Raw genomic sequence first — 139429 nt, forward strand, 5'->3', positions numbered from 1 at the left:
CCTCTTTTCCCACGAGAGCCTTGGAGGTATAAGAAAGATTCTATTACCCCATCAGTCTCACAGGGCAGGCCCCTGCTTTAACCAAGACCGCCTTCTCCTCTGAGGCCTCCTGGCAGGGTGTGCTATCCTGTTCTCAGACATGCCTGTGCTGCTGCTGCTGCTGCTAAGTCGCTTCAGTCGTGTCCGACTTTGTGCGACCCCAGAAACGGCAGCCCATGAGGCTCCCCCGTCCCTGGGATTCTCCAGGCAAGAACACTGGAGTGGGTTGCCATTTCCTTCTCCAATGCATGAAGTGAAAAGTGAAAGTGAAGTCGCTCAGTTGTGTCCGGCTCTTAGCGACCCCATGGACTGCGGCCCACCAGGCTCCTCTGTCCGTGGGATTTTCCAGGCAAGAGTGCTGGAATGGGGTGCCATTGCCTTCTCCGCAGACATGCCTAGACAGACCTAATTCTACTTACACTTGAGCTGGGATCCTTGTGTAGAAGGTTGAGAAGGTAGATTTGGGCTCAGGGGAGGAAGGTTTCCAATGCAACAAGGTTTAACCCAATATTCTAGGCAAGAAACCACTGAAGGTATCTGTGTTGGAGAGAGATTTAGGTCAAACATTGGGATGAGCTCAGTGTGTTGTCATGTCAGTGTCTGTGGTCTTGTGCCCCCTCTAGCTGAAATATCATCTCACCTGAGAGGACCCCTTTGGGAACTCTCCACCATCACACCTTGTCTTATTCTCAGCAGAGCATTTCTTATTCTCTGAAATCACAGCTGTTTTCTTCTTTCTTCAGTCATTCCCTGAGGGCAGGGAGCTATCTTTCTTAGTCAATGCTATACTCCCAGGGCCCGGCTCATAGTAGACAATCAGTATGTGTTGAATTTGTTGAGGGAGTACACGTGTTTGACTCAATGAATGAATTCAGATGAGGAAGACTGGATCGATCAAGGGGCTTGGTTACCTGCTAAGAGCACATCAAGCTGGGACTAGAACCAGGCTATATAACTAAATCTGCTACATCTAGGGGAGAGACAGGAGTGGGGGATGGGTTTGCAGGAAGGATGAGGAGAGCCCGATCTAGGCGATGGGCCGGTGGCTGTAAGCTGTAAAAGGATAGAACGGGACTTCCCTGGCAGTTCAGTGGTTAAGACTCCGCACTCTGCCGAAGGGGGCACGGATTCAATCCTTGGCTGGGAAGCTAAGGTCTCATATGCCATGCGGGGCGGGTGGCCAAAAAAAAAAGGCTGGGAAGGAGGGGATCTCTGGGAAGGTATTATGATGTACTGGCCAGAAGTGAGGTGGAAGAAGAGACAAGATCAAGGTAGGGAAGATGAAAATGAACTGGGTGTCTACTTGGTGCCAGGCGATGTACCAGGTGCGGTATCCACGTGATCTAATTTACAACCCGTGGCATAGGTGTCATGGTTGCTGTTGCTCATTCGCTAACCTGTGTCTGACTCTTTGTGACCCAGGCTTTCCTGTCCTTCACTATCTCCTGGAATTTACTCAAACTCATGTCCATCGAGTCAGTGATGCTATCTAACCATCTCTTTCTCTGCTGCCCCCTTTTCCTTCTGCCCTCCATCTTTACCAGAATCAGGGTCTTTCCCAGTGAGTCAGCTTTTTGTATCAGGTGACCAGTGGAACAGTGTCAGACTTTATTTTTTGGGGTCCCAAAATCACTGCAGATGGTGACTGCAGACATGAAATTAAAAGATGCTTACTCCTTGGAAGGAAAGTTATGACCAACCTATATAGCATGTTAAAAAGCAGAGACATTACTTTGCCAACAAGAGTCCGTCTAGTCAAGGCTATGGTTTTTCCAGTGGTCCTGTATGGATGTGAGAGTTGGACTGTGAAGAAGGCAGAGCACCGAAGAATTGATGTGTTTGAACTGTGGTGTTGGAGAAGACTCTTGAGAGTCCCTTGGACTGCAAAGAGATCCAACCAGTCCATTCTGAAGGAGATCAGTCCTGGGGGTTCATTGGAAGGCCTGATGCTGAAGCTGAAACTCCAATACTTTGGCCACCTCATGTGAAGAGTTGACTCATTGGAAAAGACCCTGATGCTGGGAGGGATTGGGGGCAGGAGGAGAAGAGGATGACAGAAGATGAGATGGCTGGATGGCATCACCGACTTGATGGACATGAGTTTGAGTAAATTCCAGGAGTTGGTGATGGACAGGGAGGCCTGTGTGCTGATTCATGGGGTCGCAGAGAGTCGGACACGACTGAGCTACTGAACTGACTGAACTGACTGACCAAAGTATTGGAGTTTTAGCTTCAGCATCAGTCCTTCTAATGAATATTTAACAGGTATCATTGTCCCTATTTTATGGGAAATGGAGATGCAAGAGTTCAAATAAATGACCCTCTTCTTACCCCCTTATCAAGTCCCTGATGCCTGAGTTTGACCTTGTCCCGCCCTCTGCATGGCCCCTTTGAACAGAAGATTAAACCTGAGAGTTTTCCTTCAGGATGTCACTGTGCCTGCAGTTCACAGTCAGTTGGAAGAGGGCAACAAGAAATAAGTGTTTATTCAAGGAAGGAGGGGTGGGGCCTGGGTAAGAGGCTGTCATTTGCTTCAGAGGAGAAACTGAGGCACAATAAAGCAGGGGCTTCTTCTGATAAAGGGAGAGCAGTCAGCAGTGGGAAGAGTGGAGAGAGATGGACGCTTCACTGGAGGGGCACCCAGGGACAGCAGACCTTGGAGCCAGAGATGACATCGATCTGCTTTTCTGGATTTCACCCTAGGGTAAGTGGGAGTGGAGCTGTGGCACAGGAGGGGCTGAATCCAGACCAGAGGACTGAGTGTGGGCCCCTCTCCCCGCCCCTTCTTTGCAATGGGGTGCCCCTGGCTCTTTGCCTGCACAGAAATGTGCCATGGCCCCTGCAGCCCAGATGTCCCAGGGCAGGCCTGAGGTCCACTGCCCTTTGTCCCCATAGGTACACTCACGCCTGTCAGACAGAGGCTCTGGGTTTGGGGTTGGAAAAGGAAGTTCCCGGAGGCCCAGGATGCAGACTCTGCCCTCCACAGAGCCGGGTTCTGTTCAGGCCACAGGGCTGCATAAGGTGTTCTTTGTGCCCCTGATGCCGCCTGAGAAGGATGTTGGCGGCAGCCCCCCAGTCCAGGGCTGGTCCCTGACCACCGAGGCCTAGCAGCTGACTGGCGGCAGGTCAGGGGTTGAGGGAACCCTCAGAGTTTGTCAGCAACCAGACCCTCACTCCCATCCTAAAGCTTCCCCTCTCGGCTTAGCTCAAACTTGCTCAGAAAGGCTTTCATAAACAGTCCAAGTCTGAAAACTCCCGTAAACTCGGGCGCTCTCCCCGCCCCTCCAGGCCTGGGGGCTTCAGGAGGCTCCGGGCTGCCTGCCAGCCCCAGGCTGTCCCCAGACTTAGGGGCGGTGCTTTTACCCTCTCCTTCCTGCTCGATCTCCGGCCCGGAGTTTTCCTCAGGCCCCAGCCTCCCAGGCTCCCCACCCTGCTCTCCTTTAACCCTTTCTTGCGAGGGAAGGAGGGGCGCGGCTCTCGGTTCTCCTGGGAGGCCTAGGAGGCGGCAGGGCTGGCCGGAGGAACGGAGAGAAAGGCCGGGTGCCCGAAACCAAGCCCCCTCTCCCCCACCGGGGTGCCCTTCCTTCCTCTCCCTCCCCCTGGGGAAAGGGGGATGTGGAAGGAAATTAACTTTGACCCCCGGATTCTGGCTCTGAGCCCGAGACTTGAGTGGAAGGCAGAGGTTTTCAGGACCCCCGGCCCCGCCCGTCCCTCTCCCCCTTCCCCCGCCCCGCCGCCTCCCTCCGCGCCCCTTTAAGCTCCCGGGCAGACACAGCTAAAGTTCATCCTGGAGGGGCTGGCGCGGCGGTGAAGCGGGGGAGGGTGGGGGCGGAGGGAAGGGCGGCGGGAGCCCGATCCGTCCCACCCCCGTTGCAACCCCTGGCAGGAAGAGATTGTCGCGGGAGCCGCCGCCGAAAGGCTCGGAGCTCCGGGGGAAGGGCGCCCGAGCCGCGGCGGGTGGGTGCGCGAGCCGGGGGTGGGGTGTGTGTGTCGGGGGGACCCAGGCCGAGGCGGGGGCGCGCCGCCCGGAGGAGGGGGCGTGGCCTAGGCGCCTCCGGCCCGGGGACGCCGGTGACACTGTCGGCTCCCTTCTTCCAGGGGCGGGCGGGGCAGCCATGCTCCTGTCCGGGGGCGACCCTCCGGCGCAGGAATGGTTCATGGTGCAGACCAAGTCGAAGCCCCGGGTGCAGCGGCAGCGGCAGCAAGTGCAGCGCATCTTCAGGGTCAAGCTGAACGCTTTCCAGAGCCGCCCGGACACCCCCTACTTCTGGCTGCAGCTCGAGGGACCCAGGGAGAACATGGGCAAAGCCAAGGTAAACAGCGTCTGGCCTCTTATCACTTCCAGCCAGACCTTTCTCCCGCCCTTCGCCCCCCTTCCCTCCCCCCCCCCCACTCGGGGAGGGAAGGGTCCCCAGAGGCCCCCCGACCTGGACTGGGCAGTATGGCGGGCAGGTACTGGGCCATTCCCTGCCGCTCCACTTCTGCAGCTTTGGGTCCTTCCCTCTGGTTCCTTCTTTCTCTTCTGCCCCACCCCTCTCTTGCGTGTCACTTCAGTCCCTCAAGTGTGTTGAGAAAGGCTCTGCGTTGTGTGTCCCCCCAGGAGCCTTCTCTGGCCAGGGGCCCGCATTTACAGCCTGTTCCTCCATCGGGGGAGCAACTTAAGGTCTGGTATTTCTGTGGTCTGTGCAGCGTATCTCTTTGTTCTCCACCCAGAGGCTGGAAGGCCCAGGTCTCTGCCTTCATGTAAGTCTCCTTAAATCCTGGGCTGCGTCTCACAGCCTGAGCGCTGGGACTGGAGGGGCCATTAGAAACTCCGCTAGAGAAATGCTGGCATTTTACAGATGAGGTATTGGGGACTGGAGAGCGTCAGGGGCCTCCTGGGATACTTAGGGTTGGGAAGGTGGGGGTGGCAGGGGCTCTGGGCTCAGTGCCCCACACTCTTGATGCCCTAGGCGTCCTCTTGCAGGGGCTCAGGGGCAGGGGTGCAGCTGCTCTGGAAGGTAGCAGGCTTTGGGGATGGGTGGGAATCCTCTGGGAGGAGGGCTGTGGGCTTCAGATGAAAGGGCCTGCTGTGTGGGGCTGGATGCTGGGCAGGCCAGGTCACCGTGTGCCTCTCTCGCGTTTGCTCTAGCTTCTCTCACCCGCTTCTCCTCCACTTGGGCCTCTCAGGTTCCCTCTGATCCCCAGTCATGGCCAAGGTCTCCCTCTTCCCCCAGATTCCCTTATCTTATCTTTTCCTGGTAGGAATACTACAGCCTCCCTCAGTCCCAGACCACCCTTCTCCCCCATGCACCCCACCCCACCCCAACACACTCCCCTTCCCCAGCTAGGTCTCTACCAGTATCCTAATTGGTCAAGGCCATGGGTGGGGGAGGCCCAGAACACGCTGGCCAGTGGACAGGCAGGCTAGAAAGTTCCTGCCTCAGCCCCTCCGCTGAGCTGCTTCGTCAGCAGTTTGTCCAGTTCTGACAGAGGTGCTGGGGGAGGGGAGGGGTGCCTGCCCACATAGCAGATGTGCAGGAGCCCTGGAGATGCAGGCTTTTCAGTAGCTGGGATAGGCGGGTTAGCCCGAGGAGCCTTCGGGTTCTTTGAGGGTCTTAATCTTTTTGTTAATTTGAAAGACACCCGCTCACCCTTTTGTGAAACTGGGGGTGTCTAGCTCCCCTGACCCCTACTTACATCCTTCATCAGCTTCTCCAGCCTCAGCTACTCCTCCTCCCACCGCTGCCTCAGGGTCCCTGGGGCCACTGACTTTCCCTCACACCCCAGGCCCTGCTAGTGCAGCCAGTGGCTTTCTCCAATCCCCCCCATCCCGCCCCATCCTTTCACCTCTTTCCCACCTGTTTTCCTCTGGAGAAAAGCACAGTTTAAGATGGAAACAGCATGAGGGGTTTTGGGTAACTCCCTCCCTTATTGTAAAGAATGAGCAGAAAGAAGAGATGAGTAGAGCTTTGGAGCGGGAGGGCAGGGAACGTGGGGAGGGTGAGGTTTTGTTCCAGAAGTAGGAGATCTGGGCTCAATTTGCTGTCACCAAGTTAACTGCTGGGACAGACAGGTGTGGTGGAAAGAGCTGGAGATTGGGGTTTGCTACCTTCTAACTGGCTGACCTGGGTCAAATCACTGACCTTCTCTTGAGCTTATTTCCTCATCTAGAAAACAATGTAGTAATACTCACTTCATGGAAGAGTTGTTAAGAGTCAGCTGAAATAATGCATGCTGACTTTTGCCAGTGTGGAGAGTTATAGGGTAGAGATGTCAGTAAGTATTGTGGTTAACAAGCTGTGTAACTTTGAATGAGTTCTTTTCCCTCTCTGAGTCTGTCTCCTTGTTTGTGAAGTGAGAGGCTTGGATGAAATGCTTTCTAAGGTTCAGCGATCTGATGCAGGAAAATTTCCCACGTATAAGGATGTCTTGAGCAGCTGATTAGTGGCTCAGCGGTAAAGAATGTGCTTGCAATTTGGAAGACCTGGGTTCAGTCCCTGGGTTTGGGAACATCCCCTGGAGGAGGAAATGGCAATCCACCCAAGTATTCTTGCCTGGAAAATTGCATGGACAGAGGAACCTGGCGGGTTACAGTCCACGGGGTCGCAAAGAGTTGGACATAACTGAGCACACAAGAAGAAGGAAGTCTCGGGGTTTCCATGTAGAGGTGCTGTGGCTGACCCCCATCCCAGCTGTAAGGACACAGAACCATGCACCTTGATAGTGAGTTGATACACACAGCCAGCTGGCAGAGAGAGCTCAGTGAGACTGAAGCTTGTGGCATGGAGAAGGGGTGATGGATGTCCTGTCTGTGAGGGAAGAAGGGGTCAAGAAGGGTACGGGCTTCTTTGGAGAAGAGCTCAGGTGTGTTTTCCTATTACATGCACCGGTTTTCTAGGAAATCTCTGTAGAACTCGAAAGTACCTTGAAGTAGTTTTATTGTGGTGGGATTTAAAAAATAATGAAGGCATTGCTGGAAATCACATTCCTCGGCAGCAAAAACAAGCCCTGGGGAGGCGTGACCTTTCTGAGGGGAAATCAGCAAGTAGAAAGGAGAGTTTTTAGTTAATGATCAGAGTCTCTCAGAGATAAGCCCTGCTCAGCTTTTCTGTCCTCCTTGACAACGGTGTGAAGAAGGATTGGGTGCTGAGAGGACAGGTGACAGTTCGATTCTACTCTTTTTGGAGATGATGGAACAAGGTGAGGGGGAGCTCGAGATTGAGATGGGGAGCCGTGGGACAGGGTGTGGTTTGCTGACTCTGGGCTTGGCTCTCAGGTGCAAGTTGGCCTGTTCCTGCCCCACACGGACTGTGAGCAGTGCCACGAAAGCTGGTAGTGGCCAGGGGTGTGCTGAAACTGGCTCCTGCTGACCCATTGTTGAAAAGTCTTGAAGTTTTTGAGTCGGTGGAGTCCTATTCATAGTTTGAAATCAGCCAGGATGGGAGTAGTTACACCGCAGAAATTGGAAAATGCTACAGATCAGGACTGCCCTCCCCACAACTGGCTCCCCACAACTTACCAGCACACATAATTGTGTTGTGAGCACCTGATCCTTCTCCTTTAATTATTTGTTTTCATTTATTTTTTAAAAAAGATGCTTGCGCATATATTTATCTCTCTTCCTCTCGAGCTTCCCTCCCACGTCCTACCCATTCAACCCTTCTGGGTCATCACAGAGCACAGAGCTAAGCTCCCTGTGCAGGACAGTAACTTCCCACTAGCTATCTATTTTACACATGGTAGTGTATATATGTCAATGTACTCTCTCAATTCCTCCCACCCTGCATACGTGTAGCTGATTCATGTTGTTGTACAGCAGCAATGACATTGTAAAGCAGTTATGCTCCAATTTTAAAAAGATGCTTATTTACATTTATTTTTATTTAGTTTTTGGCTTTGCGGCATGTGGGATCTTAGTTCCCTGGCCAGGGATTGAACCCGTGCCTCCTGTAAAGGAAGCAAGGATTCTTAACCACTGAACTGCCAGGAAGTCCCTCCTTTATTTTGAACTTAATTTTTCTTTATCAAAGTAATACATAATTTAAAAGTCCAGTAATTTTTTTTAAAATCCACAGTATAATGCAGTGATTCCCTGCCTTGTCCTGCCAACTCCCTCTTCTGTGCTCTTCCTTGTAGAAAATACCTGTTCTGGAATTTATACATCTCCACATTCCTAAAAAACATGTAGATCCTGTATCTTTCAATTAATTTTAGATACCTTTTTACTTCCTATTATTATAGGTGAGGGCTTCCCTGATAGCTCAGTTGGTAAAGAATCCGCCTACAATGCAGAGACCCTGGTTCGATTCCTGGGTGGGGAAGATCCCCTGGAGAAGGGATAGGCTACCCATTCCAGGATTCTTAAGCCTTCCCTGGTGGCTCAGAGGTTAAAAGTGTCTGCCTGCGATGTGGGAGACCTGGGTTCGATCCCTGGGTCGGGAGGATCCCCTGGAGAGGGAAATGGCACCCCACTCCAGTACTCTTGCCTGGAGAAACCCGTGGACGGAGGAGCCTGGTGGGCTACAGTCCACGGGGTCCCAAAGAGTCAGACACGACCGACTGACTTCACTTTCACTTTCCAGTATTCTTGGGCTTCCCTTGTGGCTCAGTTGGTAAAAAAATCTGCCTACAATGCAAGAGACCTGGGTTCAATCCCTGAGTTGGGAAGATCCCCTGGAGAAGGGAAAGGCTACCCACCCCAGTATTCTGGCCTGGAGAATGCCATGGACTGTATAGTCCGTGGATCGCAAAGAGTCAGACACGACTGAGCGACTTTCACTTTCATTATAGGTGAGGATTTAGGTCCTTTATATTGCCATCCCTTTTGTCTTCCCAATATAACTATATTTCATTTTCTGTTAAATCTGTATTTATTATTCGCAACATTATGCCCATGCAAATATCACTCACATCTAAACATTGAAGTGTACTATGATTGGGTTTTCTATCTTACTTTTCAATTTTTCTGAGGTAAAGAGCTCACACCTTACCTGTTTGTTTGTTTTCCTTTGAACCCATTGCTAATTCTTATAAGTTTCAGTAGCTGCTCACGACAGTTTTCTGCAAGAATAAGGCTTTGATTTCAAGGTGGCCTGTTACAGATTTTTTCCTGGGGGCACCCTTCTTTCTGTCTGGTCAGGCTTGCGTGGCTATCATCCTGAGACTCCTGTTTGCTGTCATTCTTGGCACCCTTTTGCTCTTTTCTTTGTTAAACACCTTGTTTCCTGAACGCTGTGCCTTTGTCTTGGGTTGGTGGAGCACGTCTGTCAGTAGCGTCATTAAGTTAGAAAGATGGTGCTGTGCTAAAGATCATGCTGATAACTGAGGTCAGCCTTCCTGTTTCTGGAATTCCACTCTTCAGCCTGAACTAGTTGCCCTCTATGCCTCCCAGAACAATGCTTGAACATAGTAGATGCTCAGTAGTGATTTCTTGAATGGATGAATACATTCTGAACTTTCTCTCCACAATCATTCTGGAGATTGTCTTTGCTTTTTTTCTGAGTTAGGTCTCCTTTCTTGGTTTTTCCTTTCTTGATTTGCTGGAAAATACTCTTCAGTAACTTCCTGAGAAAGGCTTTAGAGGAGGTAGATTCTTGGGGTTGCATATCTGAGTATCTCCATTGAATATCTGAAGGTCACTTGATTGACAGTTTGGCTGGTATTGAATTATACATGGAAGACTATTTTCCTTCAGAAGTGAGAAGGCATTAATCTATTGAGTTCTTGCTTTGGGGACATCTGAATCTATTCTTGGTCCCTGGTCCTTTGATGTGAAGTGTTTTTTTTCTCTCTGGAAGTTTGTAGTTTCCCCCACTCTTCTAAGATGCCCCAGAGAGACCCTTTTGTGTGGGCATCGGACTTCATCCATTGTTGGTTACTATGGCTGAATCTCTGAATGAGAAGGATGAGTTTCTCTGCACTCAGTGCTCACTGTAGACCTCACTGTTGGCCTTCCTTTCTTCCTCCATGATTTTGTATGGTACCCACACTCTCAAGTACACTGATCAGCTTCTGCAGAACAAACTTCAGTGGGTAGGGTGGTACTTGCTCAGCCTTTGTGTAGTGGGGTCGGTAGGCTCCCAGATCTAACTGCTCCTCAAACAACTTTATCTTAGTCCACCTTTAATTTAATTTAATTTTTTTTTTAATGTACTTGGCTGCACTGGTTCTTAGTTGCAGCTTGTGGGATCATCAGTCTTTAGTTGTGGTACATGAACTCTTAGTTGAAGCATGTGGGATCTAGTTCCCTGACCAGGAATTAAACCCGGGCCCCCTGCATTGGGAGCATGGAGTCTTAGCCACTAGACCACTAAATCCACTTTTTAAAAAATGTTCTCCTTCACTCCTAATTCTGGAGTTTTTTGGGTGCTCCTTCAGTCCTAATTCTAGAGTTTTTTGGTGCTGCCATTTTTTTTTTTTTAACTTTTTGAGTATTCTGCAGTGTAATTGGTGTGCTTCTGGAAAGCAGACAATGAATGGTAACTGACTTATGAGAAAGAAGAATCCTACGTCAGGACTGATAAAGTATACAGCAGTAGTAAGCTGTCTGGTGGTATTATTTTTATTTAACTTACACATTGACCGATGACTCACAGGACACGGGGTAATATATTTTAACAAATACACAAGATTTTTCTGTGTACTTCATTCCTGCATCTTCTCTACTTCTCCTCTTGGAGAAAAAGGTCTGGGTAGGCTTAAAGCAGGAAAATTGCTCCAGATATTTTCTGGATGTAAAGGTCTGGGTGGGCTTAAAGCAGGAAAATTGCTCCAGATATTTTCTGGATGTAAAGGTCTGGGTGGGCTTAAAGCAGGAAAATTGCTCCAGATATTTTCTGGATGTGAACGCCTTTTTCCTTATCTGTTTTTTCTCTAATGTGCCATTGGCTTCCTTAGTGGCTCCGTGGTAAAGAATCCGCCTGCCACTGCAAGAGATGCAAGAGCCTCGGGTTCTCTCCCTGGGTCAGGGAGCTCCCCTGGAGTAGGAAATCACAACCCATTCTAGTACTCTTGCCTGGAAAATTCCATGAACAGAGGAGCCTGATGGGCTACAGTCCATGGGGTCCCAAAGCGTTGGACACAACTGAATGACTGAGAACACACACTCATATAGACAGCATCATGGTTAAGACCTCAGACTTTGGAGTCAGAGTGCCTGAGTGTCCCAGCCTCTGTCTGTGACCTCAGACATCTGTCTTTTCTTGCTCACCTAAAATGGGGAGGATAGTAATTTCCATATAGGTCTGAGAGAGGAATCAACGAGTCAATGTATGTAAAGAGCCTGGCACCTAGCAAGGACTCAGTAAATATCAGTTCAGGTTTATTATTTTGAAAGTCACCTCATTTCCAATATACATTTAAATTTTATTTCTTTCCTTACTGGATGTGCTGTGAGCAGACTGTTCTCTAGTTGCGGCGAGTGGGGGCTAATCTCTGTTTGCAGTGCGTGGGCTTCCCGTTGCAGCTGCTTCTCTTCTCTTGTTCTCACGGGCTCTGGGTGTGCCAGCTTCAGTAGTTGAGGTTCCTGGTCTCTAGGCCACCAGCTCAATAGGTGTGGCACATAGACTTAGCTGATCCGTGGCACGTGGGATCTTCCCATGACCTGGGCCAGGTGGAAGAGGTAAGCTCAGACCTGAGCAACCTCGCTCACCCACCACCTGGCAAGGGTGAATCTGACCAGGTGGAATAACTCTTATAGGTCTGAATACCATGATCCCCATGTGATCTTTGGGATGGCTGTTGGAGATCCAAAATGGAGCCTTTGTTCCTTATGGATCTGTCAGGGGAAGGCAGGAGGAGGGGTGACTATCACTGACACAGGGGTGAGGAGGTGCTTGAGGATGAATGCAGTCATCAGGGTTGGCCGATTAAGAGGCAATTCCCATGGTTCCTTGGAGCCCATGGGGTCATGCTGGTGGAACTCAATCAGAGAGTAGAAGAACCCAACCTCTTCCATCCCAACGGAATGGGAGACTCTAAAGGCTGAGTGTGTGAGCCCTGGAAACATGAGGGCCTGGTGCCCAGACAGCCAGAGGCCTCCCTTCCGGCTCAACCATTGTATATATCTGTGGGGATCCCTTGGATACCAGACCAGGGACTTATCTTCTCCTCTGTCCCCTCTGGGCAACAGTTACCATGGTTACAGTTACAGGTTGTGGCAGAGACCTTCTGCAGGGGGATTAACCAGAATCTCACAGGATTACCCCGTAGTCACTGTGTAGTCAACCCGCGGAGGTGGGAAGAGCTCTGGTTTCAGAGTCAGACAGATGGCAGCTGTGGTCTTCACCTAGTCACCCGCTGACTGTGTGTCCCTGGGTCAGCGGTATGGCCTTTCTGAGCCTGAAAAATGGGAGGAGACTGTACCAGGCTCAAGCTAAGCACTTCCTTTGTATTAACTCACTGAAACTTCATGATAGCCTAATGAGGGGGAAACCATTATCCCCATTTTACAGATGAGGAAACCGAGGCACAGGGAGAGTTAATAGCTTGGAGGGTCCTCAGTAATGTGCCCTCTCCTCCCCTCAGCTAGTTCCCAATTCTAGAATGCCAGGGTAGGCCTGGCCCTTGGGAGTGTCTCGTTTAATCCAGTTTTTACAGGTGAGGAGACAGAGCCTCTGAGAAGGTGATAAATTTTTCACAGTACCCCTAACGTATTGAGGTCAGGTTGGAACTAGAACCAGAACCCTTGACTCCAAGCCCAGGTACTCCCCTCCCCCATCTGTCAAAGCTCCCAGGAAAGAGATGAGAGTGTGAGGAGGCAGGACCAGGGAGAGAGGGCTGGGTCCTGGGCAGGGGTTGGGGTGGGGGGAATGGGTCATTTGGCTTATGGTGAGCAGGGGGAGCGCACGTGCTTAGTGAGGGGAGTGAGCCCCAGTGACGGGCCGCTAACAGCTGACTTCCTTTGTGTTCTCCCCACCGGCTGCAGGAGTATCTGAAGGGCCTGTGCAACCCGGAGCTATGGAAGGAGGTCCGCTACCCGGCGGCTCTGCACTGTGCCTTCCTTGGGGCCCAGGGCCTCTTCCTGGACTGCCTGTGCTGGAGCACCCTGGCCTACCTGGTGCCCGGCCCCCCGGGCTCCCTGATGGTGGGCGGGCTGACCGAGTCTTTCATCATGACCCAGAACTGGCTGGAGGAGCTGGTGGGGCGGCTGCGCTGGGGCCCGGCCCCTTTGCTCACTCCCCGTGGCATCTGGGAAGCCGAGGTGACCCGGGCCTTTGGGGCCCTGGTCTGGATCCGTGGTGACCAGTACGCTGGGGACCTGCTGCAGCTGCCCCCGGCGGTCCAGGAGCTGCTGCTGAGCCTGGTGCGGGATGCCGCTGGCAAGGAGGACATCATCCAGTGGCTCAGCCGCATCGGCACCTCCGACTCCCGCTCAGATCCTGAGCTCCTGATCTGTCCAACCCACCAGCAAAAGGAAGGCCCACCCATGGTGGCCGTGGGGGACGGTCCTGGCCCCTTTGTGGAGATGGGGAGCCCCGAAAATTCAAAGAGATTAACCAGCCTGGGAGCCACAGGGGCCGTAATCTCGGGTACCCCAGGCCCAAACACCCAGCAGGAGACAGCAAACCAGCTGGTCCGGTAAGTTCTGGAGAATCAGTTTGGTTTCTCTCCTGTTTCTGTGCCCCAACCCCAGGGAAAGAGTTTGGGACCTAACTCACCTTCCCACCTTTCCAACAAACTCGGGTTTCCTCCAGGGTCACATCCAACAACCAAGGTGGTGTGGACTGTTCTCGAGAGGAAGGGTCAGTGCAAGCCAGCAGCAGCCAGGACCCCGTGGATCACACCCAAGCCTCGTCTCAGCAGAGGCAGGTCCGGAGAGGGGAAGACAAGCTCCCGCTCCAGCCTCCAGTATCAGCCCTGAGTGTGTGCTCACCCTGGAAGGCCTGGACCCCAGGGCCAACCTTTGCACCCATGTGGCCAGGGGCTATTGCTGCTACCTTCTGGAGGATCAATGAACTGCATTCTCTTCACCTGGCCTGGCTCCTGTCCCAGGCATGCTTCAGTTTCCCTTTCTGGCAGAGGCCACTGGGCCCCATTCAGTTCAAGCTGCCAGGGCAGAATCCTTTGCCCTTAAATCTGGGATGGAAACAGAAGGAGCTGGTTCCTCTGCCCAGTGTGGAAAGCCCAGACTGTACACCAGACGGCGGGCCGGGAGGAGAGGCAGCCCTACAGAACTGCCCAGGGCCAGAGCCCCCCAAAAAAGTCGTGAGTTTACTGGTGGTCTCAGGAGGCTCAGGGGTAAAGGATAAGTCTATCCCAGGACTTCCACAGATAGGGCCACCTTTGACCTCTACACCGCAGCTCCAAGCCAGAAGTGAGCTGGGGGATCAAGGAAGTGTGCAGTGGGATTGTAAGGGACCAGAAGAGGGGCCCGATGCAGCGCCGCCCACTGGGCAAGGGGTGCCTGCTGCTCAAGGGGGGCTGACAGCTCCGTCGGGACCTGACTCGAAGACAGTGCCTGAAACTCTCAAAGTGCCCATGGCTGCCGCAATGCCCACAGCTCAAACCCTACCCACAAGTCCAGCGCTGCCTGCAGCCCCCAAAGTGCCTGAAACCCAGATGATGGTGGCAGCCCATGGAGAACGTGCAGCCTTCGAAGTGCCTTCAGTTCCAGCAAAGCCGGCAGCTCAAGTGGTGCCCACAGCACCAAAGGCCGCAGCTCCCCATACTCCCGCAGCTCAGAAAAGACAGGCAGCCAAAACGTCGCCTACAGGTCCCCAGACACCCAGAGCCCAGCCTGGGCCTGCCCCTAAAACCGGACCTACAGCTCCCAAAGTCCCTGCCGCCCCCCAAACTTCCAGAACTCCGAAAACGCCAGCGGCTCAGAAGGTGCCCGCAGGTCCGGGGTCCACCCTGGATGCAGGCAAACTCGTGAGTGAGGGCCAGCCTCCGTCAAGGGGCAGTGCTTCCTTCCTGAAGGGCCAGGGGCAGCCTGGAAGTCAGGGGCCACAGTGCAGTGGCGCCTTGGCTCCCAGTAGCAAGCGCCAGCCTCAGGTGGAGGGGCTCCTGGGGGCTGGGGAGGGGACCCCAAGGCAGCCGACTCGCCACCCACAGGCAAGCAACACAGTGACCAGCTTCCAGAGGTACCATGAGGCCCTGAATACACCCTTCGAGCTGGACCTGTCAGAAGAACCTGGGAACCCGGAGTTGCGGCGGGTGGTCATTGATGGCAGCAGCGTGGCCATGGTGTGAGTAGCCATGGGCCTGGGGTGGACTGGGACTGCCGGGGAGCTCAGGCACGGCGTCCCTGGGGCTTCCTTTCTCGATCTCTGTATATGGGTGCCATGGGGTTCAAGTGGGGGAAAGAGGGGAGGGACAGGCACATGTTGAGCAGCTACCGCGTGCTGGGCGGTGCTTGCGGAATCACCATAGCAGCCTTCGCAGGTGGATTTCTGTTCTCCTCCCTTGATAGAGGCAGAAACAGGCTCAGAGAAGTGATGGATCTTGCCCAAGCTCCCAGAGCCAGTAAGGGGCCCCGCCGGCCTTTGGGTTCAGCTCTGCCCAGGCCCACAATCTTTCCCTTTCAGCCTGCCTCACACAGCAGGGGGCCTGTAAACCCCAGTTTTCAAATGCCCAGCCGCGCCCTTAAGGCCCAGCACCGGTCTCAGTGAGGATTTTCCTCACTGCGCCAACCTGTAGCGATCAGCTCCCTGCACAGCACTTCCTGCTGTATACATATGTCAGCATAAGGATGTGCAAGGTGTCTTCATTTGCCCGCCTGGTGGAATCTGTGCTGAGAACATTGCCAGCACATGATCATGGTCAGCAAATGTTTGTTTGCTTCCAGCGCTGAACTGAGCTCTTTGGTTGTAGAGGTTGCCCTCTTCCTTTTGCCCTGGAGGCCCCTACACACACACACACGCACACACACAGCAGGTGAGTGGACCCGGTGCTCACTATTTGATGAGGGAGGGAAGGGAGAAGGCACGGTTGGTGCTGATGCTGGTGCCCTGGCATTTCTGATGCCCTGTGCTGTCCTGGGCTGGTTCTGAGGGAGGGGTGGAGAGGCAGGGCCATTCCTAGGGCAGAAAATTGCTCCCTCCCTGGTCCCCCTAACCCCTAACCCCACCTCCAGGCACGGTCTCCAGCACTTCTTCTCCTGCCGGGGCATTGCCATGGCAGTGCAGTATTTCTGGAACCGAGGACACCGAGAGGTCACGGTGTTTATACCCACCTGGCAGCTGAAGAAGAACCGGAGGGTGAGAGGTGAGCTGTGCCTGCCCCCCGGCCCCTCCAGTGTCACCACGCCTTCCTTTTCCTTGTCTTTCTGTTCCCATCTTAGCCTTTTCCTGTTAGCGCTTCCTCTGACCATCACTGTCTTCTGCCTTTCATTTCCAGAGAGCCACTTTCTGACAAAGCTACACTCCCTCAAGATGCTTTCAATCACCCCCTCGCAGCTCGAGAACGGCAAGAAGATTACCACCTACGACTACAGGTGTGTGGCTTTGCATGCCTTGTGGGGCCCCGGGCTTGGGCTGCACTGATGTGTGAGGCAGAGTCTCGCTTCATCTGCTCTGGGGAGATGGAGGCGAACATGTCAGAGGGTCTTGTCAGAGAGGGAAGTGTGGTGCATTGGCCCTCTGTAAGCAGAGGTAGGAACACAGAGGAAAGGGCTCCAAGATGGTTCTATTCAAGCCCAGGGACTGTTCCTGAATTTGGGACTCTGCAATCCCATTTCTCTGAGTTAATAGGCTTTCCTCCCCCATCAGCTGTGGGCTGAAACCCTCTACTGTCTTTGGATGGCATAGCCCATCCTGGTGACTCCTGGTGCTTCAAGCAAGCTGCTTCCCCCAGAAGCTGATTTGGGTGCCAGTTTGGGTTGAAGCTCAGGTTTTCTCAAGGAATTGCTGCAGTCTTTTCCTCCCACTGCCCTGTCTCTGGGAGGAGGTGTGTGTGTGGCTGGAGCCCTGGCTCTGAAAATGGAGCCCGACTGCCCCTGCCGCCTAGCTAAAGGCTGAATGACTCCCTGTCTGTCAATCCTCAGCACACACTCAGCGTGACTGCTGGTCCAGTGTGCACAGGGGATGCTGTGATGCTGCCTCTGCTGGGGGCAGAGAAGGCCCTCCCAGCTCACTGGCCCTGGGCTGGAGTTGATGCCTAGCAGGCACAGGTCTTGGCTTCACTTAGACACCTCCCACGCCAGGCAGGGAGAAGTTTGGTTCCTCCCTAAGACATAGTATCCACTCAGCCTTCAGGGTTGGGTAGGGCAGCTCAAGCATCCTTCCTTCAATAGCATAGACCCTAAGCATGCAGCTTAGACCCTGTATAAGGTCTTTAAAGTGAAAGTGAAAGTGAAATCGCTCAGTTGTGCCCAACTCTTTGGGACCCCATGGACAGTAGCCTGCACCAAGCTCCTCCGTCCATGGGATTTTCCAGGCAAGAGTCCTGGAGTGGGTTGCCATTTCCTTCTCCAGGGAATCTTCCTGACCCAGGGATCGAACCCGGTTCTCCCACATTGTAGGCAGACGCTTTACCTTCTGAGCCACCAGGGAAGACTCTAAAGTGTTAGTTTAGCTGCTCAGTTTTGCCTGACTCTGTGATCCCATGGTCTGTCCATAGGGTAAGAATTCTGGAGTGGGTAGCTATTCCCTTTTCCAGGGGATCTTCCCAACCCAGGGATCGAACCCAGGTCTCCTGCATTGCACACAGATTCTGCTGCTATTGCTATGTCGCTTCAGTCGTGTCTGACTCTGTGCGACCCTGTAGACGGCAGCCCACCAGGCTCCCCCGTCCCTGGGAGTCTCCAGGCAAGAATACTGGAGTGGATTGCCATTTCCTTCTCTAATGCAGGAAAGTAAAAAGTGAAAGTGAAGCGCTCAGTCATGTCCAACTTTTAGCGACTCCATGGACTGCAGCCTACCAGGCTCCTCCATCCATGAGATTTTCCAGGCAAGAGTACTGGAGTGGGGTGCATTCTAGTGCCTTTTAATTCAGGCCTGGGTTTGAGGGAAGACAGCTTTTCTGTGGGGCTTCCCAGGTGGCGCTAGTGGTAAAGAACCTGCTTGCCAATGCAGGAGACTTAAGAGACACGGGTTTGATCCCTGGGTCGGGAAGATCCCCTGGAGGAGAGCATGGCAATCCACTCCCAGTATTCTTGCCATGGGAGATCCCATGGACAGAGGAACCTGGCTGGCCCCAGTCCATAGGGTTGCACAGTATCGGACAAGACAAGCAACTTAGCGACTGCAGAAGGGCCCTCTGCTGGGCACTTGTGGAATTGCACGGTCGGGGCTGCTGGAATTGCTCACTGCCGCAAATGCTGAGAAGTAGGTAGCCTTTGCTTTCTTTCCTGGTCACAGCCCTCTTTCAAGGAGAAGTGATCCTTGGAAAAATGGATTTGTTTACTCAGGTAGGTGTGTGGTTGGCATGTACATGAATGTTGTCAGTTGGTGAAGAATAATCATGGAGTATTGGATATTAATATCTGCTGTGTAGCAGGCACTGAGCTAGACACTTAAGCGTATTGTCTCATTCAGTTTAATTCTCACAGCAGTCAAGGGTAGGTATCTTATGTTGGATCGACAGGTATGGAAACCGAAGCAATAAAGAGGTATGTGTGGATGTGGATAAGGCATGGGTTTCTGTGTGTGTGTCTCAGCATGTGTATGGAATGCCTATGTGTAAAATAGAGGGCTTTGTTTGCATAGACAGTTGGGGGATGTGCATCCAGGTTGCCTTTCCGGGGGCTCGTGCTCCTCCAGCTAGCTGCAGAGACGAGGATGGGCTCTCAAGCCCTGGCTCCCTGACTATCAAGGGTGGTGTTTTTGTCCTACACTTCTCAACAGGAAGCTACAAGTTCAGTTTCTCAGAGGACTGGGGAGGTGAGAGGCTGGGTACTGGGTCCATAGTGACCCCCCCCTCCCCGCAGGTTCATGGTCAAGCTGGCGGAAGAGACAGATGGCATCATCGTCACCAATGAGCAGCTCCACGTCCTGATGAATAATTCCAAGAAACTGATGGTCAAAGATCGGTGAGGTGGCTTCCATGGGATTGGGCTGTTCCTCCCCTGTGGGTGCCAGACAGCCCCTGGCAGGGGAGGGTTGGAGGCAAGGAGAGGGGCCTTGGAGCAGTGCTCACCAGCCCCTGCTGGGAGGATGTATTGGTCTCTGCTCCAGCTGGCAACAGGGTGTGGATGGGTCAAGGGCTCCGCAGTGACCTTCCTTCCTCTGTCCCGGGCCCAGCCTGCTGCCCTTCACCTTTGCGGGGAATCTCTTCATGGTGCCCGATGACCCCCTGGGCCGTGATGGCCCCACCCTGGATGAGTTTCTGAAGAAGCCAAACAGGTAATGGGCTGGACCTCCCCAACCCCCTGCCACCTCCCAGCTCCTCCTGGGACTTTCCGGAAGCTTCCCCTTGGTGCTAGCCAACATTTGTTTAGTGCTTAATAGTGAGCAGGGTGATTTGACTTTTTCAGGTCTTTGTACTTCCACCCACATCTGCGCATCCATAAACTAATTACAGTATGGTTTTACCGTTTCACAGTCTTGCACGCGTGCTTTAGCACTGTACGTATCCTTCCACAGCTGGCATCTGTCCCCATGTTTGATTGTTTTTCCCAGGCACGTGCCGTGTTAGTTCCTGTGTCTGGCTTTAACGTCCATTCCCTATTCCATTGCATGAGTGCCCGACAGGTTTACAGGGTTGATGGGAGGCCGTTTGACAGTTTCTGCGTTATGCTGTGGGCACCCGTGCTGCGGTGAACCACCTCATTCTTGTTTCATTGCATGCAGAGGGTGCTATGTCTGGAGTATATACCAAGAGGGATTTTTTCCACGTGTCTTTCCCCCTTTGACCCTCACAGCTTGAGTTAGACACATGTGACCACTATCCTTGTTTTACAGATGACGGATCTGAGACTCAAGTACTTTCCTCAGGTCACTGTGCTGGTGCCGGCAGAACTGATTTGCAGTAACTCAGTTCCTCTGGCTTCCACCCACTCGGAGCCTCCCAGTTCCCTGGGCCCAGCAGGGGACTGTGGTTAGCACCTTCTGGGCAGGGCACTGCTTCCTGTGTCAGGTCCCCCAGTCCCGTTTCCCCATTTTGAAGAAAAGTGCTGTGGCCGAGGTCTGTGTGCTGTGCCTCCTAGGCCCCTTGTCAGGCCCCCTTCCCTCTCTTGAGCTCCCCTGGCTTGCTCACCCTTGAGTCTGTTTGGAAGGACCGATCATCTAATTCTGATCAAACCATTGGCTTAAAACTACTCGGAAATGTCACTTGGTCAATGAGGTTTTGATTAAATAAGCCTTCAAAGCCCAGATGAATATCTGACGTTGCGGTTTAGTGGATGCTGGGGCTGGAGGGAGTATCTGTGGGCAGGTCGTGCTGTGTGGGAGGCTGGCCTGGCCTCAGGGCCACTCAGCCATTTGGTTTCGCCTCAGGTGGCCTCTCAGGCAGGCTGTCCCGCACCTCCTCCATCAGACCCTTCTGCTCTGCTGTTTTGGTGTAGGTTGGACACTGACATTGGCAACTTCCTGAAGGTGTGGAAGACCCTTCCTCCCAGCTCGGCCAGCATCTCTGAGCTGAGGGACAACATGGACCCTGGCCCCCCGGAGAGTCTGCAGAATGTGGAAGAAGTCAGGGAGGAGCAGGAGGAGGAGGAGAGACAGGACGAGGAGCAGGAGATGCAGAAGCCGGCTGAGGAGGAGGAGGAGGACCTGGACTCTTCGCTGATGTCTGTGTTCAGGGCTGAGTGCCCTTCCCTCTCAGAGGAAATCCTCCGGTGCCTCAGCCTCCACGACCCCCAGGACGAGGCCCTGGACATTGATCTCCAGCCGGCGGTGGCCTCTCCCTCACTGGGTATCCCCTGGGATGGAAAGGCTCCCTGCCAGCAGGTCCTTGCCCAGCTGGCCCAGCTGACCATCCCCAGCAATTTCACCGCCCTCTCCTTCTTTATGGGGTTCACGGACTCCCACCGGGACGTCATCCCCGACTATGAAGCCCTTGTGGCGCCCTTGCACAGCCTGCTCAAGCAGAAGCCGGACTGGCGGTGGGAGCTGGACCATGAGAAGGCCTTCCTGGCCCTGAAGCGAGCCCTGGTGTCCGCCCTCTGCCTGTCGGTCCCCAACCCCCAGCTGCCCTTCCACCTGGAGGTGACGGTGAGCCAAGTGGCCCTGACGGCCGTTGTGTACCAGGAGCACTCGGGGAGGAAGCACCCTGTAGCCTATACCTCAAAACCCCTCCTCCCCGACGAGGACAGCGAGGGCCCGCAGTCAGGGGGAGACAGCCCCTACGCCGTGGCCTGGGCCCTCAAGCATTTCTCCCGCTACATTGGGGACACCCCCGTGGTCCTGGACCTTTTCTATGCCTCCCGGACCTCTGTGGACCCTGAGGCGTGGGACGGCCGCAGGGTTGCCAAAGCGTGGTTGATCAGATGGGCCCTCCTGGTACAGGACAAGGGCAAGAGAGCGCTGGAACTGACCCTTCTGCAGGGCCTGCTGGGGAAGAACCGGCTGCTGACTCCCACGGCTTGCATGCCTCGGCTTTTCCAGGTTCTGCCTCCTTTTTCCGACCTGTCCACTTTTGTCTGCATCCACATGTCGGGGTACTGCTTTTATCGGGAGGATGAGTGGTGTGCTGGCTTCGGTCTCTATGTGCTGTCTCCCACCAGCGCCCCTGTCTCCCTCTCCTTCTCCTGCTCCCCTTACACCCCGACCTATGCCCACCTGGCGGCCGTGGCCTGTGGCCTGGAGCGCTTCGGCCAGTCCCACATGCCCATTGTTTTCCTCACGCACTGCAACTGGATCTTCAGCCTCCTCTGGGAGCTCCTGCCCCTTTGGAGAGCTCGGGGCTTCCTCTCTTCCGACGGGACCCCACTACCTCACCCAAGCCTGCTCTCCTACATCACAGACCTCACCTCTGGCCTCTCATCCCTCCCGTTCATCTATCGAACCTCCTACCGGGGCTCCCTGTTTGCTGTGACGGTGGACACCCTAGCCAAGGAGGGTGCCCAGGGGGGCGATCAGTGTTGGAATTTGCCAAATGACGTGCCGGCCCCCATAGTGACTCCCCGTACCGTATGCAAGAGGCCCGACTTGCTGGCGTTGCAGCGGAGCGACGGCACCCTGGCCGACATCATGGCCAAGCTGCAGGCCGGGCAGAAGGTATCCAGCTCCTCACCCTTCAGTTCTGCCTTTAGCTCCCTCAGCCTCGACAAGGAGAGCGGCCTGCTCATGTTCAAGGGAGACAAGAGGCCCAGGGTCTGGGTGGTCCCGCGGCAGCTCCGGAGGGACCTGATTTTCGCCGTGCACGATGGCCCCATGGGGGCCCACCAGAGGCCCGAGGAGACCTACAGGAAGCTGCGCTTGCTGGGGTGGTGGCCCGGGGTGCAGGAGCACGTGAGGCATTACTGCAGGAGCTGCTTGTTCTGCATCCCCCGCAACCTCCTAGGCAGTGAGGCGAAGGTCATCGAGTCTCTGTGGCCCCCCAGGTCCACTGCCCCCTGGTCCAACCTGCAGATCGAGGTGGTGGGCCCGGTCACCGTCAGCGAGGAGGGCCACAAGCATGTGCTGATCGTGGCCGACCCCAACACCAGGTGGGTGGAGGCGTTCCCGCTGAAGCCTTACACGCACACGGCTGTGGCCCAGCTGCTGCTTCAGCATGTGTTCGCCAGGTGGGGCATTCCCGTGAGGCTGGAGGCTGCCCAGGGCCCCCAATTTGCCCGCCACGTCCTGGTGAGCTGTGGGCTGGCCCTGGGAGTTCATGTGGCCTCCCCGAGCAGGGACCTCCAGTTCCCTTGCCTGACGAGCTCCGGGGCCTACTGGGAATTCAAGAGGGCCCTCAAGGAGTTCATCTTCTTGCATGGCAAGAAGTGGGCGGCTTCCCTGCCCTTGCTGCACCTGGCCTTCAGGGCCTCCTCCAGCCAGGCCTCGCCCTTCCGTATCCTGACAGGGGCTGAGGAGAGGCTGACCGAGCCCCTTTGGTGGGAGATGAGCAGTGCGAACATTGAAGGGCTCAAGATGGATTTATTCCTGCTACAGCTCACGAGGGAGCTGCTGGAGCTCCACTGGAGGCTGGCCGAGAAGACAAGCGAAAAGGCCGAGAATAGGCGTTTCAAGCGTGAGAGGCAGGAGAAGGAGTGGAACGTGGGGGACCAGGTCCTCGTGCTGTCCCTCCCCAGGAATGGCAGCAGTGCCAAGTGGGTGGGTCCCTTCTATATTGGGGACCGGCTAAGCCCGTCCCTCTACAGGGTCTGGGGCTTCCCCACCCCGGAGAAGCTTGGGTGCATCTATCCCAGCAGTCTGATGAAGCCCTTTGCCCAGAGTGTCACCCCGCTGTCCTTCAAGGTCTTGGAGCAGTGAGCTGGAGCAGTGGGGGGACCCCCCCAGGTCCTGGGCTGCCGCTGCTAGGTCTCCCCCTGCCCCAGGCATGCTCTCACCGCCTCCCCACCCCTACCCCCGGGACTCTTCACTGTGCCTTTTGCAGAGAAGTTACTTCACAAAGCTTTGCTGAACTGCCTTGAACTGGGGACCAGCGTCCCTATGAAACATCCCCAGTATGGGGTACTGGGAGGATCTGCTGAAGGCTGTCAGATGTTGGCCTCTGGCAATTCTACCTGGGGGAGCAGAGTTCCTTTCCTGAGGCAGGCCAAGTTCAATGTCTCTCCCCGAGTGAGAATGTACACGTACACACGCACAGCTCAGAATCTTACTCCTGGCTGTCCTTACCATGAAATGGTGTGGCTCTGGACCTCAGAATTGAAACCACATTCCCCTGTCAAACAGAAACCCCAGATACGGGCTCCTCCCCGTCTGTCCATTTGGGGAACCTTTGCCCTTGAAGCCGTAACAGCTGAGACAAATCCATGCAGGCTAAGGAGAGGCACCCATCCTCGGTCTCATGGACCGCTTTCTTAGGCCAGGCTAGGCCTGGCCATCGATCAAGGAAGGACTGGCAGTCCTGGGCCCTGAGGCTTAGAGCTGGGGTGGGAGGATGGCCAGCCAGGTGGGCACATCCTGCCTGTCGGCTCTGGAAGGGCAAGGGGGAGAGAGTCAGCCTACCTCATTTGACTCCAGCCAATGGAGACACTCCCTGACCCTGTCTTTAAGGACATGGACCCTACAGGAGTCAAGGATCTCGATGCCAAGTGTGGCATCTCTACCTGAAGAGCTGCTTTGACTAGACCAAGGGGCCCAGGCCTCTGTTTCGGGTTGGCGGGGGGTCACTGAAATGAGCGGTCTGGCACAGCGTGGTGCTGGCGTGGCTCTTCACTCCAGCCCCACCCCGAAACCCACAGCCGCCTCCTCCCACCGCCCCTGTGCGCTGCATCCCCAGACCCTACAGAGTGTGGCTGCTTGGTCTGGGTTCTCCCATCCCGCCCCAGTCCCCTCGATTTGCCTTCTGTGTAGAGACAATCCTGGCCCTCCCCTGGCACCCCCAGCCACTCTCTGCAAAGATCAGTCTGCGTTTCCCACAGGTGTGTGCCTTCACTCGCCCTCTGAATTGCTGCTGCTGCCAACAGAGAGGGTTCGAGGTGGAGGCCAGCACTGTGTCACTCTGGCTGAGCCTCTATGTCGTTTAACTTCTCCAAAGCTGAGCCGGTCTCCTTGTCTAGCTCATGTTGCCAAAACACTTGATATCGCTATAGCCAGAGTAGAACTTGCCATCAAGTCCAATTTGCTTGTTTTACAGCCAAAGGAAGAGGCCCAGAAAGGGGAAGTTGACTTGCCCAAAGTCACACAGAGTTGGTGGCTGAGCTGGGACCAGGATTAAGCTTCTTAGTTCTCCGTTCACCGTAGATGGGGGTTCAAGTGAGAGAAGCTCTTAAAATCCTGTACCCATCTTCCATCCAACTCCCCATCTCCCAAATCTTGTAGACAAACTACTTAGGTATTGCCCTTAAACCATTTCTAGCGGTTAATTCTGTCCAGGAAAGAACGATTGGGTGACAGCTGAGACACTGAGAGGTGAGCCGTGGGGTTTTTAGCAAATACCTCCTTCCCCCTCCTCCTCCCGCTGCATGTCCCCCTCCTCTTCCCTTCCTCGTCCTCCCTCTGATGGTCTGCTCGACCTCGTTCTCCCTCCCCAGTGCTGCACCCCTCCCCCTTTAACCACATTTATAATACTATACCTGTTTATGACCTTTTTTTTTTCCATTTGATTTGTCAATAAATGGATCAAAATGGAGCTAATGTTCAAGTTTTTGTTAGTTTAACTTTAGACTCAATTATGGGCTTTCTGGTGGCTCAGATGGTAAAGAATCCACTTGCAATGCAGGAGACCTGGGTGGAGAAGATCCCCTGGAGAAGGAAATGGTAGCCCACTCCAGTGTTCTTGCCTGGAAAATTCCACGGACAGAGGAGCCTAGCAGGCTACAGTCCATGGGGTCACCAAGAGTCGGACACAACTGAGCAGGTGGGAATGAAGATGAATGAAGGCTGGTGTAAGAATGGCATCCATGCTGAAACAACTTGGTTGTGTCGGGAACACAATAGAACTAGGTCTGAATGCTGACTCCATGGCTGCCACCTGTGTGGTCCTCTCCTGAAGTCTTGGTCTCCCCATCTGTCTAGGGCAGGCTAACAATTCCTAAATTTCAGATGGTGCAAGGATCTTATGAAATAATCCATGCAAAGAGGCTCCTGTGGTGCGGGGTATGGAGTAAGCCTTCATCACTGGGATAGACTGCATGTTTGTGTCCCCTGAGATTTATAAGTTGAAATCTCATCCCTTAGTGGGATGGTATTAAGGTGTGGGGCTTTGAGGAGGTAATAAGGTTTAGATAAAGTAATGAGAGTGGAGCCCCCAAGATGAGATTAGTGTCCTTGTAAGAAGAGAGAGAAATTGGAGCTCTTCTCTCCACCACTTGAGGATACAATGAGCAGATGGTCATCTGCAAGTGAGGAAGTGGGCTCTTATCAGACACCTGATTTGCCAGCCCCTTGATCTTGAATGTCCAGCTTCCAGAGCTGTGAAAACTGAATTTCTGTTGTTTTTGTTATAGCAGCTACAACAGACAAAGGCAATCACACAGCTCATGTCTCTTCTTCCTGTCCTAGAACGCTGGCTGTTATTGCCCCTCAGGCTCAGAGACCTTCCTAACCCTGGCCAAGCTTCCGCACGCCAAGCTTCAGGTGTCTGCTTCTTGCTGCTCTCCTCACTTGTCCGCTCAGCACTGGTTGGGGGATGGAGGGGCCGGAAGGAGCCCTCCCTCCTGAGAGCTCCCTGGCTCACGTGGGCACGGTCGCTTAGTGTTTATAGAGCATCTATTGTGTGCCAGGCCCTGCCTAGTGCGGAGTGGGTGGAGGCAACGGGAGTGGCATGGTCTCTGCCCCACTGCCAGGTGAGGGAGGCATTTCAACAAGCAAATACAATGCAGAGTGGGAAGGGAAGGGGCACATGATCCAGAGAGGGCTTGTCTTCCCTGACCCCCTTCACTGAAAATAATGCATGTGCTCTTAGGACAGGCCAGTAAGTGAAAGGTTCATAACTCCTCAGAGGAAGGTGATCCGGGAGGGGCCAGGCAAAATCACTACTTTCTGCTCAAGAGAACTGCAAGCAATACTCCTGTTTTACACACATTGGCTTATGAGCCTCCTGTTGGTGAGATTTCTCTTCTTCGCTGTTGAACAATTTACAAGAATCTGATTTGAGATTCCCCCTGTTTTTAGAGGGGCAAATAAAGAAGATGGTTCCACAGTTGAGCACCGTGGGCGCTGCAAACCACTAGTCACTGCTTCTCTCCTTTATTCCGTCACAGTTTCCTTTTCTCATTTTGGGCACTGGCAGCTGAGTTTCCCAAGTCTCAACCAGAGAAATCACAAAGTCATCAGACAGTCCCAGACATAAACAAAATACAGAGAACATTCTATACTGTATCTCATTCTCACATTAAAAAGTACTTAAATTACTAACATATCATTGTAAATCAACTAAACTCCAATAAATTTTTTTTTAAGTACTATCTGGTGAGAAGGGCACCCCCTAAGCCTTGCAATTCCGTGTTTTCCTAGGGACTCTTTATGATATCCTTGTGTTTCTGGGTAGTGAACACATCTGAAAGAAAGAAGCATTATAACAGGTAAATGGCTACAATAAAACAATACAAAAATCCTACGCACTTTAAAAAGATTGTCCAAGAATACTTGGGACATGCATCAGTTTTGACTTGTTTCTTAGTTCCTATGGTAACAGTAACTTACACATATTAGATGCTTGGTCTGTGCTTTCCAATCCTGTGGGATAGATACAATGTTTCCTCTATTTTGTAGAGGAAGATAAAAGGCAAGGGGAGGTTGAATAATTTGCTGAAGGTCATGTGCAGCTACTGAGAGGCTCCAATGCTCACCACTTCACCACCGTATTTACTGTTTCTCACACAAGTATATTCACTTTGTTGCTAGAGTTACTTTCTCCCCACTAATCTATGGCCTCTCCATCTTTTGTTAATGTATTCTATTAATATACATTAGTATAATGTATATTAAGATTTCTCCATCTCGGTTTGATTTCTCCATTTCAGTCTGGTCCAGATTAAGACAATTTATAAACTAAAACAGAGTTGGTCTACTTCAGTTGGGTCCAAGAACAATCCTCTTGGCCCTGATCAATGTTGACTTGAATGTCATGCCCTTGCTTTCTGAGCTATAATGAGAAAAAAGCTATTTCGAGTTGCTGTTTAGGCATTTTACAGTATAATGACCCAGAGTTTGGACATTTGGATAAGGGCTTGAATTTAGGATTCCTGACCCAAATTACCACTTGCTTTTCCTGGGGCACCTTTGAAAACGACCATTTAGAGTTGAACCTGTATAAAGTTAGTGACCTGCACCCCAATCACCTTATACGTAATACGCTCTTGCTAGCCTGTTCACACGTGAACTGGGTCAGAGCACTGCCCTTCTCCTCGCGCACTGCCTCCCTTTCCCTGCTCCTGGTTTCTGGGATCTCTAAGTAATAAGTCTTTCAGTTTTACTTCCTTCGTGGATTGTACTGTACTTTCAATCAAAACGACTGCAGGTCTTTACTTCCCCAGCTGGGCAACCGAGGGAGTCACCTGCTGATCCCGTGTGGTGGGTTGTGCCTCCTCATTTAGCAGGTCATAATCTGCATATCCTTAATTTAATACGCCAGCAACATGTCCCCCAACACATAAGGGGTGCCATTTTCCCTCAGCTAATAAATGGTGCTATTTTGTTAAGTTTCTACACTCCTGTAAATGGCGAAAAATGAATCAAAGGAGACTGCAGTATCTGGATTGCAAAGGACCTAAAAAAATCTCATTTAGGAATATGGATTTAATCCTAGACCCTCTCCCTTCCCCCACAATCCCCTAAAGGGCTTTAAGGCAGTGAAGCTCTTTTAACTAGATCACTATGGCAACCCCACTGTGAAGAACAGACTCACCAAAGGCCAAGGGGCCAGTTAGGATGCTTTCATAGAACTCTATCTGCGATGTCGGTCGGTAGTTTGAGCCAGGATGGGTGGGAAACAATGGATGGAACTGATGGATGTGAGTGACTGGATGGGGGTCGTGGGAGAGGGAGGCAGGATTGTGGCTGGTGTTTCCTTGGGGCAACAGAGATGGTCTATTTCTAGACACAGAGAATAAAGCAGGAAACAGATTTAGGGATGAAAGCCTAATTTTAGCAGGTTTACTTTGAGGTGGGATAGGCAACGTGGCAATCCATTCCAGTACTATTGCCTGGAAAATCCCATAGACAGAGGAGCCTGGTAGGCTACAGTCCATGGGGTTGCAAAGAGTCGGATACGACTGAGCGACTTCACTTCACTTCAGGCAACGTACAAGCCTGAGATTTAGGAGGGAGGTTATGGACAGAGATTAAAGAACGTGGAAGTTGTCAGCACACGGACAGAGACGCGTGCTTTTAAGAGTGCGTCAGGACAAAAGGAATTCTAAGACAGAACCTCGAGGGAAACTGACATTTAGGAGATGGGCCGGGGTACAGGAGCCTGAAAAAGGCCTCAGCAGAGAGCTGCAGGGAGAGCCCAGAGCGTGTACAGTCAGGGAAGTGGGGGCAGGGAGTGCGTCTAGGAGGAGCAGGTGGCCAACAGGGTCAAATGTTAGGGAGAGCCTGAGCGGCAGAGGACCAGACGATAGTGACATTAGTGACACGCGAGTCCTGCGTGCCCAGCTGAGGGCAGTTCACGTAGAGCAGCAGAGGCCACAGTTGACTTAAGGGGTGAGCACCCTGGGTGCATAGATATCTGGCTGTAAAGGGGAGGAGAGGTGACGCTCACTAGCATATAAAGCTGAGGGTAACTACGTGTCTACCACTGTTTCCACATCCATCTCTTTCTGTTTTAGATTTAAGAGACTTGAGTCTATTTAACAGCTAAACAGAAGGAGGGAGTGGGAAGGGAGACATCGAACCTACAGGAGGGAGGAGAGGAAAAGAAAAGGCTATGTTTGCAGGAAACGGAATCCACGACAGGTGGATGAAGATAGCTGCCTCGACAGAGAGAAGGATACAACTTCTACTGAGCCAGATAGGAAGGAGAGATGAGGAGGACGGTGAGTTTCCGGACATGCTGGTGGAAGGGTCTCTCCTGGGGTTTCTGCTTTCTCGGTGAAGCAGAGTGAAGAGTCTGCTGCGGGCAGTGGGGGCAGAGTTGGAGGAGTAAGAGGTTTAAGGAGAGAATAGAAGTCTTCAGCTGGATTCTGGGGAGGATGAGAAAAGAAGCTGGCAAAGAAAACCACAGAAGAACTGCTGGGAGAACAGAGGACCAGGGGCAGCTAGAGACCATGGATTTAGCAGCACAGCATATCCTTCAGCAGGACTTTTCTTTGTAGCAATCAGCTGCCAGGGCGTGGGTGTAGAGAAGGTGGACAGTTGGATTCTATTCTTAGGTTCCTTAAAGTCCTAGGAGATTTTTGTGTCTGGAGAGGAACACTAGCCACCATCTGTGCTTTCTTTGTTGTCTAATTTATTTACTTCACAAAACCACTTATGCAAAAATCGTCTATATATTTAAACACTATTTATATAACCAAGTCAAAATCTACACATTTTGCAAATCAAATTATCTAAACATTGGTCGCAAATTTAAACCTTCCTACACATTTCAGTAGAATCATCATTATAATATGTCAGCTTCTCTACATGTTTCAAACATTTCGGTAAAGCACACGTATCTTATAAGGATTATAAACTTTTTTACACTTACACTCATTGTAAAAATGGGTTTGTAAACCCAAGAGAAGGACATTATCTCAGTTCAGACCAATTATTGAATTTAGATATCCGAGGTTAAAGCATCTGCCTCCAACACGGGAGACCCGGCTTCGATCCCTGGGTTGGGAAGATCCCCTGGAGAAGGAAATGGTAACCCACTCCAGTATTCTTTCCTGGAGAATCCCATGGACGGAGAAGCCTGGTAGGCTACAGTCCACGGGGTCGCAAAGAGTCGGACACGACTGAGCGACTTCACTCACTCACTCACTCAGAAGAATATTATCTCAGTGAGATGATGTTTTGAATTGTTAATCAAATTATTAATTATTATCATTAATTATGAATTCTTGGTTGGGACCTGGGAACTACTTGACCTTCTAAGATGATGAAAATATAAGCCAGTGTTTACGTTATACATCACTGGAACTTTTCAAGTCCACACTTTTCCCACGAATTAGTGCGTTATAACTGGATACTTTCTCTTTAATTATTTCATCTTTAAGTTTAATGATTATAACATGCATATGTCCCAAAGATGTCCATACCCAAACCTCCTGCGTTTAATGGTAAAGGGACATTTTCTATGTAATTAAAGTTAAAAGTCTTAAAATAGAGAGATTTCCTGGATGATCTGTGTGGGCCCAATCTAATCATATGAGCCATTAAAATTAGAGAATTTTTAAAGTCAGAGATATAACCTAAGGGTAGGTCAGAGAAGTACTGTGAGAAGTACTTGGCCTGACCTTTTTGGCCCAAAGATTGATAGGTAGGAAACTCAATCCTGCAACTATGAGGAACTGAATTCTAACTGAGCTTGGGAATGGATTCTTTCAGTTCAATGAAGATGACAGCCCTGCCTACATGACCTAATGAAACCCCGAGCAGAGAATCCAGTCATGCTTTGCTGGACTTCTGACCTATAGACACTGTGAGATAATAAATCAGTCAAAGTTGTGTTAAGAAATGAACTTTGTGGTAGTTGTTACAGGGCAATAGAAAACTAACACAATAACTTTACTGACATCATTTACAAATTTAGCTCATTTACATTTTTACAAACTCCCCCAATATGGTTGTTTTCCCCAATATCCAATTGCCCCTTCTTTCTTATATAACTCCTGATATTTAGCTGGACATGGGTGCCTGGAATAAGGACTTATTTTCTAGCCTTTCCACCCCTACCCAATGTGGACACATATGACAAAATTATAGCCAATGAGATGCAATCAGAATTGTTGGACTTCCCTGGTGGCTCAGATGGTAAAGCATCTGTCTACGATGTGGGAGACCCGGGTTCAATCCCTGGGTTGGGAAGATCCCTTGGAGAAGGAAATGGCAATCCACTCCAGTACTATTGCCTGGAAAATCCCATGGACAGAGGAGCCTGATAGGCTACAGTTCATGGGGTCGCAAAGAGTCTGACACGACTGAGCGACTTCATGTTCACGTTCACCTCTCAGAAAGCTTCTTTTAAAGGAAATGGGTGTGTCCTTCCTTCCTCCTTCCTGGGGACTGTAAGGCTGATGTAATGGCTGGAGCTCAAGGGGCCATCTTGGGTCAGAAGGTGATATGCTAAAGGTGGTAGAACAGCAAGAAAGGAAAGTGGGCTGGGCTCTTTATTTGCAGATTCTTCTATGTGAGACAGAAATAATCTACCATTTCGTTTAAGCCAGTATTATTTTGGGTTTTAGTGTTACTGTAATCTGATTATAATTAGTAGGGTAGTATAGAGGCTTTCTTTCCCAAGAAATGAAGGATCATGTTTGAGCAGTGAGCAATTATCTTTTGGATGTTTGACTAATTCATCACCATGTAACACACTGCTGGAATTTCTTCCTTCCTAGTTGTAATATATGGCCAGATGGTGCCAATCAGTCTCTTTCATTTTTGGTACAGTTCCAATTTTTTTCTGGAATCACTCAGAGCTCTCTTGATCCACCCATCCCTACTTTTGCAGATAAGAAAAATAAATGTACTTTATGAATAAATATAATATCTGCTATATTTATACTCTTCTACTTATCAAAATTAACTAAAAATATCCTATTATGGTCATACTTCTTCACTTAGTATATTAACTACATTTTTGCACATTGTATAGTTGCTTTTTTCTTTTTGAAAATCACAACAGAGTTGTGGATTTTAAAAATTCACCTTGTTCCAATTAACTATATTATTTTCCTTTTGATTATCAAATTGTCACAAATGCCACAAAGGTCAATTTGTAGAAGCCTATTAAAATTTGCTCCTTTGCCTTCATAGATCTACCCCATACATTAAAAAAAAAAAAAAAATCTTTGCTTTTTGTCTTCACCAATATGTTTGAGGCCTAGAATCATTCATGGCATGGAACTATTCTCTGAGGGAGCCCGAATCCCTTTAAAGGTGAATAATATTTGAGGCAAAGATCCAGGTGCTAAGAATGCACATCAGAGTTTTCCCTGATGTTTTATGCGACTTTAGTGATAAAGTTTGAAAAAGTAATTTCTTTTGAAAACCACAAATTCACACTGGTATTTCCTATTTAACTCAAGCACTACCAAATCCTTTTTTATTTGACTCTAACATACAATTTTACATTTATTGTCTCTACAACATAGCTCCTTGTATCCTGTAATCCCTGAACCTAGCTGTAACACCATCTTCTCTCTTTAGTGATCCTATAGCATCTCACTGACCATCATTCTCTAATTACTTTACTGACAGAGTCATCCATGCTGGGCCAATGGGACAGAGAGGTGAGACAAAGTTTATAATACTGGCAGGAGAGTGGTTGAAGGGATGCACCATGGAATCCAAGCTAACAGGAAGTCTGAGAAGGAGGATAAGATGCCATAAATCAGGAGGAAAAAGAGAGGTTATGAGATGTGTGAAATAGGTACAGTGAAGGTCAATGAGAGAGCTGGGAGGAAGGAGGTGGCGGTCAGAGCATGAAGTGATTGAACTTCAGACTATAAAGGTGGAGCAGTTCTAGGAGGCAGCCACAGTCACTGATGTGTTCTATGCCTGCAGACCTACCATGGCCTGCGTGTGACCTACCTCTATCTCCAGCCGTCAAAAGAAGCTCTGTATACCTGCTCTCAGCCAAAGCAAACATACACACACCACGTCTTGGGTGGAGAGATGAGGGCCAGAGTCCATCTGGGATCTGCCACAAATAGATGCCTGGGTTCACCTCCTGCTGGCTGCCCCAGTGTACACAAAAGCGAGTACTGTGTTCAGGCTGGGTGCATGCCCCCTTCCTGTTGCACCAGTCACGGGCTCTCGGCTGCTCTGCTGCCCTCCCTACACTTCTGCTAGTGACTGAGCCTTCCTCCTGCCCAGGCCCACACAGTGCTGGCTCAGCTTCTGACTGCAATGGCTGAGATCTGTGATGCTGGCACTCCTCACAGGAAGGAGCCTGCTGGGTATGCTGAGGCTGGTCCATCTGGTCCCATGCAGGGGCCTGTCAGGCTCACCTGAACCACCTGTTCCCAAATAGCACCAAGCAGGAAGCAGGTTTGCGGGGGTGGGGGACAGAAAGAGCAGAGTCTGCAAAGTAGCACAGGTCTCCCTACCTGCCAAACCCTGCCCTGATCCGAGGACTGCAGGCAGGAGATGCAGTGGGAGGCTGGGGGGGGGCAATTGTGGGGGTGGAGTAAGAAGGGCAGGTCCTGAGACACCAGAGCTCTACTCTTCACCTTGGATGTCTGGCACAGGGTCCCATGCAAGCAAGTAGAATAAAAATACAGCCAGAGGGCATCTCTCTCCTGCCTTAAAGACAATACTTCTGGGGCAGAGGGCAGAGGGCAAAGGTCAGGGGCTAGGTTTCCATCCTTGAAAGGCTTGAGTCCTCAGAGTGGGAAAATGAGGAAGCCAGAGAAGCTTGAATATTTCCAACCACCCAGCAGGTTCCCTCGACGCAGGCGCAGAGATACCCGGTCTCCAGGGTCCAGGGGCAGTAGCACAGAGCTGGTGGCTGCCTCCCGGGTCACATCTGGATCGTTGGCAAAGGCCGAGACGACAGGCCATGTGTTCAGCATCAGGCTCACCTGGGGAGGGGAATCCACTTAGCACCTCTCCTTGGCCCTTGTCCTAGGAACCCCACCTCCCTCCTTTTCTCCAGCCCCAGAGAGACACTCTGGAAGCTGGGGCTCAGTGCACCCTCCTGGATGACTGATAGGTGGCCAACATTGGCCTCTGTGCCTCCTTCCCAATCTCTGCTAAGCAGGCCCTCCCCCCTCTTGCTTCTGGCCCTCCAGGATGTAGGTTAATGGAGGTCTGACTGGGGGTCCCCTGCGCTCCCCTCCTCCCTCCCCCTCCTGAGCCAGGGATGGGACAGGGCCTAGGGTTCAGGTCACCTGGACAGTCTGGCGGTTGTACACCTTCACCACATGGAACCGGAAGCTGTAGACGCCCCGTACCGGGGCCACGAAGGAGCCAGAGGTGCGGTCAAAGCCACCTCCCTCGTTCACCAGGACCTGTGGGAAGCAGACCCTGCTGAGTGGGGCTCAGGGATGCTTGGGGCTCTGAGAAGCCACGGCACTGGGGGAAGGGGCAGTGAGTAAGGAAAGGAAGGGGTGGCAAGTAGACTAAACAGGAAGAATGGACAGATTTAAAAGAAATGATGAGAAAGGGAAGGAAGGTATGGTGGGAGTGAAGGGAAAGGAGACGGGCAGCGGGCCCCACAGCAGGGCCATTTCCTGAGCAGCAGAGTGGGCTTGGACAGTGATTCCAGGCCTTTGCAGGGTAGGGGGATTACCTGGTCGAAGTAGATGGCTCCACTTGTGCCGTTGCCGATCTCCCCTGCTGGCTCGTGGTGGTGGCTGCGGACTGCAGCAAATGCCACTCTTCCAGGGGGCGCCTCTCCCAGGGCTGCTCCCCCTGGCCCTCCTGCAGCAGCTCTGCCGGGCTCACAGACCACCAGGCACTCGCCTTCCAGGAGGACTGGCTCTGACCCCTCCTGGGCCCACCCGGCCCTCAGGGCCAGAAGTGTGAGGGCCAAAGGCAACCCCAGGCTGAGTGAGGGACCTGGCGGCCAGTGTCGCTTTGTTCCCAGCATGGCTGAGTGGCTCTGTGACCCACGAACCTTCTCTTTCTGCTCCTCGGTTCTTCCCGCCTCTCCCCCAGGCTCTCACCACCCCTCAACCTGCTTCTCAGCTCTCTCTCTGGGACTCCTGGTCACCTGGTCTCGGCGTCTCTCTCTCCATCCCTCTCCATGCCCCACGACTCTGTCCTGCCTCTCACTCCTGCTGTCACTGCAGTTCCCTCCTCCTTGGCAGGGCACAAAATGACAGCAGTTGGGCTTTAGGAGGGAGAGGAGAAATGAGACAGCCAGACAGGAGGGCTACAACCAGAACCCCAGGGCAGACCCTCCGGAGAGCACTGAAGGCTGGAACTGGGACCACTGGGTGTCTGTGTCAGACTGAGTGCACGTATGCGGGTGTGAGTGTGTGCAGATGTGTGACAGCCCCTTCCTCTTCACTCCTACCCTCTTCAAATATCCTTCACAAGTCAGCAGCCCTCTTAGCAGTATCTTTTCCACTGCTGGAAGAAAGGGAATGTTCTTGTGTTTTCCCCACAATTGTTTTGGTGGAAAGTGCTTGGGTCAAGGGTGTCACTATCCTGTGACCCTGGGCCAGTCTTTTTCTTTTCTTGGTCTTCTATGTCATCATCCGAAGGGACTGGATTAGTCCCTTTAAGGCCCTCTTCACCTCCATCTCTCCCTGAAGTGGTTCCTCATTCCTGAGAAACAACTGCGCCGAGCGCCTGAAAACTCCGAGGAGCGAGGAGACCTGACCCGGCAGGCTTGGAGCCAGAGCGGGCGAGTGGGCGGGGCGGGGGCGGGCCGGCCGGGGGCGGGGCCGGGGGCGGGGCCGGGGGCGGGGACCCGCTGGGGCCAGGGCCGGGGCCGCGGCCGGGGCTCGGGCCGGGGGCGGGGAGCAGCTGGCGGCTGGCGGGGGCGGGGGCGCGCTTCGGGGCTCGGTGCTGGCCCAGCCCCGGGAGGGGCCCAGCTGACTCCGCCCCCGGCCAGGAAGTGACTCAAAAAACTGTTTGTGATGTGGGGAAGAGAGGTCCCCGTTGGGTGAGGAATCGGAAAGGCCCGCCCCGACTCGGGCCCCCCGCCCTTCTTCCCTGGGCCGGGGGCGCGGGCGAAGCTGGGGCCGGCGGGCACCGAGCGGCGCCGGCGGGACCGAGGCCGCAGCGGGCGGCGAGGCGGGTAGGCGCGCTCTCCCCCGCGCCCGGGCGGCGGGAGCCAGAGGGCGCAGCGCCGAGCGCAGGCGGGGGGCGGCAGCCGCCAGCGGCTGTGGGCGGGGCCCGGCTCGGGCCCTCGGCCCCTCGGCCCAGCGTGGGGCGCGTGGCGCGACCGAGGGGGGCAGCAGGCGGAGGGGAGGGGTGGGAGTGGCCAGAACCTTGGAAATGGCCGACGAGGGTCCCCAGAGGAGAACCCAGTTCAAGCCCCGGTGAGGATTCATCTCTAAGAGGCCTTCTTGGACCCGGAGGTTGCAGAGACCCGGAGGAGAGGGACTCTGTCGTCACCTGTCCACTCCTGGCCTCCAGACCCAGCTGGATCCTCCTCCCCGTTCCTGCTCAGGGCTGTGGTCGTCATTTTCCCAAGGCCACACGGCCATCCCAGATAGACAGCCTTGTTTATCCGTGACTTCGTCTCCGGGGAGAAGCCCCCCGTGTCCAGATAATCTGACATTCCCTCCCAATTTTGACTGGACTGAAGTGGTGGTTACCTCCTGGGTTGTTTACAGGTTTGATAACTAGGTGCGACCTGTTGCTAGCTGGTTAGGCCAGGAGACCAAGATTTGCGCTGAGGGGACATCAAGGCTCTGAGCTGCTTTCCCTCTTCCCAGGGTCGGGCAGCCAAGCAGCCATGCCTACCTGGGGGGCCGGCTCCCCGTCCCCTGACCGCTTTGCGGTGTCTGCGGAGGCCGAGGACAAGGTGCGGGAGCAGCTGCCCCGCGTGGAGCGCATCTTCAGGGTGGGGATGAGCGTCCTTCCGAAGGACTGTCCTGAGAACCCTCACATCTGGCTGCAGCTGGAGGGCCCCAAAGAGAACGCCAGCAGAGCCAAGGTGAATGCCTCTCCTTGACCCTTCCGGGGAAACGATGACTCCCTCCCCACAGGAGGCAGGAGAGAGGAGGGGCTGGGGAGGATCTTCACTTCTTGCTTGTCTCACTGGCCCTGAGCTTTGACGAACTTGCACATTCTCTGTCCAGAGTTTTGGTTTCATTTCTGCTGTAATGACCCAGGTTCTGCCAGGGTTTGGAAATAAGTGATTCAGGTCAAATCAGTTTGTACTCTTGGGGAGGATAGAGATAATCTGGTTGGGCAAGCAGGCCCCACCAAGGAATTCACTGTGTGGTGGAAAGCCCACATTGCTTCCTCTAGAGTTAGTCAGGGCTTCCAGTAAGGCACCACCACTGAATACTATCCTTGTAGTCCTAGTTTCAGTTTCCTTATCTTTAAAGTATGAATAATAACAGTATCCACCTCACTGAATTTACTGTGAACGAGATAAAGCACGTAAGGCATAATGCATGAGCTCTGTAAAAGTTAGTGTTGATGATCCTTATGATGGAAATATGCAACATACGTACGCACACATAAATGTTTAGAAGAGACAGCCTTTTAACCAATTACTTATAACAATATCTTAAGTTGAGTCGAGTTCTAAATGGAAATTCAGCCACAGGTTGTCAACTGAAAAGGGAAAGTGAGTTTCTCCATCCTCTTTTAATCCCCACCTTTTTCAGGATCTATAGGGGTCCATTTCTCTGCCCAGGCATCCTGGAGCTCAGGAGACAGCAGTGGGCCAGAAGAGGCTACGGGACCACTTAAGATTCCAGCAATCTCCTTTTTCTTCCTACCTGCCTTCCCTCCCTTTCCCCCCAGGAGTATCTGAAGGGTCTCTGTAGCCCGGAGCTACAGAATGAAATCCACTACCCACCGAAACTGCACTGCATCTTTCTGGGAGCCCAGGGCTTCTTCCTTGATTGCCTGACTTGGAGCACATCTGCCCACTTGGTGCCTGGAGTGCCCGGCTCGCTGATGGTCAGTGGCCTTACTGAGGCCTTCGTCATGGTCCAGAGTCGAGTGGAGGAGCTGGTGGAGCGGCTGAGCTGGGACTTTCGTCTGGGGCCGTCCCCTGGAGCCTCTCAGTGTGCTGGAGTGCTGAGAGAGTTCTCTGCCCTGCTGCAGGCCCGGGGGGATGCCCACACAGAGGCCCTGCTGCAGCTGCCCCAGGCCATCCAGGAGGAGCTGCTGAGCCTGGTGCAGGAGGCATCCCGGGGGCAGGGGCCCCAAGCATTCCTGTCCTGGGGATGGGGGAGCCCAGGTCCGCTGGGCGCTCAGCAGCAGGGAGTCAGGACTCCCCTGGGTGACGGTGGAGTGTCTCTGGACACGGGACCTACAGGGTGGCAAGAGTCAAGGGGAGAGAGACATGCCGTGGAGAAGGAGGGGACAAAGCAGGGTGGTGCCAGGGAGATGGATTTTGGGTGGAAGGAGTGGCCCGGGGAAGAGGCCTGGGAGAGACAAGTGGCCTTCAGGCCACAGTCGGGAGGAGGAGAGGCCGGGCAGGCAGGGCCTCCAAAAGGGAAGGCCCTGGGGAAGGAGGGAGTGCCCCAGGAAAGAGGAAGGCTCGGGGTCCAGGGCCAGCCTCCTGGTACCCAGGGCCCCTATCAGAGGGCATCTCAGCTCCGGGGAGCCTCCCTCCTCCAGCGGCTCCATAATGGGGAAGCCTCACCTCCAAGAGTGCCCAGCCCCCCACCCGCGCCTGAACCCCCGTGGCACTGTGGAGACCGAGGGGATAGGGGAGACCGAGCAGACAAGCAGCTGGTTGTGGCTCGAGGCCGGGGGTCTCCATGGAAACGAGGCACCCGGGGGGGCAACTTGGTGACTGGCACACAGCGTTTCCAGGAGGCTCTCCAAGACCCTTTCACCCTGTGCCTCGCTAATGTGCCGGGCAAGCCAGACCTCCGCCATATCGTCATTGATGGCAGCAATGTGGCCATGGTGTGAGTACCTGGTGGGGCTGAGGGTCCCAGGGAGGGGATGAGGTAGAGGTGGGCAGTTGTGTTCACCCTGGGGACGTGTGCCAAGCGGAGGGCAATGCAGCCAGGCTGCCAGGTCTCCACTCGAGGGCCCTTGAGTGCTGACCCCTTCCCGCTGCAGGCACGGCCTCCAGCACTACTTCTCCAGCCGGGGCATCGCCATTGCCGTGCAGTACTTCTGGGACCGAGGCCACCGCGACATAACTGTCTTTGTGCCTCAGTGGCGTTTCAGTAAGGACTCCAAGGTCAGAGGTGAGTTGGGCCTGGTCTCTTGTGTCTGGGGATGGGCCCCGAGTTCACCTCGGGGATAACCCCATTGTGCTGCTCTGTTTCTCTAGAGGGTCACTTCCTGCACAAGCTGTATTCGCTCAGCCTGCTCTCCCTCACACCCTCCCGGGTCTTAGATGGCAAGAGGATCTCCTCCTATGATGACAGGTACTTGCTTCTCTCTTGTCCACAGACTTGACATTCAGGGAGCCTGGTGGGAGACTGAGGGGGAGCCAGAAGCTCTGGCCCCTTCACACTAAGACTTGAGTCGTGGGAAAAGGGCCGCTCCTCCGTGTGCCCCTATGACTGGGGAGGTGAAGCTGCCCTGCAGACAGGATGAGATGGAGGGTGAACAACTGTTTCATCCTTCACTTTTTCACTGATCAAACTAAAGGATGCTTCGTATTTATATTAATAGTGCCTTACCATCTAGAAAACACTGTTTTAATGGAAACGTGGGAAAGCTGGTGGTACGAATAGCTAGCTGACAAATGCCTCTTACAACCTAGATGTCCAAACACATAGAGAAATTCTCCAACCTTCTGGGAAAACCAGAGTAAATGATCCAAATAATGATAAATAAAGCATGGATTCCATGCATAATACGGCTGTACAAAACATGGTATTTAAAAAAAGATAAGTGAAAGATCAATGGTCTTAGAATTTGAAGCTCTGAATTTGAGCCTCAAGTTGCATAGTTATTGTAGATTCTCTTAGTGGATTAACCTCTTTGTCTTAAGTTCCTCTTCCATTCATTCATCCTCCTTGTGAATGTCAAAAGAAGCTAAGGTATGTGCTTGCCTCACTCAAGGTGCTCTGCTGGAAGACAGTGATATTCTTTAGTTTTTCAGGGACTCAATCAAGTGTGGCAGGGCGTCTTATCTCCATTGTACAGAAATGGAGACAGACAGAGGGTCGGAGTAGTTAGTTCTCTTGGCAAAGGCTATGACATGGCAAAGGAAAAACGAGAACTTAAAGCTACTAGATGGTTTAATTGAAGAACACAAGACACATTTCCTCCCTGGTGTACAGAGTGTGGGAGACAGGTGGATCTTATTATTATTATTTTTCAATAGGCTTTTTTCCCTCCCTTTGGCTGCACTGGATCTTTGTTGTGTCATGTGGGGTCTTAGTTCCCCCAACCAGGGACTGAACCCTCATTCCCTGCATTAGATGGTGTATTCTTAACCACCGGACCGCCAGGGACATCCCATGGGTGGATTTTAAAAGCTAACTAACCCATTTGAAAAAATTACAGTGATAAGTTCTTTATTCTCCAGGATTCTGAATTTTAAATTAAAAAAGAGTTCCCAAGCTGTACTGATTATATATTTTGTTTTTTCAAATACTTAGCTTTTACTCCCTAACAGGTAAATGGTATTCTACAAAAAAGACAATTCATGTTCTCCCAATGCAGTTCTGTTTTAGGCCTAGATTTCACAGGTTATCCGAAATACAGAACCTTTTTTACATGCCATATTGACACAATTAAAACTGAAGGTTGTCACTTGTAATAAATTTTGAAGGCACGTGTCTGCACATTGTGTAGGTCCTGACAGGCAGAGGCACAATATAAATTTTGTATTTTGCCTAGTTACAGTGGCATGTAGCACAGACCTACTGAATACTGGGGAACAACATACGATCTCATGTGGTAATAGTACAGTTATCCTTAATTTGAAAATACCTTTTGTGTATTATATGGTACCCTATATATTTATAATGTCATCTCTTTGTTTCCCAGATAGAAGCTCAGAAGCAGACATCTGTCATACTGAATGCTGGTTAATGGTCCCCTCTATACCACACTAGGGCTTCCCTGGTGGTCAGACAGTAAAGAACCGCCTGAAGTGCAGGAGACCCGAGTTCCATTCCTGGGTCAGGAAGATCCCCTGGAGAAGAGAATGGCTACCCACTCTAGTATTCTTGATGGGAGAATCCCATTGACAGAGGAGTGTGGTGGGCTACAGTCCATGGGGTCACAAAGAGTTGGACACGACTAAACGACCAAGGCTATACCACACTGTTTTTCAGATACTGACTGCCTGTGGGGTCCTAGGTGTCTGGGCTGCCGAAGGAGGCAGGCATCAGGGAAGACTGCATTCATGACTTCAAAAAGCCCAAAGAAACTATAAATCAAACACTACAGAAATGAGAGGAAAGGGATCTCCCTTCTGGCTGGGGTCTTGTGGGAAAGGAAGGATTTGAGAGTTTTTGTTGATTGACAAGGATATTGGATGCACTGGATCTCTTGGTTTCTAAACCTGTTAAAGACTTATCTCATGAGTTCTACCCCACTCCTGTGGAATCAGAATTATTAAAATGGGGCCCAGGCATCTTTTTTTTTTGATGTTCCCCTTGTGATCCTCTCATCAGTGAGGTCTGGTTTCCTTCCAGATGGAGGGAATAAAGGGAACAGTTTGAGAAACATGAAAGTCGGACAGTGCAGGGCATGTTTGAAGAACAAGGTGAAATCTGATCATTGGTTTTTGGCAGGAGCTATGAGTGCATTAGGGAGGATGGGGAGAGATAAGGCAGCAAGAGTGGCTTGGAGCTAGTTGCTAGGCCTTAGCTGCCAAGCCTGGGATGTGGAAACATCTGGTAGATAAAGGGCAAGTTTGGAATACTTGTGTAGGGGAAGAGCATGTTCTATCAGGGGAGGAGAGGCTGGAGGGTGGTAAATGGCTGGGGGCAGGAGACCCCCTTATCAGGAGGCTATGCAGTGGTACCTCAGTTGCATTGTCCAAGTAGTGCAGGTGGTAATGGCAGGACTGGAAATGAAGGAAGCAGAGTGGAAGGCCTCAGGGGAGGCGCACGAGGGATCTGTGACTGATTCAAGCGGCAGCAGGGAAGAAGCCAGAGCCAGAGCCAGGTCTTTCTGTCTCATTCTGACAAGACACAAAGTGTTGTGGAGGGTTGTGGTGACTGGAGGGGTTGCTCTTGGGAGACCATGAAAGGGTTCATCTTTGTTTCCTTTCTAACCCATGGCGCCTGCATCCAGTCAGTCATCTGGTGGCTGGTTCAAGGTGAGGGGCCAGATCTCCATCACTGGAAGTGCGTCACGGGAGTCGATAACACGCTCTGGGGTTGGGACCTTGGAGAATCCCAATATGGCTGCTTTGGTTTTCGAGACAGGTTCATGGTGAAGCTGGCTGAAGAGACTGATGGGATCATTGTCTCCAACGACCAGTTCCGGGACCTGGCAGAGGAGTCTGAGAAGTGGATGGCAATCATCAGAGAGCGGTGAGGGAGCCCTCCCCTGAGAACAGGGCACAGACTCAGACTTTTCTCTAAAGCCAGCTCTGCCCTGCCACCGGGTGAGGACTCTGGGAAGGGGCTGACACTGCTTTGAAGGATGGTAGCCGGCAGCTTCTGATGGTGTTGGTCTTCGCTGTCTGGGCGGTGGGCAAGGGGCCCTCTGTGACCACACATTCTCTGTGCCCATCCAGCCTGCTGCCTTTCACCTTTGTGGGAAACCTCTTCATGGTGCCGGATGACCCCCTGGGGCGAAATGGCCCCACCCTGGATGAGTTCCTGAAGAAACCGGTCAGGTAATGCCCTGCATGCTCCTAGGCAGCCCTGCTCTTGCTCTGCAGGGGCCTAGCAGGCCTGGAGAGTCGGGTGAAAAATGACTCAATCCAGGCCAGCTTTATCCTATAGTAGTTCAGGTTGCCTGGGCTTTGGCCCAAGGAATCCTGACGCAGACCCTTCTGGCTGGGAAGGAAGCTCCTGCTTCCTGTTTCCCCTCATCAGTGTGTCGGACGGAGTTATTTGGTAAATGGTTGTTTTTACTCCTAGCTGGTTGCGTCGAGTACGCCCTCTGCTGGACAGAAAGTAATTATTAGATTAAAGCTAGATTCGCCATCCGGTTCCAAAGGAACCAGCCAATCTTCCCTTCAGAAGTGGGTTGATACTGCCACTCGGTGGTCAGTTTCTAGAACTTCAGGCTCACTCTAGGATGCTTACCAGCTCATTCTGTTCTCTCTGCTTCTTCCCAGGGCACCGGGGTCTTCCAAGCCTCAGCATTCCGCCAGGGGCGTCACAGAGCACAGTAATCAGCAGCCGGGGAGAAAAGAAGAGGAAAAAGGCAATGGTGGCATCCGGAAGACGCGGGAGACAGAGCGGCTTCGGCGCCAACTGCTGGAGGTGTTTTGGGGCCAGGATCACAAGGTGGACTTCATCCTGCAGCGTGAGCCGTACTGCCGGGACATCAACCAGCTCTCTGAGGCCCTGCTTAGTCTCAACTTTTGAGCCTCACCTGGCTGAGTGGCTGTCCCCCCGCTCAGCTCCAGTCTCACCCAGTTCAGCTCATCCTGTGAGGTTCCCTCTGCTGCTCACACCCCGCCCCAGTCTCCCCCTGAGTTGGTGCTTTGTGTCAGGGAAGTTCTGAGGAAGAGCATTCGTATGTGAGGAATGCTCTGGTGTGGAGCACTTTGGGGACAGGTCCATGACGTGACCTGATCTCATCGAGTCAGGACCTCGACCAGCTCTCAGGAGGTTCTTCTCAGCCTTAACTTTTCAACCTTGCCTTACGCAGGGTTTCTGTAGGGAGTGGGGGCTGCTGCAAGGGGTGGGTTCCAGAGACTGGGACTGCCTCCTCCATGCCGAACTGGGGGTGGAGGCTAGGGTAGGTGGGAGGGGAATGGAGAACAGGTGGCCGGGAAGCTAAACCTTTCCTCCTCGTGGCTGCTGCTCTGAAGGCCAGAGGACAGGGATGCTTCCCAGGCCTGGCTGGGCTCCTGGGCACACCAAAGGGAATGCTGGCCCCTGGAAAGGCTAGTGTTCCGGGGTCTGGGTCACAGTGGGACAGCAGCGAGCTGGTGGAGAAGGCAGAGGGAGGCTTGGCTTCTGGTCTCAGCTGTGCCTGCCTGTCACCTTGACCGATCTTGGTCTTTACTTCTGCCTACAAGATGGGGGTAAAAAAGCGTTGGGAGGAGAGATGAGAACGTGGAGGAAAACCCTTTGGACGAAAGGTACTTGGACCAAGTCTCAGGTGTGTCTGTCTGTGGTTGCACAGGCTTCTTAACCAGAACCTCACTTTCAGAGAGCTGAGGGTCCTCTGTCCCCAGGGCCTGTGCCCTGGATTTTAACACTGCACCCTCAGTATAATGTGCCCTGTAATGGCTGCGTCCCTTTTGGGCAACCCTCCCCCCCAATCCGCATTTACAGAACAGGTGATTAGGGTGACTGCATTACCAGTAAACTCTCAGGGTTTGTTCCTCTCAACGGCAGCTCTCCTGTTGCATCCAGGTGTTTGTTTACAGATGAACGAATGTGTCGGATAGTCCCAGTCTCTGGTTAACGCACTTGCACGAGCGCTGAGCAGTCACCAAACCGATGAAGCCATGTTCTGTGAGGACAGCGATCGTGTGACCCGACCCCAGCATTTTCTCTACAGGACAGATATGTCGCATAAAGTGAATCCCACTTCTGCTCTGTGTGTGCGTGTGTGCAGATGGGAAGGGTCTACAGAGGTTGTGCCTAGAGGAACTAATCTGGAAAACGCCAATGGAAGGATCAGTCGGACCAACTGCTGTCACCTCAGGACTTTCTTTGTCCACCTTGGTTCCTACATGTCATTGTCCTGTATCTGCTTGAAGTCCTCCGGTGCCAGGGAATCTACGACCTCCGAGGCAGCACATTCATCCATAGACAGTACCAGTCAGTCCTTCCTTCAGTGCAGCCCTAAACATGCTTCTGTTACTTCTACCTTTGAGGCCAGTCGTTCCCTCAGGAACAGTACAGAGCCAGGCAACTTCCTAGAGTCCAAGACCGGATAAAGAAGTAGGACAGGTGCCTCTGGGTTCAGAGCTGTCTGAGCCCTGCAGCAAGTCCCTGGACAAGGCCCTCTTTTTAGGCTCTGACTTCTGCTGCCTGAGTGATACAGGGAGTTGAAATCACCTGAGATCCTCATACCAGCAACTAGCATGTGGAGGTGAATGATGGAGGAGGCCCTTGGGTCCCAGTGTTGCCACCCTTCCCCATGGCTGAGGCGCACACTGAGCAGGGCTGGGGGCAGTCGTATTGGGGAGAGACTAGCTAGGGTGGTGACAATGATTCAAAGACAACCCACAGTCCCCTCAGAAGAAAAGAAATTGGTTAACATGGTCTGAATTGGGAGCTAGGGGAATTACTTCTAGTCAAACTGTGGCAGAAGTCAGGGTTGTTAGAGGGAGATGGTCCTCGATGAATACTTGGGACTTTTTTTCCCCCAAAATGTTCAAGTTTGTAGTTTTTGATAGGTTCCTTGTACCTTTCACTTTCAGTGCTGGTTGATGTGCAGTGGGCTTGAGGTAACATCTGCCCTTTTGTGCTAGGGACTCTGGTTGACTGAAGTGGCCTGAGATGAGAGGCAGGTCCTTAGCTACCGACAGTCCTAAGCTTTGCACAGCTTTGTCCTGCTGCAGCTTGATGAACAGGCCAGTATGTGATTGTTTATCAATTCACTGCTGTCCAGTGACAGGCCAGAGGCTGTTTCTTCCTCTGCTGGTACCCTAATAGCATTGTGTGAACAAGTTAAGTATGCAGGGTGACCACACCGCCCACTGGAAATGGATCACTGTTCCTCTTGTCTTCTCGCCTCTACCTTTGTTATAACCTTGTGCCTCAAATCTGTTGCCAGCTCTTTTGGCAGTCAAGGAACCAAGAAGGGAGACGTTGCCCATTACCATTTTCAAAACTCCACGTAAAGGAAAGGGTCGTCTCGGAGGACATTCCTTGAAATAAATTTCAGGAGAATCTAGAACAAAGAGATGAGCTGAAGCTAGTCAATTAATTTGTCTTTATTGCCTAAACTGCAAAACATTCTCTGAATACCAAGAAGGAGAAATGGGGCAGGAACAGGACACACAAGGAGACCAAACAGATATTTATCTATGAGGAGTTGAAGGTCCCAACCTGATGCAACTGTAACCCTGAAATAGCGGAAATCTCTATAAGATGGGGCAATGGGACAGTGAGCAAGAAAGAGGGCTTAAGGACTAGATGATTTTCAGTCTCTAGAGGAGAACCCGAGCTTATGCAGTCTCTCACCAGCAAGCCCCTGCTGAGGAAACAGGCCTCAGGCCCTGCCTTGAGCTTCCCAGTTTAGGCTATGACTTCCTTCAAGGCAGCCCCCAGCTCTGGGAAAGAATACTGGTAGCCAGCAGCCAGTGTCCGCCGTGGAACCACCTTCTGGCCCTCCAGCAGCATGACGGCGCGTTCTTGTCCAAAGACAGCTTGTACTACGGCACTGGGGAGAGGGATGAAGGCTGGGCGGCCCAAGGCTGTGCCCAAGGCCCGGGCAAACTCAGCATTGGTAGTGGAGGAGGCAGGAGCCACTCCGTTCAGGATCCCCTGCACATGGCTTGTTTCAAGGGCATGGGCCAGGATTCCCGCAAGGTCTCTGATGTGAATCCAGGGGAAGAACTGGTGACCTGAGCCAATGGGGCCCCCCAGGCCCAGGCGGAAAGGCAACAGCATATGACCAATGGCACCGCCTCCACGACCCAGCACAACCCCTAGAGCAGGCAAGAAGGATGGTATAGGGAGGCCCCTTGACCTCCAGGCACCCCCACTGTTCCTCTCCATTTTCCCTTCATCACTCTTATACTGACTCTGTGGCAGGTGAGGGCTGTGGCTCTCTTTGGGCTGTCCTGTCCTCCCACCTGCAGGTCAGCCAGAAGTGGTGGCATCTCCTGTGAGCTCAGCTTCCCTTATCCCCACCCTCTCCTGGCCCAGAGAAGATACCAACCCTGTCTGATACCCAGACCCCTTGTTCTCACCGGAGCGCACCACCACTTGGCGTGTAGAATCTCCAGGAAGCCTGGCTGCAGCTTCCCATTTGGTTACGAGGTTGGAAAAAAAGTCGAAATCCCCTCCTGGGCTGTCCTCGTCGTACTCCGCAGTCAGGCTGGGCTGGTAGTAAGCTGCCGAGGAATAGCACTGGTTTGCCCTGGGTGTCCTTTGTCTCATCTGGCCCGTTGCAGTCAAGGCTCCCCTTACCTCACCCTCCTTGGTACCTTGGGAATCTCTCCATGGGTAGTCAGAGCCATGGATATTTTCCCCTACAACTTCTCCATGAGCTGACCTGTTCCTGCCTTGGAGTCATTTTTATCTTTCATTAGAGGGCTAAGCTGAGACTGCTAGTGTGCAGAAGCTAAGAACAGACTTTGGTGCCAGGCTGCCTGAGTTTTAATCTCAGCTCCAAAATTATTTGTCACTTTAGGCAAATTACATAACCTCTCTGTGCACAACTTTTACATCTTTAAGAATAATACCTATCACATAGGTTTCTTGTGAGGATTATATGGAATATGTGCAAAGCACTTAGAATAGTGACTAGTGTATATGTATGTGTAGTGTATATAGTGTATATGTGTGTGTACGTGTAGGTATGTTTATCTACACTGGTGGCTCAGTGGTAAAGAATCTGTCTGTAATGCAAGAGACGTGGGTTCAATCCCTGGATCGGGAAGATGCCCTGGAGAAGGGAATGGCCACTCCAGTATTCTTGCCTGGAGAATCCCATGGATAGAGGAACCTGGCAGGCTACAGTCTGTGGGGTTACAAAGAGTGGGACACAACTAAGTGACTAAACGTGTGTGTGTGTGTGTGTATAAAATTTGGTCCCAAAGGCAAAATACAAAAACTGACAATTCTGTTCCTAAAGCTCTGTGCTATGAGAAATAAGGGGCCTGGGAGTAGGTGGGGCTTTCTCAGGCACTGGGAGCAGTGCCACTCCTCTCACTTTCTCTGAGGTCCCCATTTCTCAGTGAAAGTACACAAAAGTCAGGAGAAATATGCGTGGAATGAGGCCCCAGGTAGTTCCTGTGCCTGGAAAAGACCAGCACTCTGGAGCCTGAGCTACCCCTCACTGTACTCCCTCCTTTCCCTGGCTAGTCTAAAGGCTGGTGACATGGGGGGCATACCTACACCTGTGACTAAGACCCAGGCCTGGGGGGGTTGTGGGGCCTTGGCTATGGCTCTAGCCAGCGTTTGGGTGGTCTCCAGGCGGCTGCTGAGAACTTCTTTTTGAAAGGCTGCATTCCACCTGCAGGAGAAACATGCGTGCATGCATGCTCAGTCATAGGAGAAACACGGGGGGAATAAAATACCATTAAATACATGCACATACCCTTCCTTCCCTCTTTCCCTGGAGCCCATCTGTATCCACGCCTAGTAAAGCCCTCATCGCGGCTTAGAGAAACGGTCCACCTCTCCTGTAGAGGGAAAAGGCACCAGGTACTTGGGGGCATCCTGAATGGGGAGTAAGGTCCACTGACTGGGAAGAAGGGCAAGTGAGTGTGGAGGAGAGGGTGAGGGAACGAGTAGTTCGGAATATGGGTTGAGTTCTCCATCTGCCAGCCCCAATCTCCACAGCTCACAGGTTCCCATCAGAATCGGCCCCCTGCTCTGAAGAATGTCGGCTTCAGGGCCCGGCTGACCTGCGGAGAGGGTTGAGGATGTTCTCTCCCGCCAGGTTGACTGCAGCATCGCAGCGGGGCAACCCCGACGTCGTGAGATCATCCTGTGAGAGAAAGCACACAGGGGCCTCGAGGCCTCGCTCAGCGCTACCCAACTAACCCTTCTTGCCAAGCCTCCAGAATATGGACATACCCACGTGATCCGATCTGGCCCTGGCTTTCGGGAGATCAACGTCACTTCGTGGCCCCTGGCCTTCAGCAGCTGGGTTAGGGCTGTCCCAATGAAGCCCGTCCCGCCACCTGATCAGAAAATACGAGGTGTTTATCCGCCCGGGTGGGCCTTCCGTCCTCGCATGTGGCCCCCTTCTCTGGTGCCCTTCCATCTGACTTCAGCCTTCTCCCCTCCTTTCTGCCCCCTCCCCGCGATGCGCGCAGGGTGAAACACAGGGTTTAGGGAGATTCGGTCCCTAGCGCTTGGAGGCAAAGGCCAGGTAGCCTGTGCACGAGACGGTACCCTTTCTCAGAAACATCCTAAGCCCTCAATTTCTAGCTGTATCTTCTTTTTATAAACCTGCCCCCTCCCGCCCCCACCCCTTTCCGGCACTCCCTCACCCACAAGAACTCGCATCCCGACCACAACCTAACGCGCCTGCGCAAGGTTTAGAGCGTGCCCTTTCTAGGACGCCGCTATAGCCTTTTGCGCATGCGTTTTTCCGGGACACGCGCTCCAGCTGTGGGGCGGGCCGGATTGAGGCTGGGCGTGGCCCTGCCTGGCGACCCGGAAGAATTCGTAGAGAAGGCGGTATTTTTCATTGCAAGGGGTGGCTGGGACCAGACTAGGAGGCGGGGCCGGAGAGTAGACTGAGGGGACAAGGCAGAGGAGAGGAGGCGAAGGAGGGAAGATTTTAGCGTAGAAAAAAACCTTTGACTTAAAGCCCAAAGCTACTCAAATCGCCGAATTCTGGATGTCTATTCAGTTAGATGGATCAGTAGTCCAAGAGAATCTGTCCAGCGGTACAATGGATTTCTTTCTGCTCAGCCTATTATTTTACCTTTTCTTCTGCCTATTCCAGCTCCTTGCTGTCGGCATTTAAACGTCCTTAAGTTCTCTTCTACTTAAAATAATCATTCTCCAGCACTGTTCTTCCTCTGCTAATGTCTTTATAATCAGACTTCTTTCAACAGTGGGGTCCGTTTTCTACTTCTACTTCGTAGCCTCTCTCGCCAACATCACCAATTTCCAATGTGTCACCAAAACTAATGCCTAGTTTTCGTTTTTCTTGACCTCTGCATCGCTGGACACTTGTTGACTCGTCCCTCCCTTTAGAAATGCTTGTTTCTCAGCCTCAACAAAAGTCTCACTCTCGTTTGGGTCTTTTGCTTATCTTTATTCAGTCTCTGTTGCTTGCTCTACCTCCAGGTCTTAAAATGTTGATATTCCTCGAAGCTGGGTCCTAGGAGCTTCATCTCTTCCCATTTTGCACTTTCTCCCAGGTGTGTATCTTGGGGAACTCAGTTGCCAGTTTTTAAAAATAAGACTTCCCAAATCACCTGCGACCCATAGGAGAGCCTGAGAGCTACTGAATTGTATAAAAACTTCCCATTAGATATCTCTTCTTGGATATCTAAAACTCTGTTGACTTTCAGTTCAGTTCAGTTCAGTCCCTCAATTCAATTCAGTCGCTCAGTCGTGTCCAACTCTTTGAGACCCCATGAACTGCAGCACACCAGGCCTCCCTGTCCACCACCAATTCCCGGAGTCCACCTAAACCCATGTCCATTGAGTGGTGATGCCATTCAACCATCTCATCCTCTGTCGTCCCCTTCTCCTCCTGCCCACAATCTTCCCCAGCATCGGGGTCTTTTCCAGTGAGTCAGCTCTTTGCATGAGGTGGCCAGATTTTTGGAGTTTCAGCTTCAACATCAGTCCTTCCAATGAACACCCAGAACTGATCTCCTTTAGGATGGACTGGTTGGATCTCCTTGCAGTCCAAGGGACTCTCAAGTCTTCTCCAACACCACAATTCAAAAGCATCAATTCTTCGGCGCTCAGCTGTCTTTACAGTCCAACTCTCACATCCATACATGACTACTGGTAAAACCATAGCCTTGACTAGATGGACCTTTCAGTTAACCTTAAATTAAATACAGAGGGTGACAATATACAGCCTTGACTTACTCCTTTTCCTATTTGGAACCAGTCTGTTGTTCCATGTTCAGTTCTAACTGTTGCTTCCTGACCTCCATACAGATTTCTCAAGAAGCAGGTCAGGTGGTCTGGTATTCCCATTTCTTGAAGAATTTTCCACAGTTTGTTGTGATCCACATAGTCAAAGGCTTTGGCATAGTCAATAAAGCAGAAATAGATGTTTTTCTGGAACTCTCTTGGTTCTTCGATGATCCATCGGATGTTGGCAATTTGATCTCTGGTTCCTTTGCCTTTTGTAAAACCAGCTTGAACATCTGGAAGTTCATGGTTCCGGTATTGCTGAAGGCTGGCTTGGAGCATTACTTTACTAGCGTGTGAGATGAATGCATTTGTGCGGTAGTTTGAGCATTCTTTGGCATTGCCTTTCTTAGGGATTGGAATGAAAAGTGACCTTTTCCAGTCCTGTGGCCACTGCTGAGTTTTCCAAATTTGCTGGCATATTGAGTACAGCACTTTCACAGCATCATCTTTCAGGATTTGAAATAACTCAACTGGAATTCCATCACCTCCACTAGCTTTGTCCGTAGTGATTCTTTCTAAGGCCCACTTGACTTCACATTCCAGGATGTCTGGCTCTAGATGAGTGATCACACCATCGTGATTATCTGGGTCATGAAGATCTTTTTTGTACAGTTCTTCTGTGTATTCTTGCCACCTCTTCTTAATACTTCTGCTTCTGTTAGGTCCATACCGTTTGTGTCCTTTATTGAGCTCATCTTTGCATGAAATGTTCCCTTGGTATCTAGTTTTCTTAAAGAGATCTGTTGACTTTACTTACTAAATATCTTCTAGATCCATCTATTTCTATCTGTGCCACCATTACTCACCTTCAAGTTATTAATATTATCCTCTTTGATCTATTTTCTGCGATAGTTTCTTTAATAGATCTCTGTTTTTGCCTTTTTTTTCCTCTCCAAACTGTTCCACACACTGAAAAGCTGAATGAGTTTTTAAAAATATGTGGGAGGAACACTGTGCAGCATAAATTCCAGTTACAGAGTTCCTGAATGTTCTGGATAGACTTGAACTCATCTTCACTTTAATGTGTTGTTGAGTTAGCTAGAAAATAAATCTCTAGAGACTAAAAACAAAGTGTGTTTTGGGACTGAGGCTACCTTGTGGGTTGCCAGACTATCTTTGTAACCCAAAGGCTTGGTTGCCAGACAGTGCCTGGGAAGAGGCAAGGGTGAGGAGCTGTGGGGAGAAGCGGAGGAGTGTTTGCTAAATCAGATACCTTTAGACCACAGATTCAGGAGGGTGGAGGCCCATCAATAGCCTCATGGAGGTGAGATGGGAATCTCTTCTAGAGCTTTGTGCCCCTTGTAAGAGGGGATATACATACAGAGTGGGACAGCACTCTGATCCCAGCCACCACTCCTCCCCTGGGAGGCTGATGGAGAGCAGGCTTTTAATGCCTTAAAGATATTTTTGTTTGGGGTTCTGGGGATTGGTGGGTCAGCTTCTCCTTCTTCTTCAGCCTCTGCTTTGACAACTGATATAGTTAGATTAAACGGTTCGCAGATCTCACAGTCTGTCTGACACATTGGCAGTTAAAACGTTCACATGTGAGCCAGATAACAAGACATGAGAAATTTCCATCTGCACATCTGGGTGGAAGGGCAAGTGCAGCTGGTGCCCTTCAGGAAGACAAGGGTCCCTCCTGAGTCTGTTGTAATCATAAGTACTTCATTCATTAAAACGGAACTGTTTCCCTCACAGTTGCTTCCTGAAACAGCAAAAGGAGCTGAGCACAGTCCCTCTGGGTGGTCAGGCCATCACTGTGGGGCAGGACAGGAAGCCAGGACTCAGGGAGGTATCCTTCCTTTAGCAGGGGCTGAGGCAGGACAGGATGGGATGTTTGCTGGTGGCTCTGCACCTTCCCTGTGCAAGCTCTAACTGTGTGAATGCCCTCTTCATTTTGTTTGGGCAACTTCTCTCAGGCTCTGGGATGTGACTTGCTAAATGCTGTTCACACCATCATTTCACGTAGTTTCTGATTAAAATATGATAGAACCAATCAACCAAAATCCTTACATGGAGACCCAACAGATAAAGGACCATAGAACCCCTCTGGTCTCCCTTTTTAACACAGTCTCAGACCCCAGAGTTTGTGGTGATAGAAACAGTGTCCTCTGAGCCTTACCCTCTGTGCAGATGCCAACTCTTCTCCCAGGGCCATACCTCCTCTTCTCTTCCCTCCATGAAGATTTCTAGATGCCACCCTCTCCAGCCAGACCACTATCCAGACATCCTTTCCCAGTGGGGCCTTACTCTGGAGTTGATACTTTCTCACCTCTGGCATCAGCCCCATGTCTTTCTGCTCTTGCTCTGGATCTACCATGAAGACCAAGTGCCCTTGAGATCTGTCTTTTTCTTTCCAGATGCTCCTGTGTATTTGAGTACTGGAGTGTGTGTGTGTGTGTGTGTGTGTGTGTGTGTGTGTGTGTGTGTGTGTGTGTTTGAGGGATTGACCTTTGGTCAGGCTGAAGGGAAATGTTTAGCATGAGCAGCTCTTGTTGCACCACCAGAGGTCTCAGTAGCCCAGAAATTCCACTTCCTAGCCATTCAAAGGAAGGGCTATGTTGTGATCTGAGCGTAGGTTGGAAAAGAATTTCCAGACACGAGGAAGAATGAGAAATGAATAGAGTTTATTAGAGTGAGAGAGGACATTTGAAGAGCGCGCCGGGTCAAGGGAGAACTGAGCCTTTTAAGGGTTAATAGCAAATTTTTATAGCCTCAAAACAGAAAATTCCTGCTGAATTGGTGGCATTAGTTCATTGGTTAGGGTGTTATAGGGTGGATATTTTTATCTACTGTGGAGTCAGGGAGCTGGCTGGTCAAGATTAGGGGCAACTCATGCTAACGGGCTTGGTCAGTTCTGGAAATGACCTTGGTATAGATCTCCACATCTGTGACCTTGGTACAGGGCTCCACAGGCTACAGGCTGCAGATTGTTTCCAGGGTTCTGGCTCTGGGCTGTGAAACGGCCATCAGGAGACTTTTCCTGGTTTTGTTTCTCCCTGACTGATAGTACAGCAAATAGACAAAGGCAGGAAAAGCCAAGCCAGGTGAGAGATATGGTCCTCCTAGCTCATTGCTGGATCGTGAATCTTTTTATTTCTTTGGTAATTTACTAAAATTTGCTGATGAAGCACAGGCTGAAATCACGATTGCCATGAGAAATATCAATAACCTCAGATATGCAGATGACACCACCCTTATGGCAGAAAGCAAAGAAGAACTAAAGAACCTCTTGATGAAAGTGAAAGAGGAGAGTGAAAAAGTTGGCTTAAAGCTTAACATTCAGAAAACTAAGATCATGGCATCCAGTCCCGTCACTTCATGGCAAATAGATGGGGAAACAATGGAAACAGTGACAGACTTTATTTTGGGCAACTCCAAAATCACTGCAGAAGATGACTGCAACCATGAAATTAAAAGATGCTTGCTCCTTGGAAGGAAAGTTATGACCAACCTAGACAGCATATTAAAAAGCAGAGATATTACTTTGCCAACAAAGGTCCGTCTAGTCAAAGCTATGGTTTTTCCAGGATGTGAGAGTTGGACTATAAGGAAAGTTGAGCGCCAAAGAATTGATGCTTTTGAACTGAGGTGTTGGAGAAGACTCTTAAGAGTCCTTTGGACTGCAAGGAGAGCCAACCAGTCCATCCTAAAGGAAATCAGTCCTGGATGTTCATTGGAAGGGCTGATGCTGAAGCTAAAACTCCAATACTTTGGCCACCTGATACGAAGAACCGACTCATTTGAAAAGACCCTGATGCTGGGAAAGATTGAAGGCAGGAGAAGGGGCCGACAGAGGATGAGATGGTTGGATGGCATCACCGACTCGATGGACATGAGTTTGAGTAAGCTCCGGGAACTGGTGATGGACAAGGAAGCCTGGTGTGCTGCAGTCCAAGGGGTCACAGAGTGGGACACTACTGAGTGACTGAACTGAACTGTTACATCATAGTGCCTAGCACATGTCATTCACCCATAAACATTATGTTTATAATAAGAATAGTACTTTCAGCTTTATTCAGTCCAAGTGCTTGGCACCACATAAGCAAAAGAAAGTGGAAATCCATTCTATTTAATTATTATTATTGAGTAAAGCACTTAAAACAAAGCTTGACCACCATTGTTGTTGTTCAGTCCCCCAGTCGTGTCTGACTCTTTGCGACCCCATGGATTTCAGCACACCAGGCCTCTCTGTCCCTCACCATCTCCCAGAGTTTGCCCAAGTTCGTGTCCATTGCATTGGTGATGCCATCGAGCCATCTCATCCTCTGATGCCCCCTTCGTCTTCTGCTCTCAATCTTTGGAAGCATCAGGGACTTTTCCAGTGAGTCAGCTGTTCGTATAAGATGACCAAAATACTTAAGTTTCAGCTTCAGCATCAGTCCTTGCAAGGGGAGTATTCAGGTTGATTTCCCTTAAGATTGACTGGTTTGATCTCCTTGCTGGCCAATGGACTCTGAGGCGTCTTCTCCAGCACCACAGTTCCGTCCTGGTCCTACTGCCCGCCATGGTCCTAAATAATCTTTGGGGCTGCTGCTGCTGTTGCTCCTAAGTTGCTTCAGTCGTGTCCAACTCTGTGTGACCCCATAGACAGCAGCCCACTAGGCTCCCCCGTCCAGTCCCTGGGATTCTCCAGGCAAGAACAGTGGAGTGGGTTGCCATTTCCTTCTCCAATGCATGAAAGTGAAAAGCGAAAGGGAAGTCGCTCAGTCGTGTCCGATTCTTAGCGACCCCATGGACTGCAGCCCACCAGGCTCCTCCGCCCATGGGATTTTCCAGGCAAGAGTACTGGAGTGGGGTGCCATTGCCTTCTCCGATCTTCGGGGCGATGGTCCTTAATTCTAGGCATCCCAAACCCGAGCGAATACCCACCTCCTGCGGCCTGGCAGCCCCGCCCCTGCAGCCAGAGCCGCGCCTGCGCGTTGCCCGGTGGGTGTTCCGCGAGTTCAGCTCCCGGCCGCCGAGCGCGCGCCTGAGCCCAGCCAGCCGGCTCGCTGTGTGCTTGGTCGCGTGCCAAGCTCTCGCTGGGCACCGCGGCCTCGTTCTCTCCCTCCGCCACTCTAGTTCGCACACCCCGGCAGGCAGCCCACTTTCTGTATTTAAAGGAGCTACAGCATTCACGCCTCCCTCCGCAGGCGGCCTTTCATTGGTGTCCGTGCCAGAGGTGCCCGGCCGCCCAGGAACATGGCGAAGTGGGAGCAAGTCCTGAGCCTCGAGCCGCAGCAAGAGCTCAAATCCTGGGGAAACGCCCCGCCTCCCCGCCCGGGCTGCGGGGTGGGTCACGAATTAAGAACGGAGGTTTGAAACCCTCTGTGGCAAATGAACAGCATAAGAGGGCTTATCTGATTTACCGGGACAAAATTCCAGAGTAAAGGACATGGACAGGCATATGAGTGTAGTGGCCCCGTGAATGAGGAAGGCGTAGATGATCTTGAAGTGAAAACTTACCAAATGTCTATGGGAGGAAATAACATTCTTATGTAATTCTCAAAATCACACTTGCTTGTAATGTCTGCTGATTGTGTGACACAATATAGTCTTAGAAGTTACTTTAGAAGACAAATCATTGCCAGATGAATAAAACTTTATGTATTCATTGGCCTGCTAGAACTATTTGGCGTCCTTTTTAGGAACTCTGGAATGAGTAGGTGAGGTAGTGAGAGGCAAAGTATACTTTTATGATTCAGGATGGATGGGAGAGGGAAATGGGAAGGTGAAAAAGCGGACCACTCTCTATTGTGGGCCCCCTAACCAGACCGGAGAGGGCAAAGTGAGATTAGAGAAGCTGTTAATTTAATACAGACTGGACTATTTGAGGAAACAAAGGATGGACAATGCCTTTTTAGGGTGGAAATTAGAGGTGATGTTTTTACACAAGGTTTTAGGTTTTAGAAATAGACTGCAATATAAACCATACCAGGTAATGGTGTTTACACTCAGTTAAGTCCACATCCTTGTGGGAGAAGGGAGGTAACTGAGATACAATGGGAAGATTAGTTAGTGAAAAGTTGAAAGATACAATATCAAAAGGCAATAACCCATAGGAACCCTACAAATTAAGAAATAAATTTCTGGGTTACTTCTTTCAGGCACTTAAATTTTCCTTGGTGATTAACCAGCCTAGTCAAAAAAGCTGCAATAGGTAAAAATACCCCTTTTAAAAATTCGGTGAAATTGGCTGGTTGGGGAAAAAGAGAAGTCACTGATTAGTAAGAATTAGATGGTAACTAGAAATAAGGCAACCAAAAAAGTTGGACTCAAAACCGACTTAACACAAAACCCTCCTAAACCTTGAATTACAGTCTAACACTGACATAACTCAGTGTGAACACATCCATGTAACCACCACCCCAGTCAGGACGAGCACATCCACACCAACCTCCCCACCCTCCCGCAGAAGCTCCCCTATTCTCCAACCTCCGCCACTGTCTTGAATTCTGTCTCGTTGATCTTCACCAAAGGTAGGTGTCTATTTTGACTTTTAATACCATAGATTAGTTTTGTTAGTTTCTGAGTTTGATAGAGATGGACTGACAATAGGTCTTCTTTTAAATCTGCCTCTTTTCCTCCCCTCGACATTATGTTTGTGAGATTCGTCCAGGTTACTGTACATACCAGTGGTTAATTTTTATTGGTAGTATCCCATGTGATATTACCATTCCACAGTTGTATTTTTTCCTCCTACTGTTGATGGACTTTTGGGCTGCTTTCAAATACGCGGTTGTTTTGAGCATGCTTCTTCATGCTTTATGATGCAGATGTTTCTTTAGGGCACATTCCTAGGAGTGAAACTGTTCAGTTCAGTTCAGTTCAGTTCAGTCGGTGAGGGGGTATGCAAGTTTTCAGTTTCCCAACTGAGGCTGTCAAAGTGGTTGACTCAGTTTACACTCCCTTCATTGCTAGAAGAGTTCCTGTGGCTCTCCTTGCCTAGACTTGTATTATCAATCTTTCTAAGCCGTTCTGGTGACTGTGTAGTGATAGTGCATTGTAGTTTTAATTTGTATTTTCCTGATTACTGATAAGATTGGGTGCCTTTCATGTGCTCATTGGCCTTTTGGATATCTGATTTTGTGAATGTCCTGTTCAAGTCTCTTGTCAGTGTTTCTTTGGGGTTGTTTGATTTTTTCTTATTGATTGATGGGCATTATCTATAAATTCTGCACATGAGCCTTTGTTGACATATGTGGTGTACAGATCGTCCTCCGTGGGGTAGCCTGCCTGTTTACTCTCTTAAAGGTCTCTTTTGATGAGTGGAAGTCTTTCTTATAATCTGATTTATCAAATCATTTTCCCTTTAAGACAGTAGTTCTCAACTGGCGGTGAGTTTCAGGTAAAATACAGGACCCCTAGTTAAATCTGAATATTAGATAAGTAGTGAAAAAATTTATTGCCTAGGAAATTTTTCGGACACACTATTTTTGTTGTTGGAGCTGAGATTCAATTTTACCTGGGTGTTCTGTCTCCCTCCCCAAATGGCAGCAGTTCCTCCCAGGGGCCATTTGGCTATGTCTTGGAGACATTTTTGGTTGTCGTGACTGGAGCTGTGATGGTGGTGCTTTTGGCATCAGTAGGGAAATAGATGGGGAAACAGTGGAAACAGTGTCAGACTTTATTTTCCTGGGCTCCAAAATCACTGCAGATGGTGACTGCAGCCATGAAATTAAAGGATGCTTACTCCTTGGAAGGAAAGTTATGACCAACCTAGACAGCATATTGAAAAGCAGAGATATTACTTTGCCAACAAAGGTCCGTCTAGTCAAGGCTATGGTTTTTCCAGTGGTCATGTATGGATGTGAGAGTTGGGCTGTGAAGAAGGCTGGGCGCTGAAGAATTGATGCTTTTGAACTGTGGTGTTGGAGAAGACTCTTGAGAGTCCCTTGGACTGCAAGGAGATCCAACCAGTCCATTCTGAAGGAGATTAACCCTGGGATTTCTTTGGAAGGAATGATGCTAAAGCTGAAGCTCCAGTACTTTGGCCACCTCATGTGAAGAGTTGACTCATTGGAAAAGACTCTGATGCTGGGAGGGATTGGGGGCAGGAGGAGAAGGGGACGACAGAGGATGAGATGGCTGGATGGCATCACTGACTCGATGGACGTGAGTCTGAGTGAACTCCGGGAGTTGGTGATGGACAGGGAGGCCTGGCGTGCTGCGATTCATGGGGTCACAAAGAGTCGGACACGACTGAGCCACTGAACTGAACTGAACTGAATTTATTTATGATGTGATTCCTGGAAGGGATGTGGCTTTAGGACTGTCAACCAAAGACATGAGAGACAGAACAGGCCAAAGGACTCAGTGGAAGTTTCTCTTAGGAACTGGGCGCAGACAGGAAAAAGCTCTATTCTCCACTCACCTCCTCAGATCCACCCTCCACCTTGCTCTGGGACCCATTTTTTGCCCTGCTTCTAAAGTCCTCCTTGGCCTTTGGTTTTCAATTTGGATTGGCAAGTGGGGGCACCGACAGGAATTGGGGGGCAAGGGAGGAGTGAGATGGTGGCATTGTCCACTTAGCCCCTCGGTGCCAGATCGCCAGTTGTGAATCCTTCTACCACAGCCCGCGGCTCCTGTGCTGCAGCCGCAGCTGGAGCTGGTGGAGGCAGAGCTTCAACTTGCCTTCTGAAGTCCAGGGAACCACTCCTCCCCCAAGTCCCCCCGTGCCCAAGGGCCGTGGTGGCTTCTCACTCTTGCCAACTCCGGGGTGCGTCACCAGCTACTGTTGCTTTCCTGTAACTCTGCTCCCTTGGCAAACAGATCCTCTAGTAAACTGTCCCTAAATTATTCTGTGCAGCTGTGCTCTTGAACAGGCACACCTGACAGATACACCCTTTGAGGATAAAGGCCCAAAGAACAGGTTGATGTGGTTGTTCCACAGCCCAGGGGTGGAGTTGGTGATAGAAACATTCGTTTGGTTGTGGTGTGCTTTTTAGAGCCAGTAGCCCCAGCAAAGATAAGCTCATGTGTGAGATGAAAATCAGAGAAGATTTTCATCAGATAAACCATTATGAAAACTAGCAAAGATCTTATCGTCCTGTCTACCCTTGCTAATGGCACAGGTATTAATGAGAAAAATGAACCCGAAGGGATGCAGGCAACTCCTCTTTTGGGGAGGGGTGGTTTTGAATAGCCCTAAAGCCATGTGACAGAAACAAATTCCCCAAATTACAGAAACTTCCAAATGAACTGAAAGCACTGAAAAGGTTGAATAAGGACAGAAGCTGTCCATCATTTAATAAAAGACATACTTAGTAAATAATAGCTCCAGCTGCAAACCATGTAATCTGGCCAGAGATCCATTAGCTTCTCATCTCTGTCTGGCCTGGTGGACTGAGATGAGATGTCAGTCACGTGAGAAGAGGAAAAGTCCAGGGTCTTCCCAGGAAAAACAAACACTGCCTTAGAACCCCCATACTAACCCATATTTCCCCCACCCTTACTACATACACGATGTTGGATCTTGGCACATAGAAACAAGCAGTTTTTTAAGCAGTCAGAAACAAGCAGTTTTTTAAAAAGTTTTATTTATTTTGTGGCTTTGCCTTGCAGCCTGCAGTATCTTAGTTCCCTGACCAGGGATCAAACCGGTGCCTCTTGAGGTAGAAGTACAGAATCTTAACCACTGGACCGCCAGGGAAGTCCCTAGCCTCCTGACTTCTGTCCCTGCCTTCTTGGTAGAAACCAGGGTAACTGGCTGCTTTGGACTCTGATTGTTAGGGTTTGTCCTGGGTAGGTCCTGGGTTGTTCTTTTCCATGGCATGGGGAAATCCTCTTATATCTGAGCTAATTCTACTCTAGATGTTGTAACATTTTCCCTCCTCTTATCAAACCCCAGCATCTGATATCCAGAGCAATGGCTTTCTCTGCATCTCTGAATCAAATCTACACTGGTTGATCTTGTTTTTTCTGGGTAAACTAGTTGATCAGTGTGCCATTAACAGCTTTTTCCACACTCTGTGTCCAAGAAGAGCTTATTTTTTCTGGACTCACGGCCCTGCAGAGCAGCCCAGGAAGAGGCCAGAGAGCCGGCCCATGATCCTCGCTGAACAGTTCTTAGATGGCACTGCCCTGGGCAGGGGATGTTGCCTTTGACGAGGGCAGCTCCTGGGGAGGGACTGTGAGCCCCCAGCAGGCCACGCTCACCCTGATCCTGCAGGGCTCCTACAGCTGTGCAAGGCACACCTCTCCGAGCCTTCTTCCTAGGGTCACCAGGCCTGGTACTTGGACAACTTTCTAATATCCTGAGCTTCCGCATCTATTGGGGAGCTCCATGGTGTGTCCACATCTCTCTCTGAGCAAGAAATGGAGGCTTTTGGTCCCAGTTTCTAGAACTGTCACTAAGTACTTTACATGTACTGTTGACTTTAATTCTAGGAGGAACATTAGCTGTTATCCCCATTTTGTGGATGAACAAACTGATATTGGGGCTTCCCTGGTGGCTCAGATGGTAAAGTGTCTGCCTGCAATGCGGGAGACCCGGGTTCGATTCCTGGGTCAGGAAGATCCCCTGGAGAAGGAAATGGCAATCCACTCCAGCACTCTTGCCTGGAAAATCCCATTGACGAAGGAGCCTGATAGGCTACAGTCCATGGGGTCGCAAAGAGTCGGACTCGACTGAGTGGCTTCACTTTCACTTTCAAACTGATATTCAGAAAGGTGAAATGAATGCTCAAGGTCAGGGTCAGAATGTACCCTAGGTCAGCCTGGTACCTTCACTGCCCTGTGACTTTGCCTCTCACTGTCAGACGAGTGAATGCTCCTCGGTTGTTTGTCTTGTCACAACAAAGATTTGGAGTCACGGACATTAAAGCCCCCTCAGCGTGTCACAGCTCTTGGGTCTTGGATGGACCGTATTATAGCTCTCAGGTCTCGAATGGACCATGTTATAGCTCTTAGACAAATCAGTGTTACAGCTCAGTGTTACAGCTCTATTTTACTTAGAAGATAGCAGGAAAATCCATCCTCAAGGCGTGAGGGCACATCGATCCAAAGACACAAAGAGAAGAGCCCCAACGCGCAGGAGAGGGAGAGAGACAGCTAGCTCTGGCTCCTCTTTTTATATGTGGTTCTCTCCCTGGGCCTGCCCTATGTAAATTGGGCCAGCCAGGAGTGTTGTTTGTTTCACCTGAGGTCCTCACTCCGGTCCTCAGGACCTTCCTTCGTTCTATTTTCGCGGGCTTTTCCCTTCCTTGTCTTTTAGCCACCGCCATTCTGGACTCCTTTTCCCTGTTCTATCCACCTAATGTCCCCATCCACCACTTTCTTCTTAGCTGTGTCATCTTGAGCAGGTCGCTTAACCTCTTTTGGCCTCAGTTTTTTTGAAAACGAATTCTAGCCTCTGTTGTGACTCCCTCCGAGGGTTGTTTTCGTCTGACCCCCAAGGAGGCAAGACATAGTAGACCTTGTGCCTGGGCCTGTGACCCTACTTCTCTGACTCCCTGGGCCCAGCCAGCTTGCCCCCACCCCGTGCTCCCCCTCATCCAGGCCCCTGGTAGCTCTCAGCCCCTGATCCAGAAGAGGAGGAGGAAAGAGGGGAGGTGGGGTGGGGAAGATCTCATCTCTGGCTGCTTGCGGTTTTCAAGATTGACTTGTCACCTTTGTAGTTTCTCTTAATGCCAGGAATTATGCAGGACTGCTGTGAACGATCATATGGTGTAGGTGCTGGGGCTTTGCCAAGGAAGAAGTTGGGGGTTGAAATCCAGCCCACGCTGGGCACCTCTTGCTTGGCTCAAAGGCACCATCTGCCAAGAGGATGCATCTGCCCAGAGGGGACAGCCTTTTAAAACTCTTACAAAGGCTACACAGAGGTTCGCTGTGGGCTGGGAATGTGTTGGCTTTGCAGGAGCCAGCCCAGGGCTTGCAGCTCAGCCCTCTGACCCTGGAATCCAGATGGAGAAGGGGCTGCTGCTGCTGCTAAGTCACTTCAGTTGTGTCCGACTCTGTGCGACCCCATAGACGGCAGCCCACCAGGCTCCCCTATCCCTGGGATTCTCCAGGCAAGAACACTGGAGTGAGTTGCCATTTCCTTCTCCAATGCATGAAAGTGGAAAGTGAAAGTGAAGTAGCTCAGTCGTGTCCAACTCTTAGCGACCCCATCGACTGCAGCCTACCAGGCTCCTCCATCCATGGGATTTTCCAAGGAGAGTGAGAAGTAAACCCCAGATGCAGGGGGTTTACAGGTGCAGTTCCAGAAGCCACTGGGATCCCTCCCTGGGAACTGCCCAGCCTCCCAGAGACGTGCAGAGGGATTCGCAAAGCCTTCGGCTCACTGCTCTCCGCAGACCTCTGCACGGAGGGCCCCATTCCAGACTGAACTCCCTAGAGCAACCACAGTCAGTCACAGTCTATGCTTTTACTTGCTCCAGAGAAGTTACTTCCTTATTCATCTCTCCCTTCCCAGTCCTTTCCATATAGGCTCCAGATCAACATGCCTCAAACCCAGACTTCACTACATTCCTTCCTTCCCTGGCTCAGAAACTTGTCCAGCATTCAGTGCACATGATCACACACACACACACACACACACACACGCAATCTCTCCAAGGCCAGCAGCTGCTTTCTCTCAGCACACATGATCACACACACACACACACACACACACTCACACACTGTCCTAATTTTAATTTCCCTTTGACCTACCACCTCCTGTCCCCAGGTCTCACCTTCAGACCTTTGCCTCCTGGATCTGTATCCTCAACCACTCCTTTTCACTCTCTAAATAACGACTTCCCCTATGGGCGACACAGAGCCCCCTCATTCCGGGCAGAGGACCACTGATTTCAGGGGGGTGCTGTAGGCCAGGTGAAGCAGCTCGGTGCCTCAGGTATCTTGAGGACTGGATTTGAAGCAGGTGCTCTGTGGGGCCTGCACCAGACAGCAGCTTCCTGTGTCATGGGGCTCCCCGGCAGGTGATGTTTAGGTACAGGTTAGAGGAAACAGAGGCGACACATGGAGCCGAGACCGTCGCAGGTGCCAGGTGCTGGCCCCAATGCTGCTCTGGGGTGGGAGGGCATGGCTGGTGCAGCTGCTTCCTGCTCTGGGTGCATCTCAGAGCTGAGCCTCTGCTGGTGGGAATGGCAGCATCCTGGGTGTCTGAGTGCATGGTGTGTGCAGACGAAGAGCTGTGACTCTGGGGAGGAAGCAGACAGATCCTTTCCAGGCGGTCTTGTTACCATTCTGAGAGGTGACTCATCCAGACCCTGCTCCCCTCAGGCCACCCTGCGTAAATGACCACCACTCACAGCAAATCACTCTGAACCACAGTGTGCTGGGGGACTAGGGGTGGGGAGGAGGGGATTCCCAGCCAAGAACTGGGGTGTGAAGGAGGCCATGGTGCTCACTGCATCCACCCACGGGGCTCTGGAGCTGTCAAGAGATGCTTTCAGGGGGACCCTGATGGCTCTTCTGTCCTAAGCTAGTTGCCATTTCCCAGCAAATCTGCAGCCAGAGTGAAAGGCTCAGGACCTCTGAGAACCAACACCAACACCAGATTCCTTCCCCCACCCTCTTCCAGTCCCCCAGAGTGTCTCTGGCCCAGAAGGCTAGGATCCTTCCCCTGCCATCCCTCCACCCCAGCCAGAACACAGGGATTGCAGAGTGAATCTATGGGCAGGTAAGGTGCCTTTTCCCTGGGGCAGCCTGGCCTTCCAGTGGAGTCCTGGTTTGTGGAGGAGGTGTGCCCTCTGCAGGACTAACCTGCAGGCACAGGTTCCACAGCAAGGAGGTGGTGGCTGGTTCTAGAGCCTATACCTTGCAGCTGTAGGAAGACACAGTTTTGAAAAGGCCTTTCCTCCTGTGGCTACTGCTTCTTGGGTTGAAGAATAAAGGATCATTGTTGTCGTTCAGTCACCAAGTCATGTCCGACTCTTCTCGACCCCGTGGACTGCAGCATGCCAGGCCTCCCTGTCCCCCACCATCTCCTGGAGTTTGCCCAAGTTCAGGTCCATTGTAATGCCATCCAACCATCTCATCCTATGTCGGCTCCTTATCCTTCTGCCCTCAGTCTTCCCCAGTATCAGAGTCTTTTCCAGTGAGTCAGCTCTTTGAATCAGGTGGCGAAAGTATTGGAGCTTCAGCTTCAGCATCGGTTCTTCCAATGAGTATTCAGAGTTGATTTCCTTTAAGAGTGACTGGTTTGATCTCCTTGCTGACCAAGGGACTCTTAAGTCTTCTCTAGCACCACAGTTCAAAATCATCAGTTCTTTGGCGCTCTGCCTTCTTTATAATCCACCTCTTACAACCATACGTGACTACTGGAAAAACCATAGCCTTGACTAAATGGACCTTTATTAGCAAAGTGATGTCTTTGCTTTTTAACACACTGCTAGGTTTGTCATAGCTTTCCTGCCAAGAAGCAATCATCTAATTTCATGGCTGCAGTCGCCATCCTCAGTGGTTTCAGAGCTCAAGAAGAGGATATGCTTCCACCTTCTCCCCTTCTATGTGCCGTGAAGTAATGGGGCTGGATGCCATGACCGTGTTGTTTTTTTTTTAAATAGCTTTAAGCCAGTTTTTTCAGTCTCCTCCTTCATCCCCATCAAGAGGTTCTTTAGTTCCTCTTTGCTTTCAGCTGTTAGAGTGGTATCATCTGCATATCCGAGGTTGATATTTCTCCTGGTAATGTTGATTCTAGCTTGTAACTCTTCCAGCTCGACATTGCTCATGATGTGCTTGGCATATAAGTTAAATAAACAGGGTGACAATAAACAGCCTAGTCGTTTTCCTTTATCAGTCCTGAACCAGTCAATTGTTCCACACAAGGTTCTAACTGTTGCTGTTTGACCCACATCCAGGTTTCTCAGGAGGCAGGTAAGGTGGTCTAGTATTCCCATATCTTTAAGAATTTCCCACAGTTTATGATCCACACAGTCAGAGGCTTTAGCATAGTCAGTGAAACAGAGGTAGATGTTTTTCTGGCATTCTCTCACTTTTTCTGTGATCCAGCGAATGTTGGCAATTTGACCTCCGTTCCTCTGCCTCTTCTAAACCCAGCTTGGACATCTGGAAGTTCTCGGTTCACGTAATGCTGCAGCCCAGCATGCAGGATTTTGAGCATGACCTTGCTAACATGGGAGATGAGTTGTAATTATCCAGTGGTTTAAACATTCTTTGGTACTGCCCTTCTTGGGAATTGGGCTGAGGGTTGACCTTTTCCAGTCTGTGGCCACTGCTGGGCCATAAATGGTCGTGGTGCACCTGAAGCCTGCAGTATCTGCCCAGTAGCTGCCAGTTCTTTGAGTTGACATTTACTGGACTAAACACATTTATAGTCATTTGTGTTAATAGTCTGTAAAGTAGGTCTTTTTATTGCTAATTTATAGGTGAGAAAACAGAGATGTGTTATGTGTGTTGTCCAGAGGGCCACACGATGGTTACCTGGAGTCTGACTTCAGAGTTCACGGACTAAACCAGTTTACCCTGCAACCTGCTTGGGGTGTGGCCTCCCAGGAGGGAAATAGGGCAGACAGCTCTGGCGACTGTCATTGTGGTGGCCTAAATGAGGGGAGGGTGATGGAGAGGTGGAGGGGCATGGGCCCTGGGGTAGGAGTAGCACCAGGCTGTTTCTGAGTTCTCCTGAGAAGAACTGGTCAATCTCCCAAGCCCCAGCTGCGTGTGATAAGTCCCCACTGCTTGCCTTCCCCTCACCAAGGCAGCTTCATTCTGCTGCACGTGCTCTGTGGTCAGCCACAGGGTCCCTGTGGAAGAGAGAAAAACTCACTCATTGATTTGGTTTTCACACTTCTCCCATTTCACAGAGGGAGAAACCGAGGCCCAGCTGTGGTTTGCCTCGCTGGTCGCTTGCAGCCCTCAGGCCTGCTACTGTCAGTGAGTGGACCTGAGTCATGAAGCTGTGTCTTTGCTGAGGAGAGAGGTCAGGAGTTGTCGCTGAGTGTTTTTCTGGGTCTGTGCTTGGGAGCCTCGCCCCTTCTCTCCCCATCACAGCAGACCTTGTGTGTCTTCTAAAGATTCCTTCCCTCCTCCCTCCTGCCTTTGTTCTGACAGGCTGACATCCTCCTCTACTGAACTTAAGACTTTTGAGAGCTCATCTTCCCCAGTTCCGCCTCGCCACTTCTGTGCCTCTTCGGCATTGCTCTCATCTCATGCTGCTCGTGACAGTGACCTTCCCCACACCCACCTCTCCCCCTGCCTCTTACCTGTACCCCCCGGCCTCTGCACGCACGGCCATCACCTGCCATTGCCCGCAGCATCGCACTGTCGTCCTCCTCCTGACTTCCATCAGTCTCCCCTCCTTGTCGCCATCCTTTCCGCCACACCCATTGTCAACATTACCTCTAGCATCCCCATGTCACCCATAGCATCACATCCTATATCACCCCTGTAGTTTCCATCACCAGCGCCACCGCCACCTCCGTCACTTTCACCAGCACCAGCACCACCGCCACCTCCATCACATTCACTGTCACCTCCGTCACCTCCGTCACATTCACCATCACCTCCGTTGCATTCACCGTCACCTCTGTCGCATTCACCATCACCTCCGTCGCATTCACCATCACCTCCGTCACCTCCGTCACATTCACCGTCACCTCCATCACCTCCATCGCATTCACCGTCACCTCCATCACATTCACCGTCACCTCCGTTGCATTCACCATCACCAGTGCCACCATCACCTCCGTCGCATTTGCCATCACCTCCATGGCATTCACCGTCACCAGCGCCATGGCCACCATCTCCTCCAGGCCCATCTTCACCTCTGTCACCGTCACCGTTCCAGGAGCTTCGCCCTCCCCGCCCCGTGTCATCTTCCCAGCCATCCCCAGCCCTGCCACTTCCACCATCATCTCTCCCATCACCTCCACCACCTCCACCACCCCTGCCAACACTACTGTTTACCCCAGAGAGAATGACTGGCATTGCACCAGCGACTTAGGTAAGGAACCCTGGCAGGGAACAGCCTCCTGCCTGACAGGCCCTGGCTCCCAGATTTCTCAGAGAAGACGGCCAGCAAGTGGGTGTCAGAACAATCCTTCCTCTTGACCTTCCTCAGGATGCCTCTGACAGGAGACAGCTCAGCCCTCTGTGTCAGCCATGCCTGTACCTAAAGAGACAGCAGCTGTTTGGATGAGGGATCAAGGCCATTAATCTGGGACTGCCCTTGTTTGCATAATGATTGCATATATTTGCATGCCATTTGCTCCCAGCTTCTAAGCACAGCACTGTGGGTGTTTAGGTGCCATTTGCATATCACTGCAGGTGAGGCTCAGGCCTTTGAGATGCGGGCACTTATTAATTCCCTGTTCTTTTATGTGCTGGTTCAGAAAAGAACTTGAAATGCCTAATTCTAGAGTCATTCAGATGCAGGGTTCTGAGGGTGGGGGAGTTGGGAAGGTCCAGTTAAGAGCCAGTAGGGAGAGGGCAGCTGGAGCCTTTGGTGTATCCAGGGTGGAACCGATGGTGGGGGGTTTGGCTGCAGAGACAGCTCTGGTTCTTAGTTCAGAATAGTGGCCTACGCAGCCACTCCTGTCCTCCCCTGCTATGATCCCTTCACTGTGTGACCTTGGGAATGTCCCTCCCCCATCCTGTGTGGAAGGCATTAAGCCTCTAAGCTCACTCCATCCACTGTCTGCTCTGAGCGCAGGGGTTCTCCTGACTGCATATTGGAGTTAACTGAGGAGCTTTTTAAAAATACTAGTGCCCTGGCACTGCCCCCTGAGATTCTGATTTCATCAGTGGGCCCTGGGTACGGGTTATTAATAAAAGCTCCCTGGGTAACTTTAATGTGTAGCCAAGATTAAAAGCTAGGATAGGGCCTCTGGCTCTATCCTCCCACCCTGCCCCCTGCCCCCCACAGCCTCCCAAGACCCACCTCCCTCATTTCCAGTTGCTGCTAATCTTTCTCTCACTATAGGCTTACTTAGCCGCAGGGTCTGGCAGGACCATTTGGATGCTAGTGCTTCTGTTGGAGGCCTCAGAAATAAATCCATCCCCCCCCCCCCCCGCCACCCGACCACGTGGCTGATGGCTCTCATGTGGCAGGATAGCATTTGGCAGGGGCTGCAAACTCCTATCTCCACCTTGGCCTTGCCCAGTCTCAGCTCTCTCAGTCTCATCACTCTGCCTGTGGCTGGTCCAGAGAGGGGTCTGCAGGGGCCAGATGGAGTGGGGGGCTGCTTCTGTGCAGCTCTCCTCCCCACTCCGCTCCTAGACTCATGCATCCAGCTCATCCCACCCACCCAGGCTTGGTTGTCAGTTTCCCCACCTGGCAGAGAGGCCTGGTAGCCTCCCTTGGCTCCTTACCCTCAGCCCTGTGCAGTGGTCTCTCTGTAACCCCAGAGCCCCAGCCCAGCCTCCTCTCCTCTCCCACCCCACTTCCCCACTCCCCGCCCCCAGACCCATTCTAGAGAAGGAATGTCCAGAGCAGCCTGAGCATTATTTCAAACCAAGTTGTAGTAGACATGGCTGTCATTTGGTCTTCCCCAAACTTGCTGGACTCCTAACAGGCCTGTCCTGCACAGGGCAGGACGAGGGAAGTAGAATGGTGCCCCTGCACATCCCCCCACGTAGTCCAGCACTGGAACATCCCGGCCCACCTGTGGGTCCTCAGTTGCCAGGGGCCTGTGAGATGAAGGTCTGCGCATAGAGGACCAGACAGAACACCAGGCAGATGTGTGCCTACGGCGAGATGGCAGACCTCGAGGGAGACTATGGGCAGGTGAAGATGTGAACTCAGGGACCGAGGCTAGCAGTGTGGGCTACGGGGTTTGCTGTCAGCGCTCACATTCTGACTTTGCCATCACTGGCTGTGCAGTCCAGTGCCTTGGGCTTCTCACCAGTAAAAAAAGTGTGGTGCTGGCGTCTGTCTTCTGAATTTGAGGATTATGGGAGAGGAAGCCTGTGATGTAGCCTGGGGCTTGAAAGAAAAGTGAAAGTGTCAGTCGCTCAGTGGAATCTGACTCTTTGCGACCCCATGGACTGCAGCCCACCACGCTTCTCTGTCCATGGAATTCTCCAGGCCAGAATCCTGGAGTGGATAGCCATTCCCTTCTCCAGGGGATCTTCCTGACCCAGGGATCAAACCCAGGTCTCCTGCATTGCAGGCAGATTCGTTACCACCTGAGCTGGGCTTGGGACATAGCAGTCGCTCAGTAAGTGCTGTTGTGATTATTGTGCTCTGCCTTCCTCACCTCCTGGGGCTCCAGCCACTCCTTACAGCCACAGTCCCCTCTCCCTTGGGTTCCAGGCCCCTAAGCGGTTAGTGGGAAAGTGGGATTAGGGAAGACTTGTTCCTTTGCCCTTTGGGGTGGGGACTTCAGCTCCACCTTCTGGGGGCCTGAGGCTTCTCACTGGGGTTGGTGGTGACAGTAGCAGGAGCACCAGGGCTGGGGCAGCGCCTGCCACCTACCAGGATACAGCTCAGGTCCCGCAGATCACAAGCTTTGTTCCTGCAGACCCTGGCCCGAGTCCACCCAGAGGGAGGAGGGTCAGCGGGCATGGTCAAGCCATATTCCCTCCCCAGCAGTGACAGAACTGAGCCCCTGGTCTAAGTAGGTATGAAACTGGCGGAACTCGGTGATGGATTGCAGTGTGTATGTGTGTGCATGGAGGGGAGGTGGCAAGCGCAGTAGGGAGGAGGAGCAGAGAGTTCCTTTAGTCTAAATGGACCTGAACATCCTTCTTCTGAAAGGTGGACAAAAAAGACATTTCCAACTTAGTTATATCTCAATCAGGTTGAACAAGAAAACCACCAGGGATACCCCGGGGGCGCAGTGTGGGTGTATAGAGTGTGTGTGTGTGCATGTGTGTCTGTGCACACATATGCATTGTGGCTGGGATGGGGCAGTGGCCTGGGAAACACATCCGTGAGAAGCATCAGCCTTAAGACTCAGCGCACAAGCGCCCGTTGTCACTTTGCCACGCTCTGCCAACACTATCGCGTCTGTTGATGGTCACTAAGATGATCGCTAGTTGAAAAAGAAGCCTTACATTCCCTCCTATCTCACTGGCTCCCCCAGTGTTCTATAGCACTTCTCTTTTCTTTCCTTAAATTCCTGTTCATTCTCTTTCTTCCTCCTATGTCCCCTTGAGAAGCCAGTGTTACATCTTTAAGCCCAGTCACATCAGTGCAATTGAGTCCCGGGTAGTGGAGGCCCCACCCACCAGCTCTGTCCTTCCCCCTGCAGCAGGTAGAGCCCTTACCCCCCAGACAAAGGTCTGGGCTTCAGCACAGGACTGGGCTCTGCTGGCCGCCACCTATTTATCCTTCTCTGAGTCAAAAATATAGACTCTGGGGCCCAGAGAACTTGAGTTTACACATGCCACCTCTGTGAAGCCTTAGCTGGATAGAGAACCATTTTCCTGGTTCCAGGAACAAAGAATGGGCTTAGGGTCACTCAGGTTTGTTGGAGAAGGGAAAATCAATAACCTCCAGGAAAGAGACTTAGAACAAGAGTGAAAGGAGGAGAGGTGGGATGAGATCATAGAATGGATATAGCCAGTCCAGGCTTTCACATGAGGCTCAGGAGCAAGTTTTAGAAAGCTTAGATAGGGCCTGGGTGCTTCCATTTATGTTATCTCTATGCTCATGACCGCTGTCGCTCTTTTAAAACATTATATTTAGGTCTTGCTCACTGGAAGTAGGTAGACACTAGTCTTTCCAGAATGAATTTGTCCCTGTTTTCATCTCCACCATGACTGCCATTACCACCAACCCCGTCACCAGTATCAATACAGAAATGGCCATTGTGGACCGTTTTTGTTGACTGAATGAAAGCCAGCACTACCATCACCACCCCAGACATCTTCATCTCTACCACTGCCGGAATCAAATCATCCCTACAGCCACCTCCACTGTCATCAATTAATCACACTTTCTGCCACCATCCACCCCCCCCACCACTGATACCAACAATATTGCTAACAACCACCATTATCAGCAACACCCCCACCGTCATCACCCAGACTTATGTTACCACCTCTGCCACCACTACTGCACCAGTTTTGACATCAACGCTACCACCCCCACCACCGTCATGGACATCACCACTGTGGTCCTTATTGACATCACGACTACAGCCATTCACCATCGTTACCAACATTGCAGCTCCTCCCACCCACTGTCCTCCTCATCGCCATCATGCCTGAATCACCGCCGTTGTCATTGGTGCCACCGTCACCACCGCTCATTGCCATCTTCTCTCCTAGAACCATGTCCTTCCTTCAGAGCACGAAAGGAATGTGCAGTTATATATTCTTCAAGGCGATTGTCTGGTTCCCACTCAACTGCGACTGCCGTGGAAACAGGGATTGTGTCCTTCTTTTCCCCATGGTGGAATCCTCAGTGCCTGGACAGTGCCTCGCAGTACGGACTCCACAAATGTCTGTTGAATTAGCAAATTATTTAGACCCACACAATCTCTACACTGAAGGGAACTTAGTTCTCTTGGATCTGAATGCTCCCCATAGTTCTGCCTCAGGACTGGACTTTACTAGAGGGGGGAAAAAAAAGCCATGGGGTGATAAAAGTGATAAACTAAGAGAGGAGAAGCCTGTGCTGGCTCCCTGATGCACGCGATAACAGTGTGGGAAGATCTTAATCTGCAGTCCACCAGCCAGGAGCACAGCAGGCGAGCTGAGATGTTCAGTCTTCTAAGATCTTCATTTCCATCACTGTATCACTTGGAATTTATCTGAACCTGGAGCAGTTCAGCATCAAGACTTAATCCAGCTCATCTTGAAGACAAACAATGGTGTTCAGACATGCTTCCAGTAAGTCAGAGCCTCCTTGGAGGTAACTTGGAGGAAATGATGAGCTTCAAAAAGGGGTCTGAGAGAGCGATCACAGACAGGCAGGCTTCTGGACTTCCCAACCAAATTTCAACCACAGAACTCTTACTGAAGATTTTGTAATAATGGAACTCCAGTAATTTTAAAATCAGGTTTGAAAACCACTGGCCTAGAAGGCAAGTACTTGAATTGCTTAGTTGTGGAGTAGATGTTTGTCATTGATGTCCCAAGCAAAACTCATAAGCCAATTAATGCCACTAGGCGAAAAGAAGCATTAGAAGATGCGCATGTGATATTTTTATGGACTCTTCCCAAGGCCACAGTTAGCTCATCTTTTAATCTGGTTCTTTGTTGAAGTAGAAAACAGTTTTGTTCTTAGAGAACTGTATTCCACACAGGATCCTTATTTAGATAAATTGTCTTGGGAACAGAAGCTTGAGGAGGTGCACAGTATATGAATTTACCCATGTACCCTCTTGCCCAGCAAATGCTGGCTTATTAACCTTGCAGAAAAGACCCTGGATTGGGGGGGAAGCAGGACCCCGCTCTTCCGAAGAACCCCCTTCAGCAGAGGCACAGCAGACAAGAGACTCAGAGCCAGCCATGGATGGGAGATTGTCACCTGAGGGGAAGAAGACCAGCCGCTAGTTGGGGACATAGTGCCTTTCCAGTGATGGTCACTGAGAGTGACAGGTGGAAGCAGGAGCATGACAATGACAGTCGTGTTTCACCCACAAGAGCCAGGTCCACAGCGAAACCGCAGATCCCTCCCGCCCATCCATCAGCCCCCTCTGAAAAAGTGTAGTCGCTGGGCAGGGCTCGTGTGTGTACATACACACAGTAGGTGTACACACTTACCAAGCAGCTATGGAAGCACCTGGCCAGACCCCTGTCTCTCTGCAGGTTCAGCTTTTTCCAGCTAGTCTTCATGTCTGCCCTCAGGGTCACCCTCAGAGCATGGGCAGGCTGGGTGGGGGGCTTGGGGCAGGCGCACACGTTGGGGAGAGCAGGTGGCAGGAGCTTCTGCCCTCAGGGAGAGGCTGCTCTGCCTGAGTCAGGGAAGAGATGCCACTATCTGGAGAGACAAAGGCTGAAAAGGGGAACTTAGTTTGAGGCAGCATTTCAGGCTGAGAAACAGAAGGTGCAATTGTGAGGGGCTTTGAAACCAAGGAAGGAGCCTCTTGCTAGCCAGAGATTTGTGCTGTGACCTTTCCACAGGCTGCTGGGGAGGTTCTGGAAAAGCAATGTCATGTATGATTCGTGTGTGGGGAGTATAGAAGAGCCATGGCGTGGGAAGCCCTGGGCTCGGGCCCCCTCTCTGGACCAGGGATCGAGCAAGCATGTTGTACGTGTCCATCTCTTCCACAGGAGGCAGCCTGCTCACAGAGTCGGTTATGCCCGCAACCCTTTGCTGCCTGGCGCAGGACCACTGCAGCCTTGGAAAACCCACAGCCCCGAGGAGTTGCTGACCAGCACCGTCTCTTCCCAGTGTGTGCCCTTTCTCTAGCCCTCCCATCTCTCTTCTCATTAGACAATCCTGTCTCTGCCCTCACTCCCCACCCCAGGAAACACACTGCTCACCACAAACCATGACTCCAGAAGGCCGTTGTTATCACAGCTGTATTACCTACACCCTCCCCCGAATGCCCCATCGGACTTCATGCTGACCTCACAGCTGAAGCACCGCCTCATCCTGTCCATGGAGGGCGTCTGTCCACTGTGAGCAGTCTCAGAGAAAGAAATCCTTTAACGACTGAGGGACCTGGGGGAGAGGAGGTAGGGGTGGACAGACATCGGTCTGGCCCTCATTCTTCAGTTCATTCAGCCTGTAACGTTTCCCTGAGCCCCTGGGTGCCCAGCCCTGTGTCCACATCTGCCCGGAGGGATGCAGGGAATGAGGGATGAGGGCTGGGTTCTCAGGAAGCACAGTCTGCTTGGTGAAGCGCGAGTTATGCATGCAAGCAGTGAGAAGTCTGTGCAGAGCAACCCCCGGCGGTTGGCGGCAGAGAATACAGCACAAGCTGTGTCTCTGAAGTTAAACACACCTGCCGTAGACTGGGCTTGGGCGATTGGGGAAGGCCTCTTGGAGGAAGAAGGGAAGAAAGACAAATAATCAAAGTGACTTACATCCTTCTGGATGAGCTCAGCGTAAACTATGCAGGCAGCGGAGATCAGCTCGTCGGCATCGAGGTCAATGAGGTTGTTGCAGGCCTGTGCCGGAAGAAGGTGGGTGGAAGCAGGTCTCCCTAGGCACAGGCTGGCACAGGCAGTGACCTGCTGCTTCCAGGGGACGAGGCTGCTGCTCATGGCAGTCACTTGGGGCCACCCAATCTCTTCTCAACTGGCTTGGCACAGTGCCAGAATTTTACCATCGGAATTTTATATATTGGAGAGATGGGGAATGCAGTTTTCATTTTTGGCACTAGAGGGTCCCCAGGGTTTCCCCGAGTGTTTCATGGGATTCTGGGAGGACTCGTTTTATGATGGGGGTGCCATCTAAGATGTGGATCAAAGACTTCAGCTGCTTTTCAGAATTGTTGGAAAACCCTAGGTCTTTGTCACAGGAGGACCCTAGGGCCAAAGAGTTAACTGTCAGTCAATCCAGCCTCAAGGTTAAGAACCGTTCAGGGCCTCAGCTCCCCCAGATGCTAAACAGGGGTACTGGTGATGATGATGGCTATCACGCCTCTGTGTCAGGCTTGTCTGGAGGTTTACATGAGCTGGTCTATCCAAGCACTTGGCACAGTGTTTGGAGTATGTCAGTCTCCCCGGTATTGCCCAGGGGCAGCCAGGGCCCCTGAGTCTGTATCAGGGGTCTCCGGGAGCCGGTGGGGCTGGGCTGGGCTTGGCTGGAGGACGCTCTCACCAGGAGGATATCGTCGCCCTTCATGCTCTCCTGTAGCACCTCCTGGCGCACCATCTGCAGCATGCTGTAGGCCACCAGCACCTGGAAGTTCCTGCAGGGCTTCCCTGTGAGCAGCACCTGCAGGGGCCAGCGAACCGCAGTCTGGCCTGTGGTCTGAGACTGCAGGTGCCCTTAGGATGGTGCGGTACCCACCAACCACGTGACCCGTCAGCCATGCCTGGGCCTTGCTGCCCATGCGCTCATGCACTGACTCTCATTCATTCATTCAAGCTCTGGGGTTCTAGGCATTGTGCTTGCTGTTGGGGGACTCAGGGAAAAAGGCTTTAGGGAATTCATCAGCTAGAGGGAGAGAGAGAGAAAGAGAGAAGGAAGAAGGGAAGGAGGAAGGGAGGGAGCAGGAAAGAAGAAAGAGAGAGACAGGGGGAGAGAATGCCAAGAATGACTGGGTAACTCTCTGTAGCTTTGAGTGGTGCTTTGGCAAAACAACAGTTGATGGAATGTCAGCAATCCAGGGGTGTCACTAAAGGCCTGGTGGTTGAGCACGGAGATCAACAGGCCAGAAGTGAGGAGTGAGGTAGGAGGAGTTGACCTGTGGGGCACTGAATGCCAGGCTGTGCAGTGGGCCCAATCCTGCAGGCAGCAGTGGCCACGGGGTAGGGGGGTGGGTGTGTTCCCTGGGGAGTGCATCTTGCCCTGGAGACTGGGGTCAAAGAAGTGCAGGTGTGACCTGTCCTTGGGGAGCCCCTCCCTCTCCAGGAGTTGGGGCTCAGAAGGTGTGGGCACTCAGGTGGAGGGGAAGGCCAAGGAAGAGGTGGCTGGGAAAGTGAGAGCAGAGTGAGGGCCCTTGGGCAGGCAGGGTGGCAGGGAAGCTGAATACAGATCAGGCTTCTGCTGCACGAGTCTCGGCGCCCCTCCTGCCTGCACCGCCCTGAGAAGGTGCAGTGGAGGGCTAAGATGAACAGAGGGACCAACTGATGTTCTCATATCTCTCAACAGGGCAGGAGCAGGGTCATTGGCCCAATAAATCTCACTGAGCTGTATCCAAAATGAAGTGACGTGAAAGTCGCTCAGTTGTGTCTGACTTTTTGCAACCCTATGGACCCATGGAATTCTCCAGGCCAAAATCCTGGAGTGGGTAGCCTTTCCCTTCTCCAGGGGATCTTTTTAACCCAGGGATCGAACCCATGTCTCCTGCATTGCAGGCGGATTCTTTACGAGCCGAGCCACCAGAGAAGCCCAAGAATATTGGGGTGGGTAGCCTATCCCTTCTCCAGAGGATCTTCCCGACCCAGAGATGGAACCAGTCCAAAGCCAGCAGTAAAGGGAAGCAAGGACAAGGGCCTCCCTGCCGCCTGCCCCACGGGGAGAGCCTGTCCCTCTGCCCCAGAGCAGCAGGCACCTCACCTCCCAGAGCCTCCAGACGTCGTCAAAGGTCTTGAAGGCACGTTGAAAGCAGAGGCAGAACCAGGGGAAGAGGGATGGCACAGCCCCCGCACCCTTCCCTTCTGTGGGGAGAGAAGCCCAAGGGCCATGGTCAGGGGATGGGAGATAGAGCAAAAACACACATGGGCGAACAACTGAGCACGGAAACACACTTGGGAAAAAAAAAACCCCAGGCTGTCACATTTCCATCTGCCCTTGGAGACTATTCGGGGTGGATTTTCAACTGTCCAGATTCTAACCCCATCCAGATGAACCCTCCTCCCAAATGATCTCACCAAATGATCTCACTTCCTCCCCCACACTTGGGAGCTGCTGGCTTGGACTGGGTGCCGGCCCCTGCCCACGCCTTCCCTGGGGTTGAGGGAGGTGTATGGTAGCAGAGGGGGCCACTCACTTAAGTGCTCGGCAAACACAGGATCCAGGAAGTCGATCAGGGTGTTGAGCATGTCGAGGTTCTTCCCTACCCCGATGTTGATGACACAGCTGTGCTCCTGGGACAGATGAGTGGGCAGGAGGGACCCCCTTGAAAGCACTGGATGAGTCAGCCTTGCTCCATCAGCTCCCCAATGCTGGAGGCCCTGTGTGTGTCTGGCTGGGCCTGGCCTGAGTCTCTGTATGTGTCTGGGTGTTGGAGTATGGGTGTTTATAAACACACATCTTGTCTGTGTGATGTGTGTGTGTGGTGGGGATGTAGAGATGGACCGGATACGGCTCACAATGCAGTGAACTCAGGTATTCTTCCAGACACATACCGTGGGTCTGAACCAATCGGGACAAGGAAAGAGCAGTGGCACGTTGTTTCAGGGATGGAGAAGGGGATGAGGGTGGGTTCTGGGCAGCCTCTCAGAGATCATGAGGAAAGGGAGTAACAGGGAGCAGCACCTTTAAAGCTCTCAACCTCACAGTGTGGGAATACCGAGTCCCTGGAGGGCCTGGGTGCAGGTCAAGTAAAAGTAGCAATGAGAGACAAGAGTGAAGACGAGGCCTGGAATGTTTGGCTGAGGCTTTGGGATTCTGTTATGGAGCCTATAGGGAGCCATGGAGGGTTTGCAGGAGCAGAGCTGTGTTTGAGGCAGGGAGAATGCCAGGGGAAAGGTGCCCTCATTGGGCCTTTCCAAACCTTTCAAGGTTTGACAAGAGCTGAAACCAGTGCATCACTATCCTCGTTTCTCAGTTCCAATGCTTCCACCCCCCGCAACCCAGAACAAACCCCACTAGGGCTGGCATTGCCTTTTTCTGGGAAAAGCTCCTCTGGGACTCAGAGGGCTGTTTCAGGGCTGGAGGAAATGACTGGGGCTGCCAGTGCCTGCCTAACCTCAAGGGGTCATTTGAGGAACGCGGAAGTCCTTAAGCCAGGCCCAGCTCTCACCGTTTTCTGTAGGAAGAACTGGAAAAGCCAGAAGGTCTCATGGTCATGTTCTAGCATCAGCTGGAAAATCATCACCATCTCATGGAAGCCCTGCTGGTACTCTGGAGTGAATGAGGGCCCAGTGAGGAGGGGCTGGGGTGGGGAATGGTGGGGGGATTACGGTGAAGCCTGGGCTGGGGCAGGGGCACTGTCCCAGGAGGGAGTTGAGAAGGGGGAGCTGAAGGGAGGCCCCGCCCTGTGGCTCACCTGCTTGCGTGTTGCAGACATAACTCAGGAGCAGGATCTTCTCCAGCTTCTTCTTATCGAGGAGGACATTGCCCAGAGGGTCTTTGTCATAGAGTTTTTTAATGTCGTATGCTAGGTTGGGGGCAAGGGACAGGTGGGTGTCACCAGATCACATCTAACAGCATGTCTACAGGTGAGTTTATTACCCCCAATCCAAGAGGGTAGGACCTAGGACATCCTGGGAAGGGGGGAATGAAAAAATCTACATCAGGGACTTCCTTGGTGGTCCAGTGGTTGAGAATTCTCCTGCCAGTGCAGGGCACAGAGGTTCTACCCCTGGTCCGGGACCTAAGATCCTACATGCTGCGGGGCAACTGAGCCCGAGTGCCACAAGTACTGAGTCCAGACGCCCTAGAGCCCATGCTCCAGAGCAAGATGAAGCCACTGCAATGCGAAGCCCATGAAGTGCAACAACAGAAAGCCCATGCGCAGCAACCAAAAATAGAATGGAAAAAGATACACCAGACCACCATGCTTTACCCTTCACCACAACCTGAGCTGCCTGGAATTTTTCCTGCCTCCAAATCTTTGACCAGTCTGTACCCTTTGCCAGGAATGTCCCGCCTTCCTGCAGTTCAAATCCAACCTAGTTCAAGGCCAAGAGGGGAAGAGATGTAGACAACCAGCGAAAGTATACGCCCAGGGACACACACTGCTGGGCCACTTGGGGCAGCCGGTGGAGCCAGGCTGGTAGAGTAACCAAGATTGAGCCGGCAAAATTCGCAGCATGTGTCAAGGCAGCACCCAGGAACCAGGGCACAGACGTGACATAGGAAGAGCCAGGGAGGAGGGCTTCCAACCCTCCCCTCTGCCGGGCCCGGCCCACCCTCCTCGGCTCACTGATACTGTTCCGAGTCTCTATGAAGTTCCGGTGCAGGTTTTCCAGCAGGGGCTGAATCTTCTGGTACATCTGGCATAAGGCCTCGTAGTTCTTCCTGTGAGGATAGACCCGAGGCTGAAGGAGGCATCCTTCCCTGCAGGCCAGTCGGGGGAACTCCGAGCGGTGCCCTGACCCAGGCGGTGCGCGCTCCCCGTGCTGCCTCCCATCCCCCCAACTGCCCAACCCTAACCATCCTCCGATGGGCACCTGGAGTGCAGGGGAGGTGGCTCTGCAGTCTGACCCCTGCCCCTGAATCCTGGATCTGTAATTTAAGAACTAGGTGTCTGCCATTAGGGGATATCATGACTTGGGGATATCACTGCCCTCCCTAAGCCTCCGTTTCCTTGTCTGTAGAGTGGGGCTAATGCTAGCACCTGTGCCTCAGGATTGGAAGGACTGGATGAGGCGGGGTTTGTGCCCATCATTGGAATGAGCTTAGGTGTGTAGTGGGCTGAATGGTGACCTCCAAAGATAGGTCCATGCCCTAACACCTGGAACTTGTGAATATGACTTTCTTTGGGAAAAGGGTCTTTGCAGGTGTACTTAATTAAGGATCTTGAGCTGAATTATCAGGGTGGTCCTAGATCCCCCAGCTGTCCTGGAGTGTTCTCTGGCTGGCCCCTGAGCGTGTGGATATTCCCTACCTCAAGAAGGCTGCACAGGCCTAGGGATGGCTGGGCTGGGCAGGGTGGCGGAGCAGTGCGAGGAGGTGCCAGGGTCGAGCTCAAGTTGGCAGGGTGTGGACTGGGTGGGGCATGCAGCATCCAGGGTGGGGGTGGGGGAGGTGCCTGTGCCCCCCGTGTGGGGGTCCTGAGTCAGGAGAGCCATGGGGGTTTTGCCTCTTGAAAAGAGAAGTCCGTCTGGAGGAAGCAGCCTGGACCTAGCAGGCTGGGGTGGGCACCCCCTCCCACCCACACGGTCGCCTCCCTCCCTTGAAAGGATCTGAAGCGGTCCACCTCCTTGTGCTGTCCACCGTGAGCCGCTCGTCCTGGGAACTCTGCCACGAGTAGTAGCCCGTGAGGAACTTCCAGGCTTCTGTCCTCACCGTGGGGTGCAGGCCCTGGGTGCAGGCAGAGGTGAGAGGTTGTGAGCCCCCTGAATGCCTGAAAGAGCCCCCTCCAATGCCATGCCCGCCCCGTTGCCCACCACGCCCCCAGTTCCAGGGTGAGGCTGAGGGAAGCTTAGGACTGTACCCTTTCCAGGATGTTAACACAAATGAAGTCTCGTGACTTGGCCAAGTGACCGTTCTCGTCAAAGAAGCCATCCCATTCTGTCTTGTCAATGGGCGGTTTTCTCTTCACCTGGCAAGGACAACCACCTCAGCCCTCGGTTAGGAACATTTGGCTTTTCTTTCAGAGTGAGTTTTAAGTGATATACTCTGGATTTTGCAACATGAAGCAAAATTCACAGCCTCTGACTCACTTCTGAAAATTTAACCTGAGGAAATTACTGAAAATATATAGAAAAAATGCTGTATGCACAATAATTTTCATTGCACACTACTTGCTAGAATGAAAAATGCAAGCACTCTCTAAACGTTGTGCAATAAGGGAATAGTTAAGTAAACTATGGTTTATATGCTCAATGGAATATTGTGAGGCATTTAAATGGATACTTACAAGGAATGAATAATAATCTGGGAAAATACAAATGTTAACGGAAAAAAACAGAAAGCAAAGCTGTATATTCAGTCTGTATTCTGTCTGTGTACATATTCCATATACGTCTGTTACATATTGTAAAAACCACACCTTATATACTCAAGTGAATTGACCACTATAAAAATCCTATTTTAAAAAAAGACTGAAAAAAAAACCCTGAAAAAAAAACCACCTAAAAACAAAATAGTGATTATCTTTGAATGGTAGGATTATAAGTAATTTTCCCTTTTTCTTGTATTTTCAAGCTTTTCTATAACTATAATGTATACTTGCCTTGATAATGGAAAAATAAAATAAGTACTAATTGAACACATCTATGAGATCCATTTTACCTTTTCTAGAAGAGTAAAATGGTACATCATAAGGAATGGTTTCTGTTTACATGAGGGGTGTGTGTGTGTGTGTGTGTGTCAGGGAAAGGTGAGTGCAGTGCACGCAAAATACTTTAAAATGCTCATAAAACAATAATTAGGAGTTGAATTCCTGTTGGAATAGGGGAAGATGCCTAGAGGAGTCTTGCATTGAAGAGAATATCTTGAAATGCCACATCTCAGTCTTGAAAGTATACTGATGGACAGAGCTTGGCAGGTGAGTAGACATGTCTGATATATATATTCCCAACTTCCCATTGATAGATACCTGAATATGCATAGGTGTGACTCAAATTTGTGTACAAGTCAACTGAAGATCTTAAAATTCTGATTCTGACTCGAAAGGTCTGGGGTGGGGGCCAAGATGACACGTTTCTAACAAACTCCCAGGGCACTGCTGATGTTGATCTATTGACCACAGGTATAGAAAGGTGTTAGAGACAAAAACAGCACTGGAAATTAAGAATTAGAGCCCACAGGCCCAAATTTGGGGTAATTTTTGCTAACTCTGTTTGGTTGAGATGGATCAAGCAATATACTTTAATAACCCATCCATGCTCCATCTTCTAAACCAAAATAAGATATGTGGGCCCAAGAAGGTACAAAAAATCTTGGCCTTGGCCTAACCTTGGGAAGCAGGGTCTGCCCTGATGCTACATTCCAGTTGTATAGACATTGTTGTCTGAGCTGATCAGAGCCAGCTTTCTGCCCTCTGACAGCAGTCATGTTCTCACAACCTGTGCTCAGAAACTGCAGCCCTTACTTGGCAGGAAGTAGAAGAGAATAGGAAGAGCAGGGCTGTGTCCTGGGATCTTCCATTATGAAAGGGAATGACTGAACTTTAGGAATACATTTCCTTATGAATTTCAGTCAATTGGTCAATTTCTACCAAAAAAAAAAGGCAGCTGTGATTTTGACGGGGATTGCACTGAACCTCGGAGAAGGCAATGGCACCCCACTCCAGTACTCGTGCCTGGGAAATCCCATGGGCAGAGGAGCCTGGTGGGCTGCCGTCTATGGGGTTGCACAGAGTCGGACATGACTGAAGTGACTTAGCAGCAGCAGGACTGAAAGTATAGATCAATTTGTGGAGAATTGATAATGCTATTGAATCTTCTGACCCATAAAACATAGTATATTTCTCCATTTATTTAGGTCTTCTTTAATTTCTCTCAGCAATGTTTTGTGCATTTTGGTATGTGTAGGTTATTCATATATTTTATCAGATTTATTCACAAATATTTCACATTTTGGATGCTGTTGTAAAAGGTGTCATTTTTAAACTTTCAACTTCCAGCTCCTCATTGCTAGTATTTACAGATATAGTGGATTTTTATGTATTGATCTTGTATCCTACAACCTTGCTAATCTCACTTATTAGTCTTAGTAACTTTTTTGGTGGATCAATAGGATTTGTTATATAGGCCAGCAATCAGCAAACTATAACCCATGGGCCAAATCTGGCTTTCAATCTGGTTTTTTTTTTTCAAATAAAGTTTTATTGGCACACAATCATGCCTGTTCACTCATTTGTTGCCTATAGCTGCTTTTATGCTACAGTGGCTGAGTTTAGTAGTTACAACAGAGATGTATGACACACACAGACCTTACTGCTTTGACCCTTACAGAAAAAGTTTGCCAACCCTGACATAGATGGTCATGTTATCTGTGAATAAAGGCAGTTTCACTTCTTCTTTTCCAAGCTGGATGTCTTTTATTTCTTTCTCATGTCTCATGCACTGACTAGAACTTCAAGGGCAATGTCAGATAAAAGTGGTGAGAACAGACATCTTAGCTTTGTTCCTAATCTTAGAGGGAAGGCATTTGGGCTTTTATGATTCGGCGTGATGTTAACTGTAGGCTTTTTGTAGATGCCCTTTGTCAGGCTGAGGAAGTTCCCTTCTCTTCCTAGTTTGGTGAGAGTTTTATCAGGGATGGATGTTCTTCATCAATGGAGATGATCATACGGTTTTTCATTTTTTAGTTACTATGGTAAATTACATTGAATTATTCTGAATGTTGTCATTCCTCGGATAAACCCTCGTGGCGATGTATTATCCTTTTTAGACATCATCGGATATTATTTGCTACAGTTTTATTAGGATTTTGCATCAATGTTCATGAGAGAGCTTGGTCTATAATTTTGTTTTCTTGTAATGTTTTTGATTTTGATATCAGGGCAATGTTGGCCTCATGGAATAAGTAGGGACCTATTCCTTCTTTTCAATTTTTTTAGAATAGTTTGTATAGAATTGGTATTATTTCTTTCTTCAGTATTTGGTGTAACTCACCAGGGAAGCCAGCTAGATCTGGAGTGTTCTTTACGGGAAGATTTTTAACTACAAATTCAATTTTTTATTAGATTGAAGGATAGTGTCAGAAGAAATTATTTTATTTTTGACTTTTTAAAATTAGAGATTTATCAGAATAGGGCATTTTCCTTCTAATTCACTTTAAAAAATAAACAATACAGGAAACAGTAAGGAATCAATAAATGCATAAAGCATAAAAGTGATTGAAACCCAAAGAAATTAATTATGGAAACAAATGCTTAAGTTTCCTTAATAGTTGTAAACACTTTAAAAGCACTGATTTTATTTTAAGCACTTTATATTTACAACTGTTTAATCTTCACAACTACCTATGAGGCAGGTGAGGTTGTTACACTGCTTTACGTGTTAGGGAACCAGAGGTCTAGAGGGTTAATGAGTGTATCTGAAGTCACACAGTAAATATCAGAGCTGAGATCTGAACCCAGAGTTGTTTGGTGCAAGAGTCAGGGTGCTTAACTCCGATGCCATGCCACCAGGGAGTGTAAAAGGCAAGGATTTTCAGTTTAAATAAAAATATACATCCTCCTCGAGCTGTTAGGCTTTCCAGGTGACTCAGTAGTAAAGAACTAGCTTGCCAATACAGGAGTCTGAGGAGACACGGGTTTGATTCCTGGGTCTGGAAGATCCCCTGGAGGAGGAAATGGTAACCCACTCCAGTATTCTTGCCTGGAAAATCCCATGAGCAGAGGAGCCTGGTGGGCTACAGTCCATGGGGTCACAAAGAGTTGGACTGAGGGACTAAGCATGCATGAGGGCTGTTAACAAAAGTTATACTTTAAAATTAAATGCCATAGGGTAAAAAAATAAATGATGAACAAAGACATGAAAAAGGGGTTACACATAATGAAAGTGGCAAACCAATCAAAGCAATATTCACAGAACACTGTAATAAAAGCATCAACATAATAGGGCAGAGATCATTAGAAACATCACAAGAAGGCATCTGCTGAGTGCTCGGAGAATCTGCATCACTAAACCTCTACCTGCAACAGTTGGCCATCTGCCTACTTTGCTTTGGCTGAATTTGTTTTTAAAAAGCCACTGACCTCCTCCAGTAAACTCTGCTTCTCTCTGCCCAGCCTCTTCTCTGTATCTCCCTGGACCCAAGCTAACTACGGGGCACCCACAAGAACTTGTAAGACATTCGCTAGCAAGCCAAGGACAAGCTCAAAAAGCCTGACCACCTGCAGAGGCCTGCAGGTTGGTGCGGGGGTCGGGGGCAGAGGCAAGGTGGGTGGCGATAGGAATTTCCACAGGAAGTCCCCTCCCTCTCTTCACTAGTACATCAACACTGCCTGTCTGTGCCAGAAACCATAGAATCTGTATCTGGGGTTCTTCAAAATAATGAAGACAGTGATCTCAATGGCCCCTGAAATCCACCTTCATCCTCCTATATTCCTCTATTCCTTGCTCCGCCAACCTGTTAACACCCTGCCCACAATCTGGGTACAAGGACCTGGTCATCCAGGAGGAGACCCTGGTAGTCCATGAGGTGCTGGGTACTCCCCAGCTCTGCAATAACACCCTTCCTAGTCCCCTAGAAGAGCATTGCTAGGCAAAGCAGGTACGGAAATCTCTTCCCGCCTTTGTGGTGTACCTCAGCAGGGTGAAACTCCCTACCGGTAAACCTGGGGGAAGGTGGGCCATGCTTCCCCTGGAGAAGGGGGCCAGAGGTGGGAGCCTTAAATGGTTCAACCTCTCTAACAGCTGTTAGTGGCCCTTGCTGCAGGCATACATCTTTCCAGCCTCTTTCCCCCACTTCATCATTAGGTTAAGGATTTTCTCCAGTATGTTTTAGTAAAATAAGAAAGCCACTGGAGGATAAGAAAAATTCTCTGGAAGGGTTTTTTGATGCCATGTTGCTCTGAATCCTCATAGCAACAGTTGTTGTTTAGTCTTGAAGTTGTGTCCGACTCGTTGCGACCCCACGGTCTGCAGCATGTCAGGCTCCTCTGTCCTTTACTATCTACTGGAGTTTGCTCAGATTCATGTCCTTTGAGTTGCTGATGCTATCTAATCATCTCATCCTCTGCCGCCCTCTTCTCCTTTAGTCGCCAATCTTTCCCAGCATCCGTGTCTTTTCTAATGAGTTGGCTCTTCGCATCAGGTGGCTGAAGTATTGGAGCTTCAGCTTCAGCAACAGTCCTTCCAATGAATATTCAGGGTTGATTTCCTTTAGGATTGACTGGTTTGATCTCCCTTGCAATCCAAGGGACTCTCAAGAGTCTTCTGCAGCACCATAATTTGAAAGCATTGATTCTTCAGTGCTCAGCCTTCTTATGGTCCAACTCTCACATCCTGTGTAGCAACAGAGCCCCCAGTAAAGCCTGAGTTCAACTGTGGGACAAGACGTACTCCCAGCAGTAACCATAATCGTCTCAGTGATTCCTACCAAGAAAAGAGGGGATGTCCCAAGGAGGGCAGGCATATTAAGAGTAGACAGTTTGAGGGAGGGATGTGTGTGACTTGAGAGAGTTATCTGGGTGATATTTATCAACCCAGGTGTGGAGTGTGTATAGTAGTATAGTATCTTTAAAAAATGGCTTAGGGACTTCCCTGGTGGTCCAGTGGTTAAGAATCCACCTTGCAATGCAGGGGATGCAGGTTCGATCCCTGGTTGGGAACTGAGATCCCATATGCCGTGGAGCAGCTAGAGATTCGTGTGATGCAAAGTAGAGGTTAGGTGCACATCAGAATCACCCAGAGGGCTTGTGAAACTGTAGACTGATGGGCCGCACTCCCAGAGCTTCTGTTTCAGAAGATCTGAGACTCAAGAATCTGCATTCCTTATTAGACCGAAGTTGACGCTGATGCTGCAGAATCAGTCACCACACTTGGAGAATCACTGATTAGGAGATGGACTCCACAGCTTGGGTTTAAACACCACTCTGCCACTGCCTGGGCTTCCCAGGTGGTGCTAGTGGTAAAGAACCCACCTGCCAATGCGGGAGGCATAAGAGTTGCAGGTTCGATCCCTGGATCAAGAAGATTCCTGGAGGAGGGCATGGCAACCCACTCCAGTATTCTTCCCGGATGAATCCCATGGACAGCGGAGCCCGGTGGGCTGTGGTCCATGGGGTCACAAAGAGTCGGACATGACTGGAGCAACTGAGCACAGCACAGCTGCCATTTACTAGCAGCAGGTCTGTAGGAAGTTGCTTACCCCCCTGGGCTCAATGTTCTCATTTATAAAGTGAATGTAATAGCTTCATCTACCTCACAGAGTTATGATGAGACTGACTGTAAATAAATCATTTACAACAGTCATTGTACATAATAAATGCCATATGACAGTCTGTTATTTTATTATTATCCTTCTCTAAGTGTAGAGAAATGAAGAGAGATAAAAAAGAAAATTCAAATCAAGGCCTGGTGATAACTCGCAATAAAGCAGTAACATTGAAAACTCAGGGAGAGAGGTACCCATTTTGCATTTCTGCTTTTCTATGTATCACTCTCTAAATCACAATGATTAATGAGACTTGAGATTGGTTAAGGTCATTATAATTAGTCACCATGATTTTGAAAAATATACAGTGTGGAAAATTCTGACTGAGGCTGAATTCAAATGAATAGCTTCTCTTATTAATTGGACGTGGAACCACCTGCTAACAAAAGCATTACTGCCACCTGGTGGGGGCATACCAAAATTGTTGGCAAAAACACCAAGGAAAATTCAGCATCTTTAAGGCAACTTGCAAACCAGGAACTCCTTAAAGTTAGAATGTCACATATGGGAGAAAAGTAACAGTGGCTTAGATAGAAGGGTAAAGAAAGGACTTGTGTTTTTTAGTCCTGTTGTCGGTGATGATGGCGAGACCAAGGTTTGACCTACCTTGCTTCACCTTCTAGGCCAGCTCAGGGTTCCAGTCCTTCCCACCCAACAGGGAAAAATAGCCCTAACGGGAAAATATCCCTAATGCAAACCAGGGACTGGGGAGGGAGGGACTCGGAGCTGATGAAGAACACCCACCAGGATGAAGGAGGCCGACTGCCTGGCAGAGAGACTGTTTTCGGGAGAGAGGGTGGTCATGGCCCCTGCTGGCTGTCTTCAAGCAGCCTCTGACTGGAGTTTACTTGGAGCCCTAAGTGATGCTTTAATTAAGCAGGGGAAGGTGGTCTTCCTTTGGGGGGATGAGTTGCTTTCCCAGGAGGAACTGGGCCTCTGCTGACCTCCCATACTTGAACAGAGCCAGCCAATATGTCACAAAGCCCCTGGAATGCTCATCACAATGGCCTTGGAACATGGGAGCACTCAACTTTAGAGATAAGACACACCCAAGAACCAAGAGGACTAAACCTCCCAGTCACCCGGAAAAAACTGTAGTACTCACAGGATGTGTAATGGAGGCTGGGATCAGAAGACATGTAGACCAGTGTGTTGGGCTGATCAGGGAGGGCTTCCTGGAAGAGGCAAACCAGGAAGTCTTTCCATCTCGGGCTCTCCCTCTTCTGGGCCCCCTTCACTTGTTATCCCACCAGGCTAGTACAGAAACCTGGAAAGCACCTAGATTTAGGTCTCTTGAGTATAACTTTCAGAGATTCAGAATCAGAATGTCTGAGCTGGGGACATGGAGAACTGTATTTTGAAAAACTCCCTGGGTGATTCAGATTAGGTATTTGGATTGTAGCTTCAAGGGGTAGAGATCAGTTTCATTTATCTTTATGTCTAGAGCACTAAAGACAGTGCCCAAGTGACTGAACAAATAATTTAATTGAGGAGAAGAGTAAATGAAGCCCTTAGATCTCCTCTTACTTTCCTCTCTGTATATATTACAGAGGTTACTATACGTGCCTCATCCCCACTCCTTCCCTGAGTTCCTTTTGGCCAAGGTCAGTGTCTGGTCCTTGTGCTTTCCCCTCCCAGTGCCAGCCCCACCTCCTGGTGGTGCTCAGTATTTGCTGAATGGACCTGAGGAGCTGGCTTCTCTTGGCTCCAGCATCAGTTCTCCACCTTAAGCGTTGCTTGCATTCCTGCTCAGGTCTCAGCCATTAATGCCATCTGTCTCTAAAGCATCCTTAGTCATTAGGAGAGGATAGTAATTAGACCAACCAAATTGAAATCAGGAGCTTAGAGCTGGAGTGTGGACTCTGACCTCAAATTTGGATGTTCCCCCCTTCTGAGCCATGAATCCCCCAGCCATGAAATCAGAATACAGTCAGCCTCTGGCTTGCATGTCCTTATTAGCATAATGAATCAGCATCCATATGGAAGTCTTCAGTGGACACAATTCACTGTCTCATTTACTGTTACTGTTCTGCTCGCTTGTGGCACTGTAGGAGGCCTTTTAAATCAAAATGCTTTATTCTCTGCCTCTCTCCACTACTCCATGCCAACCTAGGAAAGCGTGACAGCCTCTTCCTCTGAATCTGTTGCCCCTAGGTCTTCAAGGAGCAGGAGGTGGGGCAGCTTTGAGTAGGGGAGGGGTGGAATAAGGACAGAGCAGCCTCTAACAGCAAGATACCTTCCTTCTGCGCCTTTCGAAGCAAATGTCTAGAGCGTTGGGCATGGCGAGGGCATTACTCACCATTTGGGATTATCTATGCCTCTGTTCCCCCACATCAACAGCGCCGATAACTGAGAATTAACTATGATTTTGCCTCGAGAAGCTGAGGATCAGGCAGGGAGCTGGAAAATCTGAGTGCTAAATCCGATATGGCTTCTAAAATGAACATGACGGGCATAGATCATCTACTGAACTTCCTTTCACCTCTGGCTCCTTATCTGCAAGCTGCAGATAATAACCCTTCCCCAATTAGCCAGCATAGCTTGGTCATATCACAAAAGCCTCATAGCAATTGCATGGAGACTTAATATTCAAACAGGACCCTGTGCTGAAGTGAGAGGGATTTTGAGCCCGGTTTCCCCTCTTTCTGACTCTTATAAGGTATTTTCATGTGTCAATGTCATTTTCTCTAGGGCTGAATGGTCCTTCCCATGTCCATTTATTTGCATGTAGCTCAGCTGGTAAAGAATCCATCTGCAGTGCGGGAGACCTGGGTTTGATGCCTGGGTCAGGAAGATCCCCTGGAGAAGGGAACAGCTACCCACTCCAGTATTCTGGCCTGGAGAATTCCATGGACTATATGGGGTTGCAAAGAGCCGGACGCAACTGAGTGACTTTCACTTTCCAAATTCTGTAGATTCTCCTGAGTTACACTCCCCACCTCCCTGGTGGGGGCCCACTTTTCTGCTTTAAATTCCCGTATGTGGGGATTCTTCGGGGCACAAGAATCCCAGGTTTTAAAATATTATTCTTGGTATTAGAGTGTGGGTAAAGGTTGGCAAGATGGAGCATTTGTTATTAGAGAAGCCCTGGGAGGGAGAAAACCTCCCAGTCCATCTTTGCTCTGCGGACTCTGATTGTCCAGGGGCTGCCAGGACAGTGGTGGGGAGGCAGACTCGGAAGAGAGAGTGGCTATGGGAATCTCTTGGTTATAACTTACCCCTCACCCCCACCAGAGCCTATAGATCTGTGCCTGTTCCACACTGCATATTTATTTGCTATTTGTAATGCCGATCTGGGTTTGATCCCTGGATTGGGAAGAGTCCCTGGAGGAAGGCATGGCAACCCTCTCCAGTATTCTTGCATGGAGAATCCCATGGACAGAGGAGCCTGGCGGGCTACAGTCCACAGGATCGCAAAGAATCGGACACGACTGAAGTGACTTAGCAGGCACACACGCAGTGCTGCTCTGTAGTACAGTTTTTCTGAACTTCTTAAATAGAAGACGTAGGCAAGGGAACCCCAATGATACTGAAACATGCCTCAGTTCCCTGTATGGAAATGGTGAGAGGTGCCTGGCGGAGTGACATACAGTGCTGATGCGATGAGAAGGCTCGTGGGCTTTGAAGCCAGAAAAACCCAGGTTCAGATCCTGACCCTGCCTCCCAGCCCCAATGTGAACTTGGCCCCACTTGTTGGGAGAGACCTTTTCGTTCGTGCTGTCTTTCCACCCCTGCTAGGCATGTAAGAGTGGGCCTTAGGCTTGGGGCACTCCCTTGCCAAGAGATAGGGAGCCCTTGCTGGCTATGCTGGACTTACTGCCTCGTGTAGGGTAGTCTTTCCCTGTTTAGATCTGGTGTGTGCTCCTTTGTTCTGCTTGAGTGTGTGCATCATATGGCACCTGGCCAATCCTGCTGCTGTATCTTCACCCGGCAGGGAGGGAAAGGGGGCTTTTCGGGGCCCCGGGGGACCGATGCCAGCTACTGAAGCTGGTCCTGCTCTGTCGCTTCTCTGAGTGAGTAAAGCACTCTTCCCTCCAGTGCCTGTGTGAGTGGTGTCTGTCTTGGTGACCCTGACACACTTGCAGACCACGGAGAAGGTTGACATTCTGGGCTGCTGGTGGCAGGCATTGCTGTGCTCTTTGCTCTCCTCCATGCAGTGGGACTCCCTCCACCCCAGAGGTGGTAACACGTGTCATTTGCTTGACACCATCTCTTAACCTTTCTGAGTCTCAGCATCATATGTCCTGAGGGGGGGAATGATAGCACCTCATGGAACAGGTAGGTATGAACCAGCATGTGTTGAGAGCTGAGCAGGGTCCAGGAGCCCAGGGCACAGGCATGGTTAGGAACCTCAGCATCACCATTAGTATTACCAATGCCCAGGAAACATCTGTGAAAATCTCTATGAACTAGACTTGAGTCAAGATGCCGCCGGCTTCCACCAGGCTTGCAAGAACATCAGTGCAAAAGTTCAAAGAGCTTGTGAGCCCGACAGTTCCTGTTTCTCTTCCTTTTTCCAGGAACCCGAGGACCACGGTTGCTATGAAAGCGGGGTGAGGCCCATATTAGAAACCAAGTTCACTCCAGTTCCCTTCATGTCAATGCAACATGACACGACTGAGAAATGAGATGCGCCGGGTCCCTGTAACAGTTATCAGGTAGCCTCCTTCAAAGGACACCTACCCGTGACTGTCTAGTCTGGGGCATGCTGCCTCTTGGTGTAAATCACATACATTCTGATTTGATTTCACTGCGAAGTGCCAACAACCTTTTATGCTAAAGCAGTGCTTTTCTCTTTGCCCCTCCCTGTGGGGAACCGGGATAAGTTTAGGTTTTCTGCAGCAGGTTTTTTGCCCTCGCCCCCATGGAGTGCGGTATTTCTGACAATGCTGGAGACAGCTGCACCTCATGTGTCAGTAGCGGGAGGGAAAGAGAGGGCTGGGGGTTGCGGGTGGAGACAGCTGTCTTCTGAGCGTGTGATGTTGGAATTCCCCAGAGCAATAGCCTGCCCAGCCACCTGAAGTCCCTGGAGCCAGTTGGGGTGTCCTGGGTTATTTGCTGCACTAGGGGCCAACCTCATAATCTTGGGGAGCCCTCCCTTGCTCTATCCTTGCCCTTAGTTAGTGAAGATGACACTGCTTGTCACTTTCAATCCAGCTGTCATGCACGCCAGGAATAACTCATAGGAGCAATTCTAGGTAGAAACCACCACAGTCAGCAAAGAAGAGGTGCTTTCAGCCCTGAGCAGCTGTCCCCACAAGCTCTCCCCTGCTCTGAAGGTGGTCTTGCTCCTTAGGGGGTCCTCATCATGGTTCTTCCTGACTCTTGCCCTCCAAGCCCTGGGGCCCCGCCAAGCACAGGACTCCGATTCTCAGTGAGAGGCTGCCTCTTTCATGCTGCGCTGTCTACTGCCCATTCAGTCCCCAGAAGCCCCTGTCTCATCTCTGGACATCCTGACCACGACTTCCTTTTAGAGGGCACCTGCTGTGTACTTCAGAGGAGGGGCTTTGTATATGTCATTGCCAACCTTGACCACCTGGTGAGGGCAACAGAAGCTACTTGCTTGGGATCGCCCAGCGAGTCGGGGGGGAGCTAGGAACCTCCATGCTCTACTTAGACTGGCTACCAGCCAGGCCAGCTCTGTGTCATGTCAAGCTGGCCCCCTTATCCTATGAGCAGAAGTGGGCATCTATGAACCCCTTGCTGGCCCAGGGGACCATGACCCGAGAGCCCAGGGGGGAGGAGGGAGCTTGCTCTAACTCCTCATCCAGGCTTTAGAATAGTTGTTCCGTCCAAATTCAGAGTGTGCAGTGTCGGGGGAGACAGTGGAGCAGTGCTACAACCTACATGTAAAGAGAATGGAAAAGAGTGAAATGGAGAGGAAAAAGGACAAGGAATTCCAGCAAACTCCAGGGACGGCTAATGGAGAGAGATGACATGGCTAATTACATCTCTGAAGGCTATCTGTTCCAAAATGAATTTTTAATGAAAAAATAATGCATTTCCCCTGCAACTGAAATCCAAGAAGAAAAGGAGTGGGCAGCGTCTCCCAGCGCAGGCAAGAGCCTCCGTGTGTCCAGTGGCGTCTCTGACCACTTGACCTGAATCCCTTCCCAGCATCATCACCCACAGAGTGATGCAAAGCAGGCACAAGAACCAGCAGTGGGAGCCTTGCACACACAGGGCTCCAGGGACAGCAGTGTGGACTGAGATCTGTACATCAAGCTCCATCACCTGTCAGAGCTGAGAGGGAGTTCTCTCCAGTAGTTCCAGGGGCCTTCTCTAGGCGGTGGTGGAGGTGTTCAGTCACTCCATCATGTCCGACTCTTTGCAACCTCATGAACTGCAGCATGCCATGCTTCCCTGTCCTTCACCATCTCCCAGAGTTTGCTCAAACTCATGTCCATTGAGTTGGTGATGCCATCCAACCATCTCATCCTCAGTCACCTCCTTCTCCTTCTGCCCTCAGTCTTTTCCAGCATCAGTGTCTTTTCCAATGAGTCAGTTCTTTGCATCAGGTGGCCAAAGTATTGGAGCTTCAGCAACAGTCCTTCCAATGAATATTCAAGACTGATTTCCTTTAGGATTGACTGGTTTGATCTCCTTGCAGTCCAAGGAACTCTCAAGAGTCTTCTCCAGCACAATTTGAAAGCATCAATTTTTTGGTGCTCAGCCTTCTTAATGGTCCAACTCTCACATCCGTACATGCCTAACTGGAAAAACCATAGCTTTGACTATACGGGCCTTTGTCAACAAAGTGATGGCTCTGCTTTTTATTTCCCCTGCCCACCCCCTCCTATTCTTCTCATCAAGAGTCATGGATCTGAAATCCATGGGTATAAAACTCCTTCTGTGAAATTAAGGTTTATCCATGGCTTTGTGAAGAAGTGAGCCCCATTCTCCCCTCTTTCTAAGACAGTCTGTAAGTGAGAATAGGGAGAGACGAGCACAAATTTTAGAGTCAAACAGTCTTAGGTTCAGATCCAAGTCTTACAACCTCTTTGCTGTGTGACCCAGGGCAAGTTATTTAATTTCTCAGGCTCAGTTTCCTCACCTGTAAAATGGGGAAATAGTAGCTACTTGGTATACTATTGTGAGGTTTAAATAATGTCTATATGGTGCTTAGCACAGTGTCCAGCACAGACTGAGCAGTTGTTTGTGTTATTATTTCTTCCAGAACACATCTGGGCTAACCTTGAACCTCCCAAGAAACTCTCTCCTGGGACCCCAGAGAAAGTTATTTAATTTCCCAGCTCAGTTCCCTCGCCTGAAAAATGGGGAAACAATAGCTACTTTATATACCCCAGCCTCAGTCAGCCGCTACCTAGCATGGCCACCTGGGCCGGGTATTAAGAACCACAGGGACGGCTAGGAGCACTGAGCTTGCTGCTGACCATTGACCACAGACAGGCTGTTTGGTCAGAGGCCCAGCTTGCCCTTTGGTGCAGAAGATGCAGCAAGGCTAGAGTTGGCAGGAGGCTTCTCCAGGGAAAAACGAGACCATGATGCTCGAAGGTCTACAGGTGCCCAGCCCATGTTACCCTCAGGGCAGACAGATCCCTATGTCAGTGCTCTATAGCCACACGCTCACCCCTCAGTGGGTTCACACCCCTGTCACTCATTCTACATGAGAGCTCCAAACTCATGCATAACACCCCTCAAATTCAGGAATGCACAAGTGCCCCTAAACTGCAGGACCACAGGCTTTAGTATCATTCTCCATGTAGTCACACCCAAACAGCCCCATCAAAGTGTGTGCAAACACACATATATTCTCCCCCTACCCCCAACACACACATCCACACATTTTCTGAAACACAGCATAATGTCAATCCAGGGCACCTCACCTCTACGCCAAACTTGCCGTCTAAAGTGTGTCCTGCAGATGATGGGATGGTAAAGCCTGCCGTGAGCACGTGTGTTTCTGAAAGGGAGGTAGGAAAACAGGCTTTTTATTGGTTTTATAGAAAAAGAGCTCCTTTAGAAGATCAAGTTCCCTCCCCGATCAAAGGCCAAATTGAAACCAGAAGACGGTTTGCTGAATTAATGAGCCCCCCCAGGTGACTTCCTCAGGTCTAGCACTGGTGCTGCCCTTGTGTTCATTAGCCACGATTACTGATGTTCTTTGGTCTACACGTGGAAAGGAGAAGAGACTGGGAAACTGCGTTGGCTTTAGGGGTCTTCTCTGGTAACCAGGCTGGCTGCGGTAGAACGGGGGCCTGAAGTTCAGTGATGCCAGGGCTCTCGTGAAAAGAAATGTAGAGGGCTTTAGTGAAAGTCACTCAGTCGTGTCCGACCCTTTGTGACCCCAAGAACTGTATAGTCCCTGGAATTCTCCAGGCCAGAATACTGGAGTGGGTAGCCTTTCCCTTCTCCAGGGGATCTTCTTAACCCAGGGATTGAACCCAGGTCTCTCGCATTGGAGGCAGATTCTTTACCAGCTAAACCACAAGTCTTTAGCTGGACAGAAAATGTGGGGGCCAGCACTCCAGTGGTGGTATTGTTGGAAGCAGAAAGAGACAGCATTTGAGAATGAACTTCCATGTGAAGCAAGGTCATGAAAGGAAAAGAAATTCTAAATTGGGGGTTCTCCAGTTTCACTCCATCTTAGTCTTCTTCATGCTGATCCTTTAGTAATATAGGTCGAGTAACCCATGGCTTCAAATTCAACCTCGTTTACAAGAGGTTTTGCTACTAGAGATTACAAAGACTGGAAAAGTAAGGCGGGAAAGAATTGTGTTATCATGGACACATGCAAAATTAGGACTTTCAGGAAGGTATGCATGTGTGTCAAATTTGATAAAATCTCATTTTACATGTTTTTTATACTTTCATAAAGTGTGTACTACAGAGTACATGCACGTGTGTGTATGCGTGTGCACACAAACACACACCCACTCTCAGGTACACACAGTGGGCAGGGTGGCCGGGCTGGCACAGCTGGGCCTAACCAATCCTGGCAGCAGATCACAGGTGGTTCCCGTTCCAGAGAGAGCCCGAGCTGCAGAGGCCAGTGAGGGGCGGTGGGCCAAGGGCTGACTCTGGGGACTTCCTGGAGGGCAAAACCAGAGGACCCCAGGTGTCCAGAGTGATGGGAGGGGGCATGCCATGCTGGGGCCTGGGGAGGTGAAGGAGGTGGCTGAAGGCCGAGTCCTGGAGGCAGAGAGGAGATCCTGACACACATCAGCACCTCACAGAGCAGGGAGGTCGAAAGTATTCCTTTCCCACCTGTTTTTTCTGGAACAGTTTTATCCCCCAGACCCTGGGAGACTGAGAGCGCTGCTGGCTCTGACCTCATGAGTAGGTCCGTGACTGTTCTAGGGACCAGACACAGGAGGCTTATTACTGGGATTCTCAGCAGGAGGCGTCTGGCTGGTGCCTAAGCCATGGCAGCTCGTGGGTCCTGCTTGGAGGTCCAGGTCTCCTGCGGTCTCGGTCCTCTGTCTTTGGGGCCTGCTCTTGGGGGTGGGAGGTGGGGAAGAACACGAGTAGAGAATCTTAATTCTTCTGTGTGTGCAACTGTTTCCCTTGCCCAGCTGGGGAGGGGCTGTACCTGTGTGGGGTAAGCTGGCGTTCAGGGCAGAAGAGGCTTACCAGCCCTAACCTAAGTCACCACTCTGGTGGGATTATAAGCATGGGGGGGGTTCCTCCTCCCACCGCCTGCTCCTCCCCTGTCCCGTGCCCCCTTCTCTTCTTCCTCCAGCATTCCAGGGACACAGCCTGCAGACTTCTCTGCTTTCTGTAGTCCTCGAGCAGCTGGGGGCAGCTGTTATAGGAATTGTTCCTCCCCTTCATGAGCAGAACCCACGGACTCATCTTTCCAGTGATAGGATTATACAGAAAAACGTTTGGCCAAGGACTTGGAGGCAGTCAGAGTTATGAGGGCAGTTCTGTGACAGGATCTGAGAAAGACGATTCTACCATCTGAACCTGAATGGAACCCTGGCCTGGGCACAGGCTGGTCTTGATCCCAGAGTTGTAAACTGAAAGCTGAAAAAACACTTACAGCAACTCTGCTTCATAGATAGAGAAATTAAGCTCCAGAGTGGGGAAGTAACTTGCTCAAGGTCACACAGCAAATCAAAGACAGACTTGTAAGCAGAATCCAGTCTCCTGCCTCCTGTCTTCGTGTCTTTAGATCTCAGCAAAATGTGATGTTTTAAAGCCAGGCTTTGAACAAAAGAAGGGGGACGTGCAGGTGAGGAGGGACCCTGATGAAACTTTAATGAAGGAGTCGAGGAAGCTCTCACTTTCTGCGGTGGAGGCGTTCTTTTTCCTCCTCCTCCCCTCTGAGGTCGGGCTAGGTGAAGGCCAGAAAGTGCCAGGTTCCTCTCATCCCGGGGGGTGGATAAGGAGTTGAGGGGAAGCAGCAGGCCTGGGTCAGGCATCACCTGCTACTCTGGTCTCGGCCGGAGTAGCAGCGGCTGCAGAAGCTCGTGGTGCCACCGCACAGAGAAGCTGCGATGAGGATTGATCTTCCTGCTGCTTCAAAGAGGATGGAAGCCGTCCCTGTCATGACTGTCGATCAAAGTCTCTGCAGAGGATGTTTTGCGTGCCCTCCCCTCCCCTGCTTCAGGCCGTTGGAGCAGAAGTCCCACTCCTTCTCATCATGCTGAGGCCTTCCTCCAAGTCTCCCTGCAAACTAGAGAGAAGTCCTCCAGCTAGAATCCCACAGCAGCTACCAGAAGCCAGGCGTCCAAATTCTCCATTCAACCTTTTCTCCAGGCAGCTCAGCCCAAGGTCGTGACCCAGTCTATGGAAACTGATACTAGCCTCATTGTACAGAGGACAAATTGAGGCCTAGAGAGGTTAAGTGACTTGTCCAGAGCCACAGGCTAGTTAACCTTTGGGAAACCACGATTATTATGGAGTTACATGGCCCTTGTCCTCAGAAAGTCCCCTGTCTGGTGGCAGAGGCACGTTCCTGCCTCTGGAGCCGGTTCACTTAGCATGTGTAGACTCCAGAAAGACTGTGAAAATAACCTCTGTGAAAAAGGAGGGATAAGCCTACTTCTAAAATGTCTTATTTTAGGCATCTGGAAACGTCCAGATTCTTTACTTTTACTTTGCCTCTTTTCCAGGACAGAACACAGATTTTTCCTTCCCCAGCCCCACCATCCCCCAATCTATATCCAACTGCCTCTATCTGCAAATATGCGCCTTATGTGTGAAAATCCTTAAATGCTTATCTATTAAATACAGTGCCAATTCCAAATTCCTTAGCCTGGCCTTCAAGGTTCTGAAGAACTTTGAGAGCCATGTGGCCTGTGGTTAAGAACTAGCTTGCCGGCTCCTCAGACTCCTAGATTTTGACCCATGTATTATTTAGCAAGCAGTGTGTTGCTTAATTTCTAGTGTTTGGGGGATTTTCCAGATATTCTCATTTTTGTTTCTTTTCTTTTATTAAGTTCCAAGTTTTCTTCCGGTATAATTTCTTTCTTTCTTTCTTTTGGGAGAGGGCCTTACCATCTGGCTTGTGTCCCTTCACCAGGGACTGAACCTGGGTTGCTGCAGTGGAAGTGCTGAATTCTAACCACTGGACTGCCAGGGAATTCCTTCATTTCTCTCTCTTAAAGAACTTCCTCTTACATTTCATTTAGAGCTGGTGTGCTGGCAATTAATCTTGGTTTTCCTTCAACTAAAAATGTCTTACTTTGCCTTTAAAAAACATTTTTACTGAATATAGAATTCTGGGTTGACAGTTCTTTTGTTTCAGTACTTTAGAGATGGGGTTCCACTATCTCCTGGTCTCCGTGTCTTCTGATAAGAAATCTGTAGTCTTTTTAATTATGTTCCCTCCTGGTGGCTTATTCGGTAAAGCATCTGCCTGCAGTGCGGGAGACCTGGGTTCGATCCCTGGGTTGGGAAGATCTCCTGGAGAAGGAAATGGCAACCCACTCCAGTACTCTTGCCTGGGAAATTCCATGGATGGAGGAGCCTGGTAGGCTACAGTCCATGGGATTGCAAAGAGTGGGACACGACTGAGCGACTTCACTTTCTTTTATGTGTAATGTATTGCTTTCCTCTGGCTTTTTAAAAAATATTTTCTTTTTCTTTTTTTTTTTTTTAGCAGTTTGATTAAGATGTATTTGAATCAGGTTTTCTTTGAATTTGTCTTTCTTTTGGGGTTTGCTGAGCTGTTTAAATCTATAAATTTATGTCTTTTCACCAAATTTGGAAAATGTTCAATCATAATTTCTTCAACATTTTTCTGCACCAAGCCTTTGCTCCAGTCTGTCTGAGACACCAAAGATAGGAATGTTAGAGATTTTGCTCTTATCCTATAAATCCCCAAAACTCTATTTATCTTTTTCCCAATTTTTTTCTGTTTTTCCGATTCAATAATTTCTACTAATCTATCTTCAAGTTCGCTGACTCTTTCCTCTTCATCTCCATTTTGCCATTGAGCTCATGGAGTGAATTTTTTATTTTGGTTAATGAATCTTCAGTTATAAAGTTTTCTTTTGGTACTTTTTTATAGGTTTCATTTCCTTCTAAGAGTTTCTATCTTTCCATTCATTTCAAGATCATTCCTCCTCACTTCATGAACTAGAGTTGTAACATATATGATATGTTTTATATGATATATGCTTTATATGATATATGCTATGTGATATAACAGCCTTCATGTGATAATTCCATCATCTGGATCATCTTGAGGCCAACGTCTGCTAATTATCTTTTCCTTTGAGAGTAGCTGAGATTTTCCTAGTTCCTTGTATGTGGAGTTATTTGGGGGTGTTTTGAATGTGATATAATATTATATAATCAATCCTATTTATTTTAGACCCCAAGTCCTGACCTGCCTTCTGCTTTGGGTCAGTTCTGAGAATGCACAGCTCAAGAGTGAGTCCAGGACTTTATACACAGTTTTAAGAGAGCTTCTTTTCCAGCTCTCCATGATTGACCTCATCCTCTATGGCTCCTAGAAGCCCTTTTCCTGATCCTCGGGCTGGAGACCTGGGCTTTTAGCCTCTTCATGTTGTCACACACTTCCCCTGACTGTGTTCACTTTCTGGGTAAAGCAAGATACGAGAGAGAAGAATTAACAGACTCTCCCCCATATTCCCCAGAAGGGCCCCTTTACTCAGTTTCTCCAGCTAGAGAGAAGGATTTCCTCTCAGAGTTTAAGGTCTTGCGCCACCAACACTGCAGGAGTATAACCTCAAGACCAGGGCTTTCCTCACATCTCTCTCTGGACAGTAAATGGGAAAAAGTGGAGATTCTGCACCCCCATCCCATTTGCCATCCTGCAGGGTCCCTCTCCCCAATCCTCTGGTAAGAGAAAGAGGGTTTTCCTGGCGTTCTTTCTGTTTGTGCCACTGCACAATCTGGGGATCATGCTTTCTAGAGTCTAAGCTGGGAAATGGTGGAGGAAAAAATACTTAAGAAACTTATTTCCGTATTGGTCATTTTTTGAGTGTTTATTTCCCTCTCCAATCCACCTTCTATCATTTATTTTTCAGAGTCCTTAGGCAGTGTTGTATGTACCTTTTCCAGGGTTTTTATTTATAATCAATGGGAGTGGGAAAACGAAGGATGTTTATTCTATCTTAGCTGTAACCAGAAGCCTGTAGACACGTAGTTTTACATGAAAGGTATGGGAGACTCTAACGAATTTTGCAAAAGTACTGCAAAATTTAAAAGAATGTGAAAGTCACTGTATTTATAAATTTAATTTGTCAGACTCACAACAGCTTTACGAGTACCAGATACTTGTTCAATTAGACATTTAAGTTACTTAGGAAAATCAAATATATTAAATGTTCCTATGTAGTTGAAATTGTTTAAGGAAATTTAATTAAGTTGTAAATGGCACTGATTGTTTAAGAGTTTAGTTTTTCCAACTTGAGTTAATCAAACTTTAATTGAAGAAAAAGTGAAGGTCTTGTGCTGATTACATTTATAAATAGAATAAGATCAGTAAGTGGAACTTAATCCTGAAGAAAAGCTTTGCTTTCAAATGTGTGTCCTTAGTAAATTGAATTTTAATTTTTAAAAGGCAACTGTAAATAGTATTTTTGTGTGCACAACCTCCCCTCTTGGTTCGGTTCAGTTCAGTCGCTCAGTCGTGTCCGACTCTTTGCAACCCCATGGACAGCAGCACACCAGCCCTCCCTGTCCATCAGCTCCTCCTGGAGCTTACTCAAACTCATGTCCATCAAGTTGGTGATGCCATCCAATAACCTCATCCTCTGTTGTCCCCTTCTCCTCCCGCCTTCAATCTTCCCCAGCATCAAGGTCTTTTCCAAGGAGTCAGTTCTTAGCATCAGGTGGCCAAAGTATTGGAGTTTCAGCTTCAGCATCAGTCCTTCCAATGAATATTCAGGACTGATTTCCTTGAGAATGGACTGGTTGGATCTCCTTGCAGTCCAGGGGACTCTCAAGAGTCTTCTCCAACATCACAGTTCAAAAGCATCAATTCTTCGGCACTCAGCTTTCTTTATAGTCCAACTCTCACATCCATACATGACACTGGAAAAACCATAGCCTTGACTAGATGGACCTTTGTTGGCAAAGTAATGTCTCTGCTTTTAAATATGCTGTCTAGGTTGGTCATAACTTTTCTTCCAAGGAGCAAGTGTCTTTTAATTTCATGGCTGCAGTCACCATCTGCAGTGATTTTGGAGCCCAAAAAAATAAAGTCAACCACTGTTTCCCCATCTATTTGCCATGAAGTGATGGGACCAGATGCCATGATCTTCGTTTTCTGAATGTTGAGCTTTAAGCCAACTTTTTCACTCTCCTCTTTCACTTTCATCAAGAGGCTCTTTAGCTCCTCTTCACTTTCTGCCATAAGGGTGGTGTCATCTGCATATCTGAGGTGATTGATATTTCTCCCGGCAATCTTGATTCCAGCTTGTGCTTCTTCCAGCCCAGCATTTCTCATGATGTACTCTGCATAGAAGTTAAATAAGCAGGGTGACCATATACAGCCTTGACGTACTCCTTTCCTGATTTGGAACCAGTCTGTTGTTCCATGTCCAGTTCTAACTGTTGCTTCTTGACCTGCATACAGATTTCTCAGGAGGCAGGTCAGGTGGTCTGGTATTCCCATCCCTTGAAGAATTTTCCACAGTTTGTTGTGATCCACACAGTCACTCTGCACATACACTAAAAATCAGTGATGGGGGATCACCTCTTCCAGAGATGACCATGTCACTCTCAGACCACTCTCACTGTTGGTAAAATGTCTTTCTTTTCACCTGAAATCTTGGGGTAGTGTGGACTGAACAACTTTGAGAGATTGACTGGCATGTTACTTTACTCCTTGGAGACTCAGTTTTCTTATCTGCAAAATGGAAAAGAACTGACCTCTAAGGTCTGTTTTAAGATCCAATAAGATGGTGCATGCGAAGTGCTTGTGTGTGTAAGTGTATGTAAAATGCTCAGCATAGAAACTGTAGCAGTTGGAGCAGAAGCAGAAGTAACAGTAAAGCTATTGCTGTTGCTGGTGGTGTGCTCTGAACCAGTTCCCAGAGGTGCCAGGCCCTGGCACTGGGAGAGGCAATGAGAAAACCAAACTGAAATGGTGGTTGGCGGTAGGGCTCTCGCTCCTGTCCTGCTTGCACGGCGGTTCCCTCCTTGGCCCAGAGCTCCTGACAGTGCAGGCAGCTGTCTGGTGTTGCCAGATAGTGGCTGAAAGATGCAGAGCTTTGCAGAGAGACCCATATTCAGACCCAGGCTCTGCCCTTCCCCCTGGGTGGTGTGGAAAAGATCCCCAGGCTCTAAAAAAACAAGCCTCCGTTCCTTCCCCTATCCATGGAGGTGAGGATCATGAACCCAGTGGGTAGATCTGAGTCTTAAATGAGGCCCTGTGCAGTGTCCAGCTTAGTACCTAGCATGAGCACATATACAGGGCTTACCGTGTATCTCCGCAGTGTGAATTTTATTCCAAAATGGGTTCTTTTGCTCCTGGTAATCCAGTTGTCTGCACTGACCCAAGTTATCTGGCTATCTTGTCTACAATGATCCAGCTTATTTGGTTATTTTGTCTACACTGACTCAGCTGAGGAGCAGAAGGCCAGGTCCTAGTCCTAGACCTCGATACAGGTCAAACCCCTTCTTCTCCCTGGGACTCAGATTTCCAGTCTCTAGATTGGGTATAATCCCATTTTGGGGCCACTGGACCGGCATAGCTGAAATGGCCTATGGATGTGGAGGGCTTAGTTCTGAGGGGCGGTTTGCCCTGACAGACCTAGGAGATCTGTGGACAGAGCAGGATTCCCTGGCCCCTTCTCACTACCACCGGAAGTTGTGCCTCTGAGGGCTGATAGTCAGCTTCCGTTATGATCAGGCCTGAGGGCAGAAGCAGGCAGCCATCTGCAGGCCTGTGTTCTGGGTCATTCATTCATTAGTCCAGTGCCCACTCCTTCACAGAAAAGGCAGAAGGGAAGCTCCTGGGCGCCAGTGCCATCCTGCCTCTGCTCGAATCCCCTTGCAGCCACTGCTGGCTCCCCTGCAGCTGGACTCCTGTGTCTGGGGGTCTGTTCCTTAGCACTGCCATGGGTGGCCTCCCAAGGAGTTTTGTGTGCCTGCCTTTGAGTCTTGCAACCTCAATCAGCCATGCCCAGGCTCACTGCAGCAGCAGTCATGTCCTTCAAGGTCAACTCAGGCCCTTCCCTTCTGCCAGGAAGCCCTCTTGGCTCATCCAGCCCATGCCACCCTATCCCTTTCCTGGAGCGTCTGAGGCCCACCCTTTAGCTCCTGCTCATACTCTGTCCTGCCCTGGCCTCTCCCTGTTCTTTAGGAGGCTCTGTCACCTCGTCAACGCCCTAGGTGGGAGTTTCAGGAGGGAAAGCCCAGAACACCTTCTCTTCCTCCATGACAGCCCTACTCTGGGATGGGCCCAGAGGGGCTCTGAAGCTGTTGACTGATTGGGTGAGGGGCTGAGGCCAGCTCCTGGCTGTGTTCCTCAAAGTATAGGCTGCAAAGAGGGTCTTGAGCCCCCACAGTGAGACCCAACACTCCTTGGGGACCAATCTCTGGTCTTAATAATGAGAACATCTTCCATATATATAGGGTCTCATGGATTCAGAAGGTTTTTTTCATCCCTGCAGCCATTTGATGGAGTGAGTTTGATGACCTCTGCCAGGAAAAGAGACATTCAGGTATAGAAAAGAAAAGCTGGATCTCCCAAGGGTGAGAGGTGCTAAGGCAGCTGCCCTGGCTAGAACCTCAGGTTTTGTTTGACTTTCAGGCTCTTAATCTCTGTCTCTGACTTGCATGAGGTGAGGTGGGAGGTGGTACAGAAGTGAGTGAGCGCCTGCCTGCAGCCTTTCTGTGCTTCCTTCAAGCCTTCTCTGCTGGAGAGAGGGCAGACCAGGAAGGAGGTGAGCAGAGAACCAAAGCTGGGGATTCTGCCTCGCATCAGCCCCCATCACAGTATCTGAAAGTCATGAGGGTGGGGTGGATGTGAGTATAGGCCTGGCGTCCCTCCACACTGCTCTCCCAGCCCTGGACACGGGAACCCCATGAATTCCTTACCCAGGCTCCTTCCTGGTATCCCAAGGGGCACAGATCTGAGTGTCTCTAGAATGAGGTGGAGGTGAGGTTGGAGAAAGCAATGATCTCAGCTAGAGACTGCGATCTAGCTCAGAGGGCCCTGCCTCCTCCCTTCCTGCACTGTATCCCAGCAAGATTTGCTGTCTGAAATCTCTCGTCCTTGTTTTCAATAAGCTGACCTAGAAGGGTCTTCCCCTTTCTGGATAATTTTTCTCTGGTTCATCTTCTTCCTTTCTCTTCTTTTCACCTGACTCTAGCACAGCCTGTCAGCATTCCTTCCCACTGGCCCAGCAGAAGCTGCCAGGAGATGAGCGCGCATGTGTGTGTGTGTGTCTGTGTGTACGTGTCCCTGTGTGTATTTCCTAAAGACAGGCCAGGACTCCCCTGTCAGACGGGCAGGGACCCAGACTTGCCCAGCAGAGCTTGCAGGAGAGATGACCCCCAACACCAAGCTCACTGGCAGGCTCAGGAAGTGAAGGCTGCTGGCAGTCAAAAAAAGCCAGGTCAACTCAGTAGCCACCTTCCAAAGGTTTGGCCAGGGCTGCCGGCAGGCGGGGAGATCTGATGCTGAACTTAGGGCCAGTAGGGAGTGGTGGAAGGAACCAGACCAGAGCTGGCAGCTAGAGGACTAGACACATGGACGAGTGTCACAGATGCTGAGCATTGGCAGGGAGTGTGGAGAAGGGTCGGCACAGCCCCTCATTATACACATGGGGAACCTGAGGCTCAGAGGGGTCAGGGCTTGGCCAGGTGTCACAGAGCAAGGTTGTTCAGTCACCCAGTCATGTTCAACTCTTTGCGACCCCATGAACTGCCGTGTGCCAGGCCTCCCTGTTCCTCACCATCTCCTGGAGTTTGCCCAAGTTCATGTTCATTGTGTCAGTGATGCTGTCCAGCTGTCTCATCCTCTGATGCCCTCTTCTCCTTCTGCCCTCGATCTTTCCCAGGATCAGGGACTTTTCCAATGAGTCATCTGTTTGCATCAGATGACCAAAAAACCAGAGCTTCAGCTTCAGCATCAGTCCTTCCAGTGAATATTCAGGGTTGGTATCTCTTAAGACTGATTGGTTTGATGATCTTGCTGAGGAGCAAGGTAAGCACTGAAAATAGATCTTTGGGATTTTTTTTTTTTAATTTTATTGAAGTATAGTTGATTTGCAATGTCGTATTTAATTTCTGTTATACAACAAAGTGACTCAGTTATAGATACACACACATATATTCGGTTTCATATTCTTTTCTGTTACGGTTTATCACAAGATATTGAATAGAGCTCCTTGCGCTGTATAGTAGTAGCACCTTGTTGTTCATTCTGTATAGAATAGTTTACATTTGCTAATCGCAAACTCCCAGCACTTCCGTCCTGCAGTCTCCACCCACTTGGCAACCACAGTCTGTTCTCTATATCTGGGTCTGGTTTGTTTCACAGGTAGATTCATTTCTGTCATATTTTAGATTCCACGTATAAGTGATATCATATGGTGTTTGTCTTTCTCTTTCTGACTTGCTTCGTTTAGGCTGACAATCTCTGGGTCTATCCATGTTGCTGCAAATGGCCTTATTTCATCCTTTTTTAATGGCCAGGTAATATTCCATTGTATGTATATTTATACCACATCATTATCTGTTTATCTGTTGATGGACATTTAGGTTGCTTCCGTGTCTTGGCTGTTGTGAGCAGTGCTGCTGTGAACATAGGGATGCATGCATCTTTTTGAATTATAGTTCTGTCTCAATATATGCCTAGGAATAGGATTGCTGGATGATATGGCAACTCTGTTTTCAGTTTTTTTAGGAACCTGTATACTATTTTCCGTAGTGGCTGCACCAGTTTACATCCTTACCAACAGTGTAAGAAGGTTCACATTTCTCCACACCCTTTCCAGCAATTATTATTAATGATGGTCATTCTGACCAGTGTGAGGTGGTGCCTCACTGTTTGATTTGCATTTCTCTAATAATTAGCCTTTTCATGCTATTCATGGGGTTCTCAAGGCAAGAATACTGAAGTGGCTTGCCATTCCCTTCTTCACAATAAACTGTGGAAAATTCTGAAAGAGATGGGAATACCAGACCACCTAACCTGCCTCTTGAGAAATCTGTATGCAGCTCAGGAAGCAACAGTTAGAACTGGACATGGAACAACAGACTGGTTCCAAATAGGAAAAGGAGTACATCAAGGCTGTATATTGTCACCCTGCTTATTTAACTTCTATGCAGAGTACATCATGAGAAACGCTGGACTGGAAGAAACACAAGCTGGAATCAAGATTGCCGGGAGAAATATCAATCACCTCAGATATGCAGATGACACCACCCTTATGGCAGAAAATGAAGAGGAGCTAAAAAGCCTCTTGATGAAAGTGAAAGAGGAGAGTGAAAAAGTTGGCTTAAAGCTCGACATTCAGAAAACAAACATGGCATCTGGTCCCATCACTTCATGGGAAACAGATGGGGAAACAGTAGAAACAGTGTCAGACTTTATTTTTTGGGGCTCCAAAATCACTGCAGATGGTGACTGCAGCCATGAAATTAAAAGACCCTTACTCCTTGGAAGAAAAGTTATGACCAACCTAGATAGCATATTCAAAAGCAGAGACATTACTTTGTCAACTAAGGTCCATCTAGTCAAGGCTATGGTTTTTCCTGTGGTCATGTATGGATGTGAGAGTTGGACTGTGAAGAAGGCTGAGCGCCGAAGAATTGATGCTTTTGAACTGTGGTGTTGGAGAAGACTCTTGAGAGTCCCTTGGACTGCAAGGAGATCCAACCAGTCCATTCTGAAGGAGATTAACCCTGGGATTTCTTTGGAAGGAATGATGCTAAAGCTGAAGCTCCAGTACTTTGGCCACCTCATGCAAAGAGTTGACTCATTGGAAAAGACTCTGATGCTGGGAGGGATTGGGGGCAGGAGGAGAAGGGGCCGACAGAGGGTGAGATGGCTGGATGGCATCACGGACTCGATGGATGTGAGTCTGAGTGAACTCCAGGAGATGGTGATGGACAGGGAGGCCTGGCGTGCTGCGATTCATGGGGTCGCAAAGAGTTGGACACGACTGAGCAATTGAACTGAGCTGAATAATTAGCAGTGACGAGCAACTTTTCATGTGCCTATTTGTCTGTGTTTTTGTCTTCTTTGGAGAAATGTCTTTTTAGGTCTTCTGCCTATTTGAAAATAGGTCTTTGGATTTCAGGTTTGTTTTTTTGTTTGTTTCTTTTACAATGCATCATGCCACATTGTTCAAAAATCAAAAGCTGGAAAGTGTATTCATCTCTATTTGCTGCCCCCTTCCCAGATGCTTCTTAGTATCAGAAACTCTGATGAGCCTCTGTGAGATCTAGGAGTCCTGGAGGCCTGCTCCTTCTGTGGCCGGGCAGGACCTACTTACTATTCAGAAACTAGCAGAGCTCCAATGAGTGAATGGCTGTGCCACAGTAAAGCTAAGGCAGACTACAGTGGGATGTGGGGAGGGGCAGAAAAGGAGAGAATTTTACTCATCTACACCTTGTGCTGTTCCTAAAAGGTTTAAGGTGGCTAGGAGGCTGTGTATCCATAAAGCTCTCTAGAGTATGACCTGACCTTGAAGGAAAAACAGGATACAAAGAGGACAAGACAGAACACGCATTCTAGGAGGAGGGAATAGGTTGTGTAGAGATATAGTAAATGTGTGAGGCCTCACGAAGCCCAAGGTGGCTGGAAATGTGAGGGCAGTGGGAAATGCCGAAGGAAAGGGGGACTCTACTCAGACTCCCTAATAACCAGCCCACTGTGGGCACTATTATGGATAAACTCATATCTTCCTAGGCTGATCTCCTTAGCCTCAGTCACTGTATAATCTCAATAATGCTGTGTAACAAACCCTTGGAATTCAGTGTTTTGAAATAATAAGCATTTAAGTTACTATTCTGTGGGTCAGCAATTTAGGCTGGGCTCTGCTGAGTGGTTCTTCAGGTCTCAGTTGGGCTCACTCACATGTCTGGAGGTTGGCTGGCCACCGACTGCCCTAGACTAGCCTTGGCTGGGGTGACTATGATGACTTGGCTCTGCTCCACGTTTCTCATCCTCCAGTAGGCTAGTGGGGGGTGTGTTGTCATGGTGATGGCAGAGCACAAGAAGGCAGGCTCTGGTGTCAAAGCACATTTCAAGCCTGCTGGCATCCCGTAGGCCCAGGCAAGTCATGGCTGTTCTCAGGGGCAGGGGAGGATAGGGAAGAGCAATGCAGAATAACACAATAAAGGGCATGGACACAGTGTGGCGGTAAAGCACTGGGGCTGTGAATGTGATCCACCATAGTCATTTTCTGTCCAGCCTCGCTTGGTGCAAGTATCCACACCTGCATCCTTGGACAGGAGCAGAGCAAGCCTCCAGGACCTAGTTCAAATCCTGCCTTCTCAGGGGAACACTCCGTGATGGCTTAGCTCTCAACTTCTTGGTCCTCTGAGGGCTCAGGTAGGGGTGTGTGTGTGTGTGCATGTGTGTGTGTGTGTGTGTGTTGTGTTGTCACCTCAGTGAGATGACTGGATCTAGTGAGTGGCTGCCTGCTGTTTTTATTTTTTAATCATCCCACCATGCTGGGCTGTGGAGCACAGAGGTGAATCAGAGATACCCTCTGCCCTCCAAGATGCCCAGTTCTCTGAAGGAGACACTCCTTCCAGCAGTGACAACCCAGCAAGGACCAAGACACAAGACTGTGGGGCACAAAGAGAGACCAGGGGCATTACTGGGCCTAACCTGGTGGCTAGGAAAGGCTTCCTGAAGAAGGTAGAGCTTCAGTGGCGTCTAGAAGCAGACTAGAAGGACTAGAAGCAGGCCAGTAGCTCTAGGCAGATCCGGGAGAATCTGTCCTGTGCAGAGGGCATAGCACGGGAGAGAGCCGGAGGGAGCAGGTGGGTGTGTTTGGGGAATGGCCGTGGCTGTGTGAAGCTGAACCCAGGGAGGTATGTTGGGGAGTGTGTGGATGGGCCTGGAGAGGTTACAGGGACCCTGTCACTGTACCGTGGGTGTTGGTGCAGGATGAGGGTGGTCATGAAGCTCAGCTGGAAAGCTGGCCCTGAAGTGGATGGGGCAGAACAGAGGCTGAACGAGCATATACTTAGCAGTCCAGGGGTCACGTGAGGAATGTCTGATCCGAGCAGAGGTAGTAGAACCAAAGAAGAGGCGGTGGTTTAGAATCTGTTGGGCTTGGTGGCCTGAGTCATCTTTGGCCCGGAATTTAGGGGCTGGGACCCCCTACAGCTCCAGAGACTGCCCACTGGTTAGAAGTCATTGGAACTAGGCGAGGGTGGCTTGGGAACCAGGGCCCCCCAGAGGTCAGGGCTCTAGCCTCCTGGGCTGGGCCTGGGCTGCTGACAGGTTTCAGGGCCCTGCCTCTGCACAGCACCCACCCAGGGGCCCCGGCCTTCCTCTGGAGCAGCTTGGCACAGCCCGTCCTCCCCACCCCTGCTTCTTCATTGGGCGCATCCTGCCGGGACAGCACTGCTGACCAAGAGCAGAGGAGTCTTGGAAAAGCCACCAAAGAAAGGGGGTGTCAGAGCAACTTCCCAGACCTGCTTCAGACACCTCACTCGTGCCCCAGGCCTGAGGGGACTGATTGACAACCAAGGAGGACCCAGGTTCCATGTCCACTCCGTGGGGAGCTTTCAAAGACAGCCCTGGACGGCCAACCTCCTGTTTTCCACCAGAAGTGGAAGTCTCAGCCCCCCTGGGAGCCTTTGGCGCCTTCTCCCCTTACCTTTGGCTGATATTGGCTCAAGGAGCACCCCTTCCTCCCCCACGGTGTCCTCTGGCTCCTGGGCTCCCTTTGAGAACTTGTCAAATGTGTCACTAACTGTACCCCGCTGGCCCAGAGCAAGGGCTTCTCTGCCAGAGCCTGAGACTGGCTCAGCGTGCAGGTGGCCCAGACTGCTAAGGGCAGTGAGGCCCCTGGATCTCAAATTAAGAATTCCCTGGGGAAGAACCATGTTCTGTTGAAGTCTTTTCTTTCCTTCTTTTATTTATCATCAGGAGCTGGGCTTTGGAACAAGCTCAGGCTGCAGAATCAGGAAGCCTGGGTTCCTATCATTTGATTTTCGGAACTTCTTTGGGCTTCAGTTCCTTCAGCTCTAAAATGGTGCTAATAAACCTCAAAGGCTGGTCTGTGAATCCCTTGGCACATCATAGGTGGTAATTTTTTAAAAAATTCATTAATTCAATAATGTGCATAAGAAGTTATCATACCCCCTCAATTCCTAGTACATGGGGAAGCCCCAGAAGGGAGAAATCCTTGAGGGGAAGGACCTTGGAGAGTTCACAGGTGTATCCTGTTAAATGTCCCTGCCCCACACCCTGCATCAAAGGAGACAGATCAGGATAAATCCAGCCAGCAGGTCCCAGGGTTGGAGACCTGGGACCAGGTCAGGCTTCCGAGGCTGGGGCAGGAGATGGTGGCAGGAGGTGATCAGGATGGGTGGCAGATGGGTGATCAGGAGGGGAGAAGCAAGCTGGGCCTAGCATTTTGAAAGGCAGAGCGGACAGAGATAAGACATCCTCATAAATCCAGTGTGGTACTGATCAGGGGCCCTTTAGAGGACCTTCTCCCCTGGAAGGAAGAGACTTTGATCTATGAATACTTGGTCTCTTGGCTGACAAGGTCATGTCCTATTGGTCTGGCCAGGGAGATCGAGCAATCCTACTTTGCAGGCCCTGGGCCAGGTCTGCTCAGGCCCAGGATAGTGGGGCAGCATGGCCTTGCGCCTCTTGGACATCCTGGAGCATTTTCTGCCACAGACCCACTGAGCAATGCCAGGGATTTTGCTGCTGGAATTGGAAGCCTAGAAGGGGAGAGGTCCTGGGATACAGAAACTACACAAGGACCAGGAGATGGCCCTCCGAAGACCTGGAGTTCCTGGGTGGAGGGAGTGTCTTAACCTCTGGCTAAGATGCAGAGGGGGTGGGGAGAACCATAAAAAGGTAGAGCACACCCAGGGCTCCTCCAGAGCAGGAGACTGTGCCTCATTTTCTCCCCAGAGCGCAGGGCCTGGTGCAGTAGCCGTGGGAGTGTTTGTCAAATTGGTTTGATAAGAAAGGTAGAGTGAGATACAGTCACAGAGAGGGGGAGACCAACAGACAGAGAAGCAAAGAGAGGAAAAGACATGCAGAGTCAGGTAGAAAAACCTAGAGAGATAATGGAAATGGAGAGAGGAGAGAGAGGAGAAATAAAACAGAGCAGAGATGGAGAAGGAGAGAGAGAGAGAAGATTGTGTCTTCACCAAGTCCCAAAATAGCAGCTGCTGGTGCCGGCAGCCTGCCCTGAGATGGCCCCTTAATTGGGGCTGAATTCAGCATTCTCTGAGCCCAGCGCAAGTGTCACTGAGGACGGCATGTGCTGGGCCAAGGTTGACAGAAAGGGCCCAGCTGGAGCTGAGATGTGCCTGGGGTCTGTGGCTTCCTGCCCCAGGCTTCCTATGTCCCCTCCAGCTCCTGTTATGCACACTCAGCTCACTCAAGGATGCTGCTCTGAGAAGGGGTTTCAGCCTGGGGAGGTCAGGGCCTCTTCTGCTCACCTGAGGAGGTGGGAGAGGGATTGGGCTGGGAGACAGTGGAGGGGAACAGAGGCTCCTTGCATTTGGGAAGAGACAGTGGTTGAAAAATTGGATTCTTGGTGCTATTATTTCAGTACAAGTTGCACTTTCACCAAATGATCTTAACAGGCCGATTTGTCTGCTTACCTGCTCTCAGCCAGCACCCAGCAGTGTGGCCCCAGCAGCCATAATCTCAGGTACCACCCTCGCTCCAACCCATTTCCCTGCTGCTTGGGAAAAAGGGCTGGTCCTGTGTCTTAAGGAAACACAGCCCCTGTTCCAGCCAGGTATAAAAGGAGGTCTGGCTGGCTTCCATTTCCCCTTAGGGCAAAATGAAAATGCCTGCTATTCCTTGTGCTGTGAAGAATTTTCGTTGGATGCCAAGAACTTTCCAGCAGCATGAAAATCAAGGCTAGCATATAAGGAACGTTGAGTTGATTGACCATCACCTACTCCCTTGCTCTGGCACATGGAAAATTCGAAACTTTTCCTGTAGACCTGTGCCACCCCTGTGCTTGTGATGCTCAGTACTGGGTTAACTAAAATTTGTTAATAGGCAGTTATATGGAAAGTGTCCCAGACCCAAAAGAAGAAGGAAAGGAAATTCATATATGTTGAGCACATTTTTATATGCCAGGCATTGTGCTAAACAGGTTTCCTTATGTTGCCTGTGATGTTTTTATTATAATTTCTGCTTCTGACATGGGAATAGTGACTTGAAAAGATTAGGTAATGAGCCCAGGTTCACCTAGCTGCTCAGTGGGGGAGCTGAGACCCAAACCCTGATCTTCTTGCATTCAAAGCCCATTTGACTATGGCAGGTGACCCAGAGAACATCAGGGAAGGCCTGCTGCTAGAAGCAAGACTGAGGGCTGTCATTGAAAGTGGAGTGAGCAGTCTTTAGAAAACTGGGGAAAAATTGATATGCAAGGTGGCTCTACTGTGCCTTGATGGGCCTGGATCTGAGTTCTCAGATGGTGCAGGGGTATCAGTAGGAAGCTTAATCCCATGGGGCCAAGATTTTAGTTTGTGTTCACCTGGAAGCATACCCTGAAATGATTAATATGCAGAAAATTTATCGGAGAATGGCCTCAGGGCCAATGTTTGTGGGGAGGAAAGGGAGCAGGGTTGGGCAGAGGGAGAGGCTGAGCTGCGAGGCTGTCTCAGTGATAGTCTCAGCTGACTCTGCAGGTGCTCTGAGGCTGGAATGATCCTGCTGAGTTGTCTTGAGTTGGGGTTAAGGAGCTGGGCCTTTATACTGTGTCACTGACCAGTAATTGGGTGTTGACTGCCTTGGGAAGGGAATGTGATCTTGGACAAGGCCACTTTCTTCAGAGACAATTCCGATAGACAGTGGAGAGATGAGAGCTGTCAGACAGGCACCTCCCGTCAACTGTGAGAGTGAGTCCTGTAAGGGCCATCTGGGTGCTTCAGCACAGCCTCCATGGCAGCGTTTCTCACTGATGCCAATGGGAGAGGTGACTGGCGACAACATCCAGGCAGAATAAAGACCATGGGTGAGGGTTTCATAGGGGCGGAGTCCTACAGCCTATGGGAGAAAGAGAAGACTGGACTGAGGAGTTCTGGCAGGCAGCTTAAAGTTTGAATATTTCCCCTCTACTCCCTGTACCAACAATGCCAGATAGAAAAGGTGCCCAGGATGGGACTGTGAAAGGAAAAAGCTGAGGACAAAGTCATCCTCTGGCGAATGTGTCATACAGAAAGAACCTGAGTGCCTAGCCCTGTGTGGATCTGCAATGAGCAGGAAGACAAGGAGGGAACAGCAGAGACAAGTAAAGGACAAGTTGGTCCTGTCTCAAGGCATCACATTCTGGGTAAGGGGTGCCACTTCATATGTGGGAGCCGGCGGAGAGCAGCACACAGTGTGCTCCCAGGCTGTCTTGGGTGGTTCTGCCAGATCTTCTGGTAAATTAATTCAGAGAAGGGAGCCAGCAAGGTGGGAAAGTCAAGGAGAGATTCTCAGAACAGGAGACTTAGGATGAGCCTTGAATAACAGAGAGGAGTCAGGCAAGCAGAGATCCACGCTCCTGAAATGTCCTCTCACTTGCCTGCTCTGCGACCTTGAGGGAAGGGAGTCAGTATTCACCCAGGGCTGGTCCATCTCCAGTAGGAGGTGACCCAGAGACGCACCCAGTCCTTTCTTTTATCTTCATAAACCTTTGCTTTCTCAGGCACCCTGGATCTATCCGTGGTGCTGAATAACAGGGAGCTTGTCCTGGCCTCACCTGGGGAGGACCAAGTCTGCAGAGTTTCAGTTTCTCCTTCTGCCAGAAAGTAGCAAGATGAGCCTCTTCACAGAGGGTTTGTGTATGGGGGCTGCAGCCAAGACCAGGAGATCTGCCCCTGGATACCCAGGCCTTAACTTCCCTTCACTGGGCAGAGCCGGACAGGATAAGTAGACTGTCCAATCTGAGAGCAGAGCACAGGGGCTGTCACGTCCTTGGTGCCTATGAGCATTATAATGGGGGCCATTCATGTTGTGCCCTCAAGGGAGCTTCTCTTTGGCAATAGAACCATTTTGTATCTTGATTATAGTGGTGGTAATACAGATTTATACATGCAATAAACTTATAGAACGAAGAATTGATGCTTTCAAACTGTGGTGCTGGAGAAGACTCTTGAGAGTCCCTTAGACTGCAAGGAGATAAAACCAGTTAATGCTAAATATTCAACTTTGAATATTCATTGGAAGGACTGATGCTGAAGCTGAAACTCCAATACTTGGCTACCTGATATGAAAAGCTGACTCATTGGAAAAGGCCCTGATACTGAGAAAGATTGAGGGCAGGAGGAGAAGGGGGTGACAAAGGATGAGATGGTTGGATGGCATCACTGAGTCAATGGACATGAGTTTGAGCAAGCTCTAGGAGATGGTGAAGGACAGGGAAGCCTGGCATGCTGCAGCCCATGGGGTTGCAGAGTCAGACACGACTAAACAGCTAAATAACAAACAACAACTACACATACACATATACAAAAACTGAATCCAGGCGAAAACTAGTAAAATCTGGGTAGGGTCTATCGTCTAGTTAATTATATTGTGCTAACATCAATTTCTTGGTTTTGAAATCACTATAATTGTCCCTATGTTCCTCCATACCGTTGGGGTAGCTGAGTGACAGTTACTTAAGGACATTTTTATGCTATTTTTGCAACTTCTTGAAGACTATAGTCATTTAAAAATTAAAAAAATACATCATGCCCAATGGCTGAGCTTGCTTAATATCCTCTTATCAGCCCCTCTTCTTCACCCATCTAGATGCTTTGAGGGCTGAGCTCTAGTTTTTTCTTCTCCAGGAAGCTTTCTGATTACCCATGCCCACCTCTGGGTTCCCATAGTACTTATGCTGTGAACTCGTAGCCAGGCCTCTGACCTCTGTGGTTTCATGTGTCTGTTTTACTTCCATAACCATGCTGAGAGTTCCCTGAGGGTGAGGATTTTATCTTCGGGGACTTTCATTTCCTTCTCAGATCCTGAGGATACACAACTGGTGCTCAGTTATTACCTGGTGACAGACTGATAAATATCTGCGTCTCACAGAACCCGGGCTTTCCCAAGCCTTTAATTGCCTCCTTCCTTCCAGCGCTCCTGTTAAGTATAGCCTTGTGGCAGCCTGTCTCCGACAAACATACGAGGAAGTGAGAGAACACGGGGCTTGGAGCCGCAAGAGCCACTGGGCCATGGACCACTTACTGCACATCCACATCGTGACAGCGCTGAACGTCCCGTGCCTCTAACCTAATCTTCGTAGGAATGCTGCAACTAGGGAGCTGCACCCCCACTTTACATATGAGGAGAGACACACTGTAGGAGGGGGTCACAGTAAAGAATCAAAAACCAAAGCTGTTTCCCAGATGTGCCACTGTGTAAACTTGGGCCAGCTGCTTAACCTCTCTGCTAGTCAGTTTCCTCATCTGTAAAATGGGAAGAATAGTACCTTCATCACAGGGATTTTGTGAGAGGTAATGACATAATCTTTGTATCTTTCATCATTCTGTGGACTCCCTAAAGGCAGGACCAGGCCTAAGATGTGGTGGATGTTTACTATGTATTTGCTGAAGTAACTGGTGAATGAAAAGAATGAATGAATGCTTATAAAGTGCTCCCTCAGTTTTGAGCACAGGGTAGGAACTCTCTAAATGTCGTTGTTCAGTTGCTAAGTCATGTCTGACTCTGTGTGACCCCGTGGACTGCAGCACGCAGTCCAGGCTTCCCTCTCTTTCACTATGTCTCTGAATATTAGCTCCTTCCTTCATTCCACCTCGGCCCTTTCTGGCATGAACTCCCGTTCAAACAATGCCAGAATGGTGGAGAAGCTGCCAGTTCCTTCTGTTTCCAAAGGAAGGAAAATGCACCCCTTGCAGTTTGGGGGGTTTGGGCATGGGAAAGTGGCAAGTCCAGGCTGGCCCTCCCTCTGCCCCTGAACTCCTCTCAGGGCTAGCGGAATGCTGTGCAAACCGGTTACCTGGGAGTTGGCTGCTCTAGGGTCTTTTCCAGGGTGCCTAGAGAGTGAGCCTCAAGCATCAGGCCTGCAGCCCTAGTGTTCTCCCACGAAGTAACCCTATGCAAATAGGTCAGGGCACCCAGGGAGGATTGTAAAATGCCCCCTTTGGGGAAAAGGCAACAGGGTCATAGAGCATCTGTGTGTGTGTTCTTGACACAGAATCTTGGAATCCAAGCTTATGAGGGAACTTGTATATCATTAACGCACACTTCAGAAGGCTGATTCCTGGTCAAGGAACTGGTCCAAGGCTTGACACCACTAAGGATGGGATCTTTCTACTTTCCTGGGCATGGCCATTCACTGCTTATGCTTGTGAGAAGGGCAAGAAGGACCATTTGCACATTTCTGGGATTCAGGGGTGACTGAACCGAGCTGAGAGAGCAGTGGCTGTGTAGTTGAAGGCTCCATGACCGATTCTTTTCACTGTGATAACTGGGACAGAATCTTGCATTTGCCTGGAGGGTCAGGCTGACAGATTAATCCCTTAGGGAAGGGTAAAGTGGCTATAGAATTCACACTAAAGTGTAAATGATTGACAGGCTGGGTTCTTCCCTGTCTGATCAAGACCTGGCCTGCTGGTCCCAAACACGGAACTCTGAGGGGCCATTCCAGATAGTTATTGTCTCCAGGGCTGTTTGACCAGGTGGATAAGACAGCACATCTCTACTGGCCCCTCTCTCCTTGGTTCCAACATCCCATCCCTCCATTTTGGCCCCAGGAGTCCACTTTGGTAGAGGATTATTGGATTTAATCAATATGTCCTTAGCTTGACATAATTCTCCTCATTCTGGCTCAGTTGTGCAGGTCCATTCCTTTTGCCTGTTTCAATTTCAGGGCTGAAAAGAATTCCCGATGCTTTTAAGGTCCTTCTCATAAATCATCACCCATGGTTAAACATGGATGGATTTATAATTCTCTTTTAAAGATAAGGAAGCCAAGCCTGCATAGGTGATGGTAAAGGGACGTGCCTAATGTCACACTGGGAGACCCTGGCAAGGCTGAGTCTGAATCCCAGGGCTCCTAGTTTCTGCTCTTGCACTTGGCTCAGGGTATGTTTTCCCACCAACTTTCCAGTCTGCCAGCAAAGGTACCAACTACAGTGGTTTTACCTTTTTTACAACTGCCAGCTAATGTCATCCTTTATTTCCAGTTCTTCCTGCTTAGACATGAGTGCCTGCTTTCAGGAAGAAATAGGGCTTTGTCCTCAGGAGGCTCATGTTTGGGTGGGCAGACAAGAGTGTGACTCAGCGAGCAAGGAGATGCAGCAAGGGGGTGCAGGCTGAAGGGGGTCAGTGCATGAACACCAAGAAGAGCTGGGAGATCACCGAGGTCTTCCCAGAAGAGAGCACTTGGGAGGGCTTGCAGCCCACTGTGGGCTCAGGGCAGCTTCTTGAGTGGAGTGTCAGCGAGGTGATGGGCTCCTTTTGGGAACAAAGGCTGGAGAGTCAGTGAGGATTCTGTGTAAATCCTCCCTACCTGTAGATGTTTGCTTTTTTCCATCACACAACCCCTTACTCAGCAGAGCCCTCCATATGCCCAGAGTCCCTGGTCAAGCTTGCTTTCTTCTCCAGAGGCCAGATGCCCTTCCCAGGTCCACAAGCTGCCCTCATATCCACTTCTGAAGACAGGCCTCCAGAGGGAGCCTGGATCTTAGCCTCACTTTTCCCTGCCTCTCCCCCCCGCCCCCGCCCCCCAGCTTGGAGCATATTCTAACAGAGCCGCAGTCTCCCTCGAAGACTCCCCCGAGGACTTCCCTGGCAGTGAGTCTAGTGGTGAAGACTCCCAGTTTCCAATGCAGAGGGTGTGGGTTCAGTCTCTTGTCAGGGAACTAAGATTACACTCACACATGCCATGCGGTATGACCAAAAAAACCCTATTTTTTTAAATTGAAAAAAAAAAAAACTTAAAAAAAAATCTAGAAATTTATTTTAAAAAAAGACTTGCTCAAAGTCCCCAGTGGCCTTGATGCCCATGAAAGGCTGAGCCGCGGGAGCAGGGCTAGTCCGTGTCAGTCATACTGCAGTCTCGTCTCTAGGGGGTCGAGGTTTTTTTCTAAAATGATTAGTAGAATGAAGGCTCAGGTTAGGCCCGAAATGAAGTCCTGTCTCTGGACAGTCAGCGCTCAGTTGTAGGAGTCAGTGATGAGAGGTGTCCCAAACAGTGACACTACATGGTCTTTGTCTTTTGTTTCAGAAAGCAGGAAAGGACACGCAGCCGTACACATATGACTTTACTGTGTGTCCGTCTCAGGACCCCGCCCCAAGCCAGGTGCTGTGGGGGAGGTGGAGGAGACAAACCCCCCTCAAGGAGCTCCCGGCTCTGGAGGCCAGATCAGCCTTACTCAGAGGACAGTTCCCAAGCCTGTTCGTTTACTAGGGCTGCCATGAGAAAGTACCACAGATCTGGTGGCCTAAAACAACACAGTTAATTTTCTTACAGTTTTGGAGGTCAGATGTCTGGTGCAGGTTTCACTGGTTAAAATCAAAGTGTTGACAGGACTGTGTTCCCTTCTGGAGGCTCTAGGGGAGCATCTATTTCCTTGCCTTTTCCAGCATCTAGAATCTGTCCCCATTCTTTGGTTCATGGCCCCTTCCTCCAATCTTCAAAGCCAGAAATGCTGGTTGTGTCTTTCTAGCACAGCACTCTGACATCGACTTATTTGCCTCCTGCTTCTACTTTTAAGGACCATTGTGATTGTATGCATGCATGCTCACTTGTGTCTGACTCTTTGTGACCCTGTGGACTGTAGCCCACCAGGCTCGTCTGTCCATAGAATTTTCCAGTCAAGAATACTAGAGTGGGTTGCCATTTCCTTCTTCAGGGGATCTTCTCCATCCAGGGATTGAACCTGAGTCTCCTGCATTGGCAGGTGGATCCTTCACCACCGAGCCACTAGGGAAGCCCCCTAATAACTAAGGCACTCTAAGATATTAAGCACCGCTTTTCAGGGCACTGAATTTACCTGCTCGGCTGTAGCTGAGCCAGAGGCGGGTCTTGAGTATGGGCTTGTGGGAAGGGAGGATAATAGAGCACATGGCCCAGGCCTGGAAATGGGGTATACTGCATTCACTATTGGTGAGAATTTGGTCTGACAATTGCACTTGGTTGCACAGAGGCTGGGAAATGTAGTCCTAGCTGACAACTACATGGCTAACTCCAACTTTATCATTATGGAGGGAGGAGAATGGATTTGGTATAGAACTAGCAGTCCTCACTGTAATTCTTTAGTTCTCTGCCATCTCATGGGGACAGGAATGAAATCTGTCCAGATCACAGCTTCAGCTGATAAATACCCTCTAGAGATGTGTCCTCATCTATTCCAACTCAGCCATAGCCTCAGGTCTCTGGGCATCCTGGTGACAACCATGATACCGAGGTCATTGTCCAGTTCAGAGTGAGGGTGAGCCAAGAGGAGAAAATGGCTTTGCGTTTTGGTCTGCCTAAGTTTGAGAAGGCAGTCAATCTTAAAGAAAATCAGCCCTGAATATGCATTGGAAGGACTGATGCTGAAGCTGAAATGCCAGTATTTTGGTCACCTGATGCGAACAGTTGACTCCTTGGAAAATTCCATGATGCTGGGAAAGATTGGGGGCAGAAGGAGAAGAGGGCGTCAGAAGATGAGATGGTTGGATGGCATGACCGATGCAATGGACATGAACTTGGGCAAACTTTGGGAGATGGTGGGAGACGCAGAGGCCTGGTGTACTGCAGTCCACGATGTCACAAAGTGTCAGATACAACTGGGAAACCGAATAACAACAAGTTTGAGTAGACAGAAGTTGGGGTTAAGGGATCATATTTAGGATATTGGACATACTTACTTTGATTTGTCCCCTTGGAATCCATAAAACACTGGGGATTTTCAAGATATACCAAGGACAGCAGGATGGGGAACACACTGGTTCCTGCCCCTCCCCCTCTACCTGTATCATCAGTGCCAACATTTACTGAGCGTTCACCGCATCTCAATTCCTGAGTTGTATGCTTAATGAGAAAGTGACGCCGTTTGCCGAAGACTTGAGAAATGCTCAAAGTTACAGGTGGGGAAAATGGGGAAATAGCTGTCCATCCACTCCTCCCTCCCGCCATATTGTTCCAGGAGCTTCTCAGGGTAAGGTGAGAGGCCTCTTTCTTCATGCTGGTCATGGCCTAGGGAGCGAGGACGGAGGTCCTGCCTTGCCTTGGGTTCAGAAGCCCAGGGAGCGCGTCTTCTGGTTTTCTCTCCTCAGTCGCACTGAGCTTCTCCATTCAGACTTTCTGACCATGGCGTGAATGTTCTGGACAGTCACTCCCAGGTGGCCTGTGTTTTCTCCCCTCTGGCCAGCGCTGGCTGAGCTTCCTGCAGAAACAGTGTCCTGAGTTGGACTGTCTGGAGCTTGGGGCCCAGCCCTGACTTCTGTAGAGGAACTCTGAAGAATGTGCCTGCATTTTCTGTGGCTGTTGGGGAAGATGCCGCTTGTTGTGCAGCTCAATGTCCCCTCAGTAATGGCTCCCATGATAAATTTTGCTTAGAATTTAGTGCCAGAGATGTGTTTATGTCTCCTGAAAAACTGGCCTTTTGTTCTGGCAGGGAGAACACTATATCCTTTCGGTTCCACTTTGGTCTGAGCTGCCAGGAACCTCGGAGCTAAATTTAATGATTAATTGCAACAACCTCAATATTTTCAGCAGAGGATGTAGTTCTTGCTTCCTTTCCCATTCACCAGAGCTTCTCAAAGAAAGGGCTGTAGATGCCTGGAACAGAATCAGCTTGCTAAAGTGCAGCTTACTGGTCCAATCTCAGACCTACTGGATAAGCATCTGGGAGAGGTGTGGGAGTGGGGAAGCATGTCTTCTGCACCCCAAGTCCATTCTTATGTAAACTGAAGACTCTCTGCTGTGGGTCATGTTGATCTTTTATCTCAAACATCCTCCAGTAAGGGTATGGTCTCCTTCGTGCATGCATGCTTAGTCGCTCAGTCGTGTCTGACTCTTTGCAACCCCATGGACTGGAGCCCACCAGGTTTCTCTGTCCATGAGATTCTCCAGGCAAGAAAACTGGAGTGGGTTGCCATTCCCTTCTTCAGGGGATCTTCCCAACCCAGGGATTGAACCCGGGTCTCCTGCATTGCAGGGAGAAACTTTACCCCCTGAGCCACCAGGGAAGCTGCATGGTCTCCTTCAAACCACTTCAAAATGTGTTTGGATGTAGAAAGATTTTTGAATTACATAAAGTCAGCAATGGAATACTGTGTAGCTGTGAAAATGAATGAAGGGACTTTCTAAGAAATAAAAAGATCAAGATATCTCATTAGGTGAAATAAGAAAGGAGCAGAATAGGATAGGACACTATATAGGATATAGTATACTAACTTTGGTGAAAGTTAGTATAGGATACTATAGGGTATAGGATACTAACTTTGGTGAAAAATAGGGGAGAAATGTGAATATATATTTGGTTATGTTTATAACAGACATAAGGAAAGTCTGGAAGACTTCATAAGAAATTAGTAGCAGTTTGGAGGTGGGGGCATAGGAACTGGTTGGATCTTAGATGGGAATGAAAGGGAAACTTTCACTGTATAGCTTTAATGTATTTCCTTTCCAGGCTAGGTGAAGATATTTCAGATTCAAAAAAAATTTTAAAAATCTGTATACCTGATCAAAAGACAGTGCTGTTTCACAACCGTGTTACTTACCTGTTCTGTTAAGATGTGTGTTAGGAGCCATAACGTTTCCTCTGTGTGAATCCTTATCTCACACAACTCCATCCCAAGTCAGCTTTCTCTGAAAGGGCCCTGGAGCTCATGGTTCTGGACAGAACCAGCTAAACCTTGAAAGAACGCTAAGTGGAGTGAGGAAATTAGAGTGAGCATGGTTCCTAGCTTCTAAGAATGTTCGATGTTCACTGCCCATGTTCAAGAATGTTTCTCCAACAGTTTTGCCTGTCCAAGGGGGTTTCTTGCTAAGACAGGCTCCTCCGAGGCCATTAAATATCAATAAGACCAATCAGAATTTGGAGACCGAGGCTTTGGTTTGCATCTGGGTCAACACTGGGGTTATTTGAGGTCTGGCAAAAGGTGGTTTGAAATAAGCAGTTTGTCGGAAGCAGGATGGCAAAGTTCACGGCAGGCATAAATCAGATGAGAATGAAAAGAGGCAGAGTTAGAGAATAAGAGAGCAGAGAGAAAGAGGGGGCCAGAAACCAGCACCGAAGCCCCTGTACTGCCCTCCTGAAAAGAACAGCTCCCTTTGGTATCCTCCCAAGGTGAGGGGTGACAAAGCATTATCTTCACAGCCCCTGTGACGATCCTTGACTTTAACTTTTCTCCAGAACGCTGGGAGGCCTACCTTTCGCTAGTTGTTGTCGTTCAGTCCCTAAGTCGTGTCTGACTCTTTGTGACCCCATGGACTGCAGCACGCGAGGCTCCTCTGTCCTCCACTATCTCCCAGTGTTTGCTCAAATTCATGTCCATTGAGTCAGTGTTGCTATCTAACCATTCCATCCTCTGCTCCCCTTCTCCTTTTGCTAGACTTTGTCTTAAATGAGCTGAGGTCTCCAGGACACGTGCTTACCCAGTTTTTGGTGGCGGGTTGGGGGAAAGCTTTAGAGTTCATCCAATCAGGCCCCTTCATTTTCCAGAGGAGGTAAGAGTGTGGAGAGTGAACTCTCCAAGGCTACACAGTTTGGACCTAGAGTTGCCATTGTTCCCTTGGAGTCATCAGGGGTGAAGCGGTGGGGTTTCCCTGAAATGCTGACATCCCCAGGGGATCCAGCAGGCAAAGGGACCTTCTCTTCTCATCATCATTCAGTTTGTACTTTGGGGACCTGTACCCTCAGATCAGAGGCAGGGACTGCCCCAAGGTAAGTTTGGGGGAGATAATGGAGAAAACACCCCTGAAAGGGGCTGCAGATACACACGTCTTGGGTCATTAGGAATGGCTAGCCAGGGAGATAGAGAAGTTTCAGAAAGACTGTCCCTAAGAAGGAGAGAGAATGGCATAAATTATGACTTATAACTCCCGCCCACCCCCAGTAAATCCTGACCTGGTATTTCACTGTTCTAGCTGCAGGCACAAATGCTGGGCCTCTGACGGATGGATGGATGGTGTACTTGAAATGATGGAGCACTCCTCCTGCGTCTCTCCAATCTCTTGAATGAAGCCGGCCCTGTTTTATGCTCAGTATCTATAACAAGGACGTGTCCTGTAATAAATGATGGTCCAGGGATGGCAGGACCAACCTGTCTCCATTACATCCTCTTTGGCAACGGAGGCCTGCTGGCCGGCCTTGGGGCCAGTGGAGCTCACAGTCCAGCTCCTAGTGGCAGGAGGATACATGGGCACTGGCCTCCTCTCCCGCCATGTATCTCACCACTGTGTGGCCATGGTGGGGGGCAGAGTGACTTTGATCCTTCACTACTGGCACAGCAGAGGGGGGCATTTATTCCAGTCTGTGGTTTCATTTTCTATGGCTTGGGGAGTAGGTCAGGATTGGGGAACCTGTTGTGTAGACATGAGAGTAAGAGGCCAGAGTCCTTGGCTGATTGGATCTCGAGCTGACTTGGAGATGGATTCATCCATTTGGGGAAATGAATGCACCCCTGGGCACAAGCTCTACTCACAGAGAAACATTTGAGCCCATAGTGGCCTTGGACCTGCTAGGATCGCCTAGGAGTTCTGTGCACCCCACCCTGGACATTAATTCTGTACTGAAGTTCAAAGAAACTCTTTCTGAATATTCTTTCTCATCTCTATGCATTTACCTAGGCACTGAGCCAGCCACGATGCATTCCGATCCTCTAATGTTTCAAGTCATTCTTTCTCGTCCTGCAAAGGTCAGGTTCATGCCCTTCCTCATCTAAGAAGCCTGCACTGAGGACTCTGGCCTGCACAGAATTCCTCCTCCCCCAGCTCCTGTGCGTTCATTCACCATGTGAACCACCTATCACTGTGGGTTACTACCTAAGTGACAAGTGACTTATATCTAATTACTAGGAATAGGTTTCCATTCCTAACAAACCGTGAACCTCTTAAGCTTCTCTCGCCCTGCCCACCTGGCCCTTGCAGGGAGTAGATGTTCAATAGATGGGAGCTCAATGACTGCCTTGAATTGGAGGACAAGTCTCTTCTCTGCCACCAGCCTGGGAGGTCACCAAGCATAAAGAAGCTGCCTTTTCTGCCAGCCTGTTGCCCTGCAGAGAGCACTGGCAGAGAATGCAGGGAGAATGCGGGCCAATAAAGCCGGCCAGTGCAGTCCCACAAAGCAAAGGCTGAGCCGGCTCTCTCAGTAGTGGCTGGCAGAGCAAGCCTGCCCTAGATGTCAGTGCTGAGCCCTTGTCCCTAGCGTGAATCTCCCCCTGGATCCCAGACACCCCACCTTCCATGAGGGCCTAAACTCCTTCTCCTCCCAGTGTCCCTGGGCTTCTGTCCATCAGAGCCTCTAGAAAGCCCAGGAGGACGCCTGCTGCTTCTTCTGGGTTCAGGGAGTGGAATTCACACCTGCTGTGTTCCTAGTCTAACGAGGGGCAACACCAAAAGAGAAAAAGGGGTCACTCGGAGCTGTCAGACCCAAGCACGGTGACATCCTCCTCCATGGGGCCTGGCTGAGTTCCCACCCTCCCATTCTGGCCTGCAGAAGGGCTCTGGGACTTGCTATACACTGAGCCCCCTTCCGTGTGTCCTCTTCCCAAATGTCATCTGTGCAGACTCCTCACTCGACAATCAAGCTGTTCTTATTCCTACAGATCTTGGAGAGGTCAGTTCGTCCAGGCCCCCGTGTCCAAGTCAGTCCAGGAGTGAAGTACATGTCCTTGGGGAAAGAAGATAATGTCCTTGGGGAAAGAAGATGATGTCACATTTATGCCAAAGTTTACCCACCCGCTTCTCCAGAAAGTTCATCCTTGTATCCGACCCACATCTCTCTTGGTGCAGCTGCAGCCCAGCTTGCTCACTGTTCTCCATGGAGCTTGGCTTCTATCCTCAAGCTCCCGCCCTTGCCACCTCTTCACTGGCTGTTGGCCAAGATGGGATCATCCCGTGACCTCGCTTTAAACCTCAGAGCCTGGGGAACGGCTTTTATCATCCCTGCCGGTTGATTCCATCTGTCTTAATTACATTTTCGATTTTGTCACTTTACCGTCATTTCTTATTTCATTCAGCGGCTGAACGTGGCCATGAGGACCGGGGTGGGGGTGGTCCCTACCTTTCCCGGCCACTCAGCGGTTCCCAGCTCTGTCACTCAGGACTGGCAAATTGCTGGCACCTGCCCTGGGGCTCGCTGCAGAGGAGGATGAATAAGTCGCCACCCTTACCCTCCACCCCAACTAAACAGCCTTGGCTGTCACCCAAGGCTCTGATCCAGGACGTCCCTGCTGCCAACTCCTCCAGCCAGCTGCCTGCCCGCCCGCCTGCCGCCTGCCCGTGGGTTTCAGGGTGACCTGGGGCTTGTCTCCAAAGCACTGCAGGAATCTGTGAGGGCACCAGACTGCCCTGGGCTGGGCACCTGCTCAGCTGGCCTCTTGCCTGGTTCTGTCTCTTTCTGAACTTGCTGTGAGAGGCGAGGCAGCTCATCTTAGTCCTGTACCTGTCTTCGCTCTTCTACCAGAGGGACAAAGGGTCTGTACTACAAGTTTTGGGGAAGAGTGATGAGAGGGTTTTGAAAGTTAAGAATGATGTAAATGAAGATATTACACTTATACCTGGATAGCCTTTAATTATGGCTTATTATCTAGGAAGCTGATGAAGTTGAGCTCTTACACAGGGGGTCAGTTAGTTCAACACTCTTTCCCCATCACAAGACAAGTCCAGGAGCTTCCCTGTGGTCCATGACTAAGACTGTGAACACCCAGTGCAGGGGGCCTGGCTTCCACCCGGGGGTCAAGGGACTAGATCCCGTAAGCTGCAACTAAGCATTAGCACCCCTCAACCAGAGATCCTGCCTGCCACAACTGAGACCCAGTGCAGCCAAATGAATGAATATTAAAAAAAAACCAGAAAGACTAAGTCCATACTCCAGCGGTAGTATGGACTCCACTGAGCCTTGCCAATGGTCCTCGTCATAAGCTAAGCTATGACCTTGGCTCCAGGCCAAGCCCAACCCTAGTTACCTGATTGGTCCCTGTGCCAGGCTGATTTCTGATCCTGGCCCTGGACTGTGCCTCTGTGCTGGACAATCCTGGCCTGGTCTCTACATGAGCCCCGACCTAGGCCAGCTGGGGTGTATCCTGTATCTAAATACATACTCTTCCCACAGGTGGGTGAGGAGAGAATGACTGGTTGGCTGTGGCATTACCCTAGTGCTTGGCATGAAGGTTCATCTGACTGTCCTGTTCCCCAGGCTGCAGGCCCAGTAAAGGGATCCCTGTTTGAAGAGCGAATGCTGTGTGCCTTTCTGAGGAGGAGCCACAGGGTGGGGAGGGGGCTAGTCAGAACCCAGCCCCAGTTCATGACCTGGAGCCCATTACTTGAGTGTGTTCATCCCCATCCTGTCCTGTCTTCAGAGTCTAAATATCTGAGACACAGGGCTCTGCCTTTGGAGCCAGGCTTAGCCCCTCACCCTGCACACCTCCTGGGTTGCCATCTGGTCTCCATTCTGCTGCAGGTTGAAGGTAAGCCCCATCCGGTGAACCATGGGCACCACGGTACCACACCTCTCTCCCTCTGCCCCATGACAGCTTGCCGCTTGTACAGCCCCGGGAGAGGGAGAATAAAGTGGCCCCCATTGGAAAGCCTTTCTCTTCCTCCCTATCTCCAGCTCTGCCTCCTCCAAGAAGTCTTCCACAACACCCCATCCCCTCCGAGCACTCCACACTTCCCTCTGCATAGCCGCAATGGCCCATGTTTGGCGCCAGCCATCCACAGCCCTGAATACTTCTCTCTCTGCTGATGGCATATTTATTGCCACACTTGTAATGGCCAGGTTTGAACTTCTCCTCCAGTAGCGTCAACACCACACATTCTGGAAGCAATACCTCTGAGACCTCATTTCACACATCACGATGCTGTGTCAGGACCCAGGCTTGGCTGCTAAAATGGAGATGAAACAAGGGAGAAGTCTCTGTCTCATTCATGCAAAGCCCCAGCCCCTCTGGCATCTCGGTGACCTCTGTTGTGATTCTCCGCCATGCTGGGATGTCACCTTCACCCTCCTGTTCTTATCTCAGCTGCCCGGAGGGCTGAGGGTAATACTGCTAGCGTTTGGCTCCCCACCCCACCCTCTCCGCCGTGCTTTCACTTTATCACAGAGCCTGGAAACCTCCTGACCGAATTTCTGAGTCCTATGAGACTAGGACCAGGTGATGAGTTCCAGCCCATGTGCTCCACCCACATGCAATTTGGAAGGCAAAACGAGGGCTGTGGCCGCTCTTCCTTAGGCGATAGGCGTGGATGGTCTGTAGCCACTGGCTCATGGGAGTTTTGACAGTAGCTGGATCTTCAGTGCATTGTCTGGTCACCTCGTGTCTGTTGGTGGCTGTGACTTTGGAGCCGTTTCCTGGGGCATCCTGACCCCTGCTTTGTAGCTGCCGTGATGTGATCAGAAATCCTAGCAGCATCCCACAACCTCCATACTTCCAGCCCTGCCAGTGACTGTAAGCACCTACCCCTTCATCAGGGCTTTCCCAGGTGGTACAGTGGTAAAGAATCCACCTGCCGATGCGAGAGACACAAGGGACGTGGGTTTGATCCTTGGGTTGAGAAGATCCCCTGGAGTAGGAAATGCCAATCCACTCCAGTGTTCTTGCCTGGAGACTCCCATGGATAGAGGAGTCTGGTTGGCTACCATCCCTGCAGTCACAAAGAGTAGGGTATGATTGAGCACAGCACAGCACCCCTTTATTAAATCTCATTTTACTTGGAAAACCTAGAGTAGTTCCCTGTTCTGCACCCAGACTGATTCTGACTCTCAGATTATGCCCACGACATCCAGGGAGGATGAGAAGTGCAGGCTTTGCTCTGAGAGGCCATGTACCCAGCGGAAACACAGTCTATCTACTAACATTACCATAGGAAAGGGGAGCAAATGTGTGTGGAGGAATACTAGCCATCTGCCTTGGGTACTATGATAAATCTGAGAACATAGGACAGGCCTCATGGGTGCTACTACCCCAGTTTATTAACTTTAAAGCTCCCCAAGACCACATAAGATTCCTGAACCCCATTTGTCAGTCCAAATCCACTGACTTTGCCAGTTTCTCTGCCACTGATGTTCTGACCAAGGTATGGAGGTGAAGTGAGATGAGTGGAGACAGTTCAGGCTGTGGGACACTGTGTCAGCTGGGCTTCCTAAGGGCCCGGCCTTTTGCTCTGTGCTAAGGTTACTTTAAATTCATTCATCCCATAAGCCCCAGGTGGAGCGAGCTGACCCCTCTCTGCACTCCTGCTCCTCCAGCGCTTATCTGCAACTAGGCACCGGCCCCAGTGGATTGTACTGGTCTGTCCGTGGCTCTGCCTCTCCCATAACGTGGCATGTGGGTCTGAGTTGGCAGGGGCCTTGTCTGATCCTCCTCTGGATTCTCAGAGCCCCGTGCCACCTTACCTATCCTCAATCCACGTACAACCCCTGCCCTTCCCAAACATGTAGTATGTTCTTCTGTCACAGAGACTTTAAAAGGGTACTCCTTCCACTACGTCTTCTCAACCTCCCACCCCCTGAGTCTTACCAGACAAGACCCACCAGGTACCACCTCCTCCAAGAAACTTTTCCTTCATCCCCAAAGATGGACCGAGTGCCTCCTCTAGGCTCCCACAGCCTCTAAGCTTCCCTCTATACCCTCCCTACTCAGAATGTGGTCAAGGACCAGCGGAGTTGGCATCTCCTGGAAGCCTGTTGGAAATGAAGACTTTCAGGCCCCACCTTGAACCTCCTGAGTCAGAACAAGCAGTTTTGCAAAATCCCCAGGTGACTCCTGTGCACATTCAAGCTCCTGCCCTGCTGATTACAAGGACTGGGATCATCTGTCTGGGGTCTTTTATCTCCAGCCAGATGGTGAGCTTGTTCTAAGGGTAAGAAACACTTCTTATTCTTTTTATCCTTTCCTTCCTTCCCCAGTAGGGTTGCCAGACTTAGCAAATAAAAATACAGGATGCCCAGTAAAATTTGAATTTCAGATGAACGATGAATAATTTTTCCTAGAAATACGTCCATTACAACATGGGGGGTATAGCTACACTACACAATGACTCGTTGTTTACCTGAAATTCAAGTTCAATTGGGCATCCTGTGTTTTATCTGCAACCCTACCCCGGCCCTTGCTCTGCTGACTTGCACAAAACAGGTGTTCAACCCACATTTGCCAAATGGGGGCTTAAAGGACGTGTGAATGTAAGCCTCATCTGTAAACCAGAGAAGCTTGCCTGCCAGTCTCCTTCCCAGGGTTGCCACTAAAATAAAACTAGTGAAAGTGCTTTAGAAACGCTAAAGCTGTGTACAAATGTGGCTTGTTATTATAGTCATCATCACCATTGCCATCATCCAAATGGCCCCAAATACGCCTAAGCTAGGCTTTGCGAGCATTTGTGTATGTCAGTAATTCTTTTATATTGCTCAGATCAACCTGGATTTAGCACATTAGGGCAGATGACATTATATTATAATCATGTTATTACTATTATTATTGCCACTATTGATATTGTTACAGTATGCTACTTTATGGATCACTGTGATTATTTTCCCTGCAGAGAATATTATGTTCTTGTCATTGACTTCATTATAACAATGATACCTGAGACCTTCCCCAGGGCTCTGAGTGGCAGGTGCCTGGAAGCCCTGCCTGTCCCTCTCTTGGAAGCGGAAGTGTGCCGGCCTTGGATCCTTCAGGAGAACCAGAGATACAAGGTTAATTTCTGAGTCAAAATCTAGGTCAGCAGTTCTCACAGTGTGCTCCTTGGACCAGCAGCATTGGCATTACCTGGTAGCTAGAAACACAAATTCTTGGATTCCACTCTGGATCTCCTGACTCAAAAACACCCAGGGACCCGTGTTTTAACAGCCTTCCAGGGGATTTGATGCACCCAAAATATGAGAAACATTGGGACTTGGAGTTCTTGGGCCCCTTCCAACCCTACAACTATAATTCTACTTGTTCAGCAGGGTCTGGGGAGACAGGGGCCAAGGGAGTGGGGTGGGGGGAGCTTGAGTGCTGGGAGAAGGGATAATACTGTGGTCTTAGGCCGCATGGCCAGGGCCCTCCTTCTATTCACAGGCTTCCTAGGGAAGAAATGGATTTCCACAGGTGGGATAGGGGAGGGTAGAGCACTCCAAGCAGAAGAAACATCATGTGCAAAGGCCCTGAAACTTGGAAGAGAGGGCTGAGTTTGGGAACGGGTGGGTTTCCAGGTTCTCTGGAATCTGTGATATGAATGAAGATTGTTCAGAGAGCTGGAGTGTGGCAGCCCTTGGATGCCATGGGACGCTTCAGATTTCCTCCAGTTGGTTTGTGAAGGCCTCTGGAGGCTTTTGAACATCAGCAGAGCTGTGCTTGTGTATAATGGAGGAGGTAAGACGGGAAGCTGTGAACACAGCCAGGGAAATTCTGTCAGGGCTGACTCGAACAGCCGAGAAGGCAGGCCTGAGTTTGCACAACATGCCACCCATGGCTCTGGCCCCAAGAGTAAAGCTGGTGTCCTCCACACAGCTATCATTTTTTTACTCACGGCATGAAAAAAAGTGAAAGACCAGTCCTGACTGGTTAGCCTTTCCTGCTCCGCTGACTAGGAGATTGCCATCTGGGACAGTGCCAGGCATGACATGCCTGGCTCCCTCCAGCAGGCTTTGGGTCCCAGTCCGGGCAGAGGCTTTGATCTGGCTGCAGGTGGTGCCAGGGACTTTGGTGAGGGTTGTTGCCTTGCAGGAGCCTGGATGGGTTTAGGGACACACAGAGGGCGTGGGGACAGATGGACCCTGGCCCTGGCCCCTCCCTGCTTCCCTGGCCAGTAGGGAGGAGGCTGCCTTTGGATATGGCCTCATTAAGGTCTGGAGAAGGAGGAAGCAGGGTGGGGTGGGGTTGAAGGTGAAGCAGAAGGAAAGGACAGATGATTATGCTACTCCCGTTCCCTTTCTCTCGCAGCCTCCACCCTGCCCCTGAGCTGCCTCGAGGTACGCCAGCGGCAGCGGGGGTCGGGCCTCACCTCTTTCTTTGAGGAACATCAGAGAATATCGTGCCTCTTGGCCTCTTGAGGACTAGAAGCATTGGGAGCGCAGCCGCACATGACCTTCTCATAAAAGGGACTGACCATGCAGGCAGCCGTGGGGCCACCACCTATGGCTCTACAGGAAGTGGGCGTCACTGAGAGGGTCTCTGGCAGGAGAACAGGGACATGGACTACCCCCAACTGATGAGAGAAAATACTCATCCGAGTACAATGGACATACCCCATGGAGACTCCAGGTATCACTGTATGTGCTGGGGGGCATCTGTACATGGGGCTGGTCCTTGGATGGCAAGCCAGGCAATTGCGGTGACCGTGCCTTCACTATGGGCTTCCCTGGTGGCTCAGATCATAGAGAATCTGCCTACAATGCAGGAGACCCAGGTTCCATCCCTGGGTCAGGAAGATCCCCTGGAGGAGGAAATGGCAACCCACTCCAGTCTTCTTGCCTGGGAAATCCCATGGACAGAGGAGCCTGGCAGGCTACAGTCCCTGAGTCCCTGGTGGGCTCAGTCGGACATGACTGAGCAATGAACACTTCACTTTTTTTCTTTCTGCCTCTATTGTGCTCCTAGGTTGGGGAGCCAAGAATTACACATGCAAAGTCCCTGGCATAATACTGGCACCCAATAAATGTTCAAATTCCCTCAGTTGTCTTGAGCAGTCACTGTGACCCAGGTTCTTTTGTGACCCTGTGGGCCTCTCCCCCCGAGTCCCTTGGAGACAGGGCCATTGATACCTCCAAGTCATGAAATGTATGTTCTCTGCTTCCCATGGACATCTGGTCTCACCTTCTGATGGGGGGATTCCCAGGGATGCTTCACATATCCACTGCCTAAAGCCAAAATGTTGGATGTGAGGCTCTTCAAGGCTTTGTAACTAATGGCCCATTCACATGGTAGAGGTAAGAAAGGGGTGGAAAATTCCTGGCCCCAAGTCATGAAGGGAGTCAGGGAGACAGCATTAGAGTCTGGGATGTCTGACTCTCACTTGCTCCACTGAGTCGTGTTATCAGTCTCTGGTACCATCCCTGGAGGGGTGGAGGAGGGTTTGCCGCAGAGAGCCCTGACACCATGAGGCCAGTACGCCCCTCTCCCCCATCCTCCTGACAAAGAACCTTAGGAATGCTACTCCTCACCCCTCTGGATGGTTCCAGCTTTTGAATCACATCACCCATGCCTTTAGAGCAGTTGCTGCGCTTACTGATTACATATTGGGCAACTTAATGGTTAAGGGCACAGAGTCTGGAACCAGATTGACTGAGTTCATGTTCCTGTTTTGCCTAGTTCTATTGCCTAGATTGACTTGGGCAAGAATCTCAACCTCCCTGTGTCTCAGTTTTCTTATCTCAAACTAGGAATACCAACAATGCCTACCTTATAGGGTTGCTGAGGATGAAGTGTTGACCATCTGGTGATGTCCATGTGTAGAGTCTTCTCTTGTGTTGTTGGAAGAGTGTGTTTGCTATGACCAGTGTGTTCTCTTGGCAAAACTCTATTAGCCTTTGCCCTGCTTCATTCTGTACTCCAAGGTCAAATTTGCCTGTTACTCCAGGTGTTTCTTGACTTCCTACTTTTGCATTCCAGTCCCCTATAATGAAAAGGACATCTTTTGGGGGTGTTAGTTCTAAAAGGTCTTGTAGGTCTTCATAGAACTGTTCAACTTCAGCTTCTTCAGCATTACTGGTTGGGGCATAGGCTTGGATCACTGTGATATTGAATGGTTTGCCTTGGAAATGAACAGATATCATTCTGTCGTTTTTGAGATTACATCCAAGTACTGCATTTCAGACTCTTTTGTTGACCATGATGGCTACTCCATTTTTTCTAAGAGATTCTTGCCCACAGTAGTAGATATAATGGTCATCTGAGTTAAATTCACCCATTGCAGTCCATTTTAGTTTGCTGATTCCTAGAATGTCGACATTCATTCACTCTTGCCATCTCCTGTTTGACCACTTCCAATTTGCCTTGATTCATGGACCTGACATTCCAGGTTCCTGTGCAATATTGCTCTTTACAGCATTGGACCTTGCTTCTATCACCAGTCACATCCACAACTGGGTATTGTTTTTGCTTTGGCTCCATCCCTTCATTCTTTCTGGAGTTATTTCTCCACTGATCTCCAGTAGCATATTGGGCACCTACCGACCTGGGGAGTTCCTCTTTCAGTATCCTGTCATTTTTGCCTTTTCATACTATTCATGGGGTTCTCAAGGCAAGAATACTGAAGTGGTTTGCCATTCTCTTCTCCAGTGGATGACATTCTGTCAGACCTCCACCATGACCCATCTGTCTTGGGTGGCCCCACACGGCATGGCTTAGTTTCATTGAGTTAGACAAGGCTGTGGTCCATGTGATCAGATTGGCTAGTTTTCTGTGATTATGGTTTCAGTGTCTACCCTTTGATGCCCTCTCGCAACACCTACCATTTTACTTAGGTTTCTCTTACCTTGAACGTGGGGTACCCCTTCTCAGCTGCTCCAGCAAGGCAATACAGTCAGCAAAAACAAGACCGGGAGCTGACTGTGGATCAGATCATGAATTCCTTATTGCAAAATTCAGACTTAAATTGAAGAAAATAGGAAAAACCATTCAAGTATGACCTAAATCAAATTCCTCATGATTATACAGTGGAAGTGAGAAATAGATTTAAGAGACTAGATCTGATAGACAAGAGTGCCTGATGAACTATGGACAGAGGTTCGTAACATTGTACAGGAGACAGGGATCAAGACCATCCCCATGGAAAAGAAATGCAAAAAAGCAAAATGGCTGTCTGAGGAAGCCTTACAAATAGCTGTGAAAAGAAGAGAAGTGAAAAGCAAAGGAGAAAAGGAAAGATATTCCCATTTGAATGCAGAGTTCCAAAGAATAGCATGGAGAGATAAGAAAGCCTTCCTCAGTGATCAATGCAAAGAAATAGAGGAAAACAACAGAATGGGAAAGGCTAGAGATCTCTTGAAGGAAATTAGAGATACTAAGGGGACATTTCATGCAAAGATGGGCTCGATAGAGGACAGAAATGGTATGGATCTAACAGAAGCAGAAGACATTAAGAAGAGGTGGCAAGAATACACAGAAGAACTGTACAAAAAAGAGCTTCACGACACAGATAATCATGATGGTGTGATCACTCACCTACAGCCAGACATCCTGGAATGTGAAGTCAAGTGGGCCTTAGAAAGCATCACTACGAACAAAGCTAGTGGAGGTGATGGAATTCCAGTTGAGCTGTTTCAAATCCTGAAAGATGATGCTGTGAAAGTGCTGCACTCAATATGCCAGCAAATTTGGAAAACTCAGCAGTGGCCACAGGACTGGAAAAGGCCAGTTTTCATTCTGTTCCCAAAGAAAGACAATGCCAAAGAGTGCTCAAGCTACTACACAATTGCACTCATCTCACATGCTAGTAAAGTAATGCTCAAAATTCTCCAAGCCAGGCTTCAGCAGTACATGAACCATGAAATTCCAGATGTTCAAGCTGGTTTTAGAAAAGGCAGAAGAACCAGAGATCAAATTGCCAACATCCGCTGGATCATCAAAAAAGCAAGAGAGTTCCAGAAAAACATTTATTTCTGCTTTATTGACTGTGCCAAAGCCTTTGACTGTGAGGATTACAATAAACTGTGGAAAATTCTGAAAGAGATGGGAATACCAGACCACCTGACCTGCCTCTTGAGAAACCTGTATGCAGGTCAGGAAGGAATAGTTAGAACTGGACATGGAACAACAGACTGGTTCCAAATGGGAAAAGGAGTACATCAAGGCTGTATAATGTCACCCTGCTTATTTAACTTACATGCAGAGTACATCATGAGAAGTGCTGGGCTGGAGGAAGCACAAGCTGAAATCAAGATTGCTGGGAGAAATATCAATAACCTCAGATATGCAGATGGCACCACCCTTATGGCAGAAAGTGAAAAGGAACTAAAAAGCCTCTTGATGAAAGTGAAAGAGGAGAGTGAAAAAGTTGGCTTAAAGCTCGACATTCAGAAAACTAAGATCATGGCATCTGGTCCCATCACTTCATGGCAAATAGATGGAGAAACAGTGGAAACAGTGTCAGAATTTATTTTTCTGGGCTCCAAATCACTGCAGATGGTGACTGCAGCCATGAAATTAAAAGACACTTACTCCTTGGAAGGAAAGTTATGATGAACCTTGATAGCATATTCAAAAGCAGAGACATTACTTTGCCAACAAAGTTCCGTCTAGTCAAGGCTATGGTTTTTCCAGTGGTCATGTATGGATGTGAGAGTTGGACTGTGAAGAAAGCTGAGCACTGAAGAATTGATGCTTTTGAACTGAGGTGTTGGAGAAGACTCTTGAGAGTCCCTTGGACTGCAAGGAGATCCAACCAGTCCATTCTGATGGAGATCAGTCCTGGGTGTTCATTGGAAGGATTGATACTGAAGCTGAAACTCCAATACTTGGCCACCTTATGTGAAGAGCTGACTCATTGGAAAAGACTTTGATGCTGGGAGGGATTGGGGGCAGGAGGAGAAGGGGACAACAGAGGATGAGATAGCTTGATGGCATCACTGACTCAATGGACATGAGTCTGAGTGAACTCCGGGAGTTGGTGATGGACAGGGAGGCCTGGCATTCTGCGATTCATGTGGTTGCAAAGAGTTGGACACAACTGAGCGACTGAACTGAACTGAACTGAACTGAGAATGAAGTGAATTCCTCTTTTTAAGGGACTTAGAGCTGTGTCTGGTGTACTGTGAGAGCTTGAGTTACATTAAACAAGAGTTTAATGTAATGACCTTAACTGTTGTAATTTAGGTTTCCTGGAAATGGAGCTCAAGACAGAGATTCAGGTGCATAGGATGTATTGAGGGGTTCTGGCAGGAGAATGAGAGGGAGGGAGAGAGGGAAGGAAGACAGAAGAACATGGGGAAGATTTAAGTAAGGATGTGGTCTCAGCTGGGGTCTGGCTGCCCCACTGTGAAATAGCACCTGCTTCATAGAAGGAGTCTTAACCTGAGGTGAGGGGGCACATGGTAAGAAGAAAGGAGGCAGCTTCCTGCCTATACAATTCAGTGCTTGTCTATAGGGTGCTCTGAGTGCAGTGAGAGTGGAAGTTTCCAAAAGAGGTGAATGCTATTTGCCAAAAGCAATTCTAGAGAAGAAGGAGCCTGAGAGCCATTGGCAGCTGACATTTGCAGCAGCTGGGCAGTGGATGCATGGGTCCAGCAAAAAGGATCTGGGCAGGGCACCAGTGGTGCTAACTAGCTTAGAGCACTGCTGCTGCTGCTGCTGCTAAGTCGCTTCAGTCGTGTCTGACTCTGTGCAACCCCATGGATGGCAGCCCTCCAGGCTCCCCCGTCCCTGGGATTCTTCAGGCAAGAACACTGGAGTGGGGTGCCATTTCCTTCTCCAGTGCAGGAAAGTGAAAAGTGAACGTGAAGTCACTCAGTCGTGTCCGACTCTTTGCGACCCCATAGACTTCAGCCTACCAGGCTCCTCCGCCCATGGGATTTTCCAGGCAAGAGTACTGGAGTGGGGTGCCATCGCCTTCTATTGCACTCAGTCCAGTTCAGTTCAGTTCAGTCGCTCAGTCGTGTCCGACTCTTTGCGACCCCATGAATCGCAGCACACCAGGCCTCCCTGTCCATCACCAACTCCCAGAGTTCATTCACTCAGATTCACATCCATCGAGTCAGTGATGCCATCCAGCCATCTCATCCTCTGTCATCCCCTTCTCCTCCTGCCCCCAATCCCTCCCAGCATCAAAGTCTTTTCCAATGAGTCAACTCTTCTCATGAGGTGGCCAAAGTACTGGAGTTTCAGCTTTAGCATCATTCCTTCCAAAGAAATCCCAGGGCTGATCTCCATCAGAATGGACTGGTTGGATCTCCTTGCAGTCCAAGGGACTCTCAAGAGTCTTCTCCAACACCACAATTCTTTTTTTTTTAAATTTATTTATTTATTTATTTATTTTTTAAATTTTAAAATCTTTAATTCTTACATGTGTTCCCAAACATGAAACCCCCTCCCACCTCCCTCCCCATAACATCTCTGTGGGTCATCCCCATGCACCAGCCCCAAGCATGCTGTATCCTGCGTCAGACATAGACTGGCAATTCAATTCTTACATGATAGTATACATGATAGAATGCCATTCTCCCAAATCATCCCACCCTCTCCCTCTCTCTCTGAGTCCAAAAGTCCGTTATACACCGCTGTGTCTTTTTTCCTGTCTTGCATACAGGGTCGTCATTGCCATCTTTCTAAATGCCATATATATGTGTTAGTATACTGTATTGGTGTTTTTCTTTTTGGCTTACTTCACTCTGTATAATCGGCTCCAGTTTCATCCATCTCATCAGAACTGATTCAAATGAATTCTTTTTAACGGCTGAGTAATACTCCATTGTGTACATGTACCACAGCTTTCTTATCCATTCATCTGCTGATGGACATCTAGGTTGTTTCCATGTCCTGGCTATTATAAACAGTGCTGCGATGAACATTGGGGTACATGTGTCTCTTTCAATTCTGGTTTCCTCGGTGTGTATACCCAGCAGTGGGATTGCTGGGTCATAAGGTAGTTCTATTTGCAATTTTTTAAGGAATCTCCACACTGTTCTCCATAGTGGCTGTACTAGTTTGCATTCCCACCAACAGTGTAGGAGGGTTCCCTTTTCTCCATACCCTCTCCAGCATTTATTGCTTGCAGATTTTTGGATCGCAGCCATTCTGACTGGTGTGAAGTGGTACCTCATTGTGGTTTTGATTTGCATTTCTCTGATAATGAGTGATGTTGAGCATCTTTTCATGTGTTTGTTAGCCATCCGTATGTCTTCTTTGGAGAAATGTCTATTTAGTTCTTTGGCCCATTTTTTGATTGGGTCGTTTATTTTTCTGGAATTGAGCTGCATAAGTTGCTTGTATATTTTTGAGATTAGTTGTTTGTCAGTTGCTTCATTTGCTATTATTTTCTCCCATTCAGAAGGCTGTCTTTTCACCTTGCTTATATTTTCCTTTGTTGTGCAGAAGCTTTTAATTTTAATTAGATCCCATTTGTTTATTTTTGCTTTTATTTCCAGAATTCTGGGAGGTGGATCATAGAGGATCCTGCTGTGATTTATGTCTGAGAGTGTTTTGCCTATATTCTCCTCTAGGAGTTTTATAGTTTCTGGTCTTACATTTAGATCTTTAATCCATTTTGAGTTTATTTTTGTGTGCGGCAACACCACAATTCAAAAGCATCAATTCTTCGGCGCTCAGCCTTCTTCACAGTCCAACTCTCACATCCATGCATGACCACAAGAAAAACCATAGCCTTGACTAGACGGACCTTTGTTGGCAAAGTAATGTCTCTGCTTTTGAATATGCTATCTAGGACCTCGCAAATTCCCCTTCGCTTAGCAGAAAGGAGGAAGCTGTCCTTGGTCCTGACTCTTCCATTCTAGCACCTCTCGTAGGC

General features: G+C 50.1%; 5 protein-coding genes across 16 annotated transcripts; 2 read left to right on the forward strand and 3 right to left on the reverse strand.

The window, feature by feature from the left end:
- The first annotated feature begins 3928 nt into the window (after positions 1 to 3928).
- Positions 3929 to 25080, forward strand: NYNRIN (NYN domain and retroviral integrase containing). The gene is made up of 9 exons (XM_068964108.1): positions 3929 to 3996; positions 4138 to 4352; positions 12947 to 13599; positions 13716 to 15209; positions 16097 to 16227; positions 16360 to 16456; positions 18890 to 18991; positions 19203 to 19304; positions 20465 to 25080. The coding sequence occupies exons 2-9, from the start codon at positions 4155 to 4157 to the stop codon at positions 23313 to 23315; spliced, it is 5628 nt and encodes a 1875-aa protein (XP_068820209.1). The 5' UTR covers positions 3929 to 3996; positions 4138 to 4154; the 3' UTR covers positions 23316 to 25080.
- Positions 25081 to 26713: 1633 nt separating this feature from the next.
- On the reverse strand, positions 26714 to 35847 carry CBLN3 (cerebellin 3 precursor). 4 transcript variants are annotated; one of them, XR_011144436.1, is made up of 5 exons: positions 34891 to 35847; positions 34490 to 34609; positions 34067 to 34180; positions 28360 to 28547; positions 26714 to 27009 (listed from the first exon to the last, which is right to left on the reverse strand). XR_011144436.1 is itself a non-coding variant. In XM_068965824.1 (4 exons), the coding sequence occupies exons 1-4, from the start codon at positions 35188 to 35190 to the stop codon at positions 26974 to 26976; spliced, it is 570 nt and encodes a 189-aa protein (XP_068821925.1). In that variant the 5' UTR covers positions 35191 to 35847; the 3' UTR covers positions 26714 to 26973. The 4 variants fall into 4 exon arrangements, 3 of the variants coding, with proteins under 3 accessions (XP_068821925.1, XP_068821926.1, XP_068821924.1); XM_068965824.1 differs by lacking the exon at positions 28360 to 28547; XM_068965825.1 differs by lacking the exons at positions 26714 to 27009; positions 28360 to 28547 and adding an exon at positions 29422 to 31721.
- A 720-nt stretch (positions 35848 to 36567) lies between these two features.
- KHNYN (KH and NYN domain containing) lies at positions 36568 to 46149 on the forward strand. Of its 2 annotated transcripts, XM_068965822.1 has the most exons (9): positions 36568 to 36592; positions 36992 to 37212; positions 38034 to 39154; positions 39312 to 39442; positions 39529 to 39625; positions 42593 to 42700; positions 42907 to 43008; positions 43456 to 43646; positions 44722 to 46149. In XM_068965822.1, the coding sequence occupies exons 2-9, from the start codon at positions 37012 to 37014 to the stop codon at positions 44757 to 44759; spliced, it is 1989 nt and encodes a 662-aa protein (XP_068821923.1). In that variant the 5' UTR covers positions 36568 to 36592; positions 36992 to 37011; the 3' UTR covers positions 44760 to 46149. The 2 variants fall into 2 exon arrangements, with proteins under 2 accessions (XP_068821923.1, XP_068821922.1); XM_068965821.1 differs by lacking the exon at positions 44722 to 46149 and having other exon boundaries at positions 43456 to 44052.
- A 190-nt stretch (positions 46150 to 46339) lies between these two features.
- On the reverse strand, positions 46340 to 49497 carry SDR39U1 (short chain dehydrogenase/reductase family 39U member 1). 7 transcript variants are annotated; one of them, XM_068965142.1, is made up of 6 exons: positions 49474 to 49497; positions 49055 to 49161; positions 48883 to 48965; positions 48373 to 48488; positions 47221 to 47364; positions 46340 to 46956 (listed from the first exon to the last, which is right to left on the reverse strand). In XM_068965142.1, the coding sequence occupies exons 1-6, from the start codon at positions 49487 to 49489 to the stop codon at positions 46544 to 46546; spliced, it is 879 nt and encodes a 292-aa protein (XP_068821243.1). In that variant the 5' UTR covers positions 49490 to 49497; the 3' UTR covers positions 46340 to 46543. The 7 variants fall into 7 exon arrangements, with proteins under 7 accessions (XP_068821243.1, XP_068821245.1, XP_068821242.1 ...); XM_068965144.1 differs by having other exon boundaries at positions 46340 to 46839; positions 48367 to 48488; XM_068965141.1 differs by having other exon boundaries at positions 48367 to 48488.
- A 25067-nt stretch (positions 49498 to 74564) lies between these two features.
- Positions 74565 to 88076, reverse strand: TBC1D21 (TBC1 domain family member 21). Of its 2 annotated transcripts, XM_068966406.1 has the most exons (11): positions 88017 to 88076; positions 80872 to 80979; positions 80635 to 80738; positions 79639 to 79733; positions 78760 to 78870; positions 78514 to 78614; positions 77539 to 77635; positions 77106 to 77206; positions 75702 to 75818; positions 74963 to 75046; positions 74565 to 74597 (listed from the first exon to the last, which is right to left on the reverse strand). In XM_068966406.1, the coding sequence occupies exons 1-11, from the start codon at positions 88074 to 88076 to the stop codon at positions 74565 to 74567; spliced, it is 1011 nt and encodes a 336-aa protein (XP_068822507.1). The 2 variants fall into 2 exon arrangements, with proteins under 2 accessions (XP_068822507.1, XP_068822508.1); XM_068966407.1 differs by lacking the exon at positions 80872 to 80979.
- Between the last annotated feature and the right edge of the window lie 51353 nt (positions 88077 to 139429).

This window comes from Capricornis sumatraensis, chromosome 2, assembly GCF_032405125.1.
Source record: "Capricornis sumatraensis isolate serow.1 chromosome 2, serow.2, whole genome shotgun sequence".
NCBI classification, from domain to species: Eukaryota; Metazoa; Chordata; class Mammalia; order Artiodactyla; family Bovidae; genus Capricornis; species Capricornis sumatraensis.

What these genes read in the sequence shown, in the direction of transcription:
- NYNRIN (XM_068964108.1), top strand. Translation starts at nt 4,155, where the DNA reads ATGCTCCTGTCCGGGGGCGACCCTCCGGCGCAGGAATGGTTCATGGTG. An exon ending in AGAACATGGGCAAAGCCAAG is followed by an intron (nt 4,353 to 12,946) that starts GTAAACAGCGTC and finishes CACCGGCTGCAG; the next exon opens with GAGTATCTGAAGGGCCTGTG. An exon ending in TTTCTGAAGAAGCCAAACAG is followed by an intron (nt 19,305 to 20,464) that starts GTAATGGGCTGG and finishes GTTTTGGTGTAG; the next exon opens with GTTGGACACTGACATTGGCA.
- CBLN3 (XM_068965823.1), bottom strand. Translation starts at nt 35,190, where the DNA reads ATGCTGGGAACAAAGCGACACTGGCCGCCAGGTCCCTCACTCAGCCTG. An exon ending in GAGCCATCTACTTCGACCAG is followed by an intron (nt 34,610 to 34,890) that starts GTAATCCCCCTA and finishes TGCTTCCCACAG; the next exon opens with GTCCTGGTGAACGAGGGAGG. An exon ending in ACAACCGCCAGACTGTCCAG is followed by an intron (nt 34,181 to 34,489) that starts GTGACCTGAACC and finishes TCCCCTCCCCAG; the next exon opens with GTGAGCCTGATGCTGAACAC.
- KHNYN (XM_068965821.1), top strand. Translation starts at nt 37,012, where the DNA reads ATGCCTACCTGGGGGGCCGGCTCCCCGTCCCCTGACCGCTTTGCGGTG. An exon ending in AGAACGCCAGCAGAGCCAAG is followed by an intron (nt 37,213 to 38,033) that starts GTGAATGCCTCT and finishes CTTTCCCCCCAG; the next exon opens with GAGTATCTGAAGGGTCTCTG. An exon ending in ATCTCCTCCTATGATGACAG is followed by an intron (nt 39,626 to 42,592) that starts GTACTTGCTTCT and finishes TTTTCGAGACAG; the next exon opens with GTTCATGGTGAAGCTGGCTG.
- SDR39U1 (XM_068965141.1), bottom strand. An exon ending in ATCCTCAACCCTCTCCGCAG is followed by an intron (nt 48,489 to 48,882) that starts GTCAGCCGGGCC and finishes TTTCTCCTGCAG; the next exon opens with GTGGAATGCAGCCTTTCAAA. An exon ending in GGTCTTAGTCACAGGTGTAG is followed by an intron (nt 47,365 to 48,366) that starts GTATGCCCCCCA and finishes ATTCCTCGGCAG; the next exon opens with CTTACTACCAGCCCAGCCTG.
- TBC1D21 (XM_068966406.1), bottom strand. Translation starts at nt 88,076, where the DNA reads ATGACCACCCTCTCTCCCGAAAACAGTCTCTCTGCCAGGCAGTCGGCC. An exon ending in AGTCGGCCTCCTTCATCCTG is followed by an intron (nt 80,980 to 88,016) that starts GTGGGTGTTCTT and finishes TGTCCTTGCCAG; the next exon opens with GTGAAGAGAAAACCGCCCAT. An exon ending in AGTTCTTCCTACAGAAAACG is followed by an intron (nt 77,636 to 78,513) that starts GTGAGAGCTGGG and finishes CATCTGTCCCAG; the next exon opens with GAGCACAGCTGTGTCATCAA.